We start from the raw sequence: 121,896 nt of genomic DNA, 5'->3' as shown, positions 1-121,896 counted from the left end.
AAGAAACAATCTCACTCAGAGTAGATTTTAAATCAGCTTTTATATTGGTTGTACTAATGCTTTTTAAATAAAAGTATGTGTATCAATGATTTCATTTTCAAAAGAACTGGTATAGAACCTGGTTCTAGGAACCCCACGATCACTCACTATCACTCACTATTAAATTAAAAATAATAACATTTACTTCTTTGATATTTTTTATATTCTTTCGTTAACGAATTATCTCGATTGAAAATGGATTTTTGAATCTTGATTTTTCGACCTAAGTTCGGTCATTCATTAATTAAGAAACATCAAAGTATAAAATACCTTTTCTTACCTTAAGTATAAGGACTTTCCAAGGATATCACAAGGACTCAAAAATAAGATATGTGAAATAATTAGATATATTGAAATAAAGAGTATCTTGTAATTGTGATTGTGGTACTGTTTATATAAGACAAACATCTCAATATTTATAAAATAGATGAAGGCATCAATATGGAATATCGAAAAAAAAAAACATTTAATTATGAAATTTAGATTTTTTTAATTAGAAAAGAAAGAGAATTTTTGAAAATTAAAAGAAACGAAACAGTTGTTAATGATCATAATGTTTTAAATTTGAATGTGATCTAAAATCGATAAAAACTAATAATTTTATAGATAAATCAAATATTTTTTTAATATTACGGTTACTGATATTTGTGCAATGAATTCTACGAATTTATCACAAAATTATGGAAACGAGTTTATCAAAGAAACAAAATCTTTACTAAACTGTTTGTGGTTTTGATGAAATTCTATGATTTTAAGGTCGATAAACGAAAATATTCAGTTTCTATAATCATTTTTTCACTACATCCCAAGTTGTTTGACCGCCTTGTATATTATATCGTCACGAAATAAAACCACAGAAATCAAATGTCTTTTTAATTAGCGTTTTATAGCCGATATAATTTGCAAAAAAAAAAATAATGGATAATTCTATGAAAAAGCGATGTATATAATTTGAATAAATTTGAATAGTCTACAATTTCATCTTATTCATGTCCTATTAGTCATTTACAGATGTGTCAAATCATAGTAATTTTCACTACAAGGTCATTTGAAAGAATCATTTTTAGAACGTGTAAAATTTCATCCGTGTATAAACCAAATAACTCGACCGGCGCTATAAAGTCGAAAATATAAATTTTTTAATTAATTGTTACAATTACAATTTACGTATTTTTCAAAAATGTAATATAGAAAAAATTAGAAGATATTAAAAATTACGGGTTTTTCTTAGTTTACTGTATCCAGCTTCTTCACTATACTCCTCCACTCTCCTTTATCCTCCACAACTTGTTTACTCAAACCATTTGAGCCTTTGGATTTTTATCTATGTCACTTGCTCTTGACGTAGTGGTTAATTAACTTTCTTAGGTATCATCCATCGGTCTTGACAGGTCCCAGTATCTTCCTTAAGATCTTTCTTTCCATTATCTAACCTCACATCTTCACATTCATATTATCACCTCCAAAAACTTGAAATCTTTCGATTTTTAGAATTGATTCCCTACCAGAATGATGTCAATCTTTTTATTTGTCCTTTTAATACCCAACAAGTGCTTTGATATTTGAACATTCACCTCCAACACCATTTCATCCGGATTTTCCATCAGCATCGGGTAAACAGCATATTCTACTATCTGTACAGAGATGATCTGAAATGAAGTGTCTTCCACATCTATCTCATCTATTACTTCGTCTATTGCGACGTTGAACAATGTTAGTCCGTCCTCTGTCCATCAAAATTAGTTATTATACAGATTGTTCTTTTCAACATCAAGGATTTTTCTTCCCGAATATTCTGTAGGTACGATTTTTCAATAACTTGGCAGTCAATATTTAAGTATTATAAAAATTTCCGACATTCGACTATGATAAAAATGTCGGATGTATTTGCGGCGATAAAGGCAAATGGAACTGTTGAATTGATATTCATGGTTTGGGAATGATAAGACCCTAGGGCCCTAGCCCTGCGGAATTCAAACTCCTTGCTACTCCAATTTACATATTAAAATATGAACGCCAATCGGATTTCGACAATTCTCCTATCGGTTGATTCCTTTTCAGGTATATATTCGAAATAGAAACGATGTCACCGTATCCTGGTTGTTCAAACAGTATACTTTCTAGGACAATAATGTTATAGAAGTATCTTTGAGCATAATTTAAATTTAGCATCACCAAAATATCGATTCGATTTTGTAGATCATCAACAACAAATCTTTAAAATATGATTTTGTTAATTTGAGATTTTTTGTTCGAAATAGAATGTCAGTAAGTGGTTTAAGTTTGAGAAGGGTTCGAGGTACTTCATTAAAGTGAAAAAAATTGTAATAATAAGGGAACTAATGTAAAAAGAATAAGAATGAAAGAATACCACTAATGAAAATAACACATACGTCTAGGTGCTAGATCTATTAGGCTAAAACATTGAAACGGTGTGTTTTGAGATGTTCTAAATAATTATAAAAGATTAGAAACTAAACGTAGATTATAAAAATATTAAAATATCGTAATACGTCGTCGTTATTTAATTAAATAAGCGAGAAATCGTCTTTACAAGCGCGGGAGTTGTAACCTTCGTCGTTGAGTATCTTATGCTTGAATGATATGGCTATTCGAAGAAAAACCTCCGAATATTACGAAATTGGTAGTTTAAATGATCTATTTCGGTTAATAATTGGATAATTGACTAATAGTTATTGTAAAAAATCATCTATAGTTTCAGTTGTATAGGAATACTTTTGAATGGAACTGTACTTAACCAAAACAAACAACCGATAAATATCGTAAAGAAAATTATATATAGAGATTCGTCCGTGAAGTTGATAACAACCGCAACCCGACGTGCTACATGTACACCACTCAATTCTTAATTCCGAAAACCCATCAGGTTCAATTTACAAAATAAGACCAGTAGTCTTTTTCAACTAACCCGAGATGAGATTCAATAACTAGACTATACAGTAACGTATCATCCAACGGGTCAGATTGATCCATCCATCAAGTATAGAACTTTTTATATCCTTTTATCCAGCTCCCAAATATTGGATTATAGGTCAAATTTTTCAAAATTAAACACTTTAATCGATAATATTTGATATAGAGGATTCAAACATTCATTTTATTAGGTTTTGGTAGATTTAGTTTATTAAAGGATACAAGGGTTCCTAGGTGGAAAGGTTTTGGCTCTTATTAGACGAAACAGTCAAATTTCGGAACTCAAAAGAGGCTTTGATTATTCAATGATGCTATATTCCTAAATAATAGTTTGTGTTAATCATAATATTTTAATTAACAAATTGCAGTACTAAGGAAACACCCCTCGTATGGTATCTCCATGCTCAGTACTACCAACACTATTGACCACCATTGAATCTGCAGAATTCTAAGAATTTATTGTAGAATCGCTGATTTATCTAAAAAATTACATTTCACCTAAGATCATTTTCCAAAGAAATAAATTCATCCACTTCTAAAAGGGTTTATTATTGAGTCGCATCTCCGATATGCCCTTCAGTTTTGGGGTACTTGTGGTGCGACTCAATTTGAGGCAATCTTCGAACTACAAATGAAAGCTGTTAGATATTTACTCAGACTGAACAGGAGGATTCAAATATTGATTGTTCCTTCTTTATCAATGTTTGAATTCTCCAGTTTCAAAAAGATCTTTGCACGGCTATCCATTTAGGAACGTAGAGCACGATCTTTATCTATCTATTCCATGTTCAGAGTTGGTTAAGGGCTTAATACTTAACAATGCAAAAAATGCACAATCATTTGATTGTAGTCAGATCTAGCAATTTGGTTTCTATATACGAAGTTAACGAAAAAAAAATGATTTTCTTTTGATGTTCTTAAAGAAAAAATTGGATGTATACGAATTTTCTTTCTTTTTCGTCTTTTTCCAAAGTTGGTGATTTTCTGGCTGCTACACTATTTGCTTTATTATAAAATAACATTTCTAATTTGAACGTTTTTACGACCTTTTTCTACGTTACTGATTTGTTTGATTTAGTGGCCGGAGATCAAGCACGTGAATAAATGTTGTGGTCAAAACTCTGATGCCAACCACCCATGTGTAAATAGAAATTTTCTTATTTCAGTTTCAGAATTATTATCTGATGTAAACGATGGTTTATATAAAGTGATATATCGGTACGTTGAAATTTCGTTTATTTAATTAAAAAAAAAAACTCGATATTAGTCATAATTAAATTTTTTTTCCCATATATTACTCCGACTTTTATCGTCTTCTTCGTATTTTTTGGAATCCATGTTCCAAATGCATCAAATGTTTATAATAAGAATATTCTATGGAATATGCAACCGGAGCCATGAAATCTTGTCCAACAACTACACTAGAAGTGATCCTAAATCTTCCATCTCACCACACAGTTCTGGAAAACCCGTAACTAGATAATGATCAACTCTGGGACATGCCTCAGGACGTCACATCGAAAAAGTTTAGCTTCGAGGAAAACTTCAAAAGCAAGTGGGTCAAAACACCATACAAGAAATGAGCAAAAATGCTATTAAATGGTATACGGATGGATCAAAAATAGTGGATGGTACGAATCAAATACTCTGAAAGACCAAGCAGAAATTTATGCAAACAGGAGATCATCATTCTGTCCGAAAGTCAAGCAGCAATTAGAGCTCCAAGCTCCAATATCATAAAATCCAAATTCCAAACCGGACCGAAGGGAAATTAAATATCTGATAATAGTGGGGGCAGACAAGCCCTTCGTGGGACCTGAACTCTTCTATGGTATCAGCTACAGAGCAATGGAAAACACCGGAAAAGAAGGTAGATAGGAGCAAAATCAATTATGGGGACAACCTACAAGTGCTGAGACTATATATCTGAGAGCGCATGAAATCTTTATAATTGAATTTGTTTTTTTTTTGATATTTCATGGTTTGTTAACGCAGTTCTATTTTTTTTATCGTATTGATGACTTGTTACTCTATTTTCTAAATACTGTGATGTCTGCCCTTTTTTGCATGATACGGCACTGTCTTTACTTGTATTAATTGCTTTCCAGTTCTGATTTTCCTCATTCTATTAATATAAAAACAATTAAATCGTGATTTTAAAAAGTGAAATTGCTTGCACTACATTTTATTATTGTTTAGTTATATAATAAAAAATGATTCACGTTTTGTTATAAGGAAGATACTTAGTTGTCATATAATACTTCCCGTTAATTAATATAATTGTTAATTGGATTAAAAAATTTGATAATGAATAATTTAGGATTTCCCTATTGAAAAAATATTCAGCGTATAGATTTTGAATACTGATCAAGCTGTTCCCAAATGGATTGATTGATTAGAAAATTTTTGAGAATTTTGGAATTATTTTAATGTTTTAATAATCCATACAAAAGTTTAAGATAAAAATGAGGGGGGATTTAATTTTGTTAAAGAATCCAGAAAATTTTTTAAAACTTTTTAGACGAATTCAAAATCTAAATGTATAAAAAGATTGTATTCCAACATTTTTGCGTTTTTAATGACTTTTAACGACTGATATTTTGAAAAAATTGAGCAATTTTTGGACAAAAATTTGTATTCGAATGGCAACGTCTAATGGGAAATAATAAATTAATTAATAACAAACACAAAAGGAGCTATAAATATAATTAAAAACAAAAATTCTTTGAAAAATTTCTCATAATTTAATACGATATACAAATATTAATAATTTACTTCCCAATAGTTTGTTATGGAAACAAATGTGAAAGTAAAGATGATTCTTATGTCATAATACATCGTTTTAATGAATAGTTATTTGTATACCAAGGACTGAAAGTGCTACAAAGTAGTATTTCAGCCGCGGCGTACACAACATTTTTTAGACGACGCATAAGATCCAAAACTTCTTCAAAATAAACATTTTATTTATTGAACAATATAATGTACTTAATGTCAATACTAATTTATTAATTTTCTTTTTCATCTTCATTCATTGTTATTCATGAATTTTGACGAAACATCGGATAAAACAAATAATTTCAGAAAATTAAAAATTCAAGGTTATGCAAAATCATCGAAGTGAAACTGTCAACTGTCAAGTGGCTAGAGTCACTCCAGAGTCACTCGAGAGCGTCCCAAAAGTGTTTTGCAATACAGAACTGTCATTTTCACTACATGGAACAATCAAAACGCAGCTTTTGGTATGTAAACTAATACAGAACGAACAATTTTCAGATGGCGTCGTCTAAAAAAATTTTATACCTAGAAGTTTAACTACAAACTATGAATGAAAGAAAGTTTATTGTCTACTTAGCAGTCTTCATTAACGGTTATCTATGTCTCATGAAGGTTTACTATGTGAATCAATCGAAAATATATTAATTTTCATGTTAAAATTTGTTACGATACTAATCAACACCCCTCGAAAATAATTTTGAACGAGTTACTAGGGTAAGACTAACAACAACAACGCATGTACCAACAACCTGAGCCTAATCTGATTGTTACCATTAGGACTACCGCTAAAGTACGAAAGGAAACAGATGGTGTCACACTAACAATTATGTCGAAATTAAGCCCTCTTTTATGGGAGTCAAGCATGAGCGGCTACCGCTCCAAATTGTCTGAATTAAACCCCCGCAGGACAGGGGCGTAGCACCTACAGCAAATAGAATATTAATGAAAAGATATTTGAATTGAAGAGGGTGGATTTACTGTTAATTTGATTGCGTTAAATTAGATTTATTCGAATTAATCGATATATTTTTTGAATAAATAAATGAATGAATATTGTGAATTTATAATAAAATGAGTGAAAAGTTATAAAATCGACGTGTGACAGGAAATGAAAGAGAAACTAGAAAAACATCTTTTTTTGGGAAAAAGGAGTTGATAGAAATTATTTAGCAGCTATGAGACTGAATAAAAAGGAGAGGAATTGAGATTCTTTGGAAAAATAAAAAGCTAGAATGAGAAACGAAGATGAAGATAAAACTAGTCAGAATTGAGCATGATTTCGATACATACGAAGATCAAAATAGTCCAATATAATAGGAGAAATTATAGAAAAAGACCAAAAAACACACGTGCTAGGAAAAAATTGTGAGAAAAATCGAATTTCCGATATTTCCTTGAATAATACAGGTAACTCAAAGTTCGATTATCACTCGAATTAAACCAGTGAAAAGTTCCATATTTTCGGTTAATCGTGAATACGAAAAATTTACGTTGATTCCCGAAAATCCTACTACGACTGCGCCAATGATGGAATGTCATTGTGAAAAATATTTTTTAAGAAAACGAAAAATTACGATGAAGACGTTTATACATTAAATTACAAAAAAACAATCTTAGTTTTTATATAACGTAATTTTATAGATTTTATGAAAATACAAGGTAATCACTTATTTTATTGTGACTAAGCCTTAACTAACGTAAAAACTTGCTATAGAAATTGAAAAACATCAATGTTTATGTACCAAGTAAACAAAATATTTCTGTAAACAAACGGAAATGGATTGGAAGACGACACCACAAATTTAGATTTGTCTTATTCTTCTTAAAAAAGTATTTCCAATACCTATTTATCTTGTCTATAACATCTTTAGGCCTGCTGCTTCATTGGCAACCAAGGTTGTCCCTCAGAACCTTCCATTTTCCAGACTCGCTGCGTACGACGTAATTACTGCGATGCAAAGATTTCATCCTATCATATAGCAGAATAGCCCAGCAAGTAACCAGTAACTGCTTCCAATTTTTAAACAATCTTATGTGAGTATCTGGTCATAGTGGAGTACATTCTTTTCATAAGACCACAACCAATCATAGATTTCCCAAAAAGCCATCAAGTCATGGTCATAAATTATGTAGAAAACGAGAAGAGATCAGAAACAAAGAATAAAGCCCCGAAACTGAAACAATCAAAAAGGTTTCTCTTCAATCCCACCAAGTGATCTGAAAAGGTTCTTTCATTGGACAAATACGAGTTATTAGTGTGCTTACTGAGCACTGTACAGTGAACTAACGTATGAAAAACATCGACAGCTTTTGTCGTTTCTATGAAGAAAATTTCCTTGGTGAGTGCGAGGTAATTCATAAACAAAGACTTTGGTATTTACACTTAAGTTTCTTAAACCACTAAACGGCTCCTAAGAACAACAGAAATGCGGACTCTGAGATCAATAACAGGACATACGTTACTGGATCGGAAGAAAAATGAAGAAATATGGGACATGTGCGATATTCAGGATGTAGTAAGATGGACAAGGAGCCGCAGAAGAGAATGGAGAGACCATGTTGACAGAATGCCAAATGAACGGTTAGCAAAAATTGCAAAGGACCTCCTGGACGCCACCTATAAGATGGTATGAAAGCTGGTCCCCAGCATTCCAACTACTCCTGGCAAACCCTTGATGAAAATACAGGACCTAGTCCTAACGTAAGAAGAAGAAGAAGAAGTTTCTTAAAACCAGGAAAGGTAAAACTGACTGGGGAGCAGTCAAGGTACAAAATAAATCAATAGGTCGAAGTGTTAACGAGGTAAATTCAGAACTTTACGTCCTAACGCATCTAATCCATTCTAATTCAGCTCCAACTTCGACTACATCTCACTAGGTGTATAATTTTTTGCATTTTAGATTCTTCTGGACATGACCAAACCTTATTATACTAATTGTCTTAACTTTTTCCAGTTGTTTTGACCCTGACAATCCTTTTCGGAATCAGCCCTTCGTTTCCACAGTTTTATGTACATACTTGATATGATATTTTGAAAAAAATGTTTCGTCGAATCTTCAATAACTATCATTTGTAGATAGTTGAAGTTTTTTTTCCAAAAATGCCAAAATAAATGAGGAGAGAAGCTGTAGTTGAAAAATCAAGAAAATCGGCACCCAAATATTCTGAGCATCAAAAAAAAAACAAAACTTGGAAATCTAGTTTGGAAATTATTATCAATTTGATGGGGGTGAACCGGCGGATGATAAAAATTGTCAGAAAAGCAAAGTGTATTTCGAAAGAGTCAAAAAGTTCATTTCGAAAATGTTTGTATAATGGCGATAACTTCTCGTGGTCTGGGAATATTCCTAAAGTGCCTTAAGTGGGGCCAAATGATTTTGGAGCATGAAAATTAGAAAAGCGAGTCGACTGGGTGCTAATTTACTGGTTTTATTCCCCACATCCTTATATAATTAAAATAAGATATGAAATGATCTTTCCTGTGGGGTAATATTTCGAAAAAAATGTATTTATTTAGTCGTCGCTGCTTCAGTTATTTTCTATACTCAATAATAAACAAATCTTTCAACTATCAAAAACACAATAATTTTTAAGATAATCAGATAATGTCCGAATTGTTTTTTTTTGTATCTGTGCGTATGCTAATTAAAATTAAAAGCTTTGTTTGAATTTTATGGTGCTTGGACACGAATGTTTTTCGTTATCTTTGCAGGATATCCTAAATGGCCATTTTCCCAGTGGTTACCGTCGAAGGTGAGATAGAATGTGGCGTCTTATCTGTATCGCTTATCTCGTTCTCCCCTATTCACTGGTCAAATTATTATGTTGGCACCACTGCTTAGTTGTTAAATATAAAACTCCCTAAGCGATAAGCACAAATCGAGTGTTTTTGAATACATTCGGTAACCGACACATATAAAAATCGATAAATATTTATATATTTTTCGTATTTTCCTCTTCTTCTATTATTTTACAAGTACAACTTGAACTTGATTACATTTTATATTGATTCTTTTAATAATTGCTGAAAAAATTACATTGTTCATATTTAAATGTTTGTCTTAGGTTAATGAAAGTTTGTGGTGCGACATCGATTGAATAAACTCGGTTTTCGTAAACCATTTTTATTATCATCCAATCGAAATCAAATACAAAACGTGTACATTAAATTTATTAGAAGAGGAAACCCGCACTAACAGCGTAATACAAAACTAATAGAATAGAACAGAACAATAACACAGCTTATTTCTCTTCTTCTCCAGCTTCAATTATGTAACCAATGAAAAGACCTTAAAGCATAAAACTGTTTTCCTAAATACTCAATCTAATAAAATCCCTTACAAAGTCCTGCCCATAAAATAAACACAAGAAGACGAGATATAACCGCCTCGATTTTATGATTGGCCAGCCAATTAAATATACTCACCCTTCCATTGGTCCTGTAGGGATAGAGGGGATATTGAGATAGGTGGGAGAGAAAACATGGCTGATTTACTGTTCGTTAGCCTACGGAAGGAAAAGCTTGAGGTTAGTTTAACAGTTACAGCTGCTAAAGTCGCGTTCCAACGTTAACATCTATCACCTATTTTAACGTATATTTTAACAGTGATTTTTACTAGTGTGATAATCGGTGCGAATCAAACAAAAAAAAAAGCGAAAACTTTTTTCTAAGTTTTTCTTTTAGTGTCGAAAACTGTTCAACTGTCAAAGTGTTGGGTGTGGGAGAAATAGTGCCTGGCATGACAGTTCAGGACGATCCAAAGGTCATGCCTCAAACAGCAGCTACTAGATCACGTTTTATGATAACGGACATCTTGAGTGGACCTGCTGACGGGGCTGCGATTATTAGGGGAAGATCACCTAGTCCGGGACCTAGGGATTTATCATTACACTCGAATCCCATACACGACAGTGATACGGATAGTTCTGGTCATCCGGATACGTCCAGTATTTGTTCGAACGGTAAGTACGTCAAATTATAATAAACCGACACTGTTATACAAATTCTTATATAACATATGACCCGAATTGATAAGGCAAAAATTATTTTACGAGAAATATAAAAAATTTTGGTATCGAAATTTATAGGGTGTGTTGTTCAACGTATATTTTGTCGACGAATTTATTTAAAATTATCGCAGATCAATGGTTTTACCAATGTCTCAAAGGGCTTTTTGTGTAATGAGAGATATCGATTAAGGAATTTTTTTGAAAATTGCATCGGTGTGGTTGAGTGTAAAATACTTTTCGATTTAAACATCCTTCTGAGCTAATATTTTATTTGATATGTTCAACGACGTCGAATAAAAATCGTTAATCGTCGTTTTCAGTCACAAAACTGAATATTAAAAACGATTACGAATAAATTCATTCATGAAATTATAGAAAATTACGGTTTGTGTAACGGTATTTTATGAAATTATAATAGATATCTACACACGCATTAAATGATGCACTTTTTGTACAATCGACATGCAATACAAGAATTTCCACACTGATGATCTTATTATTTTTCTATTGAAAATATACCGGAAACCATATAAAATAACTCTTGAACTACTATTTTTGATATCTAGAGATTCTAACGATTAAAATCGTTTTAACAATTGATGAATTCATTTATCATATTCCCGCGGGTGAAATCCAATAATGGTTAAAGCTTTACAAAAATTATGAATTTCGGGATTTATCTCGATGTAACATATCATTCGATAAACAATGGATCAAGTCGAGATTTGTTAAGCTCAATCAAATTTTCAATCTATTAAGTATTGAGAAAAATCGAGATATATTTCAATTTCTAATGTTGTTGCCTCAAAACAAAACTGCCTATGATTATTTTTCAAAAAGCCAACGTTTCGACCTTTTATTTGATCTTTATACAACATATATACAAGGTGTCCCGTCTTTAAGGATGTTGAAATGTTGTATAAACTCATAAACTAGGCTGGGAACCTTCTAATTTGAAAAACTCCCCTTAATTATCGAAAAAAAAAACTACAATAGAGTAATTTTTAAAATTTTTTCTTTTGTGGTCATGCCAATAGTTTAGGTATAATTTTGGATTTTTAATTGATTTCGTACTTCAATCAGAAAGATACCTGAACAGTTTTAACTTGTCTCAGTGATGTTTTTCTTATTTATCTAATATCTAACAAACCGTCAGTCGTCGTGGACTCATCATCTCCACTGTTTACCAATGAAAACATCGATTCGTAAACATAAAAGCATTTCTATTGGCCGAAGCCGTATGTACACAATTTTTTCGAAATATTCCTACTAGATAGTCTGCGATAAGAAGTGGCGTGGCGAATGAAAACAATGAAATTGCACAGACTGGTATGAATTTAATAATAAAGATTTAGATATACAAACACATCAAGTTATTTGAAATATATTCGAATGTGTAAAATAATCAGCAATCTGATAATGCAATCTTAATAAGCATTGTTGAATTAACTAGAGTAAATAAATTTTCCATTTATCGAGTAGTCACGAAAGGGGTTGCTGTGGATCATTTACAGAATCGAAAAACATGTATACAGAATACAATGATACCAATTTAGAAACATTGCGTCAAGTTTTGTCAGCATGTGGTTTTAAACACAAAAAGATGATTAAACGAATGGCATTAATGATAGTTCGATAGCGACAAGACTATTTGCGTCAGATAAAAGACTATCGAAGTTCTAATAGACGAATGGGGTACAAAAAGAGCTCGGTTCAGGTCTGGTACCCCGTTTAAACCAAACTTCCTTATAAACAGGTACATTTCACTCGTCTAATTACGTTTTATAATTTAATATTCAGTTGTGAAAAGTTGACGAAGTGGTTCCCTTTTAACGAAAACTTTTTCGCATTAAATGAGTTATCTACGTCTATGGTAGATCAAACAAAATTGTCGGCAAGGGTTTTTATAATCTGTAATTGATTTTAAAAGAACTATACGAAAGACACAAAACTAGCTAAGATTTAATTCACACATGAGAGATTTTTCAGTTAATTAGATGTAGCAAGATTTAGTACTGTACGTGATATTATATAAATTGACAGCATTTATTTGCACTTTTATCTAGAAAATTTTGATGAGTGCAGTTTTCAATTAAATCAACTAAACTCTGAATTATCTAGAACTCTCAATTCATATCTACGAATTTTTCAAGGAAAAATTAGACTATTACGGTAGGCATGACTAGAAGAAAAATGGGGGGCCAGGGCCGGATTAAGATTTATAAGACCCAGGGCTAAAATAATGACGGGGCCCCCTTAAGGAATTCGAAAACCCGGAAAAATTCACAAAATAATATCAATACGTTAGGTTTGTGGTATCAACACATCAAAAAATACAGAATGATTTCCAAATGATGGGGCCTTCTTGGACCTGGGGCCCGGGGCTATAGCCCCCCCAAGCCCCTAGCTTAATCCGGCCCTGTGGGGGGCACATCATTTTTCCCATGTTTTGAGACATCCTGAACACGATTATGATGGTTTTTCGAATGTCTGTAGTTTATATATATATATATATATATATATATATATATATATATATATATATATATATATATATATATATATATATATATATATCTGTTTAAGCTACAATTCTTATTTTCGTCTCTCGAGCAATTGCTATGGGTCCGATTTGGTTCAAAATTAGCATACATGGCTTTTTTGGCGGCGGATTGATGTTATTAGAGTTTGGTTGAAAACAAATGAATATTTCGAGGGGTCGCAGTGCAAAAAAAGTGGTTTTTGACCTTTGCTCACCTCTCCAGGTCAAACGAAAAGCGACTGAAAAATAAAATTTCACATCTACATGTAGGTTCAATTAGTTGCGAGATGATTTCCTGTCTAAGGTCGAAACTTTCCATCTCCACCCCTTTCCATTTTATGGTCATTTTTGTTATATTTTCCTAATTTTTGGCCAGAAAAAGTTTAACTAGAGGGTTCGAACTTCGCATGCAAGTAGGAGTGATGTTGAAGATATGTCTTTCTCAAGTTCAAAGTTTTCTTCTTCAGTTCTTCTAGCACAAAACGCCCGAAATAATTTTGATCATTGTAATTGTTGAACTGGACCGCCTCCTATTTAATGGATAATACGAGTATGATCGTTGCTAGGGTGATTTTTTTTACTTCCCATTTTCGAAATTTCTTGTCATTATGACAATTTTTTCTTTGTTGTCGATTGGAATTGAACAAGAGGGTTCGTGACCATCGGGTCTATTGAAATTATGAATTTTTCCATATAAAGAAATAAGATTGAGAATTGATATCATTTTCAAGAAATTCATTTTATGGAAAGATTTGTTTGTGTATTAGTTAAATTCTTCATTCGACGAAAAATTCGACTTCCGTGATGGAGCTCTGCTGCTCACGGCTTTTTTTTAACTCAATCGCTAGAAGATTAAGAAATAATTGTGCAATTTAATAGTTTGGGTTCCCAAAAGGGAATTTCGAGTTTACACGAGATTTTACTATAGTACATAATTTCGATTATAATATTTGGCGGCATCAAGATCATATAATATAGGTACATCCAACTTGCTTTTTCCCACGCAGTGATAAACATTTTGATATTTTCTTCGGCCCTGTCATTATACCCGTCTCGTCGACGTTCCAAATCCGTTCGGCTGGTATTTTATATTTTTTAAGCACCTCAGAAAGCAACGAAAAATATTTTTGTACAGCAGCTCTATTAGAATCCATGGCTCTAGCAAGTGATGATGGTTCAGGGGTACGAAGTTTAACGTTTGGGTGTCTCTTTAGAAAACTGTATAACCAAGCTTTACCGGCCATTTTTTCGTCTTTATTAAATTGATTAGCCATTGCGTTGAGCTAACTGAAAAGCCAAACTTCGAAAGTCATTCAAAGTAAAACCAAAAAGTCGCGATTCCATAGACAAAATGTGTTGCACCAACTCTTCTTCTTGCTCCTCAAAGAAAACCGGTCTGTGACGCCATAGTTCCTTTTCCCTGAATCCCCTCGTTCAAGAGACCCATTTTTTATTTTGCTTGGCGCATACTTTCCTCATTCTAAGACTGCCGATCGGTTTTTCTTTTATATTTTCCCATCTTTTAATCAGCCTGTAAGAAACAAAATTTAAAATCGTCATTAAATTCTATAGCGTTTTTGATTGGACAAAACCGGATAGTATCCGGTTTTACCCGACCGCTTGGTATCCTATTTTGCCCGACAGCACATTAAAAAATGTTTTTCAAAATTTTCTGACAAAAAAATTAGTCGTCACATTCACAAATGTCACAAAATTTAGCCACATATTTACAGATTCATGAAAAATACTCACCGTTATTTATTTCGCTTATTAAAACTAACAAATTCTTAATTAAACATCGCTACAACAAAATAGCATGACCCTAATTTTTCAATCTGTCACTGTCACTCACCACAGATCGATAAATAAACTGCCTAACCACCTGCTACATTTAAACAAACGTTATTTATAGCGATTAACACCTCCAATCGTCAGATGGCGCTAATTATTTTTAAATTTTGGCCATTATCCCGTTTTATCCGACTATCCCGTTTTGGCTAACTCTGCCCTAAATATAATTTAATAATCACCATTTTCCAGACTTATTTTTCTTTTTATTCATTTCTCGTATTTAGAAAAATAATTTTTCGTCTATTTTTCACGTTTTTATGACTTTAAACACATTAAAACTCCCTCGAAACATAATAGAAAATTCATTATCGATATTAATTGCATCTAATTTACTTTTAATGACATTTTAAATTGATACCGGTTATTTAAAACGAATGATGTGACATTAAATACTTATACCAAAACTACACAATCATACATTTTAAACTACGTAATTTTTCGAAAATTACTATATTTATTTTATTTTTATTGTTGATATGAAGAAAAGAAATCAAAATTAAATTGAATATATAGATTTCAAAAAGTCTGTGTAGTATAATTGAAAGAAAATTGAGGCAGTTCTTGTCCAAAATACGGAAGACCGCTTTGGATTGAGTCTAATATTCAACATCAAACTCATACTGGAATACTCAAAGTACTAGTTGATTAATTGCTCTACGTCTGTTCTCTTCGTTCTAATTGTCTTTGTTGATTTCGTTCATCTTATATCTTGCATGACTCTGGATTTGGTTGTTTGTCCACTCAAATTGGCCCCGTGCGTCTTGCTGACTGTACGTAAAATAAATCAAAAAATACTTATTGGTGATAAACAGTGACTTAATATTGTATTCGTTTGCCTATTATTCAAAACACGTATATTTATAAACGTTTATGTTTTGATTTAAAACTATGTCCTATAAAAGTTAGGTACAACATGTACAGGTACGGTAATGGTCGTTGTTGGCGGGAAATACCATCACGTGTTTATTTACACGAGAAGGAAAACTGTTTTTATCAGTTATTGATAATGTTTGCTGAATAAACTGATCAGTTATCGACCGGCGACGGTGGAAAATCGCATTAAATTGAGAAAAAAAAAACATAATTAAATAAAATTGAGATTATAAATCTCGAATAAGAATTTGAAGTACTACAATTATTATAATCGATTGCAGCCCTATTGGGAATCTGTGTATAAAATAAGTAAAAATCAAGATGAAAAAATAGGGGTTAGTCGTAGAAGGGTAAAAGATGAGAGTAATGTGATTTCTTTGTATTCTAAGACATAACAAACTAAAAATGTTGCCAAACATTGAAGTTTATAATCAACGAAACGAAATAAAATTTCTTAAAAATCGATCAAGACGTTTCGGAAGAGTGTCTTAACTAACATTGAAAAGCGTTTCTTCTATACATCGTTTAGGTTCGTAAACTGTCACAGTGACATCTTCCTTTGATCATAGTAACTTCTTTCACCATCTCATATTTTAATATCCATTTCACTTATTGGTTTTGCGATGTCGTAGAAAAATTCCAGTTCAACGAATGGCAGTGTTGTGAAGTCCCTTGCGCCTTAACTGTGATCAAACAACCTGAGCATATAAATATAATCGCAAAATTATCATTTGCTATTTTTTTCGTAATAATGACTAGTTTATCTAGAGGGGTATTCTATTTATCCAAATTCATCCCAAGAAATTCGTAATTTCGCATTTAAAGTACCCAAAATTTTGTTTTTGCGTTGAAATTCAACATTTAAACACGTAATTAGTTATGGATACACATTTGTAACAAGGTTTTTTCTTATTTATTTCCAACATAAAACATAATTAAATTCAATTCTAATATATTCATACGATTGTTTATAATATATGTAAAATATTTCTACTCGTTATTTCATGATTTATGGCAACTAGTTTCATTAATACCAATGTATTAAAAATAACGAAACTGTTTTATATTTTGTACGATAAATATTCAACTTCGATGTTAGATATGGAATAGATTAAAAATTCGTATTTTTTTTTTTCAAAATTTAAAATTCCCTTAAGCTCATTCGAACCTACAGACATAGGCGATGTTTGGATTTTCAAAAATACCTTCATCGACAAATTTAGGAAATGAAAAATGTCTAAGTAGGTATCACAAGGTCAAATAGTAATTACGAACTTCCACCGGGATGTCCTCAAGCGGTTATACGTTCAGTTCAGTAGTTACTGACTTGGTTCCGGTGGATTTCTGGAATGAGGTTAGAATGAGACCGTTAACCATAAACGATGGTGATTTGAAATATTTTATCATCAATAGACTTGACATTGGAATTAGAAGAAATCTTAAGGTATTTAGCACTTCATTCAGGGTGGTTAATGTAAAAGGATAACTGCTTTAAATGCACTATATTCAATTCCCTTGTATGGTACGTTAAGGCAACTTCGAAATAGAATGATCGTGGTTTATTCGGAACATACTTTTTCATATTTTTTCCATTTTATTTTTTAGTTATAAACATTTCCAACGTATTATGAAGTTTTTCACTTTACCTATTTGATTCTACAATTTTTTGTTAATTTGTCAATGTTTTTCAGCCTAAAAAAGATCAGATTTTGAATCTACTTTTACGTTAATATCAATTGCATCTTTCAACAATTTTATCTGTTACTGTTTCTTCAGTTTTCTCTTCGCATAATCCAATATCTATCCTAGCCACAAAACAATCTCTTTCACAGTAATTCCGTTTTGAAAATTTGATTAGATACTTTGTTTACCTTTAAGGTTGTGCCTTTCGCGTGATATGACATATATCGTTATAATACGATATTAAATATTTATTTTTCTAATAGTAGTCTTTCGCTCGTGTTGATCCAAATCATCGTGAACAAACCTTAATCGAATATTGAATAAATTATGAAGAGGTAAGTTATTTGATTTGTGTAGGTTTGTTGACCAACTGTATTAATCAATTATTTATATTGCTTTCAACCAAATCAACAAGGTGGAAACTTCAACACCGAATAAACAACATTAAAACCAATAATATTTAATATTCACACATATATTTTCGATTGATGGTTTTCCATCGTTATCTACATTAGTTTCCAAGATCTTAAGCTTTCCAAGTCAACTTACAAAAGGACACTCGGCATTTGATCTTGGCACTTGATTTAGATCTTTTCTTAAAGACCTCCAAAGTCTTTCATAAAACTTAGAGGAGAGTCCAAGTGCTAAACATCCACGCGAACGATGGTAAGGGTCTCTTGAAATGACTGGGGGTGGTGGAATGTTTTTCTTCGTATTCAACTGTGGATTTATCCGAGAGATTTCTAATTCAACATCTACTGAAGAATTCCTTCATCTATAATATCTTCAATTGTTTCTAATTCCTTGGATTTTTGAAAATCTTGTTCATAAATTACTTATTTTTTGTCTCTTTTCTCTGCATGTTTATCTTATTTTTCTTTCTTCTTTCTTGTACCTTCTATCTTCTATTTTATCATTATTTGTGTCATTCCTTCTTCATGGTTATCTTTCAAACGAATCTCTATATATTCGCAGCTTCTGATTATTTAAATTACATTAATTTTTCTTGAATTACTTGTGATAGATATTTTATTATTTTCGTTTGTGAGGTATGGAATACACCGTTAGAAATTCATTTCAATTTTTATTTTTTTCTTATCGTATTTTCCTTTCATTTTTAATCTGAGGGTCGGAAATTTGAGATCGGATTAAAGATAAGGGCGTGAAGCAAATAGAGTCAACACAAACATTCACACCGTTTTTTTTTTGTTTCGTACTAGAATTGACTAACGTGTTTTTTATGAAAATAGTTTCATGACGTTTTATAATTCCGGTGATGGGCCATTTGAATTTCTGGAATCGTTGGCGATATTCATACACTGTCAGACGCGCGTTTCGATAACCAAGTTATCGTCTTCAGATACTGAGTTTGACAAATCGTTATTTCACTTTCATATTGTGAAACTATTTGGACAAATCGAAAAAGTGGAAAATTTGGTTGAAATCAGCTCGAAAACACTCTAAACAGCAATGTAAAGTTCGTTTAGTTAAACTTTGTTATTAATTTACTGAAAGTATTTTGTTATATGATTTCGGTTAGGATATACATTATTACACGATCCATTGTGACTTTCAATAAAAATTTATTGAATCGTCAAGTTGTTTTTGTGTGGCGTTCCGTACATAAAACTCATTCTGTATATTGAATTTAATACTAAAAAAATCTGTTGAGGAATTCATCATCACCAACAGGAATTTGTATAATTCAGTTTACGAAAACTTTTTTGGGCTATTACCTGATGAATATTGTCATATAGCCTGTTGTTAGTCCTTATAAAAAACAATGTTGATCCGAAAAATACCTATAAATGTGTATATAATCTGTATAATTTCTATTAAGTAATCTTTAAACATATAAATTTGTTTATTCGCTTTGGTAAACTCGTAGAAAAGTTATTTCCATCCATTATAATTTCAAAATTGAGGATTTGAAAGTATTATGACTTTATAATAGGCACATTTTAACATTCTTTCTCACAACACGTCAATTTACATACATACTATTCGATAATTTTAAATTAAGCATTCACTAAAGCGTGCATATATAAAATTTAACATTTCTCGACTCCTCTATGATTTTGATGTAATATTTAATTATGTTTCCTTTCAATCAAATTAAATGATTCCCCGCTTAATATACTCCTCATTTTGTTCTGAATACTTTCATTTTTTATAATGGGCGAATCAAGAATTTATGAATAACTAACTAAAATCATTTTATCAACAATTTAACTTCAACCGACCGAATCTCCATAGACATACAAGAATTTGAAAACGCGAGAAATCATTAGACATAGCCGGTCTTCATCTTGGTCTTGCAGTCTCATATGTGGTCTTGAAACCTTATATGTGGTCTTGCAGCCTCATATGTGGTTTTGGTCTTGGTCTTGCAGCTTTATATGTGGTCTTAGGGGCTTATATGTGGTCTTGCAGCCTCATATGTGGTCTTGCAGCCTCATATGTGGTCTTGTAGCCTCGCATGTGTTCTTGCAGCCTCATGTGTGGTCTTGTAGCCTCGCATGTGTTCTTGCAGCGTTATATGTGGTCTTGCAGCCTCATATATGATTTTGGTCTTGGTCTTGCAGCCTCATATGTGGTCTTACAATCTGATATGTGGTCTTACAGCCTCATATGTTGTCTTACGCCTCATATGTGGTTTTGGTCTTGATCTTGCAGCCTCATATGTGGTCTTAAAACCTTATATGTGATCTTGCAGCCTCATACGTGGTCTTGCAGCTTCATATGTGGTCTTACGCCTCATATGTGGTTTTAGTCTTGGTCTTGCAGCCTCATATGTGGTCTTAAAACCTTATATGTGATCTTGCAGCCTCATACGTGGTCTTGCAGCTTCATATGTGGTCTTACGCCTCATATGTGGTTTTAGTCTTGGTCTTGCAGCCTCATGTGGTCTTGCAGCCTCATATGTGGTCTTACGCCTCATATGTGGTTTTAGTCTTGGTCTTGCAGCCTCATGTGGTCTTGCAGCCTCATATGTGGTCTTACACCTCATATGTGGTTTTAGTCTTGGTCTTGCAGCCTCATATATGGTCTTGTAGACTCGCATGTGGTCTTGCCGCGTCATAGGTTGTCTTACGCCTCATATGTGGTTTTGGTCTTGGTCTTGCAGCTTCATAATCGGTCTTGTAGTCCCGCATGTGGTCTTGCAGCCTCATATGTGGTCTTGCAGCCTCGCATGTGGTCTCATATGTGGTCCTGGTTTTAGACTTGCACAATCCCGTCTTGGTTTTGGAGTATAGGTATACAAAGAATGCCATAAAAGCAGTTTGGAATGTAACAAAATTGAATAGAATGTGTATTTTTGGAATGGTACGTAACTGAGTTTTCTTAAAATGAAAATTTCTCTTAGGGGTTCTTAAGAATACTTCATTTGGTGCAGTAATAGTGATGTTGAATGCTGTTGTAGCTTGTCGAACGAAGCTCGATCGGCGCGGGTGACGAAGCAAGCGATTGGCGCGCTGCAGAAGAAATTGAGGCGAAGTAAAAATATTAAATTTTTAAAAATTAATATCAGCGCTATTATGAGTGCTAGATACGTGCTGTAAATTACATAATTTTTATTACACATGACTGATTAATTAAAAATTTGAATCCAAAATATTTTCCTCCGAAAGTTCATTAATCTTTGTTAAACTAAACGATTTATCGTTTGAAATTTAGATTTTAGCTGATTGTCCAGTTGCTATAGAGATTCAAGACGTATATCTATGTACTTTCAGATCGTTTTAGTGGCATAAAAGTTTTTGGAGTTTATCAAAAACATGTTTGTATAAAATCTCAAAAAGAGATTGACTGGATGCATGCACCTGGTAATTCTAAGTAAGCTAATACATCAGATAGAATTGAACCTTCCCTATGATCACCTACAGAGTCTTCTAGGAACAGAAGAAACTTTCTAAAAGGTTAAAACTTTTAACTGAAGATTCCTAGTCTTCTGATATCGTCAATTTAAGAAATATTGACCATATATATTTATTTTATCTTAATATTCTCTTGTGTAACGATGTATCTGGTTAATCAGGTAATAGAGTGATGAAGATTCCCGGTTCAAATCAATTAATAGACCTTATATAACAAAATTAGATAAGGTCATCGAATGACCGTCGATGGTGAGTCACAGGTATCGTTTAGATTAATAGTCCGCCAGAGGGCATTCGGTTAACACTTGATAATAAATTCCCATCCACTCAAATTTGTATTTGAGAGCCGTTAACAGTCGGTTCGCGTGACGTTTCGACGATCATTTGAATATCGCTCGAAATCAAATATAAATAGAACGAGAGCGTTTTGTTATATACCGTGTCCTGACAGATCTTTGGAATTCGAAAAGTCCTTCGTTTTTATTTATCCAACACAACGTGAATTAAGATGTTATCGTCGGTAACGGCGAGGCTTTACGTGCGTACGCCCTTTCATATTTTCCTCGTTAAATTCGAATTTATAATTTAGAACAAAATGTTCTGTTGATTGATGAGATTTCCGCCATTTTTAGTGGCACTTTCACCACTCCAAATTGAAAAATTTGTACTGTCGGATCAAATAAAAAGTGCTAATTTTCTTTAAATAAATGCCTGATTCTTTTCTTCAAATTTGAAATTCGTATTTTGAACCTCTCATGATATGGACAGATCATTTTCAGCAACCTTCTAGTTTTCGCTCAAAATTTGCATTGAGGTTTCAAGCTTCCATTTAAAACAAGAGGTTTGAGTAAACATTGCGTTTGAGTATCCATATTCTCAGCTCCAAAAAGAAACTTCTTGTCAACACTGAACAGGATTACTTTCTGATGAGGATTTTCTATGAGTCGAAGCTGAAAAGGTGGACGAACACAACCCTGTTAATACACAGTGGCAAAATTAATTTATGGACCGAACTCAATTTGTTGCAAATTATTTAATAGATGTTTTCTGTTTTGTTTTAGGACCTCTGTTATGGTCGATTCCATACCGATTATCCAACAGAAGTTATACAGAGTTTTACAAACCGTAAATTCGTTAATTTTATTCTGCTAATTATCAATTTTTCTATTTATTAATTGGGCTAATTTAGAAGCAGAATAACCGTTCGTAATATTTTTGAAACAATATATGAAAAAACGGTAACAAATTCATCTGATTTGTTCTGTGTGAATAAATTTAAAATTAGTTTAATTAAACATTCGAGTCCAACAATGAAACTGTGGCTATTGTGTTGAAAAAAAAAAACATAATTATCGTATATTGTGAATGATGTGAAGAATCAGAACTTTATTAATGAATAACGAGCCAACTATGACTACAGTGGCGGCTAAAAATGTAATCGAAATAACAACTAAAACATAATCACGTTGGAAAAAAGTATAGATAAAAAAAATAACAAATATAAATACAAAAAATGAAAATAAATTATCTAAGAATCAATTGTAACTTAACGAAGTAAACAAATCAAAAATTTCACACGTTTGTGTAGACGGTACTTTTATAATATGTAACTACGAGGGTTTTAACAAATATATTTAATTGGATATGACTTTTCTTGTTGTTCAAAGGTCAAGTTTGAATAAACTGTCGGAATATTTTTTTCATTTCGGTTGAGGTACCTCAAAAACATGTGATAATCGCCTGTCACGATCTTTTGAAGCAACGCGATTGAATTTTTTTGGACCGATCGACACGGGCTTCTTTTCAAGAGATTTGACGAAGGTAAACCGAAACCTAATAACTTTGGACAAGAGGATCGAAAAGGCTTATTAACTTGACAAACTGGGATCGGAAAAACTACCCATACAGGATTTTACGATGGGCCCAGTATAGGATCTAGTTTGGAAGCCGTCATTGGCCCAGAATTGTTGAAACTCTGGAATGATAACAATGTAACAAAACTTTATACAGTTTTTCAGAGCTGTGCTGACTATAAGATGGCCGAGGTCGGATTACCAAGACTTCAACCAGGCTTTGACCATTATCCCATCGCGGGCCTAAGCTAGTTTATGTCTGGGGGCTCCTACATAGGTACCAATGAAGCAGGTTCAATACTTATTATAACCAAATTTGTTATCGATTCTTTCTATTAGTAATTTTTTCGCTTTACTAGCCCCAAATTCAACTAGTCACTTTTAAGATTCCATTTTCATAAAATGACGTGTGCTCAGCGTTCACAAGTGCTTACAGTCTTTCTCAATGATGTTCAAAGTTGGTATTTAAGTTTTAAGTCACGACAGGCTTATCAGAAGACTTAGAGGAGCTGATTAGTTGTTTAGAACTGTTTTCAAAAATTCAGCTGTAGATCCCGAATATTTATACTTAAAAACTTTTTCTATAGTTATTTTTTTTTTTTTTTTCGATAGTGAATAGTTGTAAATATTTGCGCCGCCACTGGATTAAACTGCTAGTTAATATGTTTTTTCATCAAACTGATATCCAATTAAATTTAATCAGAATGGTATATAAACTAATTTCGGATTACGTTTATGTCAAATACCAATTAATTTTAATTTCTAAAAAAGTTGATTGTTGTTAATTTTTTTGTTCACAAGGAAATGAGTACCATTTCACATCTAGACCAATTATGAATCAAAATTATTGTACGGTTGTTAAAACGTAATTTATTTGTCACTGTACGGCTAATACATATAATAGCAGATTATTGTGTAAGTCAGTACCAGACATATACAATAAATAAAACAAACATGCTATCAAAAATATTGAAACGTACGTAATTTATTTATGTATATGAGATACGTTCGAACGAAGAAATCTTTAGTAAATATTTATTTTTGGTTTAATTTTTAAGTATTTGGCGCAATCAGTGGGATAAGGAAATCTCAGAATTCTTGGTAATTCAAACAAGAACGTTTTTGAACAGTAAAAACATCAAATTAACGGATCATCCGCCGTACAGTCCTTGTTTGGTACCCAATGAAACCTTTTTATTCCCGTAAATCAAAAATATGTTACAAGGTCAACGTTTTTCATAACATATTTTGGAATTATCTCAAACGGAGTGATTAAAAAGCACGAAAAACTGTATTGATTTTTTTGTAAGCTGTTTCCAAAAAAAGCATCATCAGTTTTTTTCTGCGGAGAGCTTCAAAATTGTAGCTGTCTCAAGGATTTTTTGAGATATCGGTTTTTTTATTAGTCTTTCTCAAAACTTAAGTAGCAGTTTTATCAATTTATGAATAGTCATATCACTATGAATGAATTATAAAAGTAGTTACAAATCTGGTTTAAATAGAGGCTTAACTATATGAACAATCGGAATGTTTGTCTTTGAATATAATGATTCGTAAAAAACTGATTCTTTGATGACGTGTATGTTGTTACGTAAAAATATGGCTTCTTATAGAATAGTTTCGGTCTAAATTATATACTCGATCCACACCCGAAGGTGATATTATTAAATCAATTTTTGCTTTTCAACAAAGAGAATAATAATAATTCGACCTCACTCTCGACTAATGATATTCGAAACATTCCACGAAACTTAAATAAAAACATACAGTAGTTAATTGCAATAATTTCGTAGTGAGCCCTTAATCACAAAATACCGTGTCAAGATGGAATGATCTAAATTGTTCGACTTCCGTACTTTTTACAACACGTTTTGCTAGTTTAATGATCTAACGACAACAGATATTAGATGTTGGGCATATATACAAGGTGTCCAATTCTAATTCAAAAAACTCCCCCTAAAACTAAACATATTACGTAAAAAACGCATGAAATTTATTGAAAAAACTACAATTGAGTAATTTTTTCATTTCAAAATCATCGTCGTAATGCAAACCGTTTAGGTATAATATTTATATTTTTAATCGGGTTTGTAGTTCAATCAAAAAAACACCTGAACACCCTTAACTTGTCCCAGTGATGTTTTTTTTTAACTTATGGATTCTATTTCTAGAAAAATAATCTGGAATATGCTTTAACGATTATTATTACCTCTTCGTTAACTGGAAATAGTTTTCAAAGCGTTTCTTAAGATGTGGTATGATTCAAAATACAGAAACGACCGCAAAGTTAATGGCGAAGTTAATAGAAAAGTAGCACAAAGTTCGATAACTTGAACTTACTATAATAAATTACTATTTACACAAAAAAAATATATAAAGAAAGTCTTTGGAAACGGCGCAGCTGTCTAGAGGAAACGGGTTCGTAAAAGTATTAAACAATGAGTAGGTAGAAGGTATTGGTTTTTCCTAAAAAAGTGTATCAGGTATATCGGGGAGAAATTAACATTTACTCGAAATTTCCGAGATGAGGTATCGGTCAGATGTGGACGGATTATCGTTTTATTTAGGGAGTTTGTACTACTTGTATTAAGTATTTTTAAATGCAAGTCCAGCCACATAACCTTCCTTCCAGTGATAAAGTTGTACGAAGCGAACTCGCCGAAGTTCCTGCTGTTGTAGTTGAGGTAGTCCATCGGCTATGGTTTTAAATTAAATATTTTCAAATGCAAAGTAACACGGCGTCTATACTTTATTAATTTTCCCTGTGGTATTTTTTTTTTATAAGAGGGTGTGTTATAATGTTGACCAAGTCTTTTTCCGCATCCAGTTGATCCAAAAGTTCACGATAAAACTCTGCGTTTGTTGTTCTACCAGTGTGAGAAACTGTCAACTTTTCGACAGATTCCCCAACACTTTTTCTTAGTTTCTTGTTGCGATTTTGGTACATTCTAGTTTCAAATACAGTTAAGAAACTACAAAAAAACCTTTCTAAAAGACTCCTAATACTGTTGAGGAAGTGACACCCATGTTTTACAGATTTTTCTGTAATCTCATGAGCTAACTAGTGGTTCTACTAAATTATTTCATTTACTATCTTGTATCCTCTATTTTTGATATGTTTAATAGCGTTATTCACGTGGATAATCGCGGATAAATAAAAAATTTACTTTCGAAAATCCGAAGTTACAACTGAGAATATATACGAATGAGTTTACTAGAACGACGGGTCTAATATCGCCATCTGTTATTGAAGGACGAAACAAAAAAAATATGTGTAATATTAATTGGAATAAATAATTTTTAGAATGTCGACCAAAGGCTTCCTCTATTTACGTAATGCTTGCGTGATTTTAACAAAGCAAAGGAAGTCCAGATTCTGCATTTTCAACATTTATTACAATAAACAGTTTATGGTCTGTGTGCGATCATTTCCACGTTCTATACATTCTAATTGTTTTATTTTTAATAGCCGAATCGGTTATACTGAACACGTATCATTTTTAATTATTACCTACACTGCAAAAAAATAATTATCGAATTTTCCTTTACCGGTGTCAATAAATAAAAAAGTTATGGATAGAAAAAAATTTCAAAGAGAAAACTAAGAAAGATTGAGCTTTAAAATCTGGAAAATCGATTTCCGAACAAACCTTAAAAGAATTTAGGTGAAAATTTGGAAAAACAAAGTTGATTCAACTAGCTACATATTTTCCAGAGAAAGGATAATTCGTGATTGGACACTTTGCAATTTGACAGCTGTTCAAAACATTCAAAATTTTGTTTATAACTGAACAAAAAAGAACCGAACGCTAAATTTTGATTTGGATTTCTCTCCTAAAAGCAATAGATGTAAATATTGGAACCGGGATGTCTATGGATGGACATTTTAATGAAATTTGATCTAAAAGAAAGTTCCAAACTTTGTAGTAGGATAGAAGATTTGACCTTCAGATACAAAATAATTCAGCGACGAGAGCAGCTCTGTTAGGAACGCAATAAACCTTAAGATGATTCAAACTGGAAAGAAGATTGATAAATATATTAATACTACGCCGAAAACGAAGATGAATTGCAGTATATCGGTTCCAAACAACATCAGAAAACCTTAAGATGCAGATATCTGTAGAAAAAACAAAATCAATAGTAAAAGGAAATAGCCAGGATAAAGGACGATCCACGAGATCGAAAGGACAATTGATAAAAAATCAAGAACTCTCAGCCGACTTCCCAAGATATAGCACGAAAGCAGGACTTTTGAAGAAGCTGAATAGTAGAAGAAACAAGATTTAGTCTTAAACAAAAAGAAAGAAGAAGAGATTAGTCAAAAATGAGATTGATATACAATAAAAGAAGAATGCCAACTAGATAGTTACCAAAATTTTCGATAATCCGAACGCGAATAATAAAATTGGTAACATATTAAATTGAAACCAACCCATCATGTAGTAAAATTGACTTTTGAAATCGACCATCAACTAAATACGTTAAGAGGATTACCTTTTCCAATAAGCTATCTTTTTCTTCGGCTCGTTCTATCTCGCCCTAATCCTATCAAAGTTGACATTTAAATTTGAAGCTCTCTTTTGTGTTATCCTACAGACCAGAAAAATCACTACTGGTTTTTAAAAAGCAATTTCCCTCTTTCATATTGTAGAACACTTTTTGATGTTTTAATACGATAATGGACACCTCATGAAGACGTTAAGGCCCATCTGACAGATTGTCGCCCTTATTCGGATTAAAACGCCGTGTCGATATTTAAAATATCAAACCGGGGTTATGACAAACAGGTATACGGAGATTTAACAGTATTTAAATAGGGTTGCTATAAAAAATTACGATTTTAGGCAATTTTATCTTTTAGTCTGTAAATTCATAAAGAAACAGTGTTAATATCAAATCCTTCAATTTCTCAGTGTATAAAAGAAAGAAAATTTCTCCATATATTTGTTCTATGTTTGCTGTCAAACGTCACGTGTCAACTTCTCATTTTATTTGTTTCAATTTATCAGTTGTCATTTTCTGTGTGTCAGTCGTCAATGGTAACAGCCGCGTTCCATGCATAGACTGGCGTTTTATATAATTTTCATTATCAAAAAATTGGACAATTTTAGAAATTTCTGGTTTAATATATCTTCGTTTTACTGTGGGGAGTTTAGTGAAAGGAGAGAAAGGAGCAGAGAATTATAACAGATATAAATATAACCCAACTTTCTTTGTATTTCATTCTAATATGTAATGTCACATCACCAGCGCCTCTAGCGATAAATCTACGTACTTAATACGTTAAAAATTCGTATTTTAGAAAATTTTTTAAACCTCGAAAGTAAAGTTAATTTATAAGTGACTAAAATTTGAATTTTAATCACTAGATTAAACGTACAATATTTCCGTTTACTATTATTTTATGTAATATTCGACTATTGTTTTAGTCGTCCCGACGACGACGTCCGTTAATAGTTATCATCAGGGGATGAATAAGGGACGATGCCGGATGTTGCGGACCAATCAGAGAGATTGTGACGCCGTTATAGCGTCGCGGCGCTTCCACGCTTTTACGCCTTTTCAATGGCGTCAGATTATAATATTGACATACGAATAACGTATAATTTCAACAAGTGCTAATCACCCATAACCGAACAAAACCCACATAATTGTTATAAATAATGTTTTGATCTTGTTAATTTTAACTCGTATAGGTAAATAAACTGGAGATGCCGGTTATGTAGCTTTACATAAATTATATTAAACAAACATTTTTACATCCAATAACGATTTTGAATTATTTTGCATATAGTTAACCTTTCAACCACCCACATTCGAGTTTATTTACACGTTTATAATATGGATAATACATGTTTGTTTTGATATACGAGGGGTTGGTAAGTTTTGGGAAATTTTAGACGATCCTTCACGAAAATTATCCTGTAGTGACAACGATTGAATTTGGAAAACCACGGCGACTCGCGATGGTGCAGTCGAAACGAGCGGCACACTGGTTTAATCCACGTCGAAAGTTTAAAGTATCTGTAAACAAATCAAACATCACTCGTATAACAAAACGTTGTGTATACGTTTACTATTAAAAATGGCGGATTTGACATATTCACATCAGGAAGTTTATTATTCAATTCAAAATTTTGATTATCATCATTCACGATTTATAATGTCTTTTTGGCAATGAAACTTTAGTAAAAATGAAACTGATTAGAAGTATAATAAACCACGTAATAACTTCCGGAGTTTGTAGTAAAATGTAAGTTTTGTTTCTGAATATTTTCTGGTATTTTTAATTCCACATAATTCACAATTTCTTGATAATAACGTTCATTATACTAAGATTATTTGACTTTTTTAAATAAATTATTAACTGATCATCTTATTTTCTATTGTTAATACTTTGACAGATTTATAATGCATAGAATAACCTTCATAAAATATGCGTTCAGCATGTGAACATTTGGAATAATTTGTTTTGAGTTGGTGAGTGCCTTTTAGATTCATCAATGTATTTTTTGTTACAATTAAGAAACTATCACTAGATTGTGACCTCCTTCTAATACCAAAATAAATGTTAAAAATATTATAAAGGATGTTTTATAGAATATATGAAGGATTGAGATTCAATAACAGTTTGTGCCATATATTTAAAAAAAAAACGAAGAAAGAATCGGAAACACAGATTAAAATTACTAAAGAACGAACGAGTAGGTAGAAGAGATTTGAATAAAAAGGAACTTATGCTCTAACCGATAAAGAATCGGTTTGATTCTATTTGTTTTGTTCTCCAAACGAATAGAAAATAAAAAAGGAATCAATAGAAATTTTTGTGTGTGTAATAAAATTTTTTCGAAAACTCCAATGTTAGAATAAATAAATCCGAAATGACTACATTTGTTTCACCCGAGGTTGAATTCATTTTGAAAATTATATCAAAGGACGAAAAGATTACAAAGCAAGTCATGAATCTGCAACGCTAATTATAAATAGAAAAAGTGTTAGGTAACTATTAAAAATTATTTATTAAATGTCATTAAAATATTTTATTTCCGACATAAACTGATTCTCGTCGCAAGCAAGCAGGTTAATTAACTGAAAGTAATAAATTTGTAATTAAAACGAGTTATTATTATTTCCATTTCTATATAGAAAACGAAAATATTCACCACGAATGTATAAAAATTACGATTACATCTTTTTAGATATAAAATATAACCCAATGATTAATTATAAGTTAATAATTAATTAAATAGGGTAGTAGATTTATTTTGTCCCCTAAATTTTTCATATTAACGACATGCTAAATCAAATTTTTCTATAATACCTAGGAAATTGTCCAAATTTTGTGTTTTTTTCCTTTGGCAAAATTTAATTGTGAAATTACATTATATACGAGGGTTAGTACAAATAAAAACAAATGTGTTAAGAAAGCAGACAGTTCGAGTTTTTTTTGGACTTATCACACAGTAAGGTTGTAGATTTTGTTGGTGGGGTGAGGAAATTGTACAGTGCATCTTTAGATCAAAATATTTGCGAAGATTACGTAGATGATTCTGTAATTTAATCTAACTTAGCTTAACTATTTCTTGAGATATCCAAAATTCACGCAGAAAACCTACAACAACTGTTGACAAATCTTTGAATGTTTGTGTCATGTTAGAAAATATTCAGGAGATTACAACAGATGCTCAAAATGTTGTCCATTCACTTAACAACAAACCAAGCGATTTTTAAAACTTTTCAATATATTTTGTAACATCTACGACTGTTCAATTCTTTATATTTTTGTAGTAATCCTATCTTTTTGGGTACGGGATCAACGCATCCAATGAGGATGGTTACGTGACCAGCATCTACAATTATGGCGATTTACGTTTCCGTTAATACAAAAATCGTTTTTGTCTGCAAACTATTCACGTCTATCAAAATCGTCATTTGACACCTCTTGAAACAACTTTTCTTTGTATAGATGGAATTTATTATAACGCAAAATTTTTTTCATCAAGAATTTTCGCGAAATATCAAGTGCCCTGGGTATTTGTCCAATATTTAAGTCTTCTAGCAGGACATAAACTAAAAATGTGTTTTTAGTTGATGCAGTTTTTCTGCGACCTGATTTGGATAAATCTTTTACTGACAGTATTTTGTTATGGGATTTCGGTTAGGATAAACATTATTACACGATCCATTGTGATTTTCAATAATGTCGTTTCTGAGATAATTGAGGCGTTCCATATATAAAACTCACTCTGTATAAATAATATATTGTTTGTCGATTTTTGTAGGCCTTATATACTTTCTAAATATATAGTAGACGGAGTTGTGAACTTCTTTATTTTAGCAAACTTCCACGGAGAATTGTGGAAAGAGAAAAAGTAGGGTCGTGAAAAGGTTACGAAGGTGAATTTCTCCCTTCGCCATAAGGTCGTCTAAATCTAACAAACTTACCCACTTTGCCGAACTGAATGCCGCTCACGTTTCCGTCACAAGACATATTCTCTTACTATACAGATTTTTCTTTATTTAGCTAGAAATTTATTGGAAAAAAATTCTGTTTGTGATAAAATGAGATGACGGATTTTTTTTGTGTTATCTCTAATAATAAATGAATTATTTTTATAATAAATAGTGTATTAGTTGGTATTAATAGTGAATCAATCGGTTTCCTATTTCATGAAGGTTCACCACACTTGGAAAATCTTTTACCGGAATCACATAATATGAAAAAGTTTCACTAGTGATGAAAAATATTCGGTAATTATCTAAATTAGCTTACACCTCTTCGATTTAGTTAAAATTTTAGTATGTTATAAAGAAAATTACGCTGAAAAATTTGATATATATATGTAGGGCGCGGAAATCATCCCTTCACATAATTTTTCAACTTTGAAGTTCCAGAAAATGAAAAATAATTTATACATCATAGTTTAGGTTCGCATGTCTAACCTAACCTAACCTAACCTAACCTCACCTAACCCAACGTAGCCTAACCTAACCTAACCACTAATTTTAACTAAGAATATTGATAGAATATCAATGAATAAACAGCAAAACAGAAAAATTCATAGAATTTTATCTTTTTCATAGTCAAACACGAATTAAAAAGCAAATATTGATACATTTACTAACGATAGTCGTATGTAAACAAACTGGAAATTCAAAGTTAAACAACTATGTGAAGGTATGATTTCCGCGCCCTACATATAGATATCAAATTTTTCAGCATAATTTTCCCTATAACATATTAAAGTTTTAACGAAATCGGAGGGTTGTAACCTAATCTAGATAATTACCAAAAATTCAAAAATTCAAATAAGCGTGATGAGGTTATGTTTGTTCGATGACACAACCAATTTTCAAAAAAGATTTACTCACACGTATAATAGAAAAAGAATCATTTTTCTTTTTTTTTCATTTTGGGAGGAAAATAACTATTTTCAAAAATAAATACATATCTCCAATTGTAGCTTAATTTATCAAAATATCAAAAAAAACCATTTATATGTCTAAAATACAGGGAGGACTATAAATTCATTATAATAGTAAAATTCTTTCATTCATTAAATACGAATCATTTGGATTACCTGCATGTATAAACAAAAAAAATCATGTGACACATATAAAGAGATAATGACATTTAAATTGCTTCTTTTTTTTCGAAACCGTAATGTAAATAAGTGGAATTTCAGTATCTAAATCGTCCATCCTGTAATTTTTGTCGTAATTTCATACAAAAATGCCGGTATTAACCCGGTATATTTGTCGCATCGTTAACTATTTATATAAATGTTTGCCAACTGTCCATTTTATTTTCTAAAGATATAAACACAGCGGCGTCACAAATAACATAAAAAACGTTATGAAAAGGGGTTCAGAAAATAGCTCTGAAAGAGAGTCACTACAAGTTAATCAATTATGATATATAATCAGTTTAGTATAGAAAATTTGGGTAATTTTAAAATTTCGCGGTCCCCTCGTTTTTTTGGCCCCAGAAAATTGAAAAATCATTCGATTTCGACGATTTTTTTTTAAAATCTTCGTTTTTACGACGGATTTCTGGGAAAAAATATGGGAAATATCTCACTTGGAGATTTTATATGGTGTTATGATTAAAAAATATTGAAAAAGGTTTGTTTATTAATTTTTTACCTCACTTAAAGATTTCATGTAGTTTTCTGACTTTAAATGTTATCATAAACGCTCTAGAAAATCGAAAAATCATCCGATTTCCAAGAATTTATTTTTAAAGTCTTCGTTTTTACGGAAAATATCTCGTCTGGAAATTTCATATAGTTTTATGATTTTAAATGCGATTATAACGCATTTTATCGCATATAATCGTTAATAACTTTCTTACAAAGCATCAAATGCAATTCATATATTTTTTTTGTCAATCTACACAAACAAACCGAACATTTTGGAAAAAAAATATTGAAAAATGTTTGTTTATTCATTTTTTATCTCACTTGAAGATTTTATATTGTTTTTTGACTTTAAATTCTCTTCAACAGTCTACTTTAGCAAGATTCTATTTTTTTAATGGTGAAAATTTTCAATTTTTCAAAGTTAACAACTACAAACTACATTAAGTGATTTTGAGAATGTTTTTGTTTATATAACTTTTATAATTACTTAATAAAAAAAGTACAAACGATTATATTTGAAAAAAGGTTAATTTTAAGAGAAACTGTTTTTATTTTTAATTGTAAAAACATGATAAATCAACATTTTTGTATAATTTTTGTTCCAATTGTTCTTTTTTGGGTGTAGATTATGAAAAAAAATATAATAACTTCATTTGATTATTTGCAAAAAAGTTATCAACAATTATATGTGAATGAGTGCATTTCCATGAACATTTAAAACCATGAAATTAATATTTTTTTATTCCCATAATTTTTTTTGTAAATCCGCCGTAAAAACGAAAATTTAAAAAAAAATTATCGAAATCGGGCGATTTTTCGATTATATAGAACCAAAAAGGGGTCTGCGAAAGTATAAAATTACCAAAATTGGAGGTTACCTTAATTTTAATGAGGTAGTAGGATTTTTTTGCTGCAATCTCAATCAACAACCTTCCAGTTTTCATTCACTACCAACCACCAAGTGCTTGGTATGGATATTTCAAATAAAAATCTAACAGCATATGATTTTTTCTTAACGATGATGTTTATCTTTATACTTTTCAAACTAAAGAAAACACAAGTAGATGCAGAGATACAAGCTTGTATAACAGTCCCGCAAGAATCCAAAAATTATGTATATTTTGAAAAAAAAATTTCTTCTCTAATGAAACTAGGAATTTTGTATTATAATAATTCAATTATATTTTTTCGCTACCTTATAACTTGATCTAAAAATACCGATCCATGAGCCGTATGATCCATATAACGAAAAATATTAAACCTAAAATAATCATTTTAGTCCTAAATTTTGGAACAATCGAGGGTTGCTATTCAAGTTTCGAGATATGGCAACATTGATGTAAATATGTCAAATCTGACATTGACATTTTTATTGGTCTTGATCTTAGTGAAACTATATCTATAAGATCGTAACAGCCGACGAATCATCGATCTATCCGAACCTAAACAGCAATGAACTGTTTGGTTATTTCAAATCGAACCAAATTCATCAAAAATTGTTTGCGCAAGAAAGCACCTCGAAGCAAATGACCGCCCGTTTTTTCAGTATAACTGGACTTGTCCCACCGTTGCATTAAATCAACCTAAAACGAATAATTCTGAATGATACATCAGCGTTTGTTTGCTTCGAGAAAATCAAGAAACGTCCTCCGTATAGTCCTCGTTTAGTACCCAATGATTTTTTTTGTACACCTGAAGATGCAGTTGAAGCGTTCAAATCACCTTAAAATTTGATTTTAATATTTAGGAACTTGCTGGGAAATCGAATATTGATTCAATGAACGCTGTCTTAGATTTGAACTGTCAATTCATTATTTAGTTACATTCTTGCTTTATTTCGATCTGTTTTACGCGCATCTGCAATGAAGTTTCACGAAGAATTTAAACGATAAATTTCAGTATAAAATAAAAATGAACGAACAAATCTTGTAGGTGACAATGCATATATTCTGCATAAAACACGAACCGGCCGGCCGTTGGCCTGGTGGGTGTATAGGACATCGCGAAATACTTAATTGAAATAAATACTTTGATAACGAAACATTAAGATAAAGGATAAATACACAATTTTGATCTGACGCTTATCCGAGACAACGGTTTAATTTTAAATCGATTTGAGGGACGACATGGACGTCACTTAGATAAGAAAAGTGGATGTTTGGCGCTTAGGACCACCGAGATGCGGTCGGGTTGTTGTTCAAGACGCGCCTACATATCTATAATGAATTAATATTTATTTTTTTATATTATTCGTTGTTGTATGTGTTCGTCAAGTTCAATTAATTTCCGTCGAGGACGATTAATCTCTACTAAAATCGTTATCGTATATAATTCTTAATGAATTTATTCGTTGGTCAAAAGAAGCTTCTGAAAGATCGTTAGGAAAGATAAAAAATTATAATTACTCGTACAATTTGAAAAATTACAAAACCTTAAATAACTAGCTTAGTACGTATCGTCGTTTTTGGTGATTTCTAGTGTTGTTTATACTAGATGTTTCTTATTTTTATTTTTAGGACAAACACACATGTAAAGATCAGACAATAGTTGATTTGAAATTTGAAAAATACTATCTAAGCCTCAAATTAGCTCGACTTTAATTCAAATAACAAACGCAGAATTTAAGCAGATAAAGAGGAAACTATTAACATCTTCAATGACCCCTGTATTCACTTCCAATAACGGAATGCTGCCCATAACTAACTGGTGCCTTCTACCAGCGAAAACCCAAACAGAAATAACGAATTAAGAACGAAAAAACAGCCTACAGAGCTGGGAAAACCCCACAAATATTATTTGACTCAGACATCTTCTGAGAGATGTTGGAAATGTATTTTATGCGTACCCTCGTATTTGGAAAAGTGTGTTAAAGCGTCGAGGCATCTTAGTGAGAATTATGGACTCATCAGAGACAAGCTCTTGTCTAATATAATTGAATTATTATACTAATAAAAAATTCCTAGTTTCATTAGAAAAGAAAATTTTTTTTCAAAATATATATAATTTTTGGATTCTTGTCGGACTGTTATACAAGCTTGTATCTCTGCATCTACTTGTGTTTTCTTTAATTTGAAAAGTATAAAGATAAACATCATCGTTAAGAAAAAATCATATGCTGTTAGATTTTTATTTAAAATATCCATACCGAGCACTTGGTGGTTGGTAGTGAATAAAAACTGGAAGGTTGTTGAGTGAGATTGCAGCAAAAAAAATCCTTCTACCTCATTAAAATTAAGGTAACCTCCAATTTTGGTAATTTTATACTTTCGCAGACCCCTTTTTGGTTCTATATAATCGAAAAATCGCCCGATTTCGATAAATTTTTTTTTAAATTTTCATTTTTACGGCGGATTTACGAAAAAAATTATGGGAATAAAAAAATATTAATTTCATCGCTTTAAATGTTCATGGAAATACACTCATTCACATATACTTGTTGATAACTTTTTTGCAAATAATCAAATGAAGTTATTATATTTTTTTTCATAATCTACACCCAAAAAAGAACAATTGGAACAAAAATTATACAAAAATGTTGATTTATCATGTTTTTACAATTAAAAATAAAAACAGTTTCTCTTAAAATTGACCTTTTTTCAAATATAATCGTTTGTACTTTTTTTATTAAGTAATCATAAAAGTTATATAAACAAAAACATTCTTAAAATTACTTAACGTAGTTTGTAGTTGTTAACTTTGAAAAATTAAAAATAGAATCTTGCTAAAGTTGACTGTTAAGGAGAATTTAAAGTCAAAAAACCGTATAAAATCTTCAAGTGAGAAAAAAAATGAATAAACACACATTTTTCAATATTTTTTTCCAAAATGTTCGGTTTTTTGTGTAGATTGACAAAAAAAATATATGAACTGCATTTGATACCTTGTAAAAAAGTTATGAGCGATTATATGCAAAAAAGTGCAATTATGATTACATTTAAAGTCATAAAGCTATATGAAATATCGAGGTGAGATATTCCTCATATTTTTTTCCATAAATCCGCCGTAAAAACGAAGATTTTAAAACAAAAATCATAGAAATCGGATGAAGAGGAAACTTACTTAACATCTTTAATGACTTCCAATAACGGAATGCTGCCCATAACTAACTGGCGCCTTCTACCAGAGAAAACCCAAACAGAAATCACGAATTAAGAACGAAAAAACAACCTACAGAGCTGGGAAAACCCCACAAATATTATTTGACTCAGACATCTTCTGAGAGATATTGGAAATGTATTTTATGCGTGCCCTCGTATTTGGAAAACTGTGTTAAAGCGTCGAGGCATCTTAGTGAGAATTATGGACTCATCAGAGACAAGCTCTTGTCGACTGTAGTTCTTAAAAATTGTCTAGAAAAAATCGAGCAGCAAATAAAGAAGACTTCGAAGACCTGTATGATTTTCTTTATACTGCTGGGGAAAGAGATATTGAAGATAGATGTTTTTAATCTATAGGAGATAACATCTTGTACTGGTGGAACTTGAAAAATATTTTCCGCATCTCTACGAAAAATAAAAACAATTACATTTTGTACAAACGCTTCTACCAGCTTATATTCCTTAAAAGGCCATTTTTTGATGAATTTTCAATGAGATTAGGGTCGTTTTATATTTTTACTAGATTTGTTCGTTAACTAACTGTTATTAATTTCCTTTTTCGTACTTTATAAAACGTTTTATGTTTGAATTAATTCAGTTTTTTGTTGATTAGTGCATCTGTCAGTTTTTCATTAGAAATGTTGTTTTTATGACCCACTGTATATAATTTTTCAACTTTTCAATGGTACATTTTGATTTTCACCATATCTCATTTTGAAATTTATTCTTCAGGTGCATTTTTCTTATCGTTGGTAATTATTAAAAGTATAATGGAAATTCGTATTTTTTATACGGTTGATACGTTATTTTTTGATTGAGTACGATATAAAAACATATCAATAATAATTGAAAGGCGCGACAAATCGTATTACGCGAAAATAACAAAACTTAATAGTGTTTATTTCACGAAATACCCTCGATTTTCCATGGATGTTGAGTCGTTTTGATCGATAAAAGGACTATTAATCAGTATTCGAATGGTGTTGTTAGCCGTTCGAAAGCTTCAATAGGAAACATTTTCAATTATAAATTTGTTGATGAGAGAGCTTTTCAACAGTAAAAGCTCGAATAAAGCCGCACTTAGTTGTTGGTAATGGAATAAGTTGAGCTTTTCAATAGTTCTAGAAACCTAGGCAATGATAATGGGAAATAAATCTTTTGTTAACTGCGACAGGGATCGTCCAATGAATTTATAAACCGGGTAGAAATCGAAGAATTTAACTCAAATTCCGTATAGGTAGGTATTTATTTCAACGTTTTAATTAATCAATGTTTGAATAGTTTATTGAAATTATTATAAATACCACGAGGAAACAGATGGTATCTTATAACATTCACTATCCATTAGAAAGAAATTATTAATAATGATGGAACTACTTCTCGCGCAATTATTTTATTTTTAAAAGGCCAATTTGATACGGACATCTGCTTTATACTTTTCGTTCTCGAAATTAATAATTGCGAAAAATGATAGACTAAAAAGAATAAAATGACTTTCAAATACAATAAAATATTTTAAGACGGGAAAAAAATTGATTATTAACTCGTAGAACGAGATACAACATGTTATCAATCGCCCCATATCAAAATGTTGATTAGTTTCAAAGAAATTTTCTTGAGATGCGGTTTCAATTTCTTCAATTTCTCACTTAAAACTTGAAACTTCTTTTTAAATTTTGAATCAATAACCCTAAACACGTTTCATTGAAACTCGCACCAGTTTACCAATCTCTGAAGATGATAACTTGGTTATCGAAACGCGTGTCATATATTAGAAACAATATTTTGTATCTTGTTTAGTACTAAATCGAAAAATCTAATAAATTCAATAGAATTCTAAATATACAACAAATTCTACTAAGTGAATTACGATTTGATGTTTAACTGGTTGAATTATAGCATTATGATAATTGTATTTAAATGAAAAACCTTGTTTCAAAGCTTAATTTGATAAATATTTTGTTACAACATAACTTTCAACTCATATACAGGGTTAATAAAAAATTGAATCGACTTTTTCCAGTTTTATTAACAATTTTTGTAAACGTTTGCGTCGACTTACTAAATACCTCGTATATACAATCGACTTCCTGTTGGAGTTTTTGTTATTTTTGACGCGTCTGAAAATCAACATTTGCTAGTACGACTTTTAACAGTTTAACTATGGCAAATCCCTTTGAAAAGCTCTAGACAATACTAACTGAAATCGATACGTGTATAAAAGCAACGAAGCTTAACCCTCAACTTTTGTTATACATACTTTGACGTTAATCTTGGGATTTCTAATAAAATTACTTGGTGCTTAACAAAGAACCCTTTTCAAAATAGTTTTTGTAAACGTATTATATTGTAATAAACTTTGGATAAAAAAAAATTTCTATTTTAAATATCATTAGCTCATAGAATAGTTTCTGGGCTCTGATTGAATTCTTTAATAACAAAACGAACGTTCGGAAAAACGTATGTATGTTTGTTTTTTGTTTCAGGTCAAAATGGTGACGATTCCTTATCTAAAAACGGTGCAATAAGTAAAAAACAGAGAAAAGCGCGGACGGCTTTCACGGATCTTCAATTACAAACGTTAGAGAAAAGTTTCGAAAGACAAAAATACCTTAGCGTTCAAGATAGGATGGAATTGGCGGCGAAACTCAGTTTAACCGACACACAAGTAAAAACCTGGTACCAAAATCGACGGTAAGACAACCCAACGTCAGTTGCATTATAATTTGACATTTCTTCAATCTTTTATAAACGTCACATCGTTGTAATTTATGGTGATAGATGGTTGAATTTTTTTTAACCATTTCTTAACAGTATAATCAGTTGGACTACTCAGAATCATCTACAATGTTGGATGATAGTTATGGAAGCGTTTTAAAGATCAGATTTATATTTAATAATACGTCGAAGCCGTTCAAATTAATTATTGAATCAATTTGAATTGCAAATACAACGTTGACTTATATAAAACAAATTACTCGGCTTAAGGAAATCAGTTTCTTCAACTAACTGGTTTGCGCTACGACTTTGTGTATTAAACACGTTTTTTTTTACAAACGCCTACTCTACAACTACAATTTTAAGTTTAATCTAGTTTATTTCTTGTTCAAGAGGGAGTAAATTATTTTTATATGTTACATCTAAATTCAATTCGAGTTTAGTCTAGATATGCTTGATACGTGTTACAAAATATTTCTATAGGATTAAATACGAGGGGTATTTTAATAATATGATTATTTATTTTGTCATATACTCAACTTTAAAACGTTATAACTCAGTTTGGTTAGGTTATTTTACAACTAGATAATGCTAAATCACATACGTAGTGCGGTCTATGAGTTCTTTGGTTCATAGTAAATATAATTTCTATGCACACATCTGTGAAAAGTCTCAATAAGTTTCAAGCCGATGTCCAATGCTTCTAATATCGGACCCTGGTGGGATTGGACGCATCTTATAGTCGTTGTATGTCATTCGATGAATGTTTTGTTTCCAAAGTTCGCTATAGAAAGTCGGTTTTTTTGATCCGCGTCCAAGGAATACTCAAAATTGGAATCAACACTTGTAGTACAACTACACACACTTCTTGTTCTCTTGCGTCCAAATGCTATGTGTTTTTTCACGAAAAACCACAGTTAAAAGAAACATCATGTTACATCACTACATCCAGTCTTTGTCCAATGCTCAACCAACATTTGAAAGTGAATTTTGGTGCAAATCTTGGACTCATCGTGTTACAACACTACATCCAGTCTTTGTCCAATGCTCAACCAACATTTTAAAGTAAATATTGGTGCAAATCTTGGACTTTTCGTGTTACATCACTACATCCGGTCTTTGTCCAATGCTCAACCAACATTTTAAAGTGAATTTTGTGGCAAATCTTGGACTCATCGTGTTACATCACTACATCCGGTCTTTGTCCAATGCTCAACCAACATTTTAAAGTGAATTTTGTGGCAAATCTTGGACTCATCGTGTTACATCACTACATCCGGTCTTTGTCCAATGCTCAACCAACATTTTAAAGTGAATTTTGTGGCAAATCTTGGACTCATCGTGTTACATCACTACATCCGGTCTTTGTCCAATGCTCAACCAACATTTTAAAGTGAATTTTGTGGCAAATCTTGGACTCATCGTGTTACATCACTACATCCGGTCTTTGTCCAATGCTCAACCAACATTTTAAAGTGAATTTTGTGGCAAATCTTGGACTCAGTGTGTTACATCACTACATCCAGTCTTTGTCCAATGCTCATCCAACATTTTAAAGTAAATTTTGGGACAAATCTTGGACTTATCGTGTTACATCACTACATCCGGTCTTTGTCCAATGCTCAACCAACATTTTAAAGAGAATTTTGTGGCAAATCTTGGACTCATCGTGTTACATCACTACTTCCAGTCTTTGTCCAATGCTCAACCAACATTTTAAAGTAAATATTGGTACAAATCTTGGACTTATCGTGTTACATCACTACATCCGGTCTTTGTCCAATGCTCAACCAACATTTTAAAGTGAATTTTGTGGCAAATCTTGGACTCATCGTGTTACATCACTACATCCGGTCTTTGTCCAATGCTCAACCAACATTTTAAAGTGAATTTTGTGGCAAATCTTGGACTCAGTGTGTTACATCACTACATCCAGTCTTTGTCCAATGCTCATCCAACATTTTAAAGTAAATTTTGGGACAAATCTTGGACTTATCGTGTTACATCACTACATCCGGTCTTTGTCCAATGCTCAACCAACATTTTAAAGAGAATTTTGTGGCAAATCTTGGACTCATCGTGTTACATCACTACTTCCAGTCTTTGTCCAATGCTCAACCAACATTTTAAAGTAAATATTGGTACAAATCTTGGACTTATCGTGTTACATCACTACATCCGGTCTTTGTCCAATGCTCAACCAACATTTTAAAGTGAATTTTGTGGCAAATCTTGGACTCATCGTGTTACATCACTACATCCGGTCTTTGTCCAATGCTCAACCAACATTTTAAAGTGAATTTTGTGGCAAATCTTGGACTCATCGTGTTACATCACTACATCCAGTCTTTGTCCAATACTCAACCAACATTTTAAAGTGAATTTTGGGACAAATCTTGGACTCAGTGTGTTACATCACTACATCCAGTCTTTGTCCAATGCTCATCCAACATTTTAAAGTAAATTTTGGGACAAATCTTGGACTTATCGTGTTACATCACTACATCCGGTCTTTGTCCAATGCTCAACCAACATTTTAAAGTGAATTTTGGGACAAATCTTGGACTCATCGTGTTACATCACTACATCCGGTCTTTGTCCAATGCTCAACCAACATTTTAAAGTGAATTTTGTGGCAAATCTTGGACTCATCGTGTTACATCACTACATCCAGTCTTTGTCCAATACTCAACCAACATTTTAAAGTGAATTTTGGGACAAATCTTGGACTCAGTGTGTTACATCACTACATCCAGTCTTTGTCCAATGCTCATCCAACATTTTAAAGTAAATTTTGGGACAAATCTTGGACTTATCGTGTTACATCACTACATCCGGTCTTTGTCCAATGCTCAACCAACATTTTAAAGTGAATTTTGTGGCAAATCTTGGACTCATCGTGTTACATCACTACATCCAGTCTTTGTCCAATACTCAACCAACATTTTAAAGTGAATTTTGGGACAAATCTTGGACTCAGTGTGTTACATCACTACATCCAGTCTTTGTCCAATGCTCATCCAACATTTTAAAGTAAATTTTGGGACAAATCTTGGACTTATCGTGTTACATCATTACTTCCAGTCTTTGTCCAATGCTCAACCAACATTTTAAAGTAAATATTGGTACAAATCTTGGACTTATCGTGTTACATCACTACATCCGGTCTTTGTCCAATGCTCAACCAACATTTTAAAGTGAATTTTGTGGCAAATCTTGGACTCATCGTGTTACATCACTACATCCGGTCTTTGTCCAATGCTCAACCAACATTTTAAAGTGAATTTTGTGGCAAATCTTGGACTCATCGTGTTACATCACTACATCCAGTCTTTGTCCAATACTCAACCAACATTTTAAAGTGAATTTTGGGACAAATCTTGGACTCAGTGTGTTACATCACTACATCCAGTCTTTGTCCAATGCTCATCCAACATTTTAAAGTAAATTTTGGGACAAATCTTGGACTTATCGTGTTACATCACTACATCCGGTCTTTGTCCAATGCTCAACCAACATTTTAAAGTGAATTTTGGGACAAATCTTGGACTCATCGTGTTACATCACTACATCCGGTCTTTGTCCAATGCTCAACCAACATTTTAAAGTGAATTTTGTGGCAAATCTTGGACTCATCGTGTTACATCACTACATCCAGTCTTTGTCCAATACTCAACCAACATTTTAAAGTGAATTTTGGGACAAATCTTGGACTCAGTGTGTTACATCACTACATCCAGTCTTTGTCCAATGCTCATCCAACATTTTAAAGTAAATTTTGGGACAAATCTTGGACTTATCGTGTTACATCACTACATCCGGTCTTTGTCCAATGCTCAACCAACATTTTAAAGTGAATTTTGTGGCAAATCTTGGACTCATCGTGTTACATCACTACATCCAGTCTTTGTCCAATACTCAACCAACATTTTAAAGTGAATTTTGGGACAAATCTTGGACTCAGTGTGTTACATCACTACATCCAGTCTTTGTCCAATGCTCATCCAACATTTTAAAGTAAATTTTGGGACAAATCTTGGACTTATCGTGTTACATCACTACATCCGGTCTTTGTCCAATGCTCAACCAACATTTTAAAGAGAATTTTGTGGCAAATCTTGGACTCATCGTGTTACATCACTACTTCCAGTCTTTGTCCAATGCTCAACCAACATTTTAAAGTAAATATTGGTACAAATCTTGGACTTATTGTGTTACATCACTACATCCAGTCTTTGTCCAATACTCAACCAACATTTTAAAGTGAATTTTGGGACAAATCTTGGACTCATTGTATTACATCACTACATCCAGTCTTTGTCCAATGCTCAACCAACATTTTAAAGTAAATTTTGGGACAAATCTTGGACTCAGTGTGTTACATCACTACATCCAGTCTTTGTCCAATGCTCATCCAACATTTTAAAGTAAATTTTGGGACAAATCTTGGACTTATCGTGTTACATCACTACATCCGGTCTTTGTCCAATGCTCAACCAACATTTTAAAGAGAATTTTGTGGCAAATCTTGGACTCATCGTGTTACATCACTACTTCCAGTCTTTGTCCAATGCTCAACCAACATTTTAAAGTAAATATTGGTACAAATCTTGGACTTATTGTGTTACATCACTACATCCAGTCTTTGTCCAATACTCAACCAACATTTTAAAGTGAATTTTGGGACAAATCTTGGACTCATTGTATTACATCACTACATCCAGTCTTTGTCCAATGCTCAACCAACATTTTAAAGTGAATTTTGGGACAAATCTTGGACTCATTGTGTTACATCACCACATCCAGTCTTTGTCCAATGCTCAACCACCTTTGAAAAGTGAATGTTGAGGCTAACCGTTGGGCGCGTTGTGTACGAGGGTGAATCAAATATAAACAAGACTTATTTTTTAAAATATTTATTTTGATTTTAAACGCACAAACAATCATAGTTTATTTTTCTACATAATCTCCTGATTTAGAAACACATTTTTCCCAGCGTATAGGTAATTTTTTAATTCCTTCCAGGTAAAAAGAGTCAGGTCGTGTTTGTAGCCAATTGCGCACATATGCTTCAACCTCATTATCGCTGTGGAATTTTTGCCCTCCCAAAGCTTCCTTGAGAGGACCAAAGACATGGAAGTCGCAGGGAGACAGGTCTGGACTGTATGGAGGGTGTTCCAGTATCTCCCAACCCAGTTGCTCCAATTTTTGTACTGTCAGGGCTGCCGTATGGGGGCGAGCATTGTCATGGAGGAGAATCACTTTTCTCATTGGAAGGTGTCGTCTTTTGCGGCGATATGCAAGTCTTGCATATCGCAATTGCAATATCCGAAGTTGTTAGACGCCTATCACCTTCAACAAGTTGACGAACACTGTCGATGTTGCCTGCTGTAATGCTGGTGCGGGGTCTGCGGTCATGGCTCTCATTTTCAACACGTTCACGGCCCTCCACAAACTATTTATGCCAAGCAAACACTCTTTTCCCCGAACTGTGCAGTCAATCTTCTCAAGATTTCGGCCGGTTTTACACCTTCTGCAACTAAAAACTTTATAACAATACGTTGCGCAATAGAGGGAGGTACCTCCTGCTCGGACATCGTAACGATGGACACAGAGCGAGTCTATGATGATGAGTCACGTGCTTCCCCCACTCCTGACAAATCAACCTAACAGCCAATAACAGCGGAACGTTCTTCCATCACTATTGCGCGCGCAGGTCCAAAAGTCTCGTTTATATTTGATTCACCCTCGTAGTACAAGCTTGACACGAAGTTTCAACGATCTATTTTATTATAATAAAGCTCGAACTACCGCTCAGACAAGTTATTTTGAAAAATATATCGATTTGGGTTGTGATATTATAAAATTTGACTAAAGAATGATTAACACTGATACGAATGAAAAATAAATGCTTTCCACAATAAATTGTTTCGTTAGGGACTAGAATCACTAGGAGTTACCCATGTGCTGGAGGTCCTGTGGCAGGAACGCTGATTAGTATATCTAAAACAACTGTTGTAAGGATCCTGGATGAACGGCATGAATATGACAAAAATCGGCGTCGAATAGAATGTTTTGAGCCTTGTCACGAGGACCTAGAGAATGTAATCAGATCTTTTATTATGATCCGACATCTAAAAGAAATTTCATGGAATAGCATCGCGTTAAACAAAGTAAAGGTCACGATTGACATCAAAAAAGTGATGGTAACATTATTTTGGAACTGCGAGGATAGCCTTTAAGGAAGGCGTTTCAAAATCAGTTATTGCTTCACGACAATGCTCCAGCTCGCAATGGTTCGTTGTCCAAGGCGAGTTCACAGAGTTTGAACACCCACCATATAGCTCTGATCTGATCCTGTCCGAGTAATTTTTGTTCGTAAAGTTGTAGGGGTAAAGAATTTAACAGCGAGCTACCTCATCTTCAGTTTTGAGGTTTTCTGTTAGTAATTTCCGATTTTAAAAAACTGTTAATGACCTAATGCAAAAATTCCTTTAATAAATTAAGAGATATAGAAAACGAATTAGTTTAAAAATTGTAAAATGTTAGACATTGACCCTTTTCGTGACGAGTGAATAAATAGCTAATGTCCTTATTTTATGAGCAGTCATATCAATTGGGGGGAGTAATTCTAAACAGAAAATTATATATTTAATAAATAGTTGCAGTTATTTCGTAATTTACCGCATTGTTGGTTTATAAAAATATCTGTTTATGGAATAACCAAGGAAATGCATCGTAACGGTCGATAGTTAATTATAAGTGTATTTTACGAGTTTATTGTGGTTTTGTTATGAATAATCCTTAAAAGGATTAATAAAATAATTGCTCTTTACCTAATATGAACTAAATAAATAACAAAATACATTACATACAGATGATTTATATGAATATATAACAATCTATTGAATATTGACCGATAACCAATTCAATTCTTACTTAATCTAGATGTGAAAACTTAAAACTAAGCTAAACTTATCAGCGTACTGAATATTCTGTAGACTGGTTTGCACTAAAACTTAAAACATGTACACGCAAGCTCTGTTTTTACACTAAACTATCTCAAAATTTTGTCAAGAAGCTCGACTTCAACATGATGATGGTATCTCTCGGCTCGATGCTTAATTCCAATTCTTCGGTGCTTGTTTCAAAGTCATAAAGGCTTAAGTATCCGCTTATAAAGCATTTTCTTATTGGAGATTCTTGGTAATCCCTGCTAGGTGTTCGGAGTAATGGTCATAGTGGTCTGAGAGACATGAACAGTACTTATTATGCCTTTCCCTTTGCCCTTCAGATCCTCAAAATAAGAAACGGGATTTCATCCAATAAAAAAATGTATAAGAGGATTTTTTGGACATATAAATCACTGAACCTGGATGCAGTTCATACTCGAGTTTAGATTGTTTAATTTGTACACGCAGGAAGCATAAAAACCAGAGTTGTTTGATAATTTTCTGTGGAAATTGATATATCTAAAGTTAGAGCGATCGGAGGTTGTAAAAAAAACGACCCCCGTATTAATATAAAGAATTTTTTCAACATATCCTCAATTTTTTTCATTTCAATCATCAAGTTCTTCTCTTTTGCTCTTTTTAATATGACGCAGTCCATAGAAGTTTTGAATTTAAGGTAACTAATAATTGAGACGATCCTTCATGATCCTAATTCCTGTCCTGATAAATCTTTCATGTTAAAAATGTTATTAGAGCGAATTAGTTGAAGTGGAGGTAACTCGTTGAACCGTATCGCACAATATTCTCATAATAAATCTTTTCGAATTGACAAATAACCAGACGAAATTAGTTGTAATACTAGTTGGATGTATCGGAGTGGAATGCACCCTATAGAATATTAACAATACGGTAATAAAGGTAATTTTTTATGGTATTGCCACACGCATTTATTATAATCAAATTAAAATCTTGTCTCGAATTGTCCTTCGAACCCACAATTTCAATTATAAAGAATGTTTATCATTAATTCCGTTTCGTTTCAAATGGATTTATATATTGATAAGGGGGTACTTTGTCCTTTTTCAAATACACAAATGATATGTCAAATAAAAATCTCTACCTAGAAGGTATATTAAGTGTATAGTCGAGTTTTTACAGAGCCTAATAGTTTCAGCAATTCTTCTAATCCTATTTCTTCATTTTTCATCTTTGATGGAACCCCAAAAGTAGATTTGGTAACCATGCAAAGCAAACAAAACTGATCCGCCATCTTGTTGTAAAATTAAGTTCTATGGTTCATGATCATCCGACTGACAGCTAGACATACCGGATCTTCTTCTTCATTTTTTCTCTTTGTCATTTTTAACAAATAAATAACTAGATTGTTGCTCACTGATGAATTTTTCGTTTTGATCCTATCTTATATTCTTTTCCTGATTGTAAACTACCTCTTCGCCAACTTTAATCCAAATTGGTTAGGCCGTTCTTATATATATGTAAAGAAATAGTATTTCTTTAGTTTTAATATGGTTTACTTTATTTATCTGTGGGTTATGATGTCTATGATAGATCTGTCATGGCTGTCACAAATGTCACTGTCTCAAATGTCATTTTTTAATGGTTAGAATAAGATAATAGAGGTTAATTAATGTATGTATTTATGTATTAATGTATTATAATATAATATATTATAGAAATTATCTCAAAACGTTTCCCTTTAAGAAGATACATTAAATCAGGTGGTTTTTAATTTAGTAAGTTAGAACGGACAAGTGTCTTAGTAGTTATTTGGTACCTCGTATATGATTATTAAGACGAATAGAGCCGAAGAAAGACGCATAGAGATTGGGATGATTCGATGCCCGGCGGATTGTTTTTTTTTTGAGTTGATTCGGTTCGAGATTATTTACCTTTCGATCAATGAAGTATTAGAAACGGTACAAGTTGGAATCGAAGATTAAACACTTTTTACTAATAAAAACAATGCAATCTAAACGGATTAAAAGTATTTTTAAAAGCATGAACGTTTCGTTTATCCATCTAACAAACCGTATCGACAACTGTGAAATTTTTTCCTAGACGGCATTTACTCTATGACGCCAAAAGCCAATTTTCTAAACTAATTTCACGTTTGAATAATGACTAAGCACTATGGAGTATTAGTTTCAAAAACGGTAATTTTGTAAAAGTGGTTTTTAATTTACCTAAATCAATAATACGAAAAAAAGTATGGGTTTTACTGAAAAGTGCCTGATCATCGACTTAAAGTGTCTTAGTGACTGATTTAAAGAACACTCTGGTTTTTTTTGAATATCCGCCGAAAGGTGGTCGTTATTTTAATTGGGGGATTCTTTTTTCGGGGTGGTTTTAGCAGGTACACGCAATTAATACCACGTTTTGTCTATGCTCCATTTTATTTCATTGTCAGAAATCTTGACAACTCTAAGGTGAGTGACCGTAACAAATCGACACCCCAAATACGGACAATTCTCTGATTTCCTTTCTTACAATTAATACGCAAGAAAATGTGAGAAAAAAACGATAATTCTTGAAAAAATATTAACGGATTGCATGTTATACTGTAAATATTCCATCTAAATTTTGTACCCTATTTTGTACGGTCAATTTAGACATTCCAAATTACATAAATTCCCATCAAGCGGAAAATAAATAAAATTGTTCAAAATCAAATTTGAAAGTTCCCCATAACTACAGTGTATAAAAAAAATTATTCAATGTCTAAGTTAAAAAAAAAATGAGTTTTTCGCGATTTTCAGCAAAACGATGACTTTTATCATAAAAATACCTAAGACAAAAATTGTAGATCATAAAATTATCTACAAAAAACGTATTAATAGTTTTTTTCCTGCAAGCCACCGTTTCTGAGATATAAGGATTCAAAAAGTTGTTTTCCCATTTCTATGTTGTAATCAAGTATTTTTTGATATTATTGCAAAATAATGGAAATTAGCAGAGATTACAGAAATAAAATCGATTTAAATTGAAAAAAGTGAAATTTAATCGTCCCAGTCGTAACGTAAATTGCGTTAAAAGTGTCGTTGGAATCAAATGCATCTACTGTTGTTGTTTCAGATTTTATTTTCAACTATATTTTGAGCAATTTAATTTATTTTCAGCTTAATGAAAATTTACAAGATAGAAACCTGCAACCTGATAATATTTTTTTAAGCAATATCGTTTTTTTTTCACATCTTGCATATTTTGGAATTTTCAATCCTTATATCTCAGAAACGGTGGATCGTAGGAAAAAAATATTGAATACGTTTTTTGTAGAAAATTTCATGATCTACAACTTTTGTCTTGGGTATTTTTACGATAAAACTTACCGTTTTGCTGAAAATCACGAAAAACTCATTTTTTTGAACTTGGAAATTTAATAAGATTTTTCCTATCCATGGGAAACTTTCAAATTTTATTTCCAACTATATTTTGAGCAATTTAATTTATTTTCGGCTTAGTGAAAATTTACAAGATAGAAACCTGATAATATTTTTTTAAGCAATATCGTTTTTTTTTCACATCTTGCATATTTTGGAATTTTCAATCCTTATATCTCAGAAACGGTGGCTCGTAGAAAAAGAAGTATTCATACATTTTTTGTAGATAATTTCATGATCTACAATTTTTGTCTGCAGTATGTTTATGATAAACCTCACCGTTTTCGTGAAAATCGCGAAAATAACATTTTTTCAACCTTTGGCCTTAAATACAATTTTTTTCGTTTTGTTATAATGATAATAATCATTCAAAACTTTGAACATTTGCCCACCTCTAAGACTGACTTTGGCAGATCAAATTAGGACAATAATTAGGACTCAATATTTCCAATGAAACAAAATTTTCGACATTAAAAATTGTAAACTATTCACTACGATTCGATTGAATACGTCACTGTTGAAAGAGAAGAAAAAATCATTAAAACATACACTTTGCGGTGAACCGTTGTTTGCACCCCTATTGTGCACCCTTTTAGCCTTTCACTAGATATATAAATTATTCTATACTGAATGCAAGATCGTAAATCAAAAATTTTAATGATTTGCCGTAGTTCCCATTCGAAATGTAAATTTCGTCGCTAGTATTTTTGCTTCGCAACCATCAAGATTTGTCACGGACATAAACTAGACAAAAAAAATTTAACTCAGTTCTAAAAAGATGGTCGAACTTCTTCTATTGGTTCTTACTCCATCCATCATTCACGTGATGGAAAAGACGTGACCGATACATGACAAATAAACGTTGAGTTTAAGTAGAAATTAGTGGTAATTGCCAGGGAATTGCGTGGAATTCAAAAGTACCAATGAAAACATGCATTCAATACGGTAAAAACGCCGAGTTAAATCATACATTTGTTTTAACAAGAATGGGAATAAGAGTAATGTTTCGATCACGAAATATGGAGATTTTATCTTTTCATCGCATAAAGAAAATGGTGTGTGTACAATGGCGGAGAAGTAAGTACAAAATTTAATCTATTCTATCAAATCCACTTGATTTCCATTCTACACAGATCTTCTTGTACGTCTTCTAACCACAAATATCTATCTGTTCCTTTTTCATCTTCGTTCTGGATCCTCCTGTAGCTTCTAAATCTTCGCTTTCTTTCCATAGATGCTTTAATCTATGTCTTATAATCTTTCCAGATTTACTCAATTCCCTTCTTTCCATACCAGCTTCGTTCCTTTTAAATTTATAATCAATAAACTCATACTTGGTCATGAAGATTCAATTTAGAGTTGAAGCAACTGGATTTACATTATGACCGATAATCTGTTACACCAAAGTGGGTCAAACTAACACCTATAGAAAGAACAAACTCTTGTCTATGTATGCACCATTGGAGCTATGGGAATGTGTCTACCTAGAACATTATAGATCTTACACCTTTAAATCTGATGATACATAAATTGAATAATGCTTTCCTTAGGAGTTGTAGGTAATGATAGATCAAGTAAATATTCCTTCTAATGTTAAGGGTCTACTACTTCGAATGTAACGTAGAATACCACCAAAAGATACAAAGACGGTACAAAAACTACATCCAGAGTTGCTGACAACTGGTGGTGTTATATACATGTTTGGAATTGAATTTCGAAACGATTTATCATTCTGATCTAACAGTCTGGTTGCTACTTGAGCTTTAAGCTTTTGGATCACTGATAGAACATTAATCTGGGAATACTGAATGACTGAGGAACGGGAAATCCTTGAAGAATTAAGGGAAATCGATATACTATCCAGAAAAGGAGTTAAAACCTTTTATTGGTACGAAATCTTTTTGTAGTAGAAAAACGTACTTAAAGAAAGATTTTCTGAAGATTTTAAAACCATCAAGGGGTTCATTAGACCTGGAGGTCGAGCTTTAGATGGTTAGAGCACAATGAATAATAGACTTTAGAGGTCTGAATATGATATACTATATAGAAAAGAAGCTAAAACATTTAATTGGAATGAAATCTTTTTGTAGTAGAGAAACGTACTTGAAGAAAGATTTTGAAAAGATCTTAATACCATCATGAAGTTCATTAGACCTGGAGGTCGAGCTTTAGATGGTTAGAGCAGAATGAATAATAGACTTTAGAGGTCTGAATATGATATACTATCCAGAAAAGGAGCTAAAACCTTTTATTGATACGAAATCTTTTTGTAAGAGAGAAACGTACTTAAAGAAAGATTTACAAAATATCTTAAAACCATCATGGAGTTCATTAGACCTGGAGGTCGAGCTTTAGATGGTTAGAGCAGAATGAATAATAGACTTTAGAGGTCTGAATATGATATACTATCTAGAAAAGGAGCTAAAACCTTTTATTGGAACGAAATCTTTTTGTAGTAGAGAAACGTACTTGAAGAAAGATTTTCAAAAGATCTTAAAACCATCATGGAGTTCATTAGACCTGGAGGTCGAGCTTTAGATGGTTAGAGCACAATTAATAATAGACTTTAGAGGTCTGAATATGATATACTATCTAGAAAAGGAGCTAACACATTTAATTGGAACGAAATCTTTTTGTAGTAGAGAAACGTACTTGAAGAAAGATTTTCAAAAGTTCTTGAAACCATCATGGAGTTCATTAGATCTGGTTAGAGCAGAATGAACAATAGACTTTAGAGGTCTGAATATGAAGATTAAATAATATCAACTTTTTTGATTATTATAACTGTGAGATGTCAAAATAAATGTTTAAGAAGCGCTCTTTAACATCATGAGAAGTGTAATTGGTGATTGAATGGTAAATTAAAAGAAGGGTGGAGGAGAAAACAGGAATATTCGATGGAAATTGTCTACTGCACTGTATGTGGTGTAAATACAACAAAGTTTCGATCACGAAATATGGAGATTATATCTGCGTTTCTACGTTTACTAAAATTTGTAGTTAGAGGCGGCTTTTGAATCGTATGGTAAATACTAGGTAATTTCCTACTTTGTTCTCATACTGAATGGAGATTTATTCCTATTCGGAAAATAAGCGATTGTTAGAAACAACACGGTTCTATGTAATAATCGAGATATTCATGAAAATTTACCGAAGGATCGATACACATTGAATATTTTTAAGTACATATTTTGAAATGTGTTCCTTTCATAGTCTATTATCCTCGGTTAACGTTTTATACAAAATATTAAGTTACCGTGAAACTTGAAAAATGATGTGGCGTTTTATTTGAATAACTGATATTTTAAATAAATCGACTTCTTGCTTGTAAACTTCAAGTTCGCCTTCTCTGGCGTACCGAAAAATTTTAATATAAATTCAGTAAAAATTAACAGACAAGGAAAATCCTAAACAAAACAATATTTTCTTAAAAATACATTGAAAAATAATATTTAAACTATCCATTAACCACTTGAACTAGTATCAAACCTCAATCAAACATCTAAATATTTGAACCATAGACAACCCACGGATTCCAAGGAATTGTCTATGGAATTGGCTAATCAATAAATGAAATCATGTTGTAGCTACAGAATTGATGATAATGAAATAAAAAATCCTGTGCTATGGCCATGGCATCGGAAGATCCGTTAATGAAACAAAGAAATAAATGAAATTTTCTTGGAATTGACATAACCAGTTATGGAGACGTAGAAGACAAGTAGATAGATCAAATAAGATCGCGGGATGTATTCGGAAACAAACAAATAATATTAAAAGAAAAATTAAAGATTTACAAAACGACTATCAGATCAAAAACGAGATAATGGAAACTACAGAAATCAAAATTATCGGTCCGATCTTACAGAATCTAGAAAGAAAATATGGGAAAGTCAAGTGACGTAGATGAAATTAAACGATAAGCTGGTAAAAATATCAAGAAATATCTCTCTTGGTGGAGTGATAAGTTAGAGTCAAGACGACAAGTAACTTACTGTGAAAGAAAGATGAAAATAACTATGAAACTGTTAAAGAAGATGACTAGATCAAGTGCAATTGCGAACGAGCGAGTTAATAAATTATATAGTGATTTCGAAGAATGTTTAGTGGTTAAGCTCTCAATGTTTATATTGCTGGAGTAATAGACTTTCAGTTTTAATGTTCAACATTACAGGGAATCATTAATAAATCAAAACGAATGCTGATGATTTAACTCGAATATAGAGACAGAGTAAAGCATTTAAAATATTGTGTAAAAAGACTGTAAATTGACCTCATTTTACATCTTTGAGAACCTAGATTAAAGTCTGCGGGACTGGGACAAAACCAGGAGTTACTTACGTTGCGGAAACGATCACATTAATAAATTTGGACGATATACGAGAGGAGAATGATTAGGAAAATTCAAGAAAGTGGAATTTGGGAATAATTTGATATAGTAAACACAATTAAATCAAAAATATGGTGAGGACACACTAAAACAAAACAGGAAATGAAAAAATTACAGGATATAGACCAAACTAGATACTTGTATTAACGTGTATTAAATTGTAAATAAGTTTATCTTTCTAAATCTTGTTCATTTTGGGTCTAATCTGTTTTAAAATTAGTTTTTTTTAATAAGATTTAGAAACATTAAATAGTGAATAGTTTAGTTAAGTGTATAAGACTTAGTGAATAGTTTAGTGTATAAAACAAAGTGAATTTCGTTAATTTCTTAATTCTTAAGACCTTTTGACATGTTTTAGTTTCTAAATGTTCTTGATTTTAAAACAGAAGAGACCTAAAATCAACAAGATTTAGAAACATTAAGATATTGAATAGTTTAGTTAAGTGTATAAGACTTAGTGAATAGTTTAGTGTATAAAATATAGTGAATTTCTTATTTCTTAAGACCTTTTGATATGTTTCTAAATGTTCTTGATTTTAGGTCTCGTATGTTTCAAAATCAGTTTTTTTAAATAATTTTTGAAAGATATATAAAGACTTCGAAACGTCAATTGAAAATAAGTATACCTAATACATGACATTGTAAAATATTCAAAAAAATTATTTCATTGTCTAATTCGATCTAAGCAGAAAAACTAACATAGTACGTTGAAGGTTGATAAAAATGGTAGTACTCAAAGTAATTTAGAAAATAGACGTATAAATATAATAAATATAAGTTCTTCTCCAATTTTCTCAATATTTTAAATATCAAAACCACGATCTTACATACAGATCTGGAAACTAAGTAGCGATATTATCCAGATTGTAAGTATTTGAAATAGCCACGGCGAGGCTCTGCTATCTGGAGATGCTAGAGATGGACGTGAATAGGACACAGTTACAGAGATAACTCTGGATTGCAACTCCGACCTGGCGGCTACAGAATGAGGTAATTTAAAACCCATCCTCGTTTTTAGACCTGTATGTAAGACAATGATGTAACCACATAACCATATCAGTTATAATTAATTAGAATTCAATAGTGTTTTTTAATTTCTCGCGATGTTATATTGAATTTAATTTTTGTCATCTCCGCCACTGTTTCTCCATTGTAAATAACAACAAAGGATTATTCTCATGGTTTCTTAAAAGCTGTTGACTAAATTAGTTCCGGTAAATCTTTTTTTTTTTTGTTTACATCACTGAATAAACATTTGCTCAGTATTTAAACTCGATAAAAAAGAAGAACGAGTAATATTATTTAGTATAAGGGTATGTAGGTAAACGCCTTTTAATCAGTTTTACCTTGCCGTCGATCGACCGCAAAAAAATCCGAATCGATTCGAGGTAAGATGAAGAGAGAGATCGTTTTTATGATCGATTAATTTCTTCGGTAATCACGAATAATGCGGAGAGTTAGTCAACTGTAAAATATTTTAATTTGAAAAATCGTTCGATAAATACGTTAATTTCATTTATTTTTCAATGATGATAAAAAACTACGCACCCCGATTGGAATTTTCCGGCTACGAATATTATCAAACATTTGCATACAACATCTATAAATTCTCGTTACATAATACAACCTGTAATTACGGTTATAATTACCCTTTTAACATATCGTAAAATACGTTGAGTAATATATTCAGCATCATAATAAACGTTGTCAAATTGATCTCGTATACCGTAGGTACTCGTAAACATTTTATTGTAAATGATTAAACTAATTTATTCCCAAACTACTAATAAACAGTTCAGTATAAAGAAAATCATTTGCTTCAATGGATTTTCACTTTTTCAAAGCCAAAATCGAAAGTTGAGGGTCGATATCTCAAAAATGAAAATGTCAAATGTAAATTATTGGTTATATGTCGAAGATTCTACAAATGTAATAAAGAAATTATAAAAATATTTTCAATTTCTATAAGATAGGAAGTAGTAAATGCTGGTTGCGTTTCTTGGTCTCAAAATAGCATATTTTTCATAAAAATGTTTACAAAACTGTAGGAAAAGTTAAAATCTTCTTATTTCCCGGAATAGGGAATTTGTTTATCGAAGGACTTTTTGGAAACTCGATCGAATCGTAGCAGGCGACAGAAATCAATTTTATAAACACAAAAAATTAACAGTTCAACAAAAATAAAAACTGTATTAAGTGCAATATTTAATTCTTCATCAACCACTACTTTTTTAACTGATTTTTTTGGCTACGTGCAGCATTTATCGAGCCTTATCTTGTTCAGAATTATCAAAAACCTCATCTCGAATTAAAGTTACGAAAAGTTGGGCTCTTATCAAATCCACGCTGCAGTAGTTTTTGTCTTGATTGACTTTGTCAATTTTTTTAACTGCATCATCGACATAAACGCTAGAAGGAAGGACACCAAGGACACAACGGTTTTTATCGCGTCCAAACTCGCTTTTTTAGCGCTAAAATTTTCCAGAACTGTCAAAGTTGAACGCTTGCTAATTTCAGAAAAAACTGATTCTATAACAGAATAATTATCGAAATATATTAAATTCATATCCGAATTGGTTTCTCAAATAATTATAAATAGAGGTGAGTAAAAACCCTTCCATTTGTTAATGTTTCGCTGACTTTAAACGTGGTGGTACAGACGCTGATGATGATGAACGTTCTGGTCGTCCAATTGAGATTGCTACCGCAGAAGACACCACAAAGGTCCTCAAATTGGTTATATCTAATCGAAATTACGTGATATAGCTGACTCCATAATGATATAAGTTCACAATTATGCATGAATATTTGACCATGAGAAAGCTTTTTATGAAGTGGATGCAGCGTCGACCAAAAACAACGTGTCGATGATTCACAACAGTGTTTCACGTAATAAATCAAATTTTTTGAGTCGATGTGTGATAATAGATCCATCACTTCACTCTGGAATCAAAACGATCATCATCTGAATGGACTGCAGTCGTTGAACGACGTCCGAAGTGTCCAAAGACAACAAAACAATGCTTGGAAGGTTATGGCTTGAGTATTTTGGGATGCATATCGAATATTGTTCATTTACTATCTTCAAAATTGAGAATTAATCAACAGCGAATACTATATAGAGTTGTTGGATCATTTGAATGCAAAAATAAAAAAAACGGACTCAAAACCACTGTTTCACTGAGGTGATGCAAAAATCGATGACAACGATGATTAAATTGAACGAATTACACTTCTAATTGCTTCCTTATCCACCTAATAATCCAGATTTGACTCCCAAGGACTACTCGCTATTAACCGATCTTTAAAAAATTTAAAAGAATCAATTGCTGAAGTTAGCGAAGCGTTGGAATGATTGTTTTGGTCTAGATGAAGATTAAATTGATAAATGAAATCAATTTTTTGGGTGTTGTTATGTTAAAACTAGGAATAGAGTTACTGTTATGAAAAAATTAACTATTTCTACTAAATATATTTGTGGTTAATATATGTAAGAAGCGGTAAGTTTATCTCAAACTACTAATCAATTAAAAGGTAGGCGTTTGATAAAAAATCTCGTTGAAACGATTTCCTAATTTGGAAAAGAATCCGCCCTTTGGCCGCTTCCAAATCAAACAACCTACAAATTGATCTATCGGCGTCTTTAATCTGTCGGTGATTAACACGAGACAATAACGAGTAGATCTAGGTAGTAATTTTCTTCCCAGAGCCCGGCGTATTACCAACAGACAGGGGCGGCTCGGTAGTTGGAACATTTAATTGTTAACCGGCGCCCTGATGGTGTGTCAGCACTTTTTCCACTACGATTAGGTGACTAAATGATTTCAAACAATGATCGTTCTCAAGAAGAAGAAGAATATCAAAAGGAAAAGTTTGTTATACATAATTACATTTTAATTGTTTCTAAATACACGCCACTGTTAAATATCCGAACCGGATACGAGTTTTTAGATTTAGGTAATAAATTTTATTATTGTTCTTCGAAAAATAAATTCGAATTAAAGTTTTCGAAATAATTTTCTTGGTTAAAACACGATAACTTATTGATTTGAATACATTAAGGATTGCATGGTATCGTTGATATTCTTAGAACAATTTGCCAGCACTTAGGGGCAGTTTAACGTACATTACTTAGTGTAGATAAGGGCCTCTTAAACACTTCCGGCGGCGGCTTCCAATTGCGCCACGTTGCGGTTAACGTTAGAACTACTTTAAATCACGCCAACTCGATGTATTTATAGTAATACGAATTTAACGTTTTATCGCCGCGGAGATGATTATTAAAATTTATTTCGCCGTTACCATTAACATTATTTTCTTTCAATTTTATCTCGGAAACGACTTGACGTTTATCGAAAGTCACAATGGATCGTGTAATTTAATAATTTATATCCTAACCGAAAACATATAACACAATCTACTCTCAATAAATTAGTAAAAAATTTTTAGATGTTTGTGTTCTGTTAGAAGACTTAAATATTGAAGAAATATCCAGGGAATTTGATATTTCGCGAAAATCCGCAATGAAAAAACATTTTACGTTATAATAAATTCCATATATACAAAGTAAAGTCGGTTGAAGATTTGTCAGATTACGATTTTGAAGAGTTTAAAGACCAAAACGATTTTTGTATTAACGGAAACATAAATCGACATAATTGTGTAGATGCTGGTCACGTAACCATCCTCGTTGGATGCGTTGATCCCGTACCCAAAAAAAAACAGGATTACTACAGAAATGACCAGTTAGGGGTGTTGCAAAATGTATTGGAAAATAGATTTAATTTCGAAATTATGGCATTTAGGTATAGAGAATAGGAAAAAGGAAATATCTGACAACAATGTAGATACCACCATAATACCGGTCGTATCACAAGACACAAAAATTGATAAAAAGCGTACATAAAACTCACTAAATTTTTTATTTTTTATATTACCGAATATAAAATCGGCTCATTTTTTTTTTCTCGAAGCAATTTAGGACATTTTCGACCCCCTATAACTTCCTTGTAAATTAAACTAGAAACCTGTATGTTTTAATAACCAAGGAAACTTCGTATGAACACGGTATTTATTTAATTTCATTTTAATTTAAAATTATAAGAAGTCAAAATTCTTAATTTTTTCTCTCACTGGCTCGCTATCAAAAACGAATTTTCACAATAAGTAACGCGTTTACTGCAATTGAATAATACATGTTTGGAAAATCTCAGCTTTTTTTCCATCTTTCGACATAATCGCCGTTTAAATCAATGCATTTTTGTATGCAGTTTTCCATTTTATTTATATCTGAGTAGTAGAAATCTAGAAGTCTGCCTTCTCGTCAATAAAATAGCTTCAATCCTCTTCTTAACTCTTCGTCATTCTTAAGTCTAATTCGGGAAAGAGAAGGTAATCACTAGGAGCCAAATCTGGACTATACTCAATCCAATTATGCACCATTTGTACACTCGTACACTTAGGAATGAATATCCACCGGAGAAAAGTTTTTTGGATACGAAGAACGTAATTCGTACCTGGTGTGAAGATCAAATGGAAGCTCCGTCCACTACTAAGATAAGTTGTCTATAGATCTGGAAGAAAGGGGGTCAAAATGTACAAAAGTTTCGTCTAACAGCGTCCAGAGGCGTGTGCAGATTCTTATCTTGATGCTTTCTGCTGCTGGTGTTATAGTCCAGTGAATATAGTCTAATTAGAACCAAAACCTACGAAAATTAGTTATGTCGCTGATTTTCTGGATTTAGGATCGATACAGTAGAAGTTAACATCAAAATTTTGGCCGATAAGTTATATATTTTTGTTTAAATTTTCAAAATTTCGAATTTTGCCAATAACTCGAAATCTATGGCGAATTTAGAAAAAAGTGAAGGGTTCCAAAATGTAGTTCAAAAAATTTCCTACAAAAAAATTACCTTGTGATTTTTTCCTAATCTCAAAATTACTCTTACAAAAAGCGAATTTCGTGTTATTGTATTTTGACCGCCCCTGAAATATGTATACTATGATACTTTTTCTTCTTGTCTTAGTTAATCTATGTTGAATAATTTTATTCCAATTTTCTACAAATTTTTCCTCAAATGAAAAAGTATTTTCGATCGAATATAGTGTCTTGGTTTGTCTGGTATAATAATATTTTTACCCCCGTAGAATTTAGTATAGTTAATAAGCCCTTGGCTCAGGTCAACTACTCGGCGAAGTACAAAGCAAACAAATACGCCCATCCTATTATTGCATGACTGTCATTTTCCACGCCGATTCCCACCTTTCTAAATAATACGCGGTATCCTTAGAAATCATTTGGCGGGAAATAATATTTTCTTCTTTTTTATCTACTAAACCACATTTAACGTTAATAAACAAAAAAGTTGCTAGTTTTTCTTTTTTTTTCCGATTCTACTTCCGAATTTTTCGAACATTTATTTCTAAATTCAATTTTTCGAGTTAATCAAAACTTCGATAATTTGGTTTCTAGAAGTTGGCCCACATGTCAACTGTCAAAGTTCATTCAATGCCTCGTCAGCAATGTTTACGAGGATGATTCCAGAAATACCTGGCTTGACCTAGAGATGGCTATAGTTGTATTTGTTAGGCAGTGAAGTGAAGAAGAACTTTTGCACAGTTTTATAACGTGGGTCCATAACTCCACTCCTGAAGCAAAAGAACAATCAAAACAACGAATTGAAAAAGGAGAATCGGCTCCAAAGAAGACAAAGATCGTTCCATCTGCGTCGGTTTTTTGGAATGCGTGTGGGATAATTTCCATTTTCAAAAAGAGATCACCAATTCACCCATTGAGCCAATAACAATCATTGAAACCTAGTACCAATAAATATCAAACGATTTACGATATCAGGATCAAGCAGAAAAGGCAAAAAAGAAAAGAGAAGCTTTGGTTGGAGCGTCTCACGAAAAATTGGAGGTCAGTTTGCGAAAATTGGACGAACAATTCCAAATTCTAAAGGAACAGAATGTAGTCCAAAAAAGGTAAGAATCGGCACTCAAATGGAACAACGAATTTCGGTACGAAAATCATTATCGACGACGAATCATTTTCATAAAGGCGAGGAAATAAATTCAGAATTGTATTTCGAAAGACACAAAAAATGTTCGTATTGGATCATGTATCTTCTCGAGGTCATTTACAGCACGTATTTGTATTTCTGGAAATACTCTAACCGCCAAAATAATGAAAAAAAAATGTGTTAGATCTAGATCAACACAGTTCTGGAAGGAAACGTAAGGAAATTTTGTGTTTTGACCAGATTATGGCAACTGCTTATTGTGCAAAAGATTGTAGAAGCTTTTGCATAGAAGATATTTGTCAAATAGGGTAAAATTAAATCATTTTTTAACGTGAAAATTATAAAAGCAAGTGAATAATTGAATTAAAACAAACAATCTTACCCTCTTAGTTGCCTCTGTAGAACTTCTTCACCAATTTTTACAAGTATTTCAACATGTCTCACTTTTAAAATCAAAATTTGATTATTGTAAAGCATTTTTGTTTGTTACAGAACGAAATGGAAACGTCAAACAGCCGTCGGATTGGAACTTCTAGCTGAAGCCGGGAATTACGCGGCCTTTCAAAGGTTATACGGAGCCCCGGCTTACGGTTGTTGGTATCCACCTCAAACGGCAGGTCCTACCGCTGCACCTAGTGCAGCGGACCTTTACTATAGACAAGCTGCTGCGGCGGCGGCCGCAACCTTACAAAAACCTCTACCCTATCGGCTGTATCCTCCAAGTATGGGCTTAGGCATACCCGGACCCAGTGCTCACATAGGTAAGTCCAATTAAACACCAGAATATATTGATTTTAAAACGGACACCTAGAGTTATGTACGATAAAAATCGATGATGGACCAAGAACCTTCCCAGCACTCCTTGGTGATTAACTTGGAAGTAGCCATTGCCTTTTGCTTTGAATCATCGTAAAAGACATTTTTTTCGTTTCCAGCGATCATAGAAGGGTTGTTTATGGTGCTGTTGAAGCATGGACAGATTTTGGGCGACCCAAAACATGATTTGCTAATTTTTCCTATGTAAAGGTTGTTGGATGGTTGATTAAAGTTAGTTAATAATGGTTGCTTCCATTTCAATCCGAAGCATGACTTTGTTCAAAGTTGTTGCTTTTTTTGATCTCAAAGACATCAAATTAAATCGATCTGAAGTTCTCTATAATATAAATAAAACGATTAACTATAGAATTCTACAATGGAACATTTGTTTTTCGTTTTACTTCAGTGTTAATTTTTGTTTCAGGTTCGTTGGCGGCTAGTAGTTCTCTGAGTACACTTAGTAGTTATTATTCGAGTCCTACGCCGGAGGGTCCTTCTCCCAGATCACCGAGTCCTGACACACCTCTGGATCCAGGTTCGCCCGGTACGGCGGGAAGAAGATCCCCTTCGGAAGACGAAGATACCATACATGTGTAAAGGTGACGAAAAAATTTGTGATATAACTTGTATTATAGCTAAATTACTGTTAATTTATTTTTGGCGCTTTTTCGATGTTGTGTAGGAAAGTGGAGCGCATTCAGTACGAACGAAAATTTTGTAATTAATAGCGAAAATGTCGTCGTTTATTGTATAAAAGAAACCAGTGGCCAGTGTTGTTAAAACTCAACATATTCCAATTTAAACTGAATCAATGAACATAAAACTGGAAATAACTAGAAATAAAAGTTATAAAAAGTGGAATTTCACACACACACACACACACACACACACATATATATATATATATATATATATATATATATATATATGTATATATATATATATATATATATATATATATATATATATATATATATATTTATCTGCATCCTGTCAACAATCAGGAGTTAATTGATTTTGAAAACAGGATCCGTTTTCTTTCATATCAACGATGCTTCGAATTTTTTGCTATTTAAATTATGATGATAATTACAGAGAGTTGTATTTAAAACGAGTTTGACTACACTAGCAAACACTATTTTTGTTATACAAACTTTATATCTTCTTTTGAATAAATTAATAAACATGCCACAAAATACTCCGAAAGTTTGTGGGGAATTAATTTTTACATCTTAACGTTGAAATTTCACATCATTAATTGAACGGTACCATTTAGAAAATTTCGAATTTTCAATGAGGAATCAACATAAATCCCGGATTTCAAATAAATGTCGTATATGACAATGATATTACGTTGGGTTAAATAAGACATTTGCTATTTGCTGTTCCAATGATTCGTATCGAACCGAAGGATCATGTAAATCAAAGGTGTCAAACTCAATTTTTCAAATTTCGAATTCGTAGGTGGCCAAGATTGAAAATAGTAACGGTATCGCTTCGATTACTCGACTCAACTGACTCACGTCGCGCCGACGCGCTCGTTTTATATGATTAAGGAAAATTCTAGTATAGACTCGAAGCGCGTGGAAGATTCAATCGTTTATCTTTCTCTCTCGCTTGTCTAGTCATGCGCTGTCCTTGAAATTACATATAAACATCCTTAGAAATGAGAGTACGAGTATTTAAACCATTCGTAGAGGAATCGAATGAAATCTAAAAGCTCTAAAAAACATCATTCTTCTTTCTGGGACGCATTGCGATCGCGAGTCTTATTGATACGGCCCGCGGGTCGCTTTCGGCCCGTATCTTTGACACGATTGACATAAACACATAAATGATTGTTATTTTCGTTTGACACAAACAAAAATTATTACAATCAAGTCCAAACATACTAAGCTTGTCTTCGGTCAATGGAATCATTCTAAATAGTGACGAACAGCCTTCAAATCGATCAGAAAGTCATCCCCAAAACTTATTGTAAATCATTACGATGAGATATTTTGGGATAGTGACTGTCCATTTCCACGAAGTAATTTAAATGATTTAGTACGTGATTTCAATCGGTCTAAAGAACAGGGTATGTAAAACCTTCACGTAACTGTTTATGTTTCAAAAAATTATTTATCAATTACTGTAAAAACTGATAATTTCATCATTTAAACTGATTAATTAACTCATTAATTTAATTCTAAGATTTATTAACATTTAAAACGTTATTAACGACACAGTTATTTGAAATAAGTCCATTTTTTTGGGTGAATATTCTCTTAAACTTCTTGTCTATTGTTAATTTTATTTGAAGCTGTGATATCTAAATATTTTGTGGTATTTTCTAATGAACACTCAACATAGCCTTTGACTATTTTGTTGGATTTCCATCCTCCGTGTTGTTTTATTTTCATAAAGTCCGTTCCTTAGTCGGCCAGAAGAGACGCTGACTAGTCCTGTGTATCCTTTAACATTAGGTAGATCCAGGTACTGAACAATATTTGCTGGTAATTTTCCAATGGTATTTATGCCCATGGGGGTTGTATGCCATTACAAATCATACAAAAAAATCTGTCGTGCTTTACAGATTTATCGTAAGAACGTCAGTTCAACTATCCTGCAGGATCATCTCCTTTATAAATCTTTCTACATTTGTCAAAATTTTGGTATCCCGCTGACCGTCTCTTCAACCAAGTCAAAAGCTTAATGTACTTCTCGATATCGAGATTTTTGTGCACTGTGAGTTCAGGTCTCAACGATGAATATGTAGTCTGCAAAATCGACGCCTTTAAATTTTCAAAATAATCAAATAAAACCTTTACGTTGATGTTCTTCATATTTTTCAAATCGAACCTTTTTAGAAATTTTTGGTAGACCAAGACTTATCTACTTCTTGATTTTTCTACCCACTGCAGGATATTCAAACTATCTTTTCCTCAAATGGAATGTGATTCGATAGCAACTGAAGTAATTTGTTCTGACTTATTTTGAAAAATCGTCGCACTTCAAGACCTGTTTCTATAGTAAATTTTCACGTGACAAAAAAAATTTGAAATTTTCTTAATCGGCGTTATCAAAAAAAATGTTAGAACTTCTTTTTCTAGCTTTGGAATATGTTGAGTATTGATGTTTTGTATATTTCGTCTTTTAGCCACAACTTGTGTATTATAAATAAAAAAATAAGTGCGTATAAAACGTACTAATTTGTAAATGGTTTTTAATTCAAAAGATTACGCACTTTCGTTGTGATCGACATTATTTTTTTTTTTTGTTTATTTCGGCTCAACGAGCTTGTTTATTAATGTTAATATTAGAAAATAGGAAAATAAAGGATTTTAAGTTTTTATTACCACCATATGTTTTATTACTAACCTAACCTAATCTAACCTAACATTTTTTTGCTCCGAGGAATAGTGGAAGCTTGTGCCTTCCTCTTAGCGGGCTGTCCAAAGCTGAGGGCTCCTCAGATTGTCTATTCCATCTTTCCTGTCATCTTCTGATGGTCCTTTCCCTTGCCATTCTTTTGTTTCCCGCGTCCTATTTTATATAAGAAATATCTCTCTTCGATCTATGAGATCTATTGGCGGGAAACTTTTTTATTACCTGGATCGCTTCTGAAGAAGCTGTCGCCCTTAGTAGTGCACTTCTTTCAGCTTTGATTAGCATTTCTTCATATTTGTTTATTTTTGTAACTTGTCTGCAGGTAGGTGTCGCGTATACAAAGTGCGATTTGGCAGACCTAACCTAATCTAACCTAACCTAACTTAACCTAACGTTATTTCGTAACGGTTCGAGATAAAAAAATTTGAGTGCTCTACAATGTTTCCAAGGAAACTAATCTTGTAGAAGTTTTGTTATATTTTTGAAGTTTCCGTTGATTTTATCGATTTAAATGCTATTGGAAGGGTTTAAAGTTTAAAGTAAGATAAAAATTTGACGTTTGAACCTTTTTCGGTCTTAATCAATACAATTCAGTACGAAAAGATATCAGAAGTTGTTATCTAGCGACCTTTGATGGATAGTATCCAAAAAATTCTCAAAAACGCCCTTCAAACAAAAGTTTGGTTGGAGGTGAGGATCTCACCTGGTGTAACTTGATTTCTTACAACCCCTACGTCAAAAATACATTTTTTTAGATACGAGGGTTGTTATTTAACTTTCGAGACATTGTTAATGGTGAACTTTCCCCGTTGCTATTTGAATTGTTTACAGATGACATGAAATATTCATCGTGGTCTAAAACTGGATATAAATCGTACGATGGATGATTCTCTATGACTTTCCACATGAAACACCATCTTGAATCAGCTCGATTCGTTGGTTTTCCAAATTCAATCGTGGTCGTACTTAGCTACAAGATGAATTCGTTCAAAATCTGCTGTTATGCTAGATAACATCGATGCTGTGCGTAAACTAATATTGCAAGATCCCCTTGTGATATACCGTCAAAGCAAAGCAAGATCGTGATGGGCAACGAATCATGGGTTCATGCATATTAACTCCAAATTTAACAACAACCGACTGTATGGGTCTTTCAAGACGAAACGAATCCTACAAAAGTTGTTCGCGCACGAAGCACTTTAAACCAAATGGTTTCTTCTTTTCTCAAAATAACCGGACTGGTCCTACTGTTCCATTAAAGCAATTCTGAATGATACACCAGCATTTGTTTACCAGAAGTATGCGAAAATATCAGGGAAACCAATCGCAGAGTTTCCACCACGATGATGGTTGATCTAACACATTAATTCAAAGAAAAACAGTCAAAACATCGAATTGATGAGTTATATACCGTTTGGAACCTAATTATTTCTTCTTATTTCCACAGATCCAAAATAAATAGGGAGATCAACGTTTTTTTACACCTGAAGAAGCGATCTATGCGTTTAAATCGAATGTTTAGCCAAATCCAATTATAAATATTTGTTTTTAGTTGTTTATCTCAAAATTTAACTAGCAACCCTCGTATTAAGTATAGTCTTCTCTTAATCAACGTTGATTTATCTCACCAAATTTATTAGGAAACAGAAATTGCGGTATTCTATTTGGTTTAAATTTGCGATGGTTCTTTAAGAGTTCTCGTGGTCTGGCTAACTGGCTAACTATCCATTAATCAACATCATTAGATGTTTGCGATATGATTAGCTGTAATCAACTGATCATGTTATGGCTACCGTATTTTAGAGATACGTCCATCATATTGATCATTGACCATTAAATTTAATGAAGAAGAAACTAATTATCAAGAAGTCGATGGAAATGATTCTCCACTCAATATATTCTGCAGATCTGCTTCAATTTCAGTTTTATCAACAAAATAAACTTCGTTCTGAAGTGCATAAGACATATTTCTGTGAATAATTAAACTATTCTAATTACCCAATTAAATCGAATTTAAACAAACACGTTTTTATTGAGGTGTGGATACACCTGAGATATGAGCGTGAAAACGGTCACCGGGGTGGTCCAGTCCGTCAACATCGTTTATATTCCACTCGTGTGCAAAATCTGCGATTGATTCCAATTAAGGTCCTGTCAATGTATCTTATCTAATAATCACTATTCAGTTCAAAGGACAAATTAATTAGTATCGTATTCAATATGGCGGGTACGGTGTCATCGCCTTTTTTTTAAATTAAAAAAAATTTATCTGCTATAAACATCGTATTCACAACATAAAGAGATTGTGGAAAAAGATTTTTTGAAAATTTTCAAAATTATCGATGTTTAAAAACTAAATAAAAGTCTAATACACATTTCATCAGATTCGGGATTAAAGGGAATCCGTCGTGCTCTGCTTATGTGATTTATACGACGTCCAGAACGTCCCAATAGTGTTAAATAGAGTTCAGATCAAAAATTTAAGTGATCTAGACAATTTTTCCAATAGTAATCTCTTCAAAGACCAATTTTTGACTTGGGCGTTATCTTGCATCACCAAAAACATCAGCAGTCATTTAGCTAGATCTTAAATTATCAAATTTTTTTCTTCGAACTATCATCGAGCAATAAATAGTAATTCTAGCAGTCCAAGCGAACCCTCGATGTCCAAAAGAGTCTATACACATCTCATTAGATCCAGGATTAAAGGGAATCCGTCGAGTTCTGCTTATGTGATTTATATGACGACCAAAACGTCCCAAAGATGTTAAATAAGTTCAGATCAAAACTTTAAGTGATCTAGACAATTTTTCCAATACTAATCTCTTCAAAGATACAATTTTTGACTTGGGCGTTATCTTGCATCACCAAAAACATCAGCAGTCATTTAGCTAGATCTTAAATTATCAAATTTTTTTCTTCGAACTATCATCGAGCAATAAATAGTAATTCTAGCAGTCCAAGCGAACCCTCGATGTCCAAAAGAGTCTATACACATCTCATTAGATCCAGGATTAAAGGGAATCCGTCGAGTTCTGCTTATGTGATTTATATGACGACCAAAACGTCCCAAAGATGTTAAATAAGTTCAGATCAAAACTTTAAGTGATCTAGACAATTTTTCCAATACTAATCTCTTCAAAGATACAATTTTTGACTTGGGCGTTATCTTGCATCACCAAAAGCATCAGCAGTCATTTAGCTAGACCGTAAACTGTCAAAATTCTTTCTTTGAACTATCACCGAGCAATAAATAGTAATTCTAGCAGCTTACTGAAGATCTACTGGTTTATTTTTGATATTTTAGTGTAGTAATTTTCCGAATAATCTTCCCGAGCTGTTCATTTCTGATTCTGGTCTGCTATTTTTTAATTTCTTTTATTTTTGTCTTTATTTTAGACTCCTTCAGATAAAATTTCTATTACTTTCAGTCTTTATCAAAATATAAAAATTTCTTTTACGTTTATCCAATTTGTAGCCTGTCAAAAATCGAAGTGCATTGCTGATCTGAGTTGCTCAGTACTTAAATTTTCGAAATTTCAGTTTTTCATTAGTAATTTGAGATTTGCCGAAATTTCATATCGAGAGCAGGAGCTGCAAACTTTCTTAGCATTCAGAAGATGAATCCCGAAAGCACCGTAAACAAAACTGCTTGTACATGTTCAAAACTGTTGAAATAATTTTATTATTTCCTCAGAAGTAAACATACCCTGAAAAATTATTTAATTTTAGCTGTTCGTATGAAATCTAGAAATCACAAAGCGCTTTCGCTTATTATACGACAGGTGATGATATTCACCTTATCTATTGATCAAATACTTTTTTCGATATAACGGTTTCGTGTAAAATCGTTTCGTAATCACATGAAACTAGTGGGTGTCCAAAAACACAAAAATTAGGGTTACCAGACGTACTTCCGTGCTAGAGTCGTCCATTAAAACGTAGTTTCTTCAATCCAACACCTTTCTTTTGTCATTATAACTTTACACGCGACATTTATACTAATTAAACGTTCTATATAAGTTCGTACGTTTAAAAAAAACATCGTTAAGATCGATCCTTATACGGGCAGTTTATTTAGCGACAAACACCGACAACTAATTTAAATTTTATCAACAATCTGCTAAGTGATATGAAGAAGACGATGTCGTGTCTGTCTGATCTGAATTTTAATACTTGTAATGGCTCTGTTAGTTGCTTCAACGTGTACGTGTTAATTTAATGGTTATTTTATTTAAAATGTAAATTATTTACAATAAAGGTATGGGGTATTTAATGGTGGTTACAGCACAGTTGTTTGATAAGAAAATAAAACAAAGATAATCAATTAATTACGATGATATAATGAAAAAAATTAATTAACTGTTCTTTACCAAACCCAATCCAAACCCGCCTTTCTTAAAATGCATTCCTCAAAGAACAACGCAACCATCCACCTTCTCTATCTTCGATAGTATCGTCAGTTTTGTCTGCTGCTCGTTCTTTCTACTTGAATAAGTTTATTCAATGTATCCGTGTATCTTCTTCGTTTTTTCAAAGTACCCTCAATGTCCTTTTAGTGCTCTTTTTCTTGTATAATCTCGTCCTTGGACGCCTGGTATAGTTTTTCTTTCATAACAGAAAGTCGTAGATTCAATTTCGAAAACTGTCACAACAATTTAAATATCTGACTGTATTTTTGAAATTACTAACACACCATTTGATTTGACTTATTATATCTCATTATTCCTCTGCCAAGATCAGACCAATCACAGAAAAGTATTGACATTTGACGTGATATAGTGGATGAGTAGTTGATGCGGAGCGGATGCCTAATAATAACAACTTATTGATCTGATCGTGGTAATTTTGATATTTGAAATCATAGCAGGAATGAAGATCGTGGTTTATATGAATCTTGTCTCATTTTTTGTTAGCCCAACTTTTCCCATAATTGAAAATGAAAGGATGTATCATATTTAAGAGAATAGAATTGTATGGTTGATGAAATTTCATTGAGTTGTTTGGAAAAATAACTGGACTAAATATTTGAAATTTGAATTTGAAATATACCGCCAAAAAACGAGGAAGAAACTGTTGTTTCCATGTACGTTTAGTACTACTAATGAACCAAAAGATGGTGTTGAAACGATCGAAGCTAATTACTTAAATTCTCTTCTAGCTCCGTGGAATTTCAAAATTGGATATTTCATCTTATAAAAGAGATAAGAAAGTGAAATGGATTCGGTTAAGGATGAGTTTTAATAAAGAAAATTTATTAGAACAAGTATTTAGTTTCAGAAAACTTAGTGAAGAACGTGAAATGGTATAACAGCTTTCTTCTAAAGTCCTCCAGATCACCATGCGACTTATGACTGGTCATAAAAGAAATATACTGAAATTAAACGTTATTTTTAACATCCATAAAGTCACAGATGCATCTTTATTTTTGTAAAAATTGTTTGTTTTATCTGGGAAAACTGCATTTGTCTTGCCAGTCGATTGTCGTTTTTTCTGTTTCCCTGCTATAGATTTCCCTTTCAAGTTTCGTTCATTTTCGATTCCATATTATTAATCCTCTATTTTCCTTTTTAACTGCGTGAGCCAATCATTGATGGTTTTTGTAGTACATTATACTGAAAGTGGATCCCAAGGGCTGTTTACACTTTACCACGTCATGCCACAATTTGATTAGATTAGAACAGAAGAAAATATTAATGAAATTATAGAAACAAATATACCAAAAAATTCCCGTTAAGATGATTTAAAGAAACTACAAGCTGCCTTCTATCACATCCCTTTAAAAGGTAACAAAATTCGATAACATTAAGCTTTATAAAAATAAAGAAAATGATAAATTTATGGAATGAACCCTTTATACAACGAGACTTGCTAAGGTGGTTCAAGAATGTGTACTGAAAGGAAATTTTGAACGGAAAACAACTTAAGCATTTGTCATTGATGACCAAATATCAAAATCAACAGATTATTGCCCATTGGAAGAAATACGATTCAAAATTGGACTACATCGAAGCGATGACTTAAACACCAAGTTCCAGTAGATCGATTAGTCGATTGGCCAAAAGACACAACACGTTAATATTGACGAAATACATCATAATCATCATCAGGAAATAACACGTCTAGATCTTGCTCTGTATTGATACTTGCTCAAAAGTTTTATTACAACTTTTTCAAGCTTGTTACTTATAGACAAGCTGCCAAAATCTAAAAAACCTAACCTATAAAATACCTATTAAGAAAATTCTTTTCTTTCACATTTTACAGCGTTTAAAGTTATTAGTGTTTACGATATGATAAAGAAAGTGGATAATACTGTATATACATTACTAATTAGCATTGATCTAAATATAAATGAGCAGCAGCTGCAATTTGTGGTCGTTTAACATTAATATTAAATTCCAAACTTATAATTGGCGATTAACTGCTAATTTCGAACATGAAAAAAATTTTTAAATGTACAGTACTGGTTGAAGTATAAACTATGACGAGTTAATTCAAACAAAATTATTAAGTTCACTCTGTATATATATATATATATATATATATATATATATATATATATTTAACGATTTAGTTTATATCTTTGGGAAAAAAGTTTGTTTTTGAATATACTTTTTGTTAAAACATTCATTATAATCGATTACTAGAATCAAAGTTTTTTATTTAATTGGATACTTCGTGTTAAATATGGAATTTATTTAATTGCGTAACTGACATTATTATTATTATTATTTACATCAAAGACAAATAAATTATATAATAATCGAAAATTTGCTGAAATTACATGTTAAAGTCGTTGCATCTTCTGACTTGTTAATGCACTTAAAAAATAAACTGTTACGAGGGAGGTTTGACGGTTATATTCATCTGATTGAATATTTTTAATAATAATATAAAAAAAATTGTTAATTAATATGTTAGGGGTAAATTTTTATAATCGAAATACGTATTCCACACTGTATACCTTCTTTCTACGTGGATCTTTTACTTGAGCAATGTAAAAAAAGGAGAAAAACGTTAATGTAGATAAGTTTTGATATATTCTTCGAATTTTTCAATTGACTAAGATTTCGCAAACTGATACTCTCTTTTCGTATGCAAATGCATTTTTTTCAATTTTCCACCTACTTATTCATACGAAATTCTGGATTGTTAAGGTTGAGGTCAAAAACTTTTCAGACAAACCTCGTAAATCTATACAAAAACGCGTTGATTACCATATTTTGGTTTCAAAAAATGATTGCTACTTATCAAGAAGATATTATCTACTTATCAACAAGAAGAATTCCATGCTGTAGCATTTAATCTTGCTTGCAATACGAGGAATATCCCAGAAGTACTTTTATTTGAGAAGCTGAACTAAATTCTACTCTGGGTGAGATAGTTTCTTCGTTATTAACAGTAAAATATTGTGTAGCACAGTTTAAACGAGACCGTACGAAATAGGAAGATCAGCAACACAGTGATCTATTAAATTAGATGACGACTCCAGAAATGCTGAAGAAAATCCACTGGATGATCATCGACTGAAAATGAGCGAACTAGGTATTTCAAAAAGCGCGGTACATCGTATTTTATTTATAAAATTTGTACATGAGAAAGCTGTGCGTAAGAAAACAACGTGGTAAAAATGTTTAAATGTCACCATGGGTCCATCACTTCACCCCTGAAGCAAAAGAACAATTGAAACAATGGACTGAAAAAGAGAACCGGTTCGAAAGAAGACGAAGATCGTTCCATCTGCGTCGGTTTTTTGTGATACGCGTGGGATAATTTCCATTAACTATAAAGAAAAAGGAAAAACTATAAGGACGAGTATTATTGTAGTGTTTGAGCAAAGAAATTAAGCAAAAATAACCGCTTTTGGCTCAGAAGTGTTATTTCATTAAGAAAAAGCACCAGATGACAAATCTGTTATTACAATGGTTAAAATTAATAAATTAAAGTTTGAATTACTACCTCACGCACCCTATTCGCCAGATTTAGCTCCTCGGATCATTTTCTGAAGAAGAGATGTTAATGGCTGACGATTCTTATTACAAAAATAGTGTCGAACTTATCGAGCATCGAAAAATAAATATATTTTTAGTATTTTGTTTGTTATACTAGATATTTTTGAGTCCATCGACGTACATTTTTTATTTTGTTATTGTTTCTTGTAACCAAATCGTCGCTTGAATCTAGTTTCTTTAGTCTGATTGAAAATGCAACATTTTTTGTGGTCCAATCATTAATATTAATTAAAATTAAAATTCATTATTAGAAACTTTGAAATGGTGACACTTCCATTGATAAAATCGTTGTTATAGTTATAAAAATTATAATTGATTAAAAATATATGTATATGATCCTTTTCCCGAGTCCTTTCGCCGCCTTGGTATTCTTGAAGGTAATTAACTGTAGAAGGTGACATTAATTAATGAACAGGCGTCGTCGTCCACGGCGTTCCCTACAGAGGGCGTTAATATCCCCAGCTTTAATTTATAATACACCCACTTAATACTCTATAATTTACCAAAAGCTGGCAAATAATTAATAAAGCTTAGCATGCCTTTATAGAAGGGGTGACATGTTTTAATAAATTGATTTTTATTGTTGTTTTGTCAATAAATTCATTAAGACTTAATGCGTCAAGTCACGGTAAGTTTTATTCGTCAAATTTGAAGAGGGAAGCTGTGTTTATATGAAAATTATATATAAAATCAAAAAAATTTAATATATCCTCATTGATAAGATGTAATAAATTAATAGACTTTTAATAATGTTTAATAACCCGCTGCTGTACTTCGGACTATTCGAAATTGTTGTTTTAACACTGCCAAAAGCTTTTTATAGATCTAAGAAACTGATGTATATTTTTTTTGTTGTGTTAATTGTTTAATTGTGGAAATATATTTTATATTGATTTCAACTTTTCATATAACTCTCGTATATATATTTCTTAGTATAATATTGTCTATGTTCTTGTTATACGGGGGTCGTTAGTAAAGTTTTGAGATCAATGTTGCCGTATCTCGTAGCTAACATGTTATTTGAGACGATTTGGTTTGTTAATCGACAAAACATCGTCTAGTTTCCTCATTTTTAATTCAAAAACTATTATCTAGTCCACGAAGTGTGGAAATAACAATTAATTTCCATTGAAAATGTGCCATAATGTATTATATGAGAAAAGGCAAGATACCGAACATCGATAAGAGCGCAATTAATATAATATTCCAATATGATCACAGATAAAAATCTCAATTAATTCCCATTGTATCGTAAGGGCAATTATTCTAAACGTTAGTTTTTTTTATTTAAATTATGCACAGATAAAGTGGTAGCGTAATTGCGCGCTCCTTCATTTAAATAATTGACCATAACGTCGGTAAGTGGGTTCCTTTCACCGACGATTACGTCTTACGACTTTACTATAATGAAAATTTTATTATAAATGTAAATTCTCAGACCATTTTCCATATCAAGCGAACAAGTTATCAATCCTCTTCATTGCTTATTTGGTAAACTTCGTTTCATATATGATTAATAATTCCAGTCCTTCACTTGATTTGCTCCATAGTCCTCAGCTGTTGCAGACCATCTTCTCCAATTAGATGCTATTCCCTATCTCTTATTGCTGTAGCTTATCCTTATTCTTCTGATAGCGAATGAGCTTTGGCAATCATTGTTTAAGAATCTCTCCAGGTCTTCACTTTCGATTATAATTTTCATCAGATTGATTTTAGTCCATAATCGTCAGCTGTTGCAGATCATCTTCTCCAATTAGATGCTATTCCCTATTCTTTATTGCCGTAGTTTATCCTTGTTGTCCTGATAGCGAATGAGCTTTGGCAATCATTGTTTAAGAAGCTTTCCAGGTCTTCACTTTCGATTATAATTTTCATCAGATTGATTTTAGTCCATAATCGTCAGCTGTTGCAGATCATCTTCTCCAATTAGATGCTATTCCCTATTCTTTATTGCCGTAGTTTATCCTTATTGTCCTGATAGCGAATGAGCTTTGGCAATCATTGTTTAAGAAGCTTTCCAGGTCTTCACTTTCGATTATAATTTTCATCAGATTGATTTTAGTCCATAATCGTCAGCTGTTGCAGATCATCTTCTCCAATTAGATGCTATTCCCTATTCTTTATTGCCGTAGTTTATCCTTATTGTCCTGATAGCGAATGAGCTTTGGCAATCATTGTTTAAGAAGCTTTCCAGGTCTTCACTTTCGATTATAATTTTCATCAGATTGATTTTAGTCCATAATCGTCAGCTGTTGCAGATCATCTTCTCCAATTAGATGCTATTCCCTATTCCTTATTGCCGTAGTTTATCCTTATTGTCCTGATAGCGAATGAGCTTTGGCAATCATTGTTTAAGAAGCTTTCCAGGTCTTCACTTTCGATTATAATTTTCATCAGATTGATTTTAGTCCATAATCGTCAGCTGTTGCAGACCATCTTCTCCAATTAGATGCTATTCCCAATCTCTTATTGCTGTAGCTTATCCTTATTCTTCTGATAGCGAATGAGCTTTGGCAATCATTGTTTAAGAATCTCTCCAGGTCTTCACTTTCGATTATAATTTTCATCAGATTGATTTTAGTCCATAATCGTCAGCTGTTGCAGACCATCTTCTCCAATTAGATGCTATTCCCAATCTCTTATTGCTGTAGCTTATCCTTATTCTTCTGATAGCGAATGAGCTTTGGCAATCATTGTTTAAGAATCTCTCCAGGTCTTCACTTTCGATTATAATTTTCATCAGATTGATTTTAGTCCATAATCGTCAGCTGTTGCAGACCATCTTCTCCAATTAGATGCTATTCCCAATCTCTTATTGCTGTAGCTTATCCTTATTCTTCTGATACCGAATGAGCTTTGGCAATCATTGTTTAAGAAGCTTTCCAGGTCTTCACTTTCGATTATAATTTTCATCAGATTGATTTTAGTCCATAATCGTCAGCTGTTGCAGACCATCTTCTCCAATTAGATGCTATTCCCAATCTCTTATTGCTGTAGCTTATCCTTATTCTTCTGATACCGAATGAGCTTTGGCAATCATTGTTTAAGAAGCTTTCCAGGTCTTCACTTTCGATTATAATTTTCATCAGATTGATTTTAGTCCATAATCGTCAGCTGTTGCAGACCATCTTCTCCAATTAGATGCTATTCCCTATTCCTTATTGCCGTAGTTTATCCTTATTGTCCTGATAGCGAATGAGCTTTGGCAATCATTGTTTAAGATGCTTTCCAGGTCTTCACTTTCGATTATAATTTTCATCAGATTGATTTTAGTCCATAATCGTCAGCTGTTGCAGACCATCTTCTCCAATTAGATGCTATTCCCTATTCCTTATTGCCGTAGTTTATCCTTATTGTCCTGATAGCGAATGAGCTTTGGCAATCATTGTTTAAGAAGCTTTCCAGGTCTTCACTTTCGATTATAATTTTCATCAGATTGATTTTAGTCCATAATCGTCAGCTGTTGCAGACCATCTTCTCCAATTAGATGCTATTCCCTATTCCTTATTGCCGTAGTTTATCCTTATTGTCCTGATAGCGAATGAGCTTTGGCAATCATTGTTTAAGATGCTTTCCAGGTCTTCACTTTCGATTATAATTTTCATCAGATTGATTTTAGTCCATAATCGTCAGCTGTTGCAGACCATCTTCTCCAATTAGATGCTATTCCCTATTCCTTATTGCCGTAGTTTATCCTTATTGTCCTGATAGCGAATGAGCTTTGGCAATCATTGTTTAAGATGCTTTCCAGGTCTTCACTTTCGATTATAATTTTCATCAGATTGATTTTAGTCCATAATCGTCAGCTGTTGCAGACCATCTTCTCCAATTAGATGCTATTCCCAATCTCTTATTGCTGTAGCTTATCCTTATTCTTCTGATACCGAATGAGCTTTGGCAATCATTGTTTAAGAAGCTTTCCAGGTCTTCACTTTCGATTATAATTTTCATCAGATTGATTTTAGTCCATAATCGTCAGCTGTTGCAGACCATCTTCTCCAATTAGATGCTATTCCCAATCTCTTATTGCTGTAGCTTATCCTTATTCTTCTGATACCGAATGAGCTTTGGCAATCATTGTTTAAGAAGCTTTCCAGGTCTTCACTTTCGATTATAATTTTCATCAGATTGATTTTAGTCCATAATCGTCAGCTGTTGCAGACCATCTTCTCCAATTAGATGCTATTCCCAATCTCTTATTGCTGTAGCTTATCCTTATTCTTCTGATAGCGAATGAGCTTTGGCAATCATTGTTTAAGAATCTCTCCAGGTCTTCACTTTCGATTATAATTTTCATCAGATTGATTTTAGTCCATAATCGTCAGCTGTTGCAGACCATCTTCTCCAATTAGATGCTATTCCCAATCTCTTATTGCTGTAGCTTATCCTTATTCTTCTGATACCGAATGAGCTTTGGCAATCATTGTTTAAGAAGCTTTCCAGGTCTTCACTTTCGATTATAATTTTCATCAGATTGATTTTAGTCCATAATCGTCAGCTGTTGCAGACCATCTTCTCCAATTAGATGTTATTCCCTATTCCTTATTGCCGTAGCTTATCCTTATTCTCCTGATAGCGATTGAGCTTTGGCAATAATTGTCTAAGATTCTGTCAGTTTCGATAGTGATAGCATCGTCTTTAAAATCTTCACTATCTCAGTTTACATTGATACTGATCTAGCGCCTCTTAAATTCTCCTAATGGTAGTTTCCATCATATATTGCGTCCATATAATAAATCAACCATCTATTCTTTGATCTAATTATCATTTTAACTCACACAGCTTTGCTTTTCAAGGCTATTATACAAGAGTATGGCTTCGCAGAGATTAAACACCCACCATATAGCCTGGAACTGGTACCAACCGATTATTTTTTTTCTCAAAGCTGTAGGTCAAGTTAATTGTTTTAACAGAGACGACGTATACTCTGAAGATGCATCATATTTTTAGAAACAAAGTTAAAATTAGAATTATATATTTTTATTTTGAGGATATTCAAATAACGTATGGAGAATCCATTTTATATGGTATTATTTGAAGTTAAATTGAGGTAACTTTGAGAGTGGAAGCCGCTCTTTCTGAAAAAAAAAAACGATCGATTACCGACCATATGAATTGTTTGTAATTAGTATCGAAATTTTTTCTATTGTGTACCGCATCACGCACGATCTACCTCCCATCAAACATATGTTGTGAATAGACTTCTTCGTGTTACTACCTATAACTGGTTGTAGCATGAAAAGGTAAATGTTAACCACGACAAATTAGTCCTCGATGTGATTGAACAAAAAAATATTAATAACTTTTAATCAATTTTCATTTCCTTCACTTATTTCTTCGCCACTCCAAAGTTAGCAAATAAAAAAATGAAGACATCGTATTCAGAAATCGAAACAAAGGAAATTACTGAAGAGGTTCATGTATTTGAAGGTTAATACAAATTTGGAACACCGTTTACTAACAGATTTTATCTACTACGTGACTTATTTTGCTTAAATCACGTCTATTTGAATTCGTTTTTGGTCAAAAGAGACCTAAGTGAGGTTATCAATAGCCAAACAGAATATTAATCATCATTAATGTTTATGGATGTTAAGGAAGCATTCGGTTTGATGCAATTCAAAGAAATATCGGATTCTATTAACCAATAAACGATCACTATGAAGAAACGTCGACCAACAAATACAAGGAATCGAAGTATTAACATCTGAAGATGAAATTGAATGCTTAGAATCAATTTCATCGAAAGCAGACATGGAATTAGAGCATGGTGAAGACGTACGGCAATGACACTACAAGAAAGTCATCAGGAAATTCCAGTCGAAGATGCTTGAGGGCTTGGTATAAGGAAGAGATAATCACCAGGTGTATTTCGATTTCTGCTCAACCAAATAAATAACGTAACTGATAACTGATCAGTATCCCAAATAAAGTAGTTTCAGAGTAAATTTTTAAATCAGATAGTTTTCGAAAGCTACCACTATGTTATAAGGGGTTGTTGTAGTAAGTTAATGAATGGTTCCATACACAGAGTGTCCCACGACGAGTTAAAACTATCTGTATATGGCATAATACACAGAGAGTTTGGGTTTTCGGTTACGATCTTTTTAACTGAAATATTTTCAAAGATGGTTCTATCGGAAATCGACTGTAACTTACTTATTTTGAATATAACACTCTGTATATTAATACATTTTTGAAATCTACGTGAAATTTTAGTATACTTTTGTCTAAAAACTTTTTTCGAAAAATACATAATTTTTGAGTTATTGAATATTTTTGTAAAAAATTTGATCATTGCAGACCTTTATAAATTATTTTTTTACGAAGTTACCCTTAAAGATGTGAGAATCGTTTCTGTCCGGTTGCTTTTAGCAAGCTCAGACGTATTTGAATCTATGTTGAAAAATTTTTTATTAGATACAGGGTGTGTATAAAAAGTGTTCAAAATTTAACTTCATAAATACAGAAAACATTTAATATCTGGATAACGGTAAGGTTAAGGTATGGGAAAGTATTTATTAATTTCCCTTATTTTTTATCTCTGAATGCATTAAAATAGAAAAAACCGGGTGGTTCTATTTAAAAAAATAAAGAAATTTGATATTTATGAAGTTAAACTTTAAACACTTTTTACATACACCCCGTATAAAATGTAGAATTTTTCAACATAGATTCAAATATGTCTAACTTTGCTTAAGGCAACTGAACAGAAACTATTTTCATGTCTTTAAAGGTATTCTCGTAAAAAAATAATTTATAAGTGTCTGCAACGGTCAAATTTTTTATAAAAAAATTAATAACTCAAAAAGTATATATTTTTTGAAAAAAGTATTTAGACAAAAGTATACTAAAATTTTGCGTAGATTTCAATAATGTTTTAATATATAAGGTCTTTCATATAAAATAACAAAGTTACAGTCGACTTCCGGTAGCAACGGAAGTCGGCCATCTTTGAAAATATTTTAGTTAAAAAGATCGTATCCGAAAACCCAGATATAGAAATTTCCATGATCTTACTATATAAGTATTTTGCGATATACACAGATAGTTTTAACTTGTCGTGGGACATCCTGTATAGCAATAATTGACTTAACTTTTCGCTTATAAAACGAATTTCTGTTTTAATTTTAACCTTTACTGTATAAGTTTTGACGCTATTAGAAAGAATTTTTACTGGATAGAAAATTTATCAGATTTTTATCGATTTTTGTTTTGAAATTTCTCAAACACAATTTTGAGAAGCAATTAAACGCTCAATCGGATGATAAATGATTCGCTCGGAAACCAGTGGTGACCCCCTGGTACCGTACCATTAGCGGTACTTTTGACAACAGCCATAGAACTCGCTTACCTATACAGAAATTCGCTAAATGGTTCCAGTGAGAAAAAATGATTTCTTTGAACTTTAGATTTTACAGGATCGGACTACAAGATAAGTCAATGATTCAAAAAAATTTACATCCCTTTTAAAAACTACTCACCTCTAAGTCATAAACGCCAAAAAACCGATCGGATATTCAAGATTTGAGATGATGAAATGAAAACATCGACAAAATAATTTGAGCTCAGAGACTGAGATGGATTTGACCACAGACCAGTTTCGAAAGCGAAATTTCGAAAAGGCCAATGCTCACATCGAGCCTTAATGCCAATTGGTATTCCATAAAAATTTTTGTCCTTGTTACATTCTGTAAATGAACGTTCCTGGAGACTTGTTATTTTTTTCGATGAAATATATGTCAATTATTGAATTCAACGAGTCGATAATTCATTATCAGTATTCTATCTATAATAGGAATAAAAAAAAAATTCACACGATCGGTATACAAAACCACCCAATCAACCGGTATTACCCGTTAAGATTTGTATCGAGTCGAGTAATCAAAAACTTTACTCATTATCGCCGACCAGTCAGATATTTTAGCCATAAAAGGCTCAACAGGAGTGTATTAGATAATTTTTGAAATTTTCTCTCAATAAAAATTATCGTTTACAAATTACAACGCCTAGAGGTCGTCCATAACCTCAAAATGTTAACTATACAAAACTGAAAATATATTTATTTTTCAACTTTTGGTTTAAAGACATTTTCCAGCAATGTCCAATAAGTTCAATACCCTTTTTATAATGAGAATCGTCAATAATCATCATCTCTTCATTTTTCGAAAATCTTTGACCACCGAGCAGAAAGGGAACAGAACAAGGGGGCTAAATCTAGCGAGTAGGTAGCAATTCAAATTTTGTTTCATTAATTTTGGCCATTGCAATAACGGATATGTGAGTTGGTGTCTTGATGTTTTTGAAACGTAGATACAGCTCTATGGGTTTCAATAAAAATCCAAAATAACGTTTTATGAGACAGTCTCATATCCGAAAATAATATACAAAAGAATTATAGAAACGATTGTTGCCTGCGGATTTGATCTTCATCCGTACAGCTCGGATCAGGTTCCTAGTGATTTTCATCTCTTTTTACATCTAAAATCTTTCCGTGGTGGTCAACATTTCAACGGTGGTGATCAGCTGAAGAATGTGATTGCAAACATGGGCGATAACAAAAAGAAGAAGATTTAGAAATAAGTTTTGTTTAGGGTGAAATTATTTTTGATAATAATCGGAATTATTAATTAAATTAACGTAAATATTGATACAAAAATGGAGTGAAATGAAAAAAATGTTATGGATAGACGAATTATTGATAGAAGAAGATTTCGGAAACGAATTTTGACTAGGAGGAAATCAATTTTGATAATAATCGAAAATATTTCATAAATGAACGTAAATTTTGATAGAAAAATGGAATGGAATGAAAAAAAATGTTATGGATTGACAAATTATTGATAGAAGAAGATTTCGGAAACGAATTTTGACTAGGAGGAAATCAATTTTGATAATAATCGAAATTGTGTGTTAAATGGACGTAAATTTTGATACAAAATTGGAGTGGAATGAAAAAAATGTTATGGATAGACGAATTATTGATAGAAAAAGATTTCGGAAACGAATTTTGACTAGGAGGAAATCAATTTTGATAATAATCGAAATTGCTTTTTAAATGGACGTAAATTTTGATGCAAAAATTGAGTAGAATAAAAAAAATGTTATGGATTGACAAATTATTGATAGAAGAAGATTTTGGAAACGAATTTTGACTAGGAGGAAATCAATTTTTATAATAATCGAAATTGTGTGTTAAATGGACGTAAATTTTGATGCAAATATGGAGTGGAATGAAAAAAAATGTTATGGATTGACCAATTATTGATAGAAGAAGATTTTGGAAACGAATTTTGACTAGGAGGAAATTATTTTTCATAATAATCGAAAATATTTCATAAATGAACGTAAATTTTGATAGAACAATGGAATGGAATGAAAAAAAATGTTATGGATTGACAAATTATTGATAGAAGAAGATTTTGGAAACGAATTTTGACTAGGAGGAAATCAATTTTGATAATAATCGAAATTGCTTTTTAAATGGACGTAAATTTTGATGCAAAAATTGAGTAGAATAAAAAAAATGTTATGGATTGACAGATTATTGATAGAAGAAGATTTTGGAAACGAATTTTGACTAGGAGGAAATCAATTTTGATAATAATACAAATTGCTTTTTAAATGGACGTAAATTTTGATGCAAAAATTGAGTAGAATAAAAAAAATGTTATGGATTGACAGATTATTGATAGAAGAAGATTTTGGAAACGAATTTTGACTAGGAGGAAATCAATTTTGATAATAATACAAATTGCTTTTTAAATGGACGTAAATTTTGATGCAAAAATTGAGTAGAATAAAAAAAATGTTATGGATTGACAAATTATTGATAGAAGAAGATTTTGGAAACGAATTTTGACTAGGAGGAAATCAATTTTGATAATAATCGAAATTGCTTTTTAAATGGACGTAAATTTTGATGCAAAAATTGAGTAGAATAAAAAAAATGTTATGGATTGACAGATTATTGATAGAAGAAGATTTTGGAAACGAATTTTGACTAGGAGGAAATCAATTTTGATAATAATCGAAATTGCTTTTTAAATGGACGTAAATTTTGATGCAAAAATTGAGTAGAATAAAAAAAATGTTATGGATTGACAAATTATTGATAGAAGAAGATTTTGGAAACGAATTTTGACTAGGAGGAAATCAATTTTGATAATAATCGAAATTGTGTGTTAAATGGACGTAAATTTTGATACAAAATTGGAGTGGAATGAAAAAAATGTTATGGATAGACGAATTATTGATAGAAAAAGATTTCGGAAACGAATTTTGACTAGGAGGAAATCAATTTTGATAATAATACAAATTGCTTTTTAAATGGACGTAAATTTTGATGCAAAAATTGAGTAGAATAAAAAAAATGTTATGGATTGACAAATTATTGATAGAAGAAGATTTTGGAAACGAATTTTGACTAGGAGGAAATCAATTTTGATAATAATACAAATTGCTTTTTAAATGGACGTAAATTTTGATGCAAAAATTGAGTAGAATAAAAAAAATGTTATGGATTGACAGATTATTGATAGAAGAAGATTTTGGAAACGAATTTTGACTAGGAGGAAATCAATTTTGATAATAATCGAAATTGCTTTTTAAATGGACGTAAATTTTGATGCAAAAATTGAGTAGAATAAAAAAAATGTTATGGATTGACAAATTATTGATAGAAGAAGATTTTGGAAACGAATTTTGACTAGGAGGAAATCAATTTTGATAATAATCGAAATTGTGTGTTAAATGGACGTAAATTTTGATACAAAATTGGAGTGGAATGAAAAAAATGTTATGGATAGACGAATTATTGATAGAAAAAGATTTCGGAAACGAATTTTGACTAGGAGGAAATCAATTTTTATAATAATCGAAAATATTTCATAAATGAACGTAAATTTTGATAGAAAAATGGAATGGAATGAAAAAAAATGTTATGGATTGACAAATTATTGATAGAAGAAGATTTCGGAAACGAATTTTGACTAGGAGGAAATCAATTTTGATAATAATCGAAATTGTGTGTTAAATGGACGTAAATTTTGATACAAAATTGGAGTGGAATGAAAAAAATATTATGGATAGACGAATTATTGATAGAAAAAGATTTCGGAAACGAATTTTGACTAGGAGGAAATCAATTTTGATAATAATCGAAATTGCTTTTTAAATGGACGTAAATTTTGATGCAAAAATTGAGTAGAATAAAAAAAATGTTATGGATTGACAAATTATTGATAGAAGAAGATTTTGGAAACGAATTTTGACTAGGAGGAAATCAATTTTGATAATAATCGAAATTGCTTTTTAAATGGACGTAAATTTTGATGCAAAAATTGAGTAGAATAAAAAAAATGTTATGGATTGACAAATTATTGATAGAAGAAGATTTTGGAAACGAATTTTGACTAGGAGGAAATCAATTTTGATAATAATCGAAATTGCTTTTTAAATGGACGTGAATTTTGATGCAAAAATTGAGTAGAATAAAAAAAATGTTTTGGATTGACAAATTATTGATAGAAGAAGATTTTGGAAACGAATTTTGACTAGGAGGAAATCAATTTTGATAATAATGGGAATTATTTTTGAAATGAGCATAAATTTTAATACAAAAATGATCTGGATTCAAAAAAATCAAGACGGTAAATGATATTAAGGTATTATAAATGTGCGTTAGGTAGAACAGCATATTCAAAATGGTTATAATGAATAAATTGCAAATATATTCTTTTTAATATGAACTAAACAGTTCACCTTTAGTTTACTTTTGTTTTCCAAATCAATTTTATCGTCCCAATAACCAATTTACAATATATCCATCGTATTATAGTCGAACCATAACTAATACATCACACCCTCTCACCACGTTAACACTTCATTAACCCCTAAATTCCAAGCAAGAGCGCAGTTTCTGCGTAATTTAATTTAAATTTTGGTCAATTTTTGGAAATCGTTATTGATTAATGATGGTTAGTTTCACACGGACCAATTATTCTATTGTATCAATTTTAGACAGATGTTCATTAGGGTCTCACGCTACAATAACCTCATCGGCTTCTCTACGATGCCAGACCCTTAGTCCAAGTGTAAAATCCACTTAAATAAAACAAAATTCGTTTTTAATATACGTCGTAGAAATCTACAAATTTATTTACGTTTTTCTTTAAAAAAACCTTAAAATTTTCGATATTACTTAAAAATATCCGGATTTTTTCAACCCCTATCAAACGTTTTTTTTTTGTATATGTGTAAATTTTCCAAAATTTTTGACAATCTAATCTGTCAATATCGAAATTTACGTTTTTATTATTATTTTAGTTCATAAAAACACTAAAAAATCTACTAAAAATCCTTTAAAAAAGTAGTTAAGCATCTTCGGTTGGATAAATTATAAGTCTGATCTATGTGTTTGATCCTTGCACTAGATACTCATCAATATCATGATTTGCGGTTTTTTCTCTACCATGTACCAGCGGTATTTCGTACCATCCACGGTGCTTAAAGCATGAATATGACGCCTTAAATAACGGTACCCGGTACAAAGGCCAATCACCATTCAAATTTCCGCCCTATTTAAGTTAAGCAGTTGATTGGTAATAGAGACAAAAATATGTAAAAACTACCCTTTGGTAACTAGAGAAAAGACTCTTTCCAACCTAGTAATAAATTGTATTTTCTCGACGACCAAGAATTATCATTCAAAACTAAACTAATTAACAAACCTTTGATATGTCGAATCATATACGTCCAACTCCTCATAAATTTTGGAAATTTGTGTTTTTGGAAAGTTATGTTATGATTTCCCATGAAAAATATCAGTTCATCACCATTTTTTAATGAATTGAGACACCAAATAGAAGAGATTCGAAGTTAAGGCTTCATTATTGAACCTTAAGAATTTTATTTTATATTTTTTGGCTCAATCCATCTAATTTTCAGCACGGAGTACGAAAAAAGTCGAATCATATATGTCCAACTCCTCATAAATGTTGGAAATTTGAGTTTTTTAAAGAGTTATGTTATGATTTCCTATGGAAATATCATTTTTTACCATTTTTTAATGAATTGAGACGCCAAATAGAAGAGATTCGAAGTTAAGGCTTCATTATTGAACCTTAAGAAGTTTTATTCCATATTTTTTGGCTCAATTCATCTAATTTTCAGCACGGAGTACGAAAAAAAGTCGAATCATATACGTCCAACTCCTCATAAATGTTGGAAATTTGAGTTTTTTAAAGAGTTATGTTATGATTTCCTATGAAAATATCATTTTTTACCATTTTTTAATGAATTGAGACGCCAAATAGAAGAGATTCGAAGTTAAGGCTTCATTATTGAACCTTAAGAAGTTTTATTCCATATTTTTTGGCTCAATTCATCTAATTTTCAGCACGGAGTACGAAAAAAAGTCGAATCATATACGTCCAACTCCTCATGAATGTTGGAAATTTGAGTTTTTTAAAGAGTTATGTTATGATTTCCTATGAAAATATCATTTTTTACCATTTTTTAATGAATTGAGACGCCAAATAGAAGAGATTCGAAGTTAAGGCTTCATTATTGAACCTTAAGAAGTTTTATTCCATATTTTTTGGCTCAATTCATCTAATTTTCAGCACGGAGTACGAAAAAAAGTCGAATCATATACGTCCAACTCCTCATAAATGTTGGAAATTTGAGTTTTTTAAAGAGTTATGTTATGATTTCCTATGAAAATATCATTTTTTACCATTTTTTAATGAATTGAGACGCCAAATAGAAGAGATTCGAAGTTAAGGCTTCATTATTGAACCTTAAGAAGTTTTATTCCATATTTTTTGGCTCAATTCATCTAATTTTCAGCACGGAGTACGAAAAAAAGTCGAATCATATACGTCCAACTCCTCATGAATGTTGGAAATTTGAGTTTTTTAAAGAGTTATGTTATGATTTCCTATGAAAATATCATTTTTTACCATTTTTTAATGAATTGACACGCCAAATAGAAGAGATTCGAAGTTAAGGCTTCATTATTGAACCTTAAGAAGTTTTATTCCATATTTTTTGGCTCAATTCATCTAATTTTCAGCACGGAGTACGAAAAAAAGTCGAATCATATATATCCAACTCCTCTTAAATGCTGGAAGTTTGATTTTCTGAAAAGTTATGTTATGATTTCCCATGAAAAATATCATTTTTTACCATTTTTTAATGAATTGAGACGCCAAATAGAAGAGATTCGAAGTTAAGGCTTCATTATTGAACCTTAAGAAGTTTTATTCCATATTTTTTGGCTCAATCCATCTAATTTTCAGCACAGAGTACGAAAAAAAGTCTACACTAAAATAAAACATTCGAATCTTCAGATTTTCTTGAAAAAAAAACACTTTATCTGGTCGGCATCGACTATCGGAATTATGAAACGAATAGGAACTGTCACATTAATTGAAATCGGTATATATTCATCAGATAATGTACTTAAGTAGCTTATCTTTCTTTCTGCGTGTTTATACGAATATGGTGAGCCTGTTTGACGGCTTTAATTGGCTCATTATGAGATCGATCGATCGCGTAGTCATTCCGATAATCAACCAACAGACAGAGGCAAATCCAAATTCAAAATTAAAACTAATAAAAATTTCTATTCAACCTCCGACAACTGTTTATATAAAAATATAACGAATCGTATATATAAAATAAAATCAAGAGAAAAAAACCGAAAGCGGTTATTTGATCCATACCAGAATGACGTGATTGATATAATAGAATTTACTTAATAAGTTGGTAGTAATTCAATCCGGGATTATTTAACGAGCTAGTTAACAAACGACAAATATTGGCGTGGAAACTTTTCAACGTCGACCACAAAAGTATCGAGCACCCAACAGGGCTTCAAACCACTTCCTAAGCTTTACGTACACTCATAAAAATAGAAAAATTTTCAAATATTGAAAAGAAAATGAATTAATGACAATAGTGACTAGAAAACAAACATAAAGATCATGTCTTCAAGTAATAAACTTGTTTAATCATTACAGTCGATACCAAATGTAGATTGAGAAAAATTACTTTATTATCGATATCAAAACCTGCTCCTTTTGACCCAACAAAAACATATATGTATAGATATTGATGTACCATATACATTGCGACCCAAAAATCCCCCTTCCATCCTTTTAGAAACTCTAGATGACTTCAATTACCAAAGATCTCCGATTTCTTCCTTGTAAGCTTCCAGGTCTAGTGCTTCAGACTTTCCTAGATCCTTCTTACTATTTTTTTTGTTATGGTTTCCCAAAAGAATCTTCACCTACTTCAGCACCTGTAGGTTGTCCCAATAATTGGTTTTCTAGTGTTTTTTTATTGTTCTGTGGCCGATACCACAGGAAGTTTCAGGATGAAGGGCTTATCTGTTCAAGCTGTCTCGGAATCAATTGAAGCATACTAAAACTCAAATCAATTTTCCGTGCACTTATTTTAAGCCTCTGGTTCAATGGATTCGAGGCGCGTTTAGCGCAGCAGATTTTTGAGTTTCGAAAAGAGAAAAATCTCCAAGTAAGACAAATCTACCAAAATTGGTAACTCTCGTTTCGTAATTCATCACAATCATGCTGGAATGTGATTGAACATCTACTCTAACTATAGTTGTTTCCGTCCAATTGCTTCAGTTAATCGCACCAAAAATATCAAGTAGTCTTCAGGTTATTCCAATTTTTGGTTAGGTCAAGTCTCATCGTTGATGGAAGGAAAGTCTTCAGCTACATTGCTAGGAATCTCTTCTGCGAGTTCTACCCAAAATTTTTTTTGCAATAGATTCAGTTCTTTTGAAACGTTTCATATTGAAAAAATGTTGAGTCGTTCCTCGATCAAAGATGAATAATCACTTTGTACGAGTTAAAATTGGATATCTCCAGACGAATTGCATTGTACCAAGCAGCTCAAACTTCACACGAACATCAAACAAATCAATTCAGATGAATAAAATTTCATCATTCCGATTTCCGCGCGCAGTTTAAATCAACCAATCCGGATCGAATTCTTTCAGACCGTGTATATACATTTAAGATAGACCGAATGATCATTTATGAGAGATTAGATTAGATTTCCTGTGACTAATATTTTAAATATTATGCCTTCTTCAGCTGGAAAGACTTTCCATAACTGCCTGGAAATATCAATAAAGACCTTTTAGATACAAATCAGAACTAAAATATCAAGTAATACAGCAGAGATCTTAGAATTAAGATGAGGAAGAAAGAATCTACTATGAAAAAAAAAGATGAAACCCCCAAAGAAGAATTCTTAATTTAATTATTTTTAAATTTCGTTAATACTAATGAAGAGAATCCTTAGAAAGGTTAAAAGAAAATTGTTAGAAAGTAATTATATAATTTAATATTAAAAAATTACTTGACCTGACCTAACTTAACCTAAATCAGGGAGACAACTTCAAGGTCTTGATACGAAATAATATTTAATCAAATCGAAAAAATTTCAAATTTCCAACTACATAAAAAACCGATTCTTATTCGTTTTCAGTTATGAACATTGAACAGTTGTTTGCTTGATGATCACGAGGTTATCGTTGCCGGCTACGTAGCGTGTGCTGTTATAGTACAGTTTTCATTATTATATAATTATTAAAAGCATTGATCATAATTATCAAAGGATTTAAACAAAATAAATTTTGTTTTGTGTTATATATAAACTATTTTTGTCTCAAACGATGCAAGTACTCTATTGAACCGAATCGATTTAGGTATTTACTCGATATTAATTGGAATAATAACCTGATAAAGTGATTTAAAAATCCATTATCTAATTAATCATCCTATTAGTCTTGATCTTACATCTGCCATTGGAATGTCAATCAGAATGCGTCAGGCGTAAAATTTTCATTATATCAATATACAAGAAAATGTGACATTTAAATCTGGTGGGTTATTAGATTTCTTATTCTTTGTTCTGTTGTAAATAAGAAGTTGACCGTTATTTACCCGAATTATAAATTGTCTACCTCTTCATTTCGAACGTATTATAAAAGGCATCAGTCGCGTTTTCCTTTTGAAATAGGTCTCGACAATGCAAATTAATAATAACCAAACAAGAACGAGCGTGTTCTTTCAACCGTAAACGGAACGCACCTGCCACAGTCAATTCAGTTTCGTCTATCAACGCAGTTTTTATTAATTCGATTATCGACACGCGGTACCAATCATTTCAATTTAAATATTCATATTCATATTTTATATATGGTATTAAAGAAATACATAGTTAATTTAGTTGCTGAATAATCTCAATGTTGAAGTCTAAATACGCAATAAAAAAGAAGATACGAATTTATATAACTGTCTCTGTCAAATCTCATCCTCATAGTGGCTATGCATAAGTTCGTTCGTTTAATAAACATTTTTTTTATTATTCAATTGAAATGATCGAGGATCGTTTTGCAGCGATTCTACGAGAAGGTATAACCTTACTTTTTTATAAGATCATTCAAGTTGAAGTCACTTATACCGATTTCAACCAACATTGTCTTAGTATCATCGACTTTGGAGGTCCAACTTTTTTTTTGAAACGCGATATGTGTATGTAATACAATTTCACGCCTTACAAGTTGAAAACAACCTTTTAAGTGATCTCGCATCATAGAAAAAAAGATCGTTTCTTGTTGGTTTTGTATCAATTTCAATGGATTTGTTGGTCAAAAGTAAAAAAAATTATCGTAATTTTACAAAAACTGTATTATTTTTCCTGAAATTCTTGGTGTATTTTACAAAAATCATATATCAATAACTTATGTATCAAAATTTATCATTGAAAACGGATTGTGAGACAAAAAACCACGGTAACTACGAGGATGATCCGGGAAATACATGTGCTGACCTAAAGATGGCGGTAGTTGCTTGAAAAGTACACGATATATACAGCGTATGTTTGTTTAATATTTGTTTGACAGCCATCAACGTCTTGACTCAACCAATACGCTTCAAATGCTCTGAAACTTATACCACAAAAAAGTTCACGTCCTATGAAGGGTTTCTCCACCACTACATTAGCGAATATGTCAGTAATTCAACAGGTAACTTTATTTTGCTAAAAAAACGAGTTTTCGAGGATATTAACAGGCATATCATCTGGATCTCGCATTATCCTCAAACTGCTGTGTATACAAAGAAAACTGCAGCTGTAGTTTCGGATTTGATCCTGCCTGGGTATAAAAAATCATCATCATCTCAAATTGTCCTGTTGAATGTTGAGGTTAGAACGAAAAAATATCCTGGCATAGTTATACAGTTGAAATAACTAAAGCAGCTTCATACAAGCTTGCAAGCTTTCTAAGATCAAAAATTTGAACCTAACCAAAAATATGAACAGCTTCGAATATGAAAGAATAGTTGCTGATTTTATTTACTCTGAGGTCAATTTGACGTAGTTTTTGACTGATTTTAGATAATCAAATAACAAAGTAAGTTTTTCCCAAATCCTACAGCCTTCAGAAGTGTCCATAGGTATCAAAATACTGCAGCTACTTTCAGATTTTATTAGAAACTTGGACAATTTGGAACATACAAGAATAGTTGCCGATTTTACTTCGTTTTTCGACAATTTGACGTAGTTTTTGACTAATTTTAGAGAATCGACTAACGAAGCGGATTTTTTCCAAATCCTACAGCCTTCAGAAGTGTCCATAGGTATCAAAATACTGCAGCTACGTTCAGATTTTACCAGAAACTTGAACAGCTTGGAACATACAAGAATAGTTGCCGATTTTACTTCGTTTTTCGACAATTTGACGTAGTTTTTGACTAATTTTAGAGAATCGACTAACGAAGCGGATTTTTTCCAAATCCTACAGCCTTCAGAAGTGTCCATAGGTATCAAAATACTGCAGCTACGTTCAGATTTTACCAGAAACTTGAACAGCTTGGAACATACAAGAATAGTTGCCGATTTTACTTCGTTTTTCGACAATTTGACGTAGTTTTTGACTAATTTTAGAGAATCGACTAACGAAGCGGATTTTTTCCAAATCCTACAGCCTTCAGAAGTGTCCATAGGTATCAAAATACTGCAGCTACTTTCAGATTTTATTAGAAACTTGGACAATTTGGAACATACAAGAATAGTTGCCGATTTTACTTCGTTTTTCGACAATTTGACGTAGTTTTTGACTAATTTTAGAGAATCGACTAACGAAGCGGATTTTTTCCAAATCCTACAGCCTTCAGAAGTGTCCATAGGTATCAAAATACTGCAGCTACGTTCAGATTTTACCAGAAACTTGAACAGCTTGGAACATACAAGAATAGTTGCCGATTTTACTTCGTTTTTCGACAATTTGACGTAGTTTTTGACTAATTTTAGAGAATCGACTAACGAAGCGGATTTTTTCCAAATCCTACAGCCTTCAGAAGTGTCCATAGGTATCAAAATACTGCAGCTACGTTCAGATTTTACCAGAAACTTGAACAGCTTGGAACATACAAGAATAGTTGCCGATTTTACTTCGTTTTTCGACAATTTGACGTAGTTTTTGACTAATTTTAGAGAATCGACTAACGAAGCGGATTTTTTCCAAATCCTACAGCCTTCAGAAGTGTCCATAGGTATCAAAATACTGCAGCTACTTTCAGATTTTACCAGAAACTTGAACAGCTTGGAACATACAAGAATAGTTGCCGATTTTACTTCGTTTTTCGACAATTTGACGTAGTTTTTGACTAATTTTAGAGAATCGACTAACGAAGCGGATTTTTTCCAAATCCTACAGCCTTCAGAAGTGTCCATAGGTATCAAAATACTGCAGCTACGTTCAGATTTTACCAGAAACTTGAACAGCTTGGAACATACAAGAATAGTTGCCGATTTTACTTCGTTTTTCGACAATTTGACGTAGTTTTTGACTAATTTTAGAGAATCGACTAACGAAGCGGATTTTTTCCAAATCCTACAGCCTTCAGAAGTGTCCATAGGTATCAAAATACTGCAGCTACGTTCAGATTTTACCAGAAACTTGAACAGCTTGGAACATACAAGAATAGTTGCCGATTTTACTTCGTTTTTCGACAATTTGACGTAGTTTTTGACTAATTTTAGAGAATCGACTAACGAAGCGGATTTTTTCCAAATCCTACAGCCTTCAGAAGTGTCCATAGGTATCAAAATACTGCAGCTACGTTCAGATTTTACCAGAAACTTGAACAGCTTGGAACATACAAGAATAGTTGCCGATTTTACTTCGTTTTTCGACAATTTGACGTAGTTTTTGACTAATTTTAGAGAATCGACTAACGAAGCGGATTTTTTCCAAATCCTACAGCCTTCAGAAGTGTCCATAGGTATCAAAATACTGCAGCTACGTTCAGATTTTACCAGAAACTTGAACAGCTTGGAACATACAAGAATAGTTGCCGATTTTACTTCGTTTTTCGACAATTTGACGTAGTTTTTGACTAATTTTAGAGAATCGACTAACGAAGCGGATTTTTTCCAAATCCTACAGCCTTCAGAAGTGTCCATAGGTATCAAAATACTGCAGCTACGTTCAGATTTTACCAGAAACTTGAACAGCTTGGAACATACAAGAATAGTTGCCGATTTTACTTCGTTTTTCGACAATTTGACGTAGTTTTTGACTAATTTTAGAGAATCGACTAACGAAGCGGATTTTTTCCAAATCCTACAGCCTTCAGTGTCCATAGGTATCAAAATGCAGCTACTTTCAGATTTTAACAGAAATTTGAGCAGCTTAGACCATACAACAATAGTTGCTGATTTTAATCAGTTTTAACTAAATTTGACGTAGTTTTTGACTAATTTTGAAGAATATATTATATTTGAAGAATCCTACAGCCCACAGAAATATCTTTAGGTATCTAAATACTGCAGCTATTAGAGGTTAATAGGTTTTATCCTCTTGGAGTTGTTTTTTACATAAAAAAGAGATAATTTTGAGGGGAAAGTAACTTTTCGATGGAAAAAACGATGTAACGATTGATTTCTAAAGTAAAAACGTATTTTTTTGCCACTTTCATATTAAATTACGCTCAACTTGCACAATATTAATTAGAAATTCAATATTTACCGGTAGATATATATACCAATTGACCGATTGCATCGAATGATAAGCTACCGCCGTATATTCCTCGGTAATAACCTATCAAGATGTGCGCGCCTGTTATGGGACGTAATTTGTTAGTAATTCCCATATCATATCAGTTGGTTGTTCAATCGAACATGGTATATCCGATGTCGTGTTTATTCGAGAATAATATTTTCGACACACACGGTATCCGATTACGAGTTCGTAATCGTGTAACTTAACAGGTCTCTTTGTTCGAAATGTGGTCACGCCGTATAATCCTTCACACGACATATTCTTCAATACGAGGTCTGGTTATTAAATAAAATGACTTCGCGTCTAGAGGGCGCCAAAGACGTATCCCAAAACACGCGTGACGAAAAACATAAGTGGCGTATCAAACTCAAATTTGTCGTTAAATTAAACAAAAACCTTCGGAGATAATTCTCCATACCGTGAGCGTGCTTTTGAGTCATGTAAGCGCTTTAGTGATTGCCGAAAGAGCACTAAAGATGACCAACGTTCTGTGACTGTGTCAACTCCGAAAACTGTGACCAAAATCAACCAAATCGTGCGTGCTGATCGTCGAATGAGCATCCAGATGATTGCTGAGGCTCCTGACCAAAAGCTCTTGCGTCAACGGGACTGATCAGATTTCCTTGAAAGGTTAGAAAAAGATCTGCTTTGAAAGGGACAGGATTTGAGTCGATGGAAACTGTAAAGCAAAAAACGGCAGAACTTCTGAAGACCATCACCAAAGAAAACTTCCAGCACTGCTTCGATCATTGGAAAAAACGTATGGAAAGGTGTGTGTGGCGAGGGGATGGGAGCATATTGAAGGGAAGTATTCGAATGTAGAATAATTTTTATATTAAAACCCTTTTTCGTAACCAGTCTCTTCATTTAATAATCAGACCTCGTTATTATATACTATGTGATAAAAACCCATTATAAAAATCCCCTTAAAGATTTTAAATATAAAAAGGGGTCGTGTGGTATTTATATTGTCTGGTCTATTGAAATATACTTTAGGAATAATCAGGAATTTTCGAATCTGTTCTGCTAAACATCAGGAAAAGTCTTTAAAGATACAGCTGCGATGGTAATAATCCCAGTCTTTAACCATTTGGTAGGTAAATCAGTTCACCAGTTCACAGTAAACCTTCAGAAAACTTCAAACACTAACCATCGATGACGATGGGGAAATTATCAAGAAAATTAAAATGATTTCTCAGTGAATCTTCTGGAAGTTATTGAAGGTACAACTGCGATGGTAGTAGTCCCAGTCTTTAACCATTTGGTAAGTAAATCTATTCACCAGTTCACAGTAAACCTTCAGAAAACTTCAAACACCAACCATCGATGACGATGGGGAAATTATCAAGAAAATTAAGATGATTTCTCAGTGAATCTTCTGGAAGTTATTGAAGGTACAGCTGACATGGTAGTAGTCCCAGTCTTTAACCATTTGGTAAGTAAATCTATTCACCAGTTCACAGTAAACCTTCAGAAAACTTCAAACACCAACCATCGATGACGATGGGGAAATTATCAAGAAAATTAAAATGATTTCTCAGTGAATCTTCTGGAAGTTATTGAAGGTACAACTGCGATGGTAGTAGTCCCAGTCTTTAACCATTTGGTAAGTAAATCTATTCACCAGTTCACAGTAAACCTTCAGAAAACTTCAAACACCAACCATCGATGACGATGGGGAAATTATCAAGAAAATTAAAATGATTTCTCAGTGAATCTTTTGGAAGTTATTGAAGGTACAGGCAGGTAATAGTCTTGGTAATAGTCTTGGTAAATCTTCGTAGTTCGTTGCTAGCAGCCGAAGCAAGAAAATAAGGAAGTTTCTTCTTGGAAAAAATTGAAATATATATCAGCATATATTAATAGGTGGATAAAAAATTTATTGGAAACTGAGCTACGTTGTTTTCCGAAGCAAAACCCCCAATAAAAAAAATTAACTAGTCGAAATTGGTGAAAAAATTGTATTTGTTCCATAATTCAACATCGAGGTAATAATTTTTTATTAGTTGGAATATAACAACCCAGACTTCTCCACATGTATATATTCATCATTCCGACACGATGATGACGATAAAAAATCCAGTGAAAGAAGACTTTTCTCATTTATAACATAAAGATATAACGCTTCGTTGATCCCAATTCGGTCACATTCTTTCGTCGACTGCTTTTCGTTATGTTCCAATTTCATATTTTCACGGAGGCGGTAATCACGTCAAATAACGATTGGCCGGTTCCCCGGCTTTCCCTCCCCAGAGATTTTGGGTGCTTCCGATTGTAATGCAATTTCGAAAGCTAATATCATCCCTACTACGACAATTTTCATAATAACATTAATTCTAACAAAAAAATTCATATTATACCATGACAAAATGGATAGTGTAGATACGAGGGGAATCGCAATTTATCGTATCTCCGTATTAAAACTCAATCAACCCCTGTAGAATACAATAAGCAAACAAAACATGTGAGAAGTAGTCTCGTTGATATTTTTTATTATTTACAATTTAATTATACAATTATAATTATATTACAATTACAATTATAATTTATTGAGTTGGGAATTGTGGTCTATAATATACTAATTTCAAAACTTTGGAGCTTTTCACCATTATGTGGGTTTGTGAGGTTATGAGTTTGTTTGTAACTGTCTTTTGTGACTTATTACTGTTAGTATATCCCACCACTTCAATTTTGTTCGTTAGCCGAGTGGGCTAAAGCGTCAACCTCGGGAATCGCTGGTCGCGGGCTCAAATCCCTTTCATTTTGCTTTGAAAACGTATTTAGGTTTTTTGCCATACCCTTAGGATAGTTAGAGGCTATTTCTGAGTATATAAAGCAATACCATTATTAAATACATACCAAGGGGTGTTTATAATAGTATGGACAGACAACTTTTTACAATTTCGATGTAGGATTTCGATTTAACCATTATATTTTAGTTTTGCTATCTCGTACAAACAAGTTGTTCAAAATATGTTTCTTGTGGACAAATGTTCATCGAGGGACATTTGGAAAAACATCTTAACGACTAAAAACCAGCCCTAAAACTTTGTATTTTTGAAAAAATGATAAGTTGGTTGAATTTTGTTAATTTGTACCAAATGAAAAGAAAAATATCGTAAATCGAATTTATTGTCGAGCAAATCGAAAGCTACTCATTTACCAGGGTATTTGTAAGTGGTTGTTTCACCCTAAAATATTAGATGATAAATCTTTGTATGTACGAGTATTAGCTTAGGGGTTGTTATGGTAATTAAGCGTGGAAATAGGGGCGATATCGAGAAAATATAACAACTTTATTTCCCAATAAAATTTTCTTTATAGCCCTAATGATACAGGGTGTTTCAAAAAGAGGTAATCTCATCTCTAGGATTGATAAAAAACTGAAAAAAAAATTGAGTTTGCTCCGTTAGAAAATTGTATACACTAATTTTACGATTTTGATGCAACTACTGGCAACATTGGATTGAAATTTTATGCTTTTGAAGCTGACACATCCAGTAAATTAGTTTTTACGTCTGATTCTCATAGAGGGCGCTAGTTACACGATTCGTACCAAGTTGTATTGAACATAACTTGTTCAATATCAAGTAAAATTTCAATTGAACTTGAAGAACATTTGATTTTACTATTTTTGGAATATTTTGATTTGAAATTTTGAAATCACTTTTTTTGAAACCCCTGTATAAACGAAATACTTTTTAGGAAAATAGTTTTATAAAATCTTGAGAAAATAATTTATCTTGTTGTCGTTAATCTCGTTTAAAAAAACTCGGATTCTGTCGTCGTTAAGGACGTTTCTTTTGAACGGAACTGTATCAAGTCCATTAAACTCGCGTAAGAAGTAAAAAAAAAAACTTCGAGAACCATTTCAATTACGAAGAACTCAGAAAAACAAATAGCCCGATTTAATACTGTAAAATACAATCGCGCCAGATCTCACAGCGAATTCTTAACTAATGATGTCAATATCGACGTCTGCCTTTTTACTAAAATAAGTTATTACCGGTTTTATGAATTATACATAAGCAGGACCGTTTTCCGGATATATTCCTCGACGAAAAAGGATACGAAATAAATAAATTGTCAAAAATCATCTCAATTATTTATCTAGATACAATATTAGCAAAAATTGTATTTAATTTAGACCTGAATCTACGTTTCAAATACAATTTCTGATAGACAGATCATCATCCATTGAAAACCTAACCTAAAATCCGAATTTTATTGTCTTTAGGAATGCCCCAAATCTTGTTCTAATTATACGATAATGACGCAAAATTTGCGTTGGCTACACTGACATTTCAATTTTAACCAATCAAATCCGAGTAAACTGGCATTTGACGGTGACAGTGCGTCAGTCAAAAGTCGAAGTTTTGTTTGAAATTTCAATATTAAATAAATTTAAAAAAGTAAATTCCGAAGGAAAATAAATAATCTATTATACTATTATCTTCCCAGATTAGCACGTTTCGTAAAATTTTTAGAGAAAATGATGACGACAACGTAAGATAACCTAACCTAACCAAAGTTAACAAAAATTGAGGTTAGAAATTACCTTTCAACTCTCGATTGACACAACATTCGTTCGGTGTGTGAATCTAAAGAAAATTTCGAACTATTTATTATATTTATATACAGGGTGTTTCTATATTCGACCGACAACGCTCTACTACGCAGATATCTCAATAAATGATACATTTTGATAAAGGAATACGAACCCTTACGGGGCCTATTTACTGAGATATAGGGCGTTCAAAATTATAAATAAAAATTTGCCATAAATCAAGAAGGCCTTCAAATTTTTTTTCAATTTTGGTAACCAGTATACTCCATAATAAAGTAGTATTTTGAAATAAGCAAACTTTAAGAAAATTTAACCAGTGGCGTGCTTTCAGGGTCAAAATGAATCATTTATTGAGATCTCTCTGTGATAGAGAGTTGTCGAATATAGAAACACTCTGTATAATACAATTTTGGATTTATAGAAATTTTCCATGTACATGTATAAATGTGACTGAATTTCGTTGACGCAACGTCGAATCTTCTTCTTTATTGCACGCGTAGTTGTGAGTTTGTTGTACATAACCTCATAAAAAAAATCTAATGGTGTTAAATCACTCAATTTAAGGGGCTAATTTTGAATACCAAAACGATATAGACGTACATGTCTTCAGCTCAAAATACACACCAAACAAAGACAATTTGTGGATTGGTTTTTAGAGCTCATAAATCCATTCAACAAACTCTGTATTTTGTAAGCATAGAAACATAGATTTTTAATGACTATACTGAAGAAAAAACCTTTAAATTTACGATTCTTACCATTTTAAACAAAAAGTTTCGATATTCAAATTTGAAAGACTCGATTTCGAACGACCAGTGTGTTTGACATCTCCATCGGATCCTGGAATTTATTCATTAATCGATTCCATTACAAAATCCCGCAGTTTTTTGAGTTATTACTGTATAAATAGCAAATTTAAGACACTTTTAAGTTTTGTTATGAATACGGCCCTGTATTATCGAACTCCGACATCATTTTCTCATACATATCTCCAGTCGATGATATCAATGTAAACGTTTGTTCCCGTTCTTCTTTTTTATATCTAGTGACGTTTGTCAGTTGACATTCTCGACATGTGATAGGTGATGTTCCAAAAGTAATCAGTTCGTCACGTGAATGTTTACTTTCTGAATTCCACGCGTAACTGAAATTTTCTTTTATAAATTACTGTGTTTTTGTAAACATCCCAAAACATTTGAAATTGCATCAAATTGTTATATACTAGAGCCATAAATATATTAAATATTTTCGTCTATGATTATTTCCTCAAGTTTTTCTGTTTTATATATCAAAATATTTTTTCTATGATTATGTTATTTATGATAATACCCACATATCTTTATGTTAATAATTTTTTTTCAAATATATATACAAGTTGGTGTTGAAACTAGACGAGAAACGTCATAATAGTCATTATATTTTCAACGGTTGGGTAATTTTTCTCTATTGTCATTTTCAACTCATTTGATACAATTTTTGTTAATAATTGTGGTGAAAAATGACGTGTTTAACATATGGTAACAACCGGAAGTACCATTCAAGTGGTATGATTAAACTGCCTAAATGTTCACCACAAATTTCAATGCCGTATCAATAAAGGCAAGAAATACATTTGTTGGAGCTCATATTTTCGAATAAGTCATTTTGTTAAACGAATTTTTCACCTTTGTAATCATAATTGTAGACAACAAATCATTAAATATGGATTTTCGAAAAAAAAAATTGGCGCAATAAAAGAATGTTTCTTTCAAAAAATTAACGTGGTAGGACAATTTTTACTTTTTGATTCGAATTTCATATGAAATATCGAAGATTTTTATACACGAATTCCGAAATTTTATAACTTTTTCAATTTTTACATTGATAATAAACTGAATTCGAGTTATTTTAGTCATTAAAATATGTTATTTAAGCTAAAACATCCCCCAAACAATAATTTCCCCACAAGAAAATTCCCAGATGTCGTATAAACTTTTTTGGTTGTTGTGGTACTCCCCTGTAGTTTAAAACCCACGAAATAACCGCAGAATTTACTAAATTTCAATATTTCCTTCATCGGGAGACATTCTAATTGTACATTAGTCAAATTTTAGTAGTAATTACCCAAATCAACTAATATTTTAAGTAGTTCCTTCGGTACCAAGGATTTGCGTCAAGATAATCAGTTACCTTGTCAGTACGCGTTAAAAAAATTTTAAATTACAAATAATACTCAAATTTTTATGACGATATCTACTTTCATTCAGGTACCAAGCGAATAAAAAGTATCACTATACCAGAAACTATAAAAGTATGTAAAAAATTATATGGGATAATGAAAATTTGAGTTTTGTATAGTTTTTTGATGGATGGAGTATTTGAAAATCAATTAGAGAGTTAGCTTTTTGATCTACAACAACAAAAAGAACAGTTCCCAGTGTTGATTTTCAAATTATGGCTTATCAGCTTTCAAAGAAACCTCCAGAGCCTATTCAAGGTTTCAAAGACTTCCCGATGGTCTTTAGGGAGATACCGAAACTATTAAGATAAGCCTAGATTCCTTTCTCATCGATAATCTTAGGTTCCGAGAGTGAGAAAACAAAAAATGGTATAAAAACCCAATTAAGTCAAAAATGTATTCGCAGATACGCCAACTCCAGAACCTGCAGTTTCACGAACTCCTAAATCAAGACATTTCTTCACTTTTGAACCAACAGATTCACCAACTTCTTTCTATGAAGACTCTAGTGACATACAGAATTCCTTGACGATGCTAAAAGTTTACTCTACACTAGGTTCAAGTCTATTTGTTCTAAAGAAACGTAAAGCCCCAAGTAAAAACCCCAACTAGGTCAAAATGTAGTCGCAGATACACCAACTCCAAAGCGTGGAGATTCACGAACTCCTAAATCAAGACATTTCCTCCACTTTTGAACCAAGAGATATTCACCAACTTCTTACTATGAAGACTATGGTGACATCGATAAACCTTTGATGATGTTAAAAATTTAATCCACACCAGGTTCTAGTTTATTTGTTCTAAAGAAAGTTAAAGCCCCAAGTAAAAACCTCAACTAGGTCAAAATTTAGTCGCAGATACACCAACTCCAAAGCGTGGAGATTCACGAACTCCTAAATCAAGACATTTCCTCCACTTTTGAACCAAGAGATATTCACCAACTTCTTACTATGAAGACTATGGTGACATCGATAAACCTTTGATGATGTTAAAAATTTAATCCACACCAGTTTCTAGTTTATTTGTTCTAAAGAAAGTTAAAGCCCCAAGTAAAAACCTCAACTAGGTCAAAATTTAGTCGCAGATACACCAACTCCAAAGCGTGGAGATTCACGAACTCCTAAATCAAGACATTTCCTCCACTTTTGAACCAAGAGATATTCACCAACTTCTTTCTATGAAGACCATGGTGACATCGATAAACCTTTGATGATGTTAAAAATTTAATCCACACCAGGTTCTAGTTTATTTGTTCTAAAGAAAGTTAAAGCCCCAAGTAAAAACCTCAACTAGGTCAAAATTTAGTCGCAGATACACCAACTCCAAAGCGTGGAGATTCACGAACTCCTAAATCAAGACATTTCCTCCACTTTTGAACCAAGAGATATTCACCAACTTCTTTCTATGAAGACCATGGTGACATCGATAAACCTTTGATGATGTTAAAAATTTAATCCACACCAGGTTCTAGTTTATTTGTTCTAAAGAAAGTTAAAGCCCCAAGTAAAAACCTCAACTAGGTCAAAATGTAGTCGCAGATACACCAACTCCAAAGCGTGGCGATTCACGAACTCCTAAATCAAGACATTTCCTCCACTTTTGAACCAAGAGATTCACCAACTTCTTTCTATGAAGACTATGGTGACATCGATAAACCTTTGATGATGTTAAAAATTTAATCCACACCAGGTTCTAGTTTATTTGTTCTAAAAAAAGTTAAAGCCCCAAGTAAAAACCTCAACTAGGTCAAAATGTAGTCGCAGATACACCAACTCCAAAGCGTGGAGATTCACGAACTCCTAAATCAAGACATTTCCTCCACTTTTGAACCAAGAGATTCACCAACTTCTTTCTATGAAGACTATGGTGACATCGATAAACCTTTGATGATGTTAAAAATTTAATCCACACCAGGTTCTAGTTTATTTGTTCTAAAGAAAGTTAAAGCCCCAAGTAAAAACCTCAACTAGGTCAAAATGTAGTCGCAGATACACCAACTCCAAAGCGTGGCGATTCACGAACTCCTAAATCAAGACATTTCCTCCACTTTTGAACCAAGAGATATTCACCAACTTCTTTCTATGAAGACTATGGTGACATCGATAAACCTTTGATGATGTTAAAAGTTTAATCCACACCAGTTTCTACATTATTTGTTCTAAAGAAAGGTAAAGCCCCAAGTAAAAACCCCAATTATTTCAAAATTTAGTCGCAGATACACCAACTCCAGAACCTAAAGATTCACGAACTCCTAAATCAAGACATTTCTCCACTTTTGAACCAAGAGATATTCACCAACTTCTTTCTATGAAGACTATGGTGACATCGATAAACCTTTGATGATGTTAAAAATTTAATCCACACCAGGTTCTAGTTTATTTGTTCTAAAGAAAGTTAAAGCCCCAAGTAAAAACCTCAACTAGGTCAAAATTTAGTCGCAGATACACCAACTCCAAAGCGTGGAGATTCACGAACTCCTAAATCAAGACATTTCCTCCACTTTTGAACCAAGAGATATTCACCAACTTCTTACTATGAAGACTATGGTGACATCGATAAACCTTTGATGATATTAAAAGTTTAATCCACACCAGGTTCTAGTTTATTTGTTCTAAAGAAAGTTAAAGCCCCAAGTAAAAACCTCAACTAGGTCAAAATTTAGTCGCAGATACACCAACTCCAAAGCGTGGAGATTCACGAACTCCTAAATCAAGACATTTCCTCCACTTTTGAACCAAGAGATATTCACCAACTTCTTACTATGAAGACTATGGTGACATCGATAAACCTTTGATGATGTTAAAAGTTTAATCCACACCAGGTTCTAGTTTATTTGTTCTAAAGAAAGTTAAAGCCACAAGTAAAAACCTCAACTAAGTCAAAATGTAGTCGCAGATACACCAACTCCAAAGCATGGAGATTCACGAACTCTTAAATCAAGACATTCCTCCACTTTTGAACCAAGAGATTCACCAACTTCTTACTATGAAGACTATGGTGACATCGATAAACCTTTGATGATGTTAAAAGTTTAATCCACACCAGGTTCTAGTTTATTTGTTCTAAAGAAAGTTAAAGCCACAAGCAAAAACCTCAACTAAGTCAAAATGTAGTCGCAGATACACCAACTCCAAAGCGTGGAGATTCACGAACTCATAAAATAAGACATTCCTCCACTTTTGAACCAAGAGATTCACCAACTTCTTTCTATGAAGACTATGGTGACATCGATAAACCTTTGATGATGTTAAAAATTTAATCCACACCAGGTTCTAGTTTATTTGTTCTAAAGAAAGTTAAAGCCCCAAGTAAAAACCTCAACTAGGTCAAAATTTAGTCGCAGATACACCAACTCCAAAGCGTGGAGATTCACGAACTCCTAAATCAAGACATTTCCTCCACTTTTGAACCAAGAGATATTCACCAACTTCTTACTATGAAGACTATGGTGACATCGATAAACCTTTGATGATGTTAAAAATTTAATCCACACCAGTTTCTAGTTTATTTGTTCTAAAGAAAGTTAAAGCCCCAAGTAAAAACCTCAACTAGGTCAAAATTTAGTCGCAGATACACCAACTCCAAAGCGTGGAGATTCACGAACTCCTAAATCAAGACATTTCCTCCACTTTTGAACCAAGAGATATTCACCAACTTCTTTCTATGAAGACCATGGTGACATCGATAAACCTTTGATGATGTTAAAAATTTAATCCACACCAGGTTCTAGTTTATTTGTTCTAAAGAAAGTTAAAGCCCCAAGTAAAAACCTCAACTAGGTCAAAATTTAGTCGCAGATACACCAACTCCAAAGCGTGGAGATTCACGAACTCCTAAATCAAGACATTTCCTCCACTTTTGAACCAAGAGATTCACCAACTTCTTTCTATGAAGACTATGGTGACATCGATAAACCTTTGATGATGTTAAAAATTTAATCCACACCAGGTTCTAGTTTATTTGTTCTAAAGAAAGTTAAAGCCCCAAGTAAAAACCTCAACTAGGTCAAAATGTAGTCGCAGATACACCAACTCCAAAGCGTGGCGATTCACGAACTCCTAAATCAAGACATTTCCTCCACTTTTGAACCAAGAGATATTCACCAACTTCTTTCTATGAAGACTATGGTGACATCGATAAACCTTTGATGATGTTAAAAGTTTAATCCACACCAGTTTCTACATTATTTGTTCTAAAGAAAGGTAAAGCCCCAAGTAAAAACCCCAATTATTTCAAAATTTAGTCGCAGATACACCAACTCCAGAACCTAAAGATTCACGAACTCCTAAATCAAGACATTTCTCCACTTTTGAACCAAGAGATATTCACCAACTTCTTTCTATGAAGACTATGGTGACATCGATAAACCTTTGATGATGTTAAAAATTTAATCCACACCAGGTTCTAGTTTATTTGTTCTAAAGAAAGTTAAAGCCCCAAGTAAAAACCTCAACTAGGTCAAAATTTAGTCGCAGATACACCAACTCCAAAGCGTGGAGATTCACGAACTCCTAAATCAAGACATTTCCTCCACTTTTGAACCAAGAGATATTCACCAACTTCTTACTATGAAGACTATGGTGACATCGATAAACCTTTGATGATGTTAAAAATTTAATCCACACCAGGTTCTAGTTTATTTGTTCTAAAGAAAGTTAAAGCCCCAAGTAAAAACCTCAACTAGGTCAAAATGTAGTCGCAGATACACCAACTCCAAAGCGTGGAGATTCACGAACTCCTAAATCAAGACATTTCCTCCACTTTTGAACCAAGAGATATTCACCAACTTCTTACTATGAAGACTATGGTGACATCGATAAACCTTTGATGATGTTAAAAGTTTAATCCACACCAGTTTCTACATTATTTGTTCTAAAGAAAGGTAAAGCCCCAAGTAAAAACCCCAATTATTTCAAAATTTAGTCGCAGATACACCAACTCCAGAACCTAAAGATTCACGAACTCCTAAATCAAGACATTTCTCCACTTTTGAACCAAGAGATATTCACCAACTTCTTTCTATGAAGACTATGGTGACATCGATAAACCTTTGATGATGTTAAAAATTTAATCCACACCAGGTTCTAGTTTATTTGTTCTAAAGAAAGTTAAAGCCCCAAGTAAAAACCTCAACTAGGTCAAAATTTAGTCGCAGATACACCAACTCCAAAGCGTGGAGATTCACGAACTCCTAAATCAAGACATTTCCTCCACTTTTGAACCAAGAGATATTCACCAACTTCTTACTGTGAAGACTATGGTGACATCGATAAACCTTTGATGATATTAAAAGTTTAATCCACACCAGGTTCTAGTTTATTTGTTCTAAAGAAAGTTAAAGCCCCAAGTAAAAACCTCAACTAGGTCAAAATTTAGTCGCAGATACACCAACTCCAAAGCGTGGAGATTCACGAACTCCTAAATCAAGACATTTCCTCCACTTTTGAACCAAGAGATTCACCAACTTCTTTCTATGAAGACTATGGTGACATCGATAAACCTTTGATGATGTTAAAAATTTAATCCACACCAGGTTCTAGTTTATTTGTTCTAAAGAAAGGTAAAGCCCCAAGTAAAAACCCCAATTAGATCAAAATTTAGTCGCAGATACACCAACTCCAGAACCTGAAGATTCACGAACTCCTAAATCAAGACATTTCTCCACTTTTGAACCAAGAGATTCACGATTTCTTTCTATGAAACTCTGAAGATTAGAATATGAAGTGTAATGCAAAAAAAAAAAGATTTTGATCCGGATGGATCTTAGTTTCTTTTTTACAGTTTTACAGGTTTAGCTTACTTGCTTTAGTGTTTTAAACAAATATTCATTTAGCTTAATATCTCACTAAATATAGTGTTTTATTTCCAAAAAATAATACAAATATATTTTTTTGTCTGCACCAGATCTAAATTTACAGATTTTATCTGAATTAAGAACAGTACTGATTTAAAGGTCTACACCAAATTATCTATCATCCTGACAGACCTACAACTTTATTTATTTTATTGTATATAGTGTTGCCTACTTATTTTCATTCAATTTCGTTTAGTATTTATGTTGGTACTATTGCTAGTGACTCATTATCCCTAGAAATAACTAAATCTCAATAAATATTATAATGAAACAACAACCAAGTTTAAAATAACACACATATATATGAAGATAGAAGTAAAAATCAACCAACCAGTCAGTACGTGGATAGAATATAAGCGAGGCTTAAGTAGTTTGGGTGTCTCGTCAAGCGAGGTGTTGTTAATTTGCGCGAAGTGCAAATTTTATCTCGAGATCTAATTTGAAAAGCTTTTCAAAAGAGCTGCTTCCCTTAGCCACTTAGCTTCGTTTGAAGTTGCATCTCTAAGCTCTTTTAATATTTTAAGCTTATGAATATTTATAGAAAATCTTACGTATTTTTATATTTCAGTTAAATTTTATCACTGTCGAAATTATGAAATTTGAATAAAAGATTATTCGTCACAGAATATACATAACTTGATAATCTACAATTTGAAAATTCTATTCCCTTCCATAGACAAGTACAACCCCCAAATTTTAAATACGCTTATAATATACAAGGATGATTCCAGAAGTACCTGGCTTGATCTAGAGATGGCGGTAGTTGTAGTACGCGATCTATACAGCACATATTTCAAATTATTTAGTTTTCGTTTGATAGCCATCAATAGTTAAAGTTTCCAGTGAAAGCTAAACTAGAATGAGACTGCTTCTTCGTTATCAACAGGTATTTTACGGTTTAAACGAGGTAGTATGACTTGCAAGGACCAGCATCGTAGTGGTTGACCAAATGAGGTGACGACTCCAAAATGTTCGCTTATTAACTGAACATTTGAACATGATGGACCCAAAACATCGTGAAGATTTTCCATCGACTGTTCAGTGATGTTTGACCTGATTCCTCGCTGTCTAAAAATATATCTGAGCCCTTACAGCAAGGTACTGAAAAACCTACCTATTATCTACAGTATACCGTTAAAAATTGCTCAAAAAGTGGTTATACTAAGTTTTAAATCACTTTGGAACCGTAGAGCTGAATAAAAGCATTGGGCAAAAAGAATTTGGCTCTCGAGAGGAAATTTGAAGCCTGAAGAGGAAAATATAGTGACCAAATTATAATTACACCATTTTTTTGGTTTCATTTACCAAAAATTGCCTCATCTAACGAAATATTAATTTATAATATCTATGAATGAGTTAGAACCAAATACTTGGACAATTTTCGTCTCAATTTCTTGGTAATAAAAAATCTAAAAATCATATTGAACTTGCAGAAGACTTTTTATAATCACCTGGTCTGATTTCCGAGGAATTTAGGAAAGCACTTTGTGCACGAAGCCCATGTGCACGTCGTTTATGAGCACACGAGAATCAATTAAAAAACAAATCGTTTCATGTCAAATTTCAAATTTGAAAACGTGTGAATGTCTTCGACCAACGGATCTTAAAATCGACAATTTGGAACGTGTGCTCGACTGGGTGCTAAAATTTTGTAATTTGGAAAGCTCATAAATTGCAACGAACTCGATAATTTTTGTTTAGTTATTTTGTTATTCGCGTACAAAACGGAAACTCACAAACTACAGCTGTAGAATCTAATTATATTTCTAGTATAGAAAAACTAGCCATCTTGGTTTTTGTGTTAGCAGGAGTTCTATAAAATGGCCGACCTAATCACCGAATCTTTCGTTTTTTGATTTCTTTTTGTGGGGATTATTTCAAACATTCCATTCGATAATTAGATAAAATCTAAGTTTTGTGTTTTTATTGATATACAAGTATATAGGGTGTCCCACGACGAGTTAAAACTATCTATATATGGCAAAATAACCGGAAGTCGACTGTAACTTTGTTATTTTAAATAGAACACCTGTATATTAATACATTTTTGAAATCTACTCAAAATTTTAATATACTTTTGTCTAAAAACTTTTTTCGAAAAATACATACTTTTTGAGTTATTAATTTTCTTGTAAAAAATTTGACCGTTGCAGACCCTTATAAATTATTTTTTTACGAGGATACCCTTGAAGATATGAGAATGATTTCTAATCGGTTGCTTTAAGCAAAGCTAAACGTATTTGAATCGATGTTAAAAAATTTTTCATTTTATACGGGGTGTATATAAAAAGTGTTCAAAATTTAACTTCATAAATATCAAATTTCTTCATTTTTTTAAGTAGGTGACGACCGGTAAGGTTTAGGTATAGGAAAAAATATATTAATTTGCCTTATTTTCCATCCCTGAATGCATTAAAATAGAAAAAACCAGATGGTTTAATTTAAAAAATAAAGAAATTTGATATTTATGAAGTTAAACTTTAAACGCTTTTTACATACACCCCGTATAAAATGTAAAATTTTTCAACATCGATTCAAATACATTTAGCTTTGCTTAAAGCAACCGATTAGAAATAATTTTCATATCTTTAAGGGTATCCTAGTAAAAAAATAATTTATAAGGGTGTGCAACGGTTAAAAACTCAAAAAGTATATATTTTTCGAAAAAAGTTTTTAGACAAAAGTATATTAAAAGTTTGAGTAGATTTCAAAAATTTATCAATTTACAGGGTGTCCTATTTAAAATAACAAAATTACAGTCAACTTTCGGGTTGTTTTGTCATATATACAGATAGTTTTAACTCGTCGTGAGACACCCTGTATGAAGAAAATATCCAACTAAACAGTTATTTCAAATAAAATCTCATTTGTTCACTTTTGCTATTGAAAAAAGTTTGTGGTGGACGCAAAATTTCATTTAAACACCGCGTATGTGTAAAAACATTCGATAAATATGAGATAAAAACTGTTATTGAAGTTCGGGGATGTCGACTATCGTTTTATACCCAATTTCCGTTTGCCCTTCATCGCCCCTTTTTTTTATTTTTACTCTCCGACTCATATATACAATACTTTTAATTAAAAGAGAAGTGTCAGAAAAAATGAATCGACAATAAACGATGACTCGACGAAAATTTTCCGAATGCGAAATCATTTACAACACAAAGTAACTTTTTGAAGCACAATTAATTATTTTTCATGGTATTTGGTGATCCTCAATGTTCGGGGTACACTTCCTTTCCATTTTTCGTGCTCGCTCTTACACTCCCGTTTTATTATTTTTCTATTATTCCGGCAGTGACTACTCATCCACTTATAAGTTACAGTTTGTAAACAAAACAAACAAACACAAACAATTAAATAAAAACACCGACAAAACAAAATATAAATATGAGGAATACTCGAAAAAAACTACAATGAACAACGAAATTATCTTTTAAATGTACAAGTGAGAATTTTTTATGTAATTTGAAAGATCTAGTAGTGTTTATGGTAATTTTTTCTATTCTATGGGGGTTACATCTAATTATTAAAGTAAATCTAATGAAATACAGAAATTTTCAATATAATATGACATATAGTACATAGTAATCGCTTTTTAGCATGACTTACTATGCTTTTTGTATTTTCTCCCTTAAGCAATTTTGGTAATTATACACTTTCACCGTCACCTGGTTTTTTGGCTCTAGAAAATCGAAAAATGGATGGATTTTAATGATCTTGGTTCCATTTTACGGCGGATTTATAAAAAAAAATACGAAAATTAAAAAAAATAAATATTTTTTACAGTTTCATGACTTTAAATGCAAAAAAATTGACTCTACATATAACATTTACATAAAAAAATGAATATTTTGAAAAAAAAAAGTTTTTCTACTATTTAAGGTTTAAAACTATTAAAAACCGCAAATTCAGCCACTACCCCCGTGTTTTTCATAAATTCGTCGTAAAATGGAACATTTTGAGACCAAAATTATAAAATTTATCTATTTTTCGATTTTTAATCGTCCAAAAACTATTGACATTGAAGAATATAGTACGAAACTATTCACGAAAATTGATTGTTTTTCATCGATTTCATTTTAAGCTATAAAAACTGAAAAAATCATTCTTTTTCGATTTTTTTTTAAATTGTTTATTAATTTATGTAGAATATAAAAAAAAAATATAAGAACTTTATCTGATAATGAGATAATTTTTTGTAAAAGATTATTTTGCAAAACCATTTTTTTTTACGATTTAAAACAGTAAAACTATGAGAAATTTTCATTCCAGCTATTTCTACTAATTTTTTTTATAAATCCGCCGTAAAATGGAACATTTTGAGACCAAGATCATTAAAATCCATCCATTTTTCGATTTTCTAGAGCCAAAAAACCAGGTGACCGTGAAAATGTATAATTACCGCAATTTTTCTATTTTTATATGTGTTTTTATCCCTTACTACGAGGGTTGCTATTTAAGTTTTAAGATATGGCAACACTGATTTGAATACACTGTTGTCATACGAGTGCTATTTGGGTTGCCTACAGATACTGAAAGTGAATTAAATCCATGACTTTCGACGTGGATTAAACCAACTCTATTTTTGGTTGTTGTGCTTTAATCCATCGGGCATCAATTCCACTCGTGATCATTCAATATTACATGAGCATTCAATTAGAGCAACGTAAAATTTGTACCTCAATCGAAAACGATAAACACCTTTCCATTTATACATTTGTCTAAAAATTTACGTAAACTAGTTTAAGTAGTCACTTCATTTTTTATTATTGTATAAAATCCTGATGGGAATATTATGAACCCTTCGAAGTTATGAACTTATTCTATAGTTTGATGTGACTAAGCAACATTTAAAATGTTTTGATACCAACTGTTTAAACTGATTTTTTTTTAATGTTGATCGAACATTACATTTTGTAGTTTTTTTTTAAATTCCTCGTTTTGAATCGTTGTTTTTTCGTGATGAAAATCCGTAATTTCTCGATGACGTGAAAATAATGTCTCATTCGATTCTTCGTTTCTGAATTATAGGCTTTTAAAATTACGGAATCAACACTTATTTTCTAAATTATACATTCTAGCATTTTGTAGTTTTGTTGGATGATTATTTATGTCTAATTCTACACTAACACATCTTAAGGTTCATACCCAATGGTTGACAATTAGTTACTTTCACAGGGACAACTAGTACAATCTGAAAATATCAAAAATTAGTTTTTAAAACGATTTTTTTAAAAATAGTTGGTTCATTTCTAAACGATGTAAAAAGTCATCTTAAAAACGTAGCCACCACGTTTTCCTGATTTATATACAATGGATATTATAAGAAGTTAGGATATTGCAGGTTTTTTGCGGTTTTTTTGCTAAATTTTTCCAAAAATCAACCAAGAAGGGCAGTTTTTACTTGTAAATTTTCTTGTCGTTTTCTTTTACACAAAAATGAAAATTTCCGCTTCCTCTCCTCCAGAAAAGTTGGAAAACACAACTCCGCGTTACCATCACAATCCCACCCTTGCAGAGGAGCAATTCCTGTATCAGGGCCTACTCCAACAAACCTTACTCCTATTAAAATCTCACCAAATTCTACCCAAATTGTCCAAGTTCAAAAAATATCCTCCATAGATTTCGAAAAGTGCGTCCACAAATATTTGTCATAGATTTTTTTTTAAATTTTTTCTATATGTAAATAACAAGATGTCTGATTTTGTTTTAACACCTTCTGTGAGTAATTTTTAATAAATAATTACAATTTATGATAATTTTTTTCAGAATATTTCTTTATGTCGAACGTACATCGAGTACTTTTTTCATTTTCGCTATCTTTATATTATACAGATTGTCCCTGTAAAAGCTACTGATTGTTAATCATTGGATTTGAACCGCCCACCGCCTTTAGATAGTTATATAGTGTATTAAGAGGGATTTAATAAAGACAGGGCCGGGTAGCTTTTGTATATTAATATATTAATTTCAAATTGATTCGCAATAAACATTTAATATAGAGAATATGACAATTTAAACTCGGTACCCTGTATATAACTCGATGCCAAGTTTATGTATTGCGGAATCGTAAACATAGAGACAGATAGAGATATATATAGAGATAGAGAACTATTGTGACGTTTAAGTTAGTCTATTAGCATCCGATTTAGACCCAATGATCCGCAGCTTTATGGCATTTTTAGTTGAAAGGGATGAAAATTCTTTGTTCGTTTCTAATTCTCATAAACATAATAAAGCAATTACTATTCGTGTTTGTTCTCGTAAAATTTATTGGATTCGTCGTCGAAATACGTCAATTTTGGTGCATTTCCTTTATATTTTGGATTTTCCTCCACATATTCTGACGTATTTATTTCGAAATAAAGTCCAGTTTTAATTTAAAGAAAAAAATCATGAATTAACTCACCTTCCACTCAAGATTAAATAATTTAAATAGACTAAAACTTGTCTAATTAATAAATGAAATTACAGTAATAAAATAAAAAAAAATATTATGGAAATACAAATTTTTCACTAATCTCGTAATTTAACGATAAATTATTAGAATTTATCTAATACATTTTTTTGGATTGTTTTAATTCGAAATTTTCTTTATTGGAACCTAGTACGACCCTGGTTAAAATATTAACCGATAGTCCCCTCGCCCTTCAAGATATCGCGAACTGGTGGAGCGTGTAAACGTTTGTAACAACCAATAGTGATTCTCGCGTCTTGTCACGACCAATCCAGTCAATGGCCGTGACGATAACTACTTGATACCTGCCTTCAGACACCCGCCCATACAAATTAAACGTGGAATTTTAAGAAATATACACGTCGGTGTATTTTTATTTTAAAAATCAAAAATTATTGCCATTAAACGTTTCTAATAATTACAGTAAATTCCGGATGATGCAATTGAATAAATAATTATCGATCGTTGTTGAAATTGCAGACGCATTTTCTGAGGAAAATAGCGTTAGGGGTGTAAAGGGGAAAGGAGGATGTGCATTTCAGCGGAAACTTTTATGCACGGACCATAAACCGAACGAATTCTAATAGTATTATCTATACACAGCTTCCTATTGCAATAAAAATCATTTTGGCGTTTGACGTTTGGCGTTTGACGTTTGGCGTTTCTCCCCCTTACATTTCCGATCACTATAAAGTTATAAATAATAATTTAACGATTCGATTTTTATTTTTTTCAATACATATAGAATAGGTAAGAAAAATAGAAAAAGATATTGCGTAAAAAAAAAGAAATCGTCGCGTCTGAAAAAAAAATTAGAAAATGGTGGACAGGAAAAGCGAGACAGAGAGGGGATTTTACGTATTCAAGTCGCTTCGTTTTGGGTTTACTTAAAGCCTTACATTTACACATGCATATTTATAAACATTATCTTCTATTACAGAGAAGCGAGCAGTGTAAAGTACACCGAAAGCAGTGGCGTCCATTTAAAAAAAAATAACCTAATAAAAAGTGGGTAAATGTCCTGATTCCTTGGTGTTCTGGAAACACCTTCCAATTATAGAAAACGTCCATACTCCCATGCCTTGCTTGTTCTACCTTTAATATCAACTCTATAAACCTAGTAGCCGCCATTTCGAGTTTAGTAAGGAACCTATTTCAATAAAGAGCTATGGCCAACCTCGCTCGATATTTTTCCCCCACCTGTTTACCTCAAAAACTTCCTCAATAAAACAATAATTCCTTAAACATTAGAAATTCCAAGTTATCTTTTTTGAAAACTTCGAATTTACCTTCCTTTTATATAATTATAATAGCATGCCTGGTATACGTTTTATGAAAAACCAAGAGTGTACTTCCTTTTACCTTCTACATTGTTTCATGACTGTTTCTACTAACACAAACCCAGGCGAAACGGTTTGGAAAGAGGAAAGAAGGGAAAACCTCGATTCCAGCGGAGCTACGCTGTTCCTAGAGATTCGGTACGTGCGATCTAAGTTAATTTTACGTTTAAGTAGTTATTTCAACGTTTCAGCGAAGAAATCAAGCAAAAACAAACACTTTAAGCTCCCGTGGGAAAAACCATGTATTGAATTGAGACAGCACAAAGAGCGAGTGAAGATTTTGGTTTTTTCGAAGCTGTTTTTAAAACTTTTATTGTGTCAACTCATCGTAATGTTGAACGTAACTTTAGATAGATTTCTAAATATTTATTTGTTTATATTTGAACGTATAAAATTTAAAAATAAAAAATATTATAAGATTATGATCGTGGGTTTGTTCCGCCACTGTGTGAAAGCCGAGTCTACGGAAGAGCTTTAGAGAGCTTTTATAGCTTACTTTTACTGTATAAGCAATATAAAAGCAGCCGATTTGCAGCACCCCATAAATATTTAGGTTTAATTCTAAAAGCGTTTCCGAGATGGTACACACTTTATATATTCATAATTCATATTTGAATTTTACACCTTCGGCTTATTTAAAGTTAATGGTTGGAAGGAGTTTACGTAGAAATCTGCGGGAACATCTATTAGACAACGTTAATCATAGAATATATCACAAGACTTGAAACTTGGCAACGCACTGAAAAAATCGGCGTAAGTCCGGCAAAGCTCGTAAGTCTGACAACGCTGTCGAAAAAGATTTAAAAAATCGTTTAAAAATGTAGTACACGTATCAGAAATTCTTAAAAACGGGCTCTGTTGTCGACGCGCCGCTAACGAAAATATAAAAACAGTGGCGCTGACTATTAATTGAGCAGTCCGCGTCTCCTCCACGTACTTTACGAGAATAATTTCGATCGTATATTCAAATTTGACAAGTGGTATCTCGGACGCAGTCGGGATTAATAACCATCAAGAATTTTTTTTTGTATACGAACGCGCATTAACAATATCCGAACTCGCCGTTACTAAATCGTTCCAAAATTTAGTAGACGTAGCAAGAATTCTTAAAAACGGGCTCTGTTGTCGACGCCCCGCTAACGAAAATATAAAAACAGTGGCGCTGACTATTAGTTGAGCAGTCCGCGTCTCCTACACGCACTTTACGAGGTTAATTTTGATCGCGGATTCAAATTTGACAAGTGGTATCTCGGACGCAGTCGGGATTAATAACCATCAAGAATTTTTTTTTTTGTATACGAACGCGCATTAACAATATCCGAACTCGCCGTTACTAAATCGTTCCAAAATTTAGTAGACGTAGCAAGAATTCTTAAAAACGGGCTCTGTTGTCGACGCCCCGCTAACGAAAATATAAAAACAGTGGCGCTGACTATTAGTTGAGCAGTCCGCGTCTCCTACACGCACTTTACGAGGTTAATTTTGATCGCGGATTCAAATTTGACAAGTGGTATCTCGGACGCAGTCGGGATTAATAACCATCAAGAATTTTTTTTTTGTATACGAACGCGCATTAACAATATCCGAACTCGCCGTTACTAAATCGTTCCAAAATTTAGTAGACGTAGCAAGAATTCTTAAAAACGGGCTCTGTTGTCGACGCCCCGCTAACGAAAATATAAAAACAGTGGCGCTGACTATTAATTGAGCAGTCCGCGTCTCCTCCACGTACTTTACGAGAATAATTTCGATCGTATATTCAAATTTGACAAGTGGTATCTCGGACGCAGTCAGGATGAATAACTGTCAAGAATTTTTTTTGTTTACGAACGCGGATTAATAATTTCCGAACTCTCCGTTACTAAATCGTTCAAAAATGTAGTAGACGTATCCGAAATTCTTAAAAACGGGCTCTGTTGTCGACGCGCCGCTAACGAAAATATAAAAACAGTGGCGCTGACTATTAATTGAGCAGTCCGCGTCTCCTCCACGTACTTTACGAGAATAATTTCGATCGTATATTCAAATTTGACAAGTGGTATCTCGGACGCAGTCAGGATGAATAACTGTCAAGAATTTTTTTTGTTTACGAACGCGGATTAATAATTTCCGAACTCTCCGTTACTAAATCGTTCAAAAATGTAGTAGACGTATCCGAAATTCTTAAAAACGGGCTCTGTTGTCGACGCGCCGCTAACGAAAATATAAAAACAGTGGCGCTGACTATTAATTGAGCAGTCCGCGTCTCCTCCACGTACTTTACGAGAATAATTTCGATCGTATATTCAAATTTGACAAGTGGTATCTCGGACGCAGTCGGGATTAATAACCATCAAGAATTTTTTTTTGTATACGAACGCGCATTAACAATATCCGAACTCGCCGTTACTAAATCGTTCCAAAATTTAGTAGACGTAGCAAGAATTCTTAAAAACGGGCTCTGTTGTCGACGCTCCGCTAACGAAAATATAAAAACAGTGGCGCTGACTATTAATTGAGCAGTCCGCGTCTCCTCCACGTACTTTACGAGAATAATTTCGATCGTATATTCAAATTTGACAAGTGGTATCTCGGACGCAGTCGGGATTAATAACCATCAAGAATTTTTTTTTGTATACGAACGCGCATTAACAATATCCGAACTCGCCGTTACTAAATCGTTCCAAAATTTAGTAGACGTAGCAAGAATTCTTAAAAACGGGCTCTGTTGTCGACGCTCCGCTAACGAAAATATAAAAACAGTGGCGCTGACTATTAATTGAGCAGTCCGCGTCTCCTCCACGTACTTTACGAGAATAATTTCGATCGTATATTCAAATTTGACAAGTGGTATCTCGGACGCAGTCGGGATTAATAACCATCAAGATTTTTTTTTGTATACGAACGCGCATTAACAATACCCGAACTCGCCGTTACTAAATCGTTCCAAAATTTAGTAGACGTACCAAGAATTCTTAAAAACGGGCTCTGTTGTCGACGCGCCGCTAACGAAAATATAAAAACAGTGGCGCTGACTATTAATTGAGCAGACCGCGTCTCCTACACGCACTTTACGAGAATAATTTCGATCGTATATTCAAATTTGACAAGTGGTATCTCGGACGCAGTCAGGATGAATAACTGTCAAGAATTTTTTTTGTTTACGAACGCGGATTAATAATTTCCAAACTCTCCGTTACTAAATCGTTCAAAAATATAGTAGACGTATCCGAAATTCTTAAAAACGGGCTCTGTTGTCGACGCGCCACTAACGAAAATATAAAAACAGTGGCGCTGACTATTAGTTGAGCAGTCCGCGTGTCCTCCACGTACTTTACGAGGTTAATTTTGATCACGGATTCAAATTTGACAAGTGGTATCTCGGACGCAGTCGGGATTAATAACCATCAAGAATTTTTTTTTGTATACGAACGCGCATTAACAATATCCGAACTCGCCGTTACTAAATCGTTCCAAAATTTAGTAGACGTAGCAAGAATTCTTAAAAACGGGCTCTGTTGTCGACGCCCCGCTAACGAAAATATAAAAACAGTGGCGCTGACTATTAGTTGAGCAGTCCGCGTCTCCTACACGCACTTTACGAGGTTAATTTTGATCGCGGATTCAAATTTGACAATTGGTATCTCGGACGCAGTCGGGATTAATAACTATCAAGAATTTTTTTTTGTATACGAACGCGCATTAACAATATCCGAACTCGCCGTTACTAAATCGTTCCAAAATTTAGTAGACGTACCAAGAATTCTTAAAAACGGGCTCCGTTGTCGACGCTCCGCTAACGAAAATATAAAAACAGTGGCGCTGACTATTAATTGAGCAGTCCGCGTCTCCTCCACGTACTTTACGAGAATAATTTCGATCGTATATTCAAATTTGACAAGTGGTATCTCGGACGCAGTCAGGATGAATAACTGCCAAGAATTTTTTTTGTTTACGAACGCGGATTAATAATTTCCGAACTCTCCGTTACTAAATCGTTCAAAAATGTAGTAGACGTATCCGAAATTCTTAAAAACGGGCTCTGTTGTCGACGCGCCACTAACGAAAATATAAAAACAGTGGCGCTGACTATTAATTGACGCACTTTACGAGGTTAATTTCGATCGTAGATTCAAATTTTGCTAGTGGTACCTCGGACGCAGTCAGAATTCCAGCGATGGTAGTCGATTCAAGCAGCCTTCAAGCTGAACGGTGCCCAATTGGTATAACTGAGTGAATTGGAGCAACCAGATTCCTTAGCGCCTTCATTGAACAAGAATTAAGCCTGTCTGGTGACAGTGGACTTTCTATTCTCCAAAAATATCTTATTTAGGAAATGCTACAGCCTAAATGATTTAGTGTTAATGACAATCCACTTAAGAATAATGTTATAATAGACACCAAGGACGTAATTGATTGGTTCGCTGTAAAGACTGAATTCAATTCTGTAATAAAATGCTTTTTTTGGCTACGATCTTGCTGAGTCTAATTCAAACTTTGGACATTCTGTAGTTATAAACAGTAGAAAATAGACTATTTCGGGAGTCTCTATAACTTTTGAGTCAGTCTTTCTAGTCCTTCCAAAAGAGGCTACTCTTCTGGGTTTTTATCCTACTTTCCAAATTGTGAGCTTTTCCTCTTCGAAACACCTAAACTTTCTATTGAATGGGTAGGACATTCACAAAGTACATACTCTTTTGAGCATGTAGAACCTCAAGGTCAAATAATGAACTATCAGAACACCGATCACCATCTTAATATCGTTGCTGGACATCTCGAGAAGTTCCTCAAACTCCTGAGATCATACGGTTATGAATCATTCGAGGTTTTTCCCAGTTCTAGAACTCTTCTCCAATAATAGAGTTTCTTTGTTTTCGTCAGCAACAGAAGGGGGTGGTTTAGTAAGGTAAAATTCCCCCGCGAACCACCAATATATGTATAACTTCTTATTAGAAAATGTGGGTTGACTCAGACTACCTGGAAATCTTCATCTTCTATTTCAAACGTTCCCACATGTATTGCTTTGGAGTTTCCGATTCATTTGAGTGTTTCCCGGGATTTCAAAGTATGTGGAGAGACGGGAAGATTTAGATTTACTTCTATTGGAGCCTCGGATGCTCATATAGAAGCTAGAAGTTTCTGCACGCCATCAGGGATTTTGTTTGTTCCAGAGGAGTTCAGTATCTAGTGTGAGTCCACTCTGGTTTGCCTGTCTAGCTTGAGATTGAGTTTTATCTTCGTAGTAAAGTTAATTGAGTAGATCCTGAGTGGATATCACCTTCTCGTGTAATTGAATCCTCTTTGAATTATGTGTTAATAGAAAGATTGTATTCCCCATAGATTTGTTCGTGGTTGCAATGTCGTGCAAATAACAGCACGTTATGCACTTTGCTTTTATGAATGGGTATTTTTAAATAGACCATTTCAATTGACCTAACACGTGTTATTAAAAATAACGTTGTTAATAGTTACCCTATTTTTTTTTATATTTTTCGTATATAATTCCTTGAAGCAAACGATGGATCGTAATTTTTGTACAAAATGTATGTCATTTAAAATAATAATAAAATGGTTCGCTAATAAAAATGCGGGGTTTTTATCTGCAATTACATTTTTTTTAATTGATCTCTCTACTTATTATTATCAGTGGTTGTTTCCTGTTAAAATCCATTGTCTTGCAAATATAGTTGACGTGTCATTAAAGCAATTATTTTTTTACGTATTATTATACCTATATCGTTTTCATTGTGCTCTTTCTACAGGGTGTTCGAAGCGAACTCTTCCCTTGATCGATGTATCTATATTTAAATATCCTGAGCGACTGAATCGTCGACCGACTAATCAAGTGACACTTTTGGCATTTCAAAATCAGTTTTTTTGGTCCTACAAATGAGTTTAGTTAAAAAAATCCGGTTACTAATAACTTTTTGTCCAATTAATGTGCAATTTTATAACATTTTGTTCAATTAATGCATAGCTTTGAACTGAAATTGTATTTTTTTGCT

General features: G+C 32.5%; 1 protein-coding gene across 1 annotated transcript; it reads left to right on the top strand.

The window, feature by feature from the left end:
• The first annotated feature begins 10,311 nt into the window (after positions 1-10,311).
• On the top strand, positions 10,312-63,890 carry LOC130443011 (homeobox protein B-H1). Its single transcript, XM_056777454.1, has 4 exons — positions 10,312-10,713; positions 40,170-40,377; positions 62,657-62,925; positions 63,405-63,890. Exons 1-4 carry the CDS (start codon positions 10,491-10,493, stop codon positions 63,575-63,577), a joined length of 873 nt encoding a protein of 290 aa, XP_056633432.1. The 5' UTR covers positions 10,312-10,490; the 3' UTR covers positions 63,578-63,890.
• Positions 63,891-121,896: the final 58,006 nt, after the last annotated feature.

The sequence above is a fragment of the Diorhabda sublineata genome, chromosome 1, assembly GCF_026230105.1.
Source record: "Diorhabda sublineata isolate icDioSubl1.1 chromosome 1, icDioSubl1.1, whole genome shotgun sequence".
NCBI lineage: Eukaryota > Metazoa > Arthropoda > Insecta > Coleoptera > Chrysomelidae > Diorhabda > Diorhabda sublineata.
The sequence above is the reverse complement of the archived record's forward strand: the minus strand, read 5'-3'. Positions and strand labels throughout refer to the sequence as shown.

Excerpts from the sequence above, each read along its gene's own strand:
- LOC130443011 (XM_056777454.1), top strand. The coding sequence starts at position 10,491 with ATGACAGTTCAGGACGATCCAAAGGTCATGCCTCAAACAGCAGCTACT. Across the intron at positions 10,714-40,169 it reads GTCCAGTATTTGTTCGAACG|GTCAAAATGGTGACGATTCC; the intron begins GTAAGTACGTCA and ends TTTTTGTTTCAG. Across the intron at positions 62,926-63,404 it reads CGGACCCAGTGCTCACATAG|GTTCGTTGGCGGCTAGTAGT; the intron begins GTAAGTCCAATT and ends TTTTTGTTTCAG.